Source organism: Protomyctophum parallelum (genome assembly GCF_964188405.1).
Source record: "Protomyctophum parallelum genome assembly, chromosome: 19".
Classification (NCBI taxonomy): domain Eukaryota; kingdom Metazoa; phylum Chordata; class Actinopteri; order Myctophiformes; family Myctophidae; genus Protomyctophum; species Protomyctophum parallelum.
In genome coordinates, this window is record NC_139717.1 from 11,823,870 (window position 1) to 11,936,288 (window position 112,419).

Below are 112,419 nucleotides of genomic sequence, written 5' to 3' on the forward strand. Positions count from 1 at the left end.
GTTGTGGCTTGAAATGGAGCTCAAAGGTGAGAACAATGAATCATTGATTTCTTATTAAAATGGATGGTCGTAGTAGCTATTGAGTTACTTTGTTTTGTGGGAGAAAAAACTATACAGGTGTAAACCTCATGTCCAAAAAACTACGTCAGAAAAATAATATTGAGATAAGGTTTCTGCCCAATAAGGAAATTACACACTCACCATCAGTGCTGCCTGGCAACTCACTTAGAATCTTTGTCAAAATAACCTCCAAATTGTCCCCAATAGTAGTGGAAATAGGCACGTTGTGAGCTTGTGGATCAGCCATTTTCACCATTTTAAAATGTTTAAAAAAAAGGAATGGTTTTGGACATACAAAATGTTTTTTAACAAACGTACAAATAAAACAAAGGGCACGGCGTTCCAGTTCGTCAACTGTACCAAACAGCAATATCTTTTTTATTTCACAATGACACTTATGACAGGTATTTTATGTATGCGTGTATGTATGTGTGCGTTTGTGCACACACATACACAGCTATATATATTTAAATATATCAAAAACACACCAGCTGACGTCATATCTAAAATCCTCCTCCAGAAAAAGTAAAATACAAATAAAACGTCCTTATTCTTATTTGAACATAGAGCTTAAAGTCTCAAAGACAGAATAAGGAGTAACCAAAATGTTACAAATGATGGAACGTGTCAAAATACATTTCCTAGTACACAAGTCCATATTGCATACACATTTACTCCCAGTGGGAAATGTATGAATCATCATAATACACAATTGACATGTGTGGCAGAGATGGTGTGATAATAAGTGGAATTTTCCTTTTAAAGGGCACCGTGTGGATTTTAACCACTTGAACCCTTAGACTTAGTTGACCTGGGTCCCCCAGGGTTCTATACTGTACTTGGTCCCCTCATTTTTCACCCCCCTGAACACCAAATCTCTTCACCGAAAATAGCCGATCTACAATTGGCTATTTCCAGCAAATGTTCACCCCAGAATAGGGATGCTAGGGTTTCAGTGGTTAACTCACTCAGAGCTGGACTACACGTCCAAAACGAACAGCTAGGTGATGTTTGCATTCCCAAAAAGACTAATCTTATCAGTCAAATCCTTTAAAAAAAACGAACTCAAAACCAGCAACGTAGAGTTGGAACTTGGGAATCATTTTTTGCACGTTCAGTTTGGTCATGCAAATGTCGCGCTAGCTACCAAAGACTGTGGACCCTCAGTGTGGATTGTGACGGGGTTCTGTTCCCCCGAAAACATTCATGAGGACGTGTAATTGTAATTGAACAAAACATAAATGGAAATCAAACAGCCTCCAGCATATTGGTTTATACTGTAACTGTACATACAATAGTGTTGCATCAATGGCCTTAACAGTGCTCATTTTCTGTCTCAGGGCTTGAGTCTCAAAAAGCCTTTCTTTAGAGTAGACAAACGAAGCCTCTCTTTGCCAAGCGCATTCAAATCACTCCCATTACGGCATTTTCAAAGGCCATGAGGGCTTTGGCCTACTGTTAGGTCTTTGACTGACACTGGGTGCAAGGCCCTTACTGCCGCTCGGCATTGACTCGGGCCTCGTGGGTGCCATCCCGTCTTCATGTACCGACCCCCCCCCCCCCACACACACACACACCCACCCACACACACACCTCTTCCAGATTTTGGAAGCAAGTTCAGGCCCAAAGTGAACGCCTGCCTTTACAGGCGAGGGTTACTACTAGGGGCAGTTCAGGGAACAATTGGCCATCAGGGAAAAAAATAAAGATACACTTGACCCTGTGGCTTTCAAGGGCTCAAAAACAAATTTGTGCAAGAACATGTTACATTGTGTGTACTCTACTCAGTGCTACTATGTAAAAGCAGGTTTTTAAAAAGGCAAAGTGACAGAGAGGCATTGCCACGGCGTTCTGGTTTCAACAACTATCAACTGCAATCAAAACTCAGCCAAAGCCAGAGAGGATCTGAGAAACTAAATCATTACAAAAAAACAATCACATTTGAAAGTACTTTTACTACAGCATAGTGGTTTTATAAAACCAAATACACAAACAAATCCAGACAGGAAAGAAAAAGTATATCATTCAAAATTAACATTATAAAAGCATCTACAGAGAAGAAACAGATAATTACTATAACTTAAATACTTAAATTATTCTGCAATACAATACTCTTCCATTTGAGAACGGAGGCTAAGAAAATCAATTTGTTCAAAGCCTATGCAGGGAATAACAATAAAAATAAAAGAAATTAGACAGACTTCAGCAATAGGTCCATAGTCTTAATATGTGTGCTCTGACTTACATGTGTCGTATTATTTGCTTTGTCCTTTTCTTTTTACGAGGAGAGGACATGTCTCCGGTCCCTAGGAGAGAACATGTCTCCAGTCCCTACAGTCCTGCAGTGAGAAGCTTTGGCACAGAAGAAACCATGACGGAACATGTTGACACTTCACAACACGCTGCTAAAAACGAGGGACACTCATGCAGGCCTAGCTCCAGTCCTGAAGGAGAGCAGTCAGTCTCCCCCCCCCCCCCCCCCCCCAGTCTACATGCATTCACCACTGACTGTACTGACTGAGGAGAGATACCGAAATATAGATCTACAGGGAGAGGGAGATAGAGAGAACACAAGACCTTGCAGTCATAACGGGGGTAGTGAATGGAGAACGAAAGTCGATGGAAAAAACTTCCTCCCATGTCATTCCCCCATTCTATGGCTCCAGAAAAATTGAAAAAATAAGTCGTCACAGCCCTGAAAATGACAGCCTGCAAACGGTGGCCCAGCATGTAGGTTCTAGAGCTGTCCCGTGTCTGTCTCTCCGTCCATCTCACAGAGACGACTCCACCTCCCTAGTGACGATGACCTCGGGTTCTTGTCGGGGGACGTCATCTGTCGCCTGCTCGGGGGCCTCGATGATTACTTCCATGGCCGCCGGCGCACTGTACTCGCCGGGAGCCTTGTTGTCGGGCTCCACGGCGCCCCCCGCCTTGTCCACGGCGCCGCAGCACAGCTTGGGGGCGCACTGAGTCCGACAGGACAGCTCGCAGAGGGAGTCGCGCGACTCCGAGTTGAAGGTGACGAACTCGGGCTGTATGGTGGTGGCGTGGATGCCCTCGTCGTGGAAGAAGTCCTTGATGCGCTTGGCCACGTCCATGTAGGAGGTGGGGTCGTGGCACTTGATGTGCGCCGTGGCGATGATGCGGCTGCCCGCCAGCTGCCAGATGTGCAGCTCGTGGATGGCCAGCACGCCGTCCAGGCCGAGCAGCCGCTCGTTGAGCCGGTGCATGTCGATCTGCTTGGGCACCGTCTGCAGCAGGATGAGCGCAGACTCCTTCAGCAGCGGGTAGGTGGTGTACAGCAGGATGCCCACCTGGGGTTGGCACAATTACTACATTAGTATTTGAGAGAACTGCAATTATAGTCATAATCGTGTCCATGTTGAAAAATGATCATACATAAAAATAGCAGATGTACAAGTTTGTAGATCAGCCATTTCCTCTATTTTAAAAGTATAACATTAATAAAAAAAACACTTGGTAACTTTCAGTTATTTGTCAAATCTGCCCGACGCACTCTTTTATTACGGAGCCAAAAAGCCAAACAGAACTGTGATTTCTATTCATGACGTTCCGATTTGTGTGACAATCAATCATCAATTATATGTGTGCTGGTGCCATATGTGTGCTGGAGCAGGATGCTCTGAACCATGATGATGCAGAGGGTGTTAAATGTGTGCTGGTGCCAGCAGGAGGCTCTGTACTGTACCATGATGATGCAGAGGATGGGGAACTTAAAATGTGTGCTTGTGCCAGCAGGATGCTCTGTACTGTACCATGATGATGCAGAGGGTGGGGTCCAGGTAGAGCACCCAGCAGGGCCCGGCCAAGGTGTGCTTCACCTCGTCCAGCCCCACCAGGGTGTTGTTGACGTGCCGGTGGTCCGTGCTGTGGCTGTTGATGCAGGGGTTCATGCAGACCTCGCCTGGGATATCTGGGCACGGCCGCCACACGAACCTGAAGATGCACGCGTTCACCACCACGATGACCGAGCCCAGTGCGTCGCCCAGCACGTGCAGGAAGACGCCGCGCATGTTGAGCTGCGAGGCGGCGGCGTCTTGGGCCTGCTGGTCCATGCTGTCCTCGTACGGTGAGAGGCCATTCATGATCTGCACGTCCAGTATGCCCTCGCCGGGGCTCAGCTCTGCGGGGGGGAAGAAACAACAAGGTTTGTTTGGTTCATCGGTTCCCAAACACAGGGAAACCGAACCGGGACCCAGACCCACTTCTTGACCCACTTTCAAAACAATATATTTCAAAAGATTTTCTTTTACATAAATAATAACTAGAACTAACTAGAGCAGGGGCATGGGTCCCCAACCTGAGACTCTTTGCTGGTCCTCAGACCATCCGCTAGTGGTCCACGACACCATTCTGCACAACGATTTGTTTTAAATTTGATAAACAAGATGTTGCCCTCAACAGTCTGAGGGCAACAGTCCAAGCGGAACACACAACATAAGGTAATGTGAAAGGTTATAATGGATAGTAAGCAGTGCATTTATATAAGCTTTCCCCAAAGTGTTTTACAAAGTGCATTATTCACCCATCCACACAGAAGGTGGAGGCAGCCATGCAAGGCACCAACAGTGCTTGCTCATCAGGAACAGCTAGGGGTTCAGTCCGTATCTTGGTCTTGGCTCAAGGACACTTCCAACATGTAACCAGGAGCCAGGCATTGGACCGGAAAGCTTCTGATTCTATCTTCTTAGCATGAATCATGTATGATTGATTTCAGTGGTGTCAAAAATAATCGATTCAGAAAATTCAGCAATGCATCACGATTCGGCCGTGAATGTGAAATAATCTAAACCTTTATAATACTGCATATAATATTACAAATATAATTCTAAATAAGATATGTTGTTCAATATGTCTGACTGCTTGTATTGACTCATGAAAATGTGGCCATGTTGTGCAGTAATATAGATATATTATAGAATAGAGTATTATTATAGAAAAGTGATGCATTGCAATGCATCGTAGAATCAAATCGTTACGTCAAATCGTAATCGAATTGAAAAGGCAGTGCACACTTCTAATTGATTTCGTGCTCATTCAAAGAATAATCGGTACATCGGTATCGACCCAGAATTTCAGACATTGAGTGCATGCCTGATTTTTTTCATGACTGCCAGAAAGGGTCCCCCCCCCCCCCCCCCAATTTGCTGCTCTCTTTCGTTTTAGGGATTTTAGCTCTTTTTGACAGGGGGGTGGGGGCATTCAAACATGGGGCTAAATATGTATTTTTTTTTACAAAATGTTATGGTGATTTATTTTTGTATTATTTACTATAGTCCTAATAAACCCCAGGAAATTACATCTGGCCACAGAAGATCACAGGATCTACTGAATGTAGAAGGTAGCCTACTGGGGGAAGGCTTATACTGTGTGTATAGGCTCAATATGTCAGTTTGTCACATTCAATAGATCCTGTGATCTTTTGTGGTCAGATGTTATTTCTTGGGGTTTATTAGGACTATAGTAATTAATTTAAAAAAAATCGCCATAATAATAATTTGTATTTTTTTTTTTACATATTTAGCCCCATACTCGAATGCCCCCGCCCCCCCCTGTCAAAAACTGCTAAAATCCCCAAAACAAAAGAGCAGCAAATGAAAGAAAATGAACACTCACCTTTTAGTTTCTCTAATAACAACCTAAAACATGAACCTTGGTTGAAAAGGCCACACAGTGTCCGCTCTCACAGACGTGGACGCCAGCCAACAACTGAACGCTGCTACGTCGCCACAACAACAAAACTCTCCATAGTAACACACATTAAAGGAAATTCAATCAGCGGTCAGGCAGCATGAGCTAGTACACACCATGCTGAACCCAACGGTCAGCACACACAGAAAGATAATAGTTGCCTAGACGACGTCTAGAACCGAAACCCAACCCCTAACCCAGGAAGAACCTTTCGGACTACGGTTCTTTAAATAAATATCAAGTGTTTGATTCAAATTTAAAGAACTCCCAACCAATTAAATCCTACATACTCCGTCGACCGGTGTCTCCCAACATTGACCCAAAGAAGGTTCTCTAGACTCTAGAGAGCCATATGAGGAAGATGACAGGTGATAGTTCCAAAGGACCATTTAAGGGCCATTATTTGGCCGTGTGCACCTGAGCAGGAGCCGCTAGCTTCTTGTTTCCCAGGGTCATTCATCAGCAGTTAATGCTGCGGCCGGGGTTGTCTGCTCCCCGGCTATGCTGATGCATGTCCCAGTGGCAGCCATCAGCGGGGGAGGGGGGAACATTTTAGGATGAGTAAATAAATGCAATTTTTACCTTTGGGTTTCACTTTCAACCCTAACCCTAAAGCCTGGGAGTAGCCGATCTACAAGCTCACAACACATTTCAGCACAAAGCATTGTGAGCTCGTAGATCTGCTATTTTTAGTGCATGACACTAGCGAGCAAGCAACTACCAGTACTATAATCAGGTATTACTTTCCCTAATTGTAACATTAAATATCTATAAAGAAAGATTTTTTTCTCACAAAGTCCATTTCTGAAATTGTAATTCAATTCAAATTGTCACACACACACACACACACACACATACACACAATTGTGGATGAGTGTCTTAGGTCAACAAAAAGAGACAGTGAGGTGTAAGCTAATATGCCAAAAGGAGGAAATAATTAAGCTCTGGTTTGTGTGCTCCTACTCCGCTGTCACAAAGCAAGGCTCAGTAATATAATACATCACAACACAATCAATCACATGCAACCAGACGAATCTCATTTGCACTTTTACTTCACTCAGGGTACTGTAAACTGATGCAAATATAGCCAAAATGTGGTGGTGGGTGGGGGGGCAGGGAGGCTAAACTTTAAGGCAGCATTACATGTTTGGACTTGTGTCAGTAAGGTCTCACTCACAACAAGCAAAGCTTTTCTTTTCTTGGCTGAGTCACTGTATGTAGAATAGATAAGCCAATTTATAGCCTATCTGATCTGTATCAGCCCATACAAAGTGCCAATGTAGATTTTAGCGGCTTCACTTTGGAATGTCACTTTAAAGAACCTGATTACGAACTGATGATGATCCGCATTAAACACCCTGTTTTAATATTTAGCCACAACAGTAGCAATTGCATTGCATTCACATGCATCTTCATGCAGAAGATGCATGTAGTATGGCAATAACTTCATGACAAAGCTTAGCCCACGTTCTATCAGTCTCTACGCTCAATTATGTAGCATGGGAGCGTATCGGTGTGTGTGTGTGTATTGAGAAATCTCCTCCTATCAGCCTTTGGCTCTTAATTATACTCTTTTGTTAAGATGTGCACACAAGGGGAGAGAATGACAGAAACAGCAACTGCTCATCCAGTGTGGGTAAGTCCACCCATGAGATATTATTATCCAATATGAGTTTCAGACGGGGCCACGCCATTAGGCTACCCTCGAAGAAGAAAATGCCAAACTATTGACCAATGCCAGTTCAAAGCGGTAGTGTCGTGTGTTAATCCCACTTCCCACTGTTTCATCATCCAGAGCTACTCACCATGGCCGCGTCTCTCCGTGTTGACACCGTTGGGACTGTTGTGGTTGCCCACCAGGTTGTTTGTCTCCTCCCCGGGCGACCCGCTCCCAGAGGACGGCCTCTCGGACTTGCACAACCTCTTGTTCTTCTTCCCCCCGTGTGAGTGACCCCCTCCCCCGCCGCCGTGGGAGTGCCCGTGGCCCCCTCCGGCGTGTCCGTGGAACAGGCAGAGCCCTAGCAGGTTGACCAGGAGCCCCGCGGCGCCAACGCCGATCACGACCTCGGGCTGCACGATCTCGTGCGGCTCAGTGAAGCGCTCCACGGCCTCCAGGACGATGGTGAAGCACAGCGCCGTGAGGAACACGGCGTTGACCAGCGCGCCCATCACCTCGGCGCGGATCCAGCCGAACGTGTTCTTGTTGGTGGACTGCGTCTTCTCCGAGAAGCGCACGGCCACCAGTGCCACCACCAGCGCGATGACGTCCGACAGCATGTGGAAGGAGTCGGACAGCATGGCCAGCGACACCGTGATGCGGCTCACCACCACCTCCACGATGAAGAAGCCGAACGTCAGGGACAGCATGCAGAGCAGCCGGACCCGGTTCGGCTCGCACGCCATGGTGATGCCTCGGTCTCTGGTCCACTCCTCACCCTACTTGCAGTGTGTCCACACGCCCCGGTGCGGGACGGGACTGTCTGACCGACTGTCCCCTCGGTTTGATTTCAAGCTTGTATTGTCCCCAAGCCCCGATAGGCAAATATCTGAAAAAAACAATACAAATGCTCCTGGTTTTTCCAACGTTCTGCAAATAAATCGTCCCTGATTCTCACCACAATTAAAATGATTCTAATTAAAAATAAATAATAATGCATCAAATGTAAAGTGAAAATGACAATAAAAAATAATATTGGGGTGAAATCAGGACAAAAACAGATCCACAAGCATCAAGCTGAGCTTGTATATCGGCTATTGTCGCTAACTGGTTTCAGGTGTGCGGTCCGAATCCTTACCCCTTTCTTCACAACCACGACCCCGGCTGTCTGGCTGGATGACTGGCTCGGTCCAAGTTCCGTTCTAAATGAACTTATCTATAGAACTAGATAAGGGTTTGTTCTGCTAGCCTGTAAGCTAGCTGACCAAACATACACACACTCACACAGACGTACAAAACCAGGCTAACTGGTTTAGCTAGCTGGCAGACAATACGAGCTGAGGCTAACACGGTGCTAACTTGTTTTAGAATGGCTCTAAAGCGGCGTCGCTCGGCTCGTTTCTAGGATCCAACCGTGCGATTTAGATTACATTAAAATCCCCCCGATGTTTAGATATTTCCGAGATGTAACCGTCCAGACGCTCCGTCCGTAGGTGATCATCAGTACGTCTTCTGCGGGGGGATGTGATGTTTGCAGACGGATCAAAGTTTGCACCCGAGCCGGCAAAGTTTTTCCACACGGAACAACACCGCCGTAGACACGCCCCCCAGCTCGTGCAATTGGCCGCTCCGGCGCGAGGTGGACGTCGATTGGGCTACGTCACGGATAGGCGGGGCTAGCTGGCCGGACAACGGCGTTGCTACGCACGCTACTGATGAGGAGGTTGGGCAATGTGTTACAAATATTAAAATGACGTTTTCAGTCATTCTCAACTTTTTTTATATGAAGTATCCCAATCTGATTATTATTATTATTTATGTAGCAAATTTGACAATCTCAATCAAGTTATTGCATTACATAAGTTTTATAATAATTGAACATTAATTATAATTAAAGCTAGTTTGTTAATATGTCCTTACATTTTCTGATAACTCACATGACCCACCTGAAGCATGGCTTGTCACCCCGTTACCTTTCTGAATAAAAAATGCTGTTGTTGTGGGGTCTATGAACTCTATTCAAAGGGAAACTGATGACCCCTGGTGGTGGAAGATATGTACGCAGATCAAAAGTTGAATTGTGACTAAATATGCAATAGGACCCTAACTTTGTATCTTATTCACATTGGAGGAGCCCAAACTATGTTAGTGAGCACAATGCACACTCTCAAAAAGCTAAACTATAACACCTAGGAAGTAGGAATGTGTACTTCTTTTGAACTTCTCTGAAAGATTTGGGTCCATTTTTTACATTATGTGGTTGTCTCACCCCCTTTTTGAAACCAGCTCCTCACGGACTCGCCCTAGCGGCCCTACACACTTCCACTTGGTTTGAGCATAGATATAATAGAGACAGCACTGGATGGGAAGGGAATCCCGGTGCAACAGTTTATGTATACAGGTATATCTATGCTCAAACCGAGTAGGACGAGTGGTGAGGAGCTAGTTTCAAAAAGCTCTCAGGGTTCCTTGAGCCATTTTGGAACCCCTTCAATTTGAAGGGGTTCCAAAACGGATCCTTACATTACAGCCAGGTCTGTAACTCAAGAGTTATGGGGGTCTTGTGTGGAAAATATCTGGAGAACCAGTTTTATGTATTGAACTTGATCAGATACAGATATTTCATGGTTTGAGGAATAAACTATAGCATCATGCATGTAACATCCATTATTTAATGGAGCCCACTCTACACCCATCAAAGCTTTCCTCGTTTAAACCCACCTCTTCAGACTTTTGACAATTTTAACTAATAAGTAATTTGTTTGATTTGGAAAGCAAGCAATTATCTAGAAAAGCACTGTATAAAAATCACATCAAAACAGCTGCCTTTAATAACAAACGTTCATGAACACAATGTTCAACTAAACGTGTTCTTCATGTAACATAGAACCCACCACCATTTCCTTCACAGATCACCACTACAGTCATTTACTGTACTTAAGTCAATCTACTTCAGTCTACTCCTGGATGTATGGAACGTACTGTGGTTTAGGTGTATGAATATTGAAACTATACACAGCAGAATCAATAAATATAGCAAAAGTTGGAACATTGAAATGAAGTTTCCAGTACATAGTAGCATCAGCTAGCTACCACTATAATTAATCTCCACGTTATACAAATAACAAAAATCTCTCAACACAGTTCGTTAGGGCTTGACCATTAACGGAAAATATATCAAAGCTTTAGCACCAATAACTGGCCATCAGGTAGGCTAATCGAATAACAGAGAAGCAAGATTATATACATACACTAAAACATTTGAATACTTGTTTTATATAATCGACGAAATCGATTAGTCTGATTAACCACGGAAGCCTGTATTATACTTTGTTGTACAATGGCGGCATGCAGAAATAGGCAATCTACAAGCTCATAAAGCACTTGTAGATTTGCAAGTTTCACTTGCACTTATTGATTTAACTTATATTGATTTCAAGTCCTAGGGACCTCGGCTATCACCCAGCCCTATAGTGCGTTATCACTATACATTCTCAGTAGTTTAAAAGGAGTCATTGGTCACATAACAAAGACAAATGTTCAGCGAATGCCCAGGAGCTGACGACTCTTAAATGTGTAGGTTCTCTCCACTTCGTCCAGAGTTGGGATGTAGATATGGGTCATCTTCAGATTTAGCTCGTGCCGATCAGGCCTGTGGTTCTCTTTGCTGTCCCCAGCAGCAAAATGGACCTTCTTCTTGCCAGGACTAGGAGACAGCCTCTCCTCCACATCTAGGAGCAGACAGGACCAAGTAAATAAAAGAGCCAATTACATGCATAGTCATTCTGGATCTACATTCAGATTACTCTGGCTGAGAACTTGAATTTATGGTTGTCATTCAAGTTGTTTTGTCATGAAAGTATTATTGTTTTGTCATGCAAATCTTATTTTCCCTTCAACTCACCACCACTCCACATTCGTATTTTATTAAAAATGTAAAAAAAAAAAAAGAATCTTTTATTTACACAAGTTAAAATAAACAAACACATTTTTAGATTCATAACAGTTGATGCCGTCAACAGCAATCTGCAGCAACGCTCAGTCCTTGTGCCGGGGTCCGACTTGGCAGATCATACCTATTTCAGACAGGTCAGGGAAGTAGGGAGCAAGGGCTTTCCGCTGCTTTGTAGGTTGTTTGTAGTTCTTTAGAATGTTCTCTGCTCTGAAACAAGCAAACCACAGTACCGGGTAAGACCAAAAGCAGACAACCTCAATTCGCAACCTATTTTTATTTAAAAGACGGCAAGTTGATATGCATTAGTGAACTCTTGAGTGTACAAATGGAACTTTACGGGTCCATTTGTATACTCTCAAGAGTTCCAGACCCAAAAGGGTCCTTTTGGTCCCCTGGTGGTCTATATTGAGAAACATTGACATAATGACACATTAGGGTTCCCAAACAGACACTGTAAAACGATAATACTTGTTATTATTACCGGTACTAGTTCTAGGATTAAGGTTTGCATGGTCAAGAATAAATAAATAAGAAAAAAGGCTCCCGCCGGTTTCACCTTGTGATCTTTTCATCCAACATCTGCTCACGAACGCACAGCTCCTTTTCCCTTCCTGTGATGAGGACAAGACACCAAACATCATAATTCATGCAGTGAAAATAAATACAGCTCTTTGCATAGATCACATAGCAATTTCCTGAAAAGTAACAGTTTGACATACAAGGTGAAAGTACACCCGACAGTAACATGCACCCATTTCACCCGAGGTGCCATATCAGGTCATTTCTAAGGCTTTGGATACATTATCTAAACCTGTGACCTGATTTGGGACGGTTCTTGCAAAACTGCTCATATCTAATCTCGTCGGCAGCCAAGTTAGAGTCACAGATCACAACAACAGACACCCGCTGTGACCAGTGACGTGGGCAGAGGAATGGTATAAATATGTAGTCATATACACTAGTTTGCCATTTTTGGCTTCTTTTGGCCGTAGCACATAATGTATTTCTTATTATTTGTCAGTCAGTCATTTCTGGGTCCATTTAAGTCATATCCTCGCTGTCGGCTGCAAATATGCATGTCCAAATCCATTACCTTTCCAGAAAAAAAAAAAGGAAAAAAAACTAACCTGCCAATGGAATGGATCCAGTTATTTAGTCACAAGCTCTTCTTAATACTTTTCATGGGATCAATATTTATAAAACCCACAGCAGACCCACTTAATCACTTTCACTTCCCAAACCCCCCAAAAAAGCAAATGGCAAAAATAGCCAACCTACAAGCTCACGGCCATTTTTGCTACTTTTGTTTGACAAAGTATGGCATTAAGTCACAAAGAATGAAAAAGTTGAAATATGGAGATACAAGGTTTTTGCGTCACATTGTTAGCTTGTAGATGGGTTCTCCTGACAAGCAACACCTTCCTATGGAGCATAAATGAGGCTTCTGGAGGACAGCGGTGGTGAGAGAAATGACAATAAAACACTCACGCTCCAGCCTCTCCTCACGTTCTTTCAACACAGTCTCTCTGTCTCTCAGAAGCTTCTCCTTCATGCGGAGCTCCGCAGTGGACACAGGGGCCGCTTCCACAGGCTTCTGCAGGGGCCTGGCTGCACCCTCGTCAGACCGCCTGCGGCCCTTCACCTTCCTCTGTTCCTCAGGGGCGTTCCTACACAGGGTTCCATCAACTTTAAAATTCTATACTGATAATAGTTATTCTTATTCAGAATTTTATATTTAGAAAAATCAGAATTCAGACATTAGTCTGGAAACGGTTATCTTTCTCTACTCGCCTTTCGTTTTTCCTCCATACTTATCCAGACTGGGAAATTGCGCAAATAAAGTCCCTACTTTTGTATACCTGCGTAGGAGGAACCCTGGCTCCTTGATGATCACCTCTGCCAACAAGTTGTTGTCAAGGATGGCATCCACCGATGGCCTCAGATAGTCCTGACAACCAAAAAGCCACACCGTTACACTGTGCTCATCCAATGAAACCAGACAGCCACTTTATGTTTGTTGAATTCTGCATTGATGTTCAACCTTCACGTTCATCATTCTGGACAGCAGGGAGTTGAGCTCGTCAGAGTATCGGTAAGGGATCCGTCTGAACTTGCCCTCTCGGATCTTCTCGGCTAGGTCCTGTTGGTTGTAAGCGTTGAACGGAGGCCTAACCGAGAGAGGAAAGCACGCAAGTGTCAGATTCTTGACAGACAAACAACAAATTAAAACAGGTCAAAACAAAAAAGTAAATTCTCACATTAATGCGCAGAGTTCGTAGAGCAAACATCCGAGTGACCAAATATCAGACTTCTCGTTGTAAGACAACCGATTGACTTGCTCCTGAAAAAGAAAAGATGGTAAAAATATGCATGGGTGTATGTAGAAAAGCTATGGCAAAAAACTGTGAAAAGTCTCAAAACTAGAAAATAAGGCTGTAAATGTGGGAACAACAAACACTTACTGGAGACATGTAATAAGGTGTCCCAACGAACGTCTTGGCAAAGCTGGTGTCATGGTTCAGGATCCTGGCCAGCCCAAAGTCGCCCAACTTGACGTTCTGCTTGGCGTCTAGGAAGACGTTGGCCGGCTTCAGATCGCGGTGGAGGACGGTCACGCCGCCATCGCTGCGCGTGTGGCACTCTTTCAGGGCTAGCGCCAGTTGTGCCATGACCCGCAGGACATAATGCTCCTCTAGATAGCGCCTGGAGACAGATACACACCATTACAGATGATCTAATGGAGCAATGGCGTAAAATGCAGGGATAGGTTTAGCAGAATAACTGATTTCCATTGAGTCGACCATTTCTTTGTTTGTTCAGCAACAGGGGTCCTTCATTAATGTACATAACTGTGAAACATACAATCATTTAGTTTAGCTTGATTGTCCAGTCCTATGCAGATTAAATCTCACCTTTCTTTGATGCACCCAGCAATGACGTTGGAGAGGTCTCCTCCCTCGCAGTACTCCATGACAATGTACAGGGTGGTGTTGCTCCTGTCGATGATGCGGTCGTGGTATCTGACAATGTTGGGATGCCTCAGGTCCCTCAGGAGGTTGACCTCTGACACCAGCATCTGCTTCTCACGGTCACCCATGGTTCCATAGTCCAGCTCCTTCCATACCAGCATCTGTTGACAAACAAAACAGGTTATGTAGTATAGTCACCATTGGGATGGAAAACAAGTTAGCTTTCAGGAAATGGAAAGATAAGAACCTGTGTCCCAATATATCTAATAATGGGACATGAGCAAATTGCATGATTAAAAAGCCCCCTCAGCTATGATCTCAACAATATCCGCACTTAGCTCTCTGAAAACAATTTATTTTTCCCAGTTACACCTGGGAAAAACAATCGATTCAAGTATTTTGCGATTCGAGTTGGTGACCGTGTAATCACAATTAAATAAGAGGTTGGTTTGTATTTTGGATAACAAACTTTCCGGTGGGGAAAAAAATAACTATTGAGTCAAGAACTGGTCAACAAACTACTAGAAAACCAATCTGGGAACCCATCGGCAAAAAAGGGGGAGATTACTAGAAATCCAGCTGATGCCAGCAGTGTAGTGTTTCTGTGGAGATAGAACACACAACAAGCTGCTCGTACTCGACTACTTGTACACAAGGAGCACAGCCTAGCTTATACCACAAATTATTATACCTGTATTAAAATGTTGCCGTCATGTGACAATTGGTGTATAACTGTTTTGTCATTCATGACAACAATGTAAAGACTCAGGTGTGAGTCTGTGCCATAGACTGTAAGGTCTGTGCTTAGTCTATGGTCTGTGGTTCACACGCGCACATATGGCCAGTGCATGAACTGGGTTAGCCAGCAGGGGGCCCTTGCAAACTGGGTTTTTGACTCAAAACAAAATCTTACTTTTCATTACGTGTAGCAGAAGCACTGCAGAAAGACAGAATAGTGAGAAGACTAGCATTTAATATATTAATTGATATTTTCATATGAACATGTAAAAATCGATAAAATACATCTACGAGAGTCTTAATCTAAGGCTAGACCGTATCAATCGGCATGTTGTGCGAAGAAAGGAACAAACAAAACAACTTACTTTGCCATCGGATTTCCTCCTTATCTTCTGACATTTACCATAAGAACCAGAGCCTATGGTGAATAAAACCTCATACTCTTGAGCAGGGGACGGCATCTCCCCCAAAAATAAAAAGGATCTATCGTTAATCAACGTTAAAAGACGTTATTAACGACGTAGATCCACCACAACAAACATCAATGTGATCCAGTCATAAACGTCTACCGTACCCACTGTAGAAGTTTCAACTAAATACTAGACAGATTATTATTAGTAGCCGCCCACTAGCCTATGTATAAGTATTTTGTGAATTCTGTTTTCTTCAGCTTGTTGAGTTGTTGTTACGAACTATAAACCATCTTCTTCTTGTAGGTTAACAAACCAAACAGGAAGGAAGCTCTCGTTTTAAATCGGTGCGAGAAGATCCTCGCATCTGATTGGCCTATTTTACTCTGTACTCATGAACGCTGATTGGCTGCCGCACGGATACGTTTCTGTTGCGTGGCAACTGAAACGCCGCCAGGTTGAGGCGGTAGTATCAGGATTCAGGATAGTGGTACAGCGTCGCAGTAGTACGACATACTGACTGAGCATTTTGTAATGTCTCCAGCAGGCGGCAGCAGAAACACGCAACAATGTATACTAATAGACTGTTTCACAGGATGAAATGCAGCATCTTTTTGTTTTCTCCTTGTTTGTCAGTCGTGGTTCACTGTCTGACTGTGGTTCTCAAACAGTTTGGTTTCAAGAACACCCAGTTTGGTATGCAGATTAGGCCAAGGAACTTAGGACCGCCATAACTCTGAGAGTGTACAAATGGACCCTGGCTGACCCTGGCTCCATTTGGTTCCCAACTAGCTATACGTTGATTATTGTTAATTTCATATACTCACATGGTAGTTTACAAAACTGGAACATGTGAATATTTACATCATTAATAAAATGGAAGGTGAAAGATAAAAGCACAATCCATCCATCCGTTGTTGTGACATGCACTAGCACTATACAGACCGCCTTAATTAATTTGACGTAGGCCTACTTTTTTCCTGTGTCATGAATCATGACTAGGCCTATGTAACAAGCTCACAACTTCCTATTTCTAGAATTTTAAATTGTTTTTCAAAATATATATAAATTTAAAAAAGGCAAAGAAGTTAGTTTAGGGATAAGGGACCAGCGAAATCAGGGCTCTGAGTTTCCCTTGCAGGCTGGCACTGTGGCACAAAACCTTTTAGATTGGAGTCCACACTACAGCCAGATACATAACATGTCAGTTTGGGGGAACTTGACATGAAAATGTTTGAGAACCACTGCTTTAGACTTGTAAATTACCCAACCCACTCCACCCCCCTGCATGGTCTGGTTGTGTGTTTGCAATGGTTGTGTGTGTGTGTGTGTGTGTGTGTGTGTGTGTGTGTGTGTGTGTGTGTGTGTGTGTGTGTGTGTGTGTGTGTGTGTGTGTGCGTGCGTGCGTGTGTGTGTGTGTGTAATGGTTGTGTTTTACGTCTTGCCTGGAGGAATGGACAGACATGGGTCAATTGTTGTGATAATTCCCCATCCCAAGAGTGATACTAACACTGCATATATTGATTAGCTTTCAACACCATGGAGTGATCAAGCAAAATAACACACGCAAGCACGCACGCACGCACGCACGCACGCACGCACGCTACTGATTTAGAAAACAAAAGTACATGACAAAAAGTGACATGGAACAAAAATGTATCTGTATTAGGCTGCGTGTGAGAGAAAATCATTCAAATTGTGTGGATATTCATGAATCTCCCCCTAGGTATCAGAGCCTGCAACAGGCCCTGCAGCTCTTGCAAATCTACAGGCCTGCACAGGCAAATGTTTGCAAGCAAATAGGAACATGGATTATGTTTGTAGACATAGCCTATAGGCTTAAGACATTTGAAAACAGAAAAGCAATATACCCTAGGCTTAGAACAATAACGCTGCACGAGTAAATTTCACCCTAACAATAAATTGTATTTATGTGATTTTCATAATGCTGCTGATGTCTGGGATGGGTGGGTCCACCCATCCCTGTTTTTTTCTTTTTACGTTTATTTTTATTGATATATTACGTAGCATAAATGGATGATGGAAGAACCCACATCGGCCTACAGAGTGCACCAAACGATTCACAACCACCTCTTTGACACAACGCAGTTCTGATAAAAATGTTTTTTTTAATGGGACACTCTCTTCACGTCCCCCTGGGGGGGGGGGGGGTGACTTCAGCAAAGACTTCAGCAGGAGCGAGGGGCTTCCTGTGTGACACCAGAATTTGACCCCCATCCAGTGTTGCCAGATTTTGTGAGAGAAATAAGCAACCAGGTCTAGGAAAACAAGCCCAAAAGAAGCGACTAATAGGCCACATGAGAACTTTAAACCAATAGCCTACTGTATAGATTTGAAAACAGCCGATCATAAATAATATAAATAATACTTAAAACATTTGGAAGCAAGTCCAAATAAGCAACTACACTTTAGAAACAAGCCCCCCCCCCCCCAAAAAAAAAAAAACAACGCAACGGGCAACAACCAATTTAAAAGCGGCTTTACAGAAAAATAAGCCCAAAGTTGCTTTTAATAAGCAAGCATGGCAACACTGCCCTCATCCAGGAACAGTCACTTCAGGGGATCCGAAAGAGAGGCCTCTCCGGGAAAAATAGCCGATCTACAAGCCCATGTACGCGCCAGGCTGCGGTACGTGGTGAGCTTGTAGATCGGTGAAATATAAGTGCAAAATAAGTGCTAAATCAGGCATAATAACACGACCCCTGTGAGACAGATTTTGTGACATAATTTGACTCAGCTGTGAGCGGCCACTTGGCCCAGAGAGCTCCTCCTGAAATGTCACACGGCGTCATTAATGTCTCGCGGCTTTGATTGGTCGGCTATAAATGCCCAGAGCCATGAGTCATCACTCATCATGAGCCACAGCTTGTCTTGTAGCCTACAGTATATAAACTCACACATGCCATGACTCAACTATATCATGAAGTCTTGTATGGCATGAGAAGAAGGGTCCTGCGAAAACGTATCAATGCCTTAATGGGGTCCAGGGATGCCTTAATGGGGTCCTTGAGGGGGTTCCAGGGTTAATTTAATCATTTAAAGCACTTAAAATGATTACAACACAAAAATAATGCGTGAGTAACTACTCTATTTCTGTTCATTAGATTTTGATCTTTGATCTACCGTGTTCAAACTTCAAATGGCCATAACTCGGTGACCATTGCAACCATTCAGCCCCCCCCCCCCAGCAGGGGGAGGAGCTAGGAGAGTGGGTGTGTCCAGTGGCTGCTGCAGCAGTGTGACGTTGAGCAGCTATTTGCGTCCCTCCAGGCAGGTCACCCTGTGGCCTGGCAGGCTGCCTGCGTGGCCTTCATTCACACATTTGGATGCCTTTTACTGTCTGCTGACTCAAGACAAGCTGCAATCACCTCGACAGGGGACAGCTATAAAAGTGCGAAGCTATGTGTGTGTATCTCTGTACTTGTATTGCTAAACGTGTGGGCAGTGCAAAAAGTACACAATTGTACTACTCCGCTACAATTTAAAGTCCGGAATTCAAAATGTAGCCTACAAAAGTACAAAAGTATAGGTATGGAAATGTACTTAAAGTACCAAAAGTAGAAAGTACTATAAATCTTTTTAAAATAACGATGCTTTGTGAGCTTGTAGATCTGATATTTTCAAATGGACAAAATGTATATAGGGCTGAAATGGTTAATGTATGTGTTGTTTGTAATAATAATAATCCAAATCTACAAAGTAACTAGTAACTGTTTTCAAATAATTGTAGTGGAGTAAAAGTACAATATTTGGATCTAAAATGTAGTGAAGTAAGCCTAGAAGTACAAGTAGCCTATTGGGAATTGGAAATACTCAAGTAAAGTACAGTACAGTACAGTACAGTACAGTACAGTACAGTACAGTACAGTACAGTACAGTACAGTACAGTACAGTACAGTACAGTACAGTACAGTACAGTACAGTACAGTACAGTACAGTACAGTACTTACTTTCCACCACTGCTTGTTGGAGTGAGCTATAGCAGAATTTGAGAAAAAGACGTGGGAACAATTTTCCTGCATGGTCCTCACAAGAAAAAGGTTTTTTAGATTAATTAAGGTAAAACAATGGTAAAAGATTCAGTTTAGGGTTATAGTTAGAGTTATAGGCCTACATGATTTGCACTTGCGTGACACAAGCTCACAATCCGCCGGCTATTTCTGCCTTTGGGTTAGGATAACAATTAACATGGTTAAAAAACAATGGCATTCCCAAAATAAAAATGATGATGTCCTTAAGTAGGCTATAGTAATACAAACAGGTTCAGAGTCGTAGAGAGAGTGGACCAGGAGCAGCAGTGCTTCTCGAGTGCAGAGATTCTTATTTGAATTTTATTAGGAATTTCAAAAGCTCAAAGTCAAACTATCGTGACATAAAATCCCAGAGCTAAGCACTTTAAAAGCATAGCTGAAAACATTCATTTCCAAAGTGGTCCTCTACTATAGAAACACGTATGGAAATAAACAAATTGATGATAAATTGTCCACCTTTGTCTCCTTGGTTCAGGGACTGGGGTCAACTCCTTTCGCAGTTTTATGATCTGGTCTATACAGTTCCAAATACATTCTGGGGCATATTTGTAAATGATGATCAAACATGTGATTGAAGTGTCAGTGGTTTAACTTGATCTTCAATCTTCAATACCATTCGGGAAAGAACATGAAGCAAGGGCAACATTATCCTGCATTTCAGGCTTTTGAAAACGATTCAAAGTGGCACTGAAAGTTAATTAAGCTTAGCTTAATATTACAACAATACACACAGCCTCCATGACTGTGCAATCTTCACGGGTAGTAAAGCCAAAACTAAACATGGGGGAGCGGCATTTCGTTTTTTTATGCACAACATCATGGAACAAACTCCCAGACAACTGCACCACTGTTATTTCTTTTAAATCACAGCTAAAGAACATTCTGATTGCTGACGGACGCCTCACATCTTTAAACAAACATCGTACTCTAGTCTAAACAAACATTAAAAGTCCATAGACTTGGCTTCCAAAGTTCCACATGACGTCACACGGGGTAGTTTTTTCTTGGTTGCCAATATGACGTTATTCCGAAAGCTAGACGTTGGAGGGGCTAAAAAAGGAGCAGACTAAGTATAGACCACATGGTTTCTATAAGGTTGAAGTGTTTAAGGCTCAGGGAAACAGGAGCTGTCTGCGAAACTTGAACTACCAGCTCTGAGCTCCCAGTGAAAGACACCACACTTAAATAAACACTTAACCCGTCTAGTGAAGTGCAACCTTAACGACACCGTCTGTCTGCACCTGCTTCTACCTCTAAACCTCGCCTCATGGCCACATGTTCACGTACACATCTGCACATCGCAGTTGTCGGGCAGAAACCTCTTATCTCCGGACAGGGGCGAATAGTTCTTATACCGGTAACTGTAAAAAAATATATGTTAATGATGTAGAAGACTTTCCTGGGGGTCATTATGTGTGTAATATGTGGTTTTAAATATTTTAGATTTTAGCAGTGAGCCCAGTGTCTCTGTTGTCATGGACACTGCATGGGCTCACTTACTTCCTGGATCAAGGAAGCTTTGAGCAGAAGGAGGCACGGTAGGAGGGCATGGCGGAGGGCCAGCGGTGGGAGTGCACAGGCGATGGAGACCCACCAAGAGTTCTGTAGAGCCAGCGAATATAACACTTCCGGTTTACTTCCGGGTTGTGAGCAAGGACTTTAAAAATAGTCCTTGGTTGTGAGCTGGCGAATATAAGGTCTTCAGAATAAGTAAATAATGTTATTTATTTAAGACATTTATGATATGTCTTTTTAAATGGCGTATACTAGAGTACTTATATGTGCCCTAAAAGGTTGTTACCGATTTAAAATGGCTATTGATTCCCATTAAAATTGGGCTCTTTGCACATTCTTACCATACACGTGGCGAACTAAAGCAAAAGAGGCCGCTGTTTCTCCTTTATTTGCCGATGGATTCTCAGATTGCCCATTATAGGCAATTATTATAGTGGTTTTCAACCAGTGGTCCTTGAGGGGGTTCCAGGTAGTACCCAGCTAAATGATAGAGTTGGTAACCAAATGGACCCTTATAGATCTTATGGGTCCATTTTACAGCACTCTCAAGAGTTAAAGATCTACATATCACATAATCACTTGCTTTTTGATGTGCACAGAGAGAGCACAGTATACAATTTTATTTGAGGATCTAAACAGCAGCAGCTATTGTTTCTGGCTCGGAGGTATCGTTAGATTTGACTGACAGACATGAAACGGTGGGAAGTCTTGGGATACTTGGTATGTTCAGAAAGGTGCTTTGTGCTCTTTAGATACCATGGGCTGTATTTTGCGTGTCTTAAGTACCAGGTCTTATTCCCTAACTTGAGTAAACTAAAGACATGGAGGCGTGGTCAATGCTCTTTGGCCACTCAGAATAGCCAAATGGCATTGATCACGCCTCCAGGTCTTTAGGTTACTCAAGTTAGGGAATAAGACCTGGTACTTAAGACACGCAAAATACAGCCCCATATGTCTATAGAATTGCACAGTGTACACATCGAAAAGCAACACAGCAGACAATGTTTTCAGTTATTTTCCAGAAGCGATTACTTTACAAAAGGTCTCAGTCATTCAGAAATAGTGTTCATGAGCTGGGCACTGAGCTCTCTCCAGTGCATTCTGCCGAACTTCCGGGTGTAGTTTGGCTCCCATGAAAGTGTCATGGTGCAGCCCAGTCAGACCATGTCCATTCCTTCACAAGCTTCCTTGGTTTTTAGACAGCTGGTGGATGGAAATGAAGCTCCACCCACGCGGCAGATTGCCACGTCGGCCAGATTCCCGGAAAAGCTTGCCCCAGCGGCATTCTGCCACGTGGGTGGAGCTTCATTTCCATCCACCAGCTGTCTAAAAACCCGGAAGAGACCCCGGCAGACAGCTTCTTTTGGCCGCGCATGGAAGTTCAGGTGTGCCCAGGCTGTAAGATAGTCTCCCCCTATCCACAAGGAGGAGCAGTGCACCAACGCATTATGGGAATTGTAGTCCAGGAAGTAAGTGAGCCCAGTGTCCATGACATTAGAGACACAGGGCACACTGCTAAAATATCTAAAACACCATATTACACACATAAAGACCCCCAGGAAAGTGTTCAAAATCTTCTAAACGTCATTAATGTGAAGTGTCCCTTCATCCCCTTCCATTGATCGGAACACAATCGATTGAGTGATCTTTAAAATAAAGATGCTGTGAAAATGCACATGGCCCACCCATCTGACCGCTTAACAACATGTTAACGCCCACCTGTAGGATCAGTAACTGCAATGTAAAGAAAGAAAAGCAAACATACAACATCAGGATCTTTACGTTTTATTCCAGCACAAGTTCTTTTTGTGTTGTAAAATGGCTGTGTCGCTAGGAATTAAAGGAGAAGTACAAAATGGAGGGAAAAAAAAAAAAAAAAAAAGACAAGACAGTTCTAGTAAAATTCGTTTAAACTCCTATGTGGTGTTTCATTTCCTAAAACCATGATCTAGGAAAACAAACTAGATTCCCCCCCCCCCTTACCCCATGCCTTCTTTGGGAGACAGGGGTCAAAAAGAGATGATGCTTCATTACTGGTCACTCTCACGTTGAAGGGCGACCTCGAGGGGCCCGCAACACTCGACAGCCCCCCCCCCCCCCCCACACACACACACACAAACTGCTTCTTTATCGACCTTCACCGGACTCATTCCACACACGGCTTTCACATGTCTACAGAGGGCAGACGGATCACTGTGAAAACGCATCCTCTGTGCATAGCGCTACTTTACACGCCCTGTGCTTCATCACATAGTCGCTGTCAGGCAATGTATCGCCCTACTTGATCATACTGCAGCGTCACACTAAAGCAGCACATGATCCACGACAAGCTCCAAACACGGCGCGAAGCGACACGTTTGTAGATCTACTACTTTTGAATTTGAATCCTGAAAAGTAGCGGTTTTGGAAGTATGAGGTTTCCACCCGAGAAGAGACGATATGACGAAGAGCAAAAATGGCTGACCTGCACGCTAACATCACATCAGCTGAAGAACAGGTCTTGTGACCCTAGCCTGAAATCCAGACTGAGACTTAATTTTTTTCTTTTTTCACTTGGCTTCTCTGTCTGGCAGTCTTCCTCTGTGAAAGGGGCGGAGGTTAGGGACACCGCGGACCCGAGGGCGGTGATTGGTCTGTGGGGCGGCAGGCGGAACCAGAGCCTCGGAGCATTCCAATGTAAACTTCCAAGTCGCGTGTTATTTCTTTGAGCAGTGGCCAATCAGCAATCACGTGCCTATACGTAAACAGGTGGTGTTCGGAAATCAGGCTCAAAGGGAAAACGCTGAACGAGTGCCTCGTATGGATTCCAGGCTATAGTGACCCACTATGTCGCACCATAAAGTATACATTAGTGCCTACTACAGGCTTTACCTCATTACTACACAATTCAACTCCAGCACATGAAAGAGAGGTTAGACGCGTCAGCGCCGGGACACCGTCCGATAATTCCCCCCTTCAACGGGCCCAGTTTCAGTGTGACTCCTCGATTTTACTGTTAATTAATGATCATCGTCAACCCAAAAAACCAAACACAATAAGCCCAGGGGGCGGTGACGCTAAAGCCATCTACAACAGTGGTTCTGAATCTGTGGGTCGGGTCCACACAAGAATTTTATTTTGTATTTATTTAAAAAAAAAAAAATGGGAAGGGGGGGGGGGGGGGTCCCCAGATGACAGTGAAGTGGCAATGTAAGGACTTTACAAAGACCTTACAAAGTTTAAAAATAATCCACAGTCTATACTATAAAAAACAGGTCAAACATTGGCCAAATTGTCAAATGAGATACGAAAGAGGCAAAAAGTTTGAAAATAGCAGATCTACAAGCTTACATTCACAACGCCTTGCGTTGTGTGAGGTTGTAGATCGACTATATTCCACAATATTTATCAGTGGAACCGAGTCAAACGGAATGTAATGCCTCAACTCCTACAATTCCAAGTGCTTGTCAGGGTGGGGGGTCCCCAGTTCAAATATTATTATGGGGGGTCCCCAGTTCAAATATTATTATGGGGGGTCCTCAGTTCAAATATTATTATGGGGGGTCCTCAGTTCAATTTATTTTTTTGGGGGGGGTCGCAGCCTGAGAAGATTGAGAACCACTGCTCTACAAGGACTAACAGGATCAGAGCAGAGAGACCCTATAAGAAACAGTTTTTCACCTAAAAATCAATGTCCTCAGCAGATTGTATTTCCCACAAGGGGGTCAGGTTTTGAAACCGGGCCTCAACTGAGCGATCGGGCAGCGCCGGAGCCAGGAGGAGGGGGAGGAGGGGGGCCTTCCTTTTGGGCCCGAAAGCTCAAGTGTCATCTTTAAGCACACATTATTAACATCCAAGGTCAGGGGGTTTCAAAACAAAAACTGAAGAAATAAGAAACCGAAAGTAACACTGAGTGATGAGAGAAATCCTCACTTTCTTTTCTTTTTTTTTAAACCGTTCATTTAAAAAACATTCAGGATATTTAAAAAAAAAGAAAAAGAAAATAAAAACAACCCTAATCAGAAATGTTACGGAACGGAGAGAGAGAGAGCACGTTTTTGCAGTCATTCAGAACAATTAATTCTTCCTCAGCTTTTTATGTACAAGGTTAAACATAATATCGTGACAACGGGAGGACCAAGTTCAAGTAATTTAAAAATGAAATAAAACAGGACCACTTAACAAGTGTTTTTTTTTTTCGCCGCCAAAAACTCTGACACCACAGAGCAACATGGCGTTAATTATATACGTATATTATATATTATTTAAAAGGTGGGGGGGGGGGGGGGGGGGGGCACAACCACACACACTCACTTTAGGCAGGTTATGCTGTGAATTTACAGTAATGACGCCTACGCTTTCGGAAACCAAAATCTTGATTTCTTTTCTTTTCTTTTCTTTTTTCGAATGCTGAACATCAGGGTGGTGTTCTATAATTGTTTTTTTCTTATTATGTCATTGTCTCACCCTAATGACAATAAACGTATGGCTTAATTATTTGCAAAAACATGTGGTTGCGATGAGGTCCATCGATCAGCGTCTGCACCCTTCAGTTCAATCTGGCTGAAGCGAGAGCTGTAAGACGCACAGGTGTGTGTGTGTGTTTGCATCTGTTTCTGTATGTGTACATGTGTCTGTGTGTGGTGCGTGCGTGCATGTGTGTGTGTGCGTGCGTGCGTGTGCGCGCACACATGCAGAGGGGGTGTGTGCTGCAGAAGGAGTTGTCTTCGATCTGAGCAGCAGTCTTTTTTTTGGGGGGGGGGGGGGGGGTCACTTAAAGACGAATCCATGGAACGGTGCCCTGTAGGCCAGGTGTAGGCAATCAATGCTGAGGTGTCAATCTGCGCTTAATGGTACACCTCGGCTATGTCTGCACCCTGGGGCACCTCTCCATGGGTTTACAGTATTTCCAGTGGGGGTGTTGAAGAGAGGGTGCTTGACCAAACTTCTGTCCCGTGTGCCATCAGTGGTGCCTTCATCAGCGCTTTCGGGTCACGTTCCCCCAGTCTCGCCTCTTCTTCTTCTTCCTCGCCGTGTCTTTCAGAACAACCCAACCCCTCCACCCAGTCCCAGACAACAACAAAAAAAAAAGAAAAGAAAATCAAGCTCTACTCGTAGTCTCTTGCCAAAGAGAATGGATCTGGCAAGCTACAGCGACGCAAAGTCTTTTTTTGTTCCGTTATCCTGTAATCCAAGCGTTTACTGTACTTCCGTGCCGTTTACATTTCAGACTAATAAAGTATTCAATCAAGCGCCGTTAGCTTGGAGATCCTTTCCTGTCGACGCGCCACAGAGCGTATAAATCAGGGCGTCACTCGAGCCTGGTGCCATACGTCATGGGGCGGGGCCATTCGTCATGGGGCGGGGCCATTCGTCATGGGGCGGGGCCATTCGTCATGGGGCGGGGCCATTCGTCATGGGGCGGGGCCATTCGTCATGGGGCGGGGCCATACAGCATAGGGTGGGGCCATAAATCATAGGGCGGGGCCATACTTCATAGGGCGGGGCCATATGGACACAATTTTTTTTTTAAATGAAATGACCCAACGCATCCGCATTGTGAGCTTGGCAAATGGCTGTTTTTGAAAGTATAAAGTACGGCTCATAAGTGATTAAACCTTGATTATGAAAGGAGTGCATCTCTCCTGATATTTTTGGGTTTTCCTTTTAGCATTGTCCTCCAAACTGCACTGCCGTGCTGTTTTCATACGTGCTAATTAAATTAAATGAAGAATTCAATCAATCAAGGAAAATACAACACTTATGCTATATGGTATCTAGTCTCGTATCGCGACATGGATATTGACATATCGCCCAGCCCTAATAAGTCATCATACCCTTCAGGCCCTAAATGGGCCTCCAGTGTAAACATTGATTCTCTCTCTCTCTCTCTCTCTCAGTCAGATCAGAATACTGTCTTGCAGACAGAAAGACAATGAAGACAACACATCGACAACACAACCCCCCCCCCCCCTCCCAAAAAAAAACAAACATCAGACATAAGAGGGTTAAGGGGCTGGAAAATAATAATAATAATAATTATAACAATAATAACAAAAACAATAAAAAGTTAAAAAACATCAACAGCTACCGTTCCAGGAATATTTCCTGGGTGGGGTGTAGACAGGGACAAAGTGGGAGGGCAGGAAGGGCAGTATGGATCCCTAGTGCAATGAAGAGGGGGTTGGGGTGGGGTACCCCTCCTCTTCCTCCGTCTGGAAGGGTGTGGTGGTCTGGCTGCTTCAGCCGCAAAGTCACCAGAGTTCCACCAGAGGGCGTAGTTCAGTTCTCACCAGGAAGGATTCAACGGGCAGACATTACGCTTTTTTGTTTTTTTTCACGCACACACACGCATGTACACAACTACACACATAACCACGTGCACACACACACACACACACACACACACACACACACACACACACACACACACACACACACACACACACACACACTGTAAAACGACTATGGCAAAAGCCCGGGGGGAAAGAGATTTACTTTATTACATTTTTCTTTTCTTTTAAATCTCTGGGACCCCAATCTACACTGGAAAATCCAGTTTATTTAACGCTGAGAGTGTACGAATGGAACCGAATGCACCTGTAACAAAGGGTCCATTTGGTTACATATACACTCTCTCAGAGTTGCACATAACTGCACATACACGTGCGCGCGCGCGCACACACACACACACACACACACACACACACACACACACACACACACACACACATTAAAACGACTACGGCGAAAGCCATGGGGAGAGGGAGATTCTGGGTTGTTTTTTAGTTTCGTTTAGTTTTTGGAGGGGAGGGGGCAGGAGGGGTGGTCCTGAGCCTCGTTTGTGATCGTTAAGATTGTTATAAAGTAAAATGTTATGAGCGAAGTGGGCGTGGCCTGGCCAACGCATGATGAGGAACATGTAAACAACATCGACGTGTGTGGGGGGTGGTGATGGGAATGGGGGAGAGGTCGCCTGAAACCATGCGCTTTATCTGCTAGGGTTCGGAGCGAGTGTGTCACGTAGGCGCGCGTGTGTGTGTGTGTGTGTGCGCACGTGCGTGTGTGTGTGCGAGAACAAGTTGGTGTGCATCACGTGGGTCTGTAGTATTGTCTGTGCACAGTCACACTCGTATAACCCGTAACGTTTCCCTTCGCCTTAATTTTTTCTGTCTCTTCTGCTATTCTCAAATGTACATTCATCCATCGTGGGGGGTGAGTTTAGGGGGTTTGGAGGTGTGTGTGTGTGTGTGTATGTATGTATGTGTGTGTGTGTGTTTATGTGGGGGGCGGGGGTGGGCAAAGGGGGGCCGGCGTTTCGCCGCACCCCAAAAAACGAATCCTGAGGCTTTTCGCCGACGGTTCCACCGAAGACTTGTCGTCCCCTGCATCCATCCTTCCCTCTTTCCTTCCTTCCTTCCTTCCATCCATTCTTCCTTCCTTCCTTCCTCCCCTCCTCGCCTCGTTGTTTTCTTTTCTTTTTGCTTCTTCTTTTATTTCTTTTTAAAAGCCGATGGCCGCCGGCTCCGCCCCCTGCTCAGAACACGCAGCCGTAGAGGTAGCGGAACACGCTGTACCACAAGTAACCCGACGCGAACGCCAGCACCTGGACCATGCACAGCCCCGCCACGTCCAGCTCCATCGGCCACGACGCGATCTCCTTCTGGCCTTTCGCCGGAGGGAACGCTCCTGGTGATAGAGAGACAGAGACAGAGAGAGAGAGAGACAGAGATAGAAACAGAGACAGAGAGAGAGACAGAATGAGAAATGGTTAATCAGACTAACTGAATTATAGGCGATTGAGGAAAAATATATACAATTTGTTTCCTTGTTGATTTATTTTAGATTAATCGCTAAGAAGATAACTGACAGCTGCCTGGAAGTTTAGAAGCAATGCCACTTTGCCTTTGGTGTTCAATTCATGTCTCAATAGAACAGCGGCTCCCAGACCCCCCACATGGAAATATAAATTGCATAAGCTATATGAGACCTATATTTCCTTTTTATCCACATATATGCACATACAGTATATGAACCTGAATATGGCATAATATATGCAGCATAGGCTATATTCTGCATTACTTGCCATATATTGGCATAACTTAAAATATCAATATCATAAATATATATATATATATATATATAGTATATGATTCAATTTAAAATAAAACCATAGCACCACCATTAGACTTTTCATGTCGCCCACCCCCTAGAAGGCACCACAGTTTGGGAACCACTGCGAATAGAAGATCAGGGAGACAACCACTAATTATATTGTATTGACATACTCTACCTACCATACAGACAGGGCCGGATTAACACCACTGAAGGCCCCTGGGCACTGAAGCTAGAAGGGCCCCCCTTCACGCGCACGCAACATTTTTGCTGTTTTGTAGCCGTTTTGGGGCAGTTTTATGCCGTTATATTGGCCTATTTCCGGTCACCCCCCCCCCCCCCCCCCCCAGAGTGACAGCCAATCTAGCGCATTGTTGCTGCTTTAGACACAATTGCACTTTTCAGCTGCCCTTCTCACCAACAATAAAACATATTTTTAGACACAATTTATTTCATTCGGATTAGCAGGGAAATTATCTGTGAAAAAAAAAAAAAAACAAACATATTCTTTTTCTTTTTTTTTATTTTTTAGGGGCCCCTGGTGCCCAAGGGCACGTGCCCAAAGTGCCCATATGGTAGATCCGGCCCTGCATACAGATCGGATAAATGAAAACACCATTTCATTTCACAATATCGTTTTTTACGATGTGGATGACACACAGACACAGACAGACAGACAGACAGACAGACAGACAGACAGACAGACAGACAGACAGACAGACAGACAGACAGACAGACATACCTGTGTCGTAGAAGTGAGCCAGCAGGTCTTCTTTATCCACGAACCTCTGATACAACCAGTCCGTCAACGGCTCTGTGTCCAGAGGAACCTCTCTGATGGGGTACATTCTGAGAGAGCGAGAGAGAGAGAGAGAGAGAGAGGCAGACAAAGAGTTGTTACACATTTCTGCATTCCCTTTGAATTGTACATTTCTGAGTTTTGACCATTTCACATTTGCTTTGGCAATGTAACGTTTACATTTTCTTATGGCAGTAAAAGCTCCTTTCCATAGAGAGAGACAGACAGACAGACAGACAAACCAAAAAAAAAACAGATTATTCAAGTCGTGCTCAGCACAGGCTGTCTGAATTGATGGGTGTTTAAAGGAGTGGTTGGAACCAGCGGTGTCAGCCTGGTCCCTGGCTGCCTATCAGTGTCGTCCAGAAACCACGTATCTCCGCCATTTAAACGCTTTATATTGTTTCATTAAACCAATGCACTACTTCACCCGTATCACGGTGAAAGTAGCGAAAATTGTAGATAGGCTACTTTCACTTTCAAGTGAAAAGTGGTAAAAGTGTCTGTGGGTTTGATAAATATGAATGAAATCAGTGAAACAAAATACTTTTTTTTTTACATACAATGTTTCCACCTGACAGCGACGGTGTGTGTGTGTGTGTGTGTGCTAAGCTCAGCTCTTTGGGCACTTCATTAGCTTGCAGGTTCATCAGACGGCTAGCAGGTGACAGAAGTGCTGAGAGGGATGGGATGGGAGGGGTGTGTGTGTGTGTGTGTGTGTGTGGGGGGGGGGTGCCCCCTTAAGGGATGGGATCAGCAATATGCTACCTAAATGTATATAGTTGTATCTCCATACCGTTACTGTAACTTTGTGTTTTTTTCGTTCATTAACTAATAATACAGAAACAATAGTCCTACACGTGTGTTGTGAACATCTGTAATTAATATCGTTACAACTTTACACTATACTGTTCGTCGTCTGCATTTGGTCTGGGCCAGCCAACCGTAGAAATGGAAGAGGATGCACCAGTGGAAATTCAACACGAGACCTGCCTTGGCGAATACGTTTTATTAGGTGTGGCATCCCCATAGTATCCCCCTTCATATTCAGTAGATCCCGTGATTTTCTGTCGCTAGATGTAATTCCCTGGGGTCTAGTAGGACTATAGTAAATAACAATACAGATTTTGTAAAAAAACAAAAAAACAACATATATTTAGCCACTTGTTTGAATGAAAAATGTTTGGTTGAAAAAGAAAGACAGTTATTGTCCTTTAAACTATACTGAATGTCTCTGTTTGCCTTTTTGGTTTTAATCTGGCAATCTACTATTTGTTATGTTATTGTGAAGCACGTTGGGCTGCATTTTATGTATGAAAGGTGCTATACAAACAAAGTTATTATTAAGTATAATATTTCACCCACTTTTGTTTTCACAAGTGTGACTGACAAATTGACAATACAGTTTCAGCTAATGCCTGCTAACCCCTTGCCAAGGAAAATTGAGTGATTCTGCAGATCCACTGTTGGCCTGCGGATGTCCCCAGTGGACCTTTTTACACACTCACTCTCTCTCCAATCACCTTCAGACAGAGGTTATTACACTCTCATCCCTAGGAGCGTTTCCTACATGCTCTCACTCGCTCAGTCGTTCCTCCAGAACGCCACCAGAACAATAGCAAGAAGGTAGCGAGGGAAGCGGCGGCGGCGGTGCCAGTGAGCCGTTTATTGATCGATTGTGAAAATAGTCAATACACTCATTAGAGAGCCTTTTCCACAAAGGCAACAGTTGAAGCTTCAGGATTACGGAGACGGATGACTTGTGTTTGTGGAATGTTGTCTGAGGCCGAGACCGGGTGCCAGATAGCAGTCAGCCAGGCACACTCATTACAGTAACAGCTAGTCAGCTCTTTAACCGTTTGAAACCTAGAGTCCCTAATTTGGACAAGTCATTATAATGCGAGCGTTCTTCGAAAATACAACGGGTCGCTATTGTGACACATTGTGAGCTTGTAGATTGGCTAGTACTTTCTAAATAGCTAATGTACAATATTCTTGGTTATAGAATGTGGTTATGATTTTGATGCTATATTAACTCATTTTGCTGGGGACCACCCTGGAACCCCTTCAAGGCCCCGGGGGTCCCCGAACCAAAGATAGCGCCATAGAGTGCCGAAGTCCTTCCCCTGGTTCACGGAAGTAATTTCTCTATGGAGAATAACATGGGGTCATCTTAATATCGTTTCATATAAGCATTGTGGTTCAAAAATTAACAAGCTGTCTCTGCGTTATTGTCAGGGAGGTGTCTCTGTATCGTTTGCAACAGTCACTCACTCATATATGATACAGTCTGTTTCTAGCGCAAATGTAACTAATTCAGCAGTAACAATAGCGTTTTCTCTCAGTCAGTTGATTCTTCGTATCCATATGAGTGAAACGGCCGGGATCACATGTTTATTATATGAGGCGATCTAAAATCCCCCTGTGAGGATTACAATGCAAATAAAAGAAATCACACCCGTGTGAACTGAGTGGTGCAACTCCCCTCTCTCTCCCCCCTCCTCTCCTCTCTCTCTCTCTCATTAGCAGGCAACAGTGCAGCACTAATACTATCTCTCTCTCTCTCTGTTTCTGGCACAACAGCGCCCCTACTGGTACTCATAGTCGTATACTGGTGTAGCCTGGCTAATAAGCCAGACTCAAATCACTCGTGTTACAATTGTTTTTTTGCCAACGGCTGATTCGGTCTAATACTGGTGCTCATGGCCACATAGGTGAACACGGACATTGCTGTTCCTTGGAGTGGTTGCACCACTCAAAAAGTACATGAACCCATGGATTTGCGCCCTCTACCGATATTGACATCAGATAGGGGACCCCGGTCAACAAAGTATACAGACGAGTTGTTCAGCCCTGCTTCTATACGGCAGTGCCATTTCTGGTGTTTTTCGGGTGAGTCTTCACACACAGCTTCTGGGTGAACAGTGCCAGTGAACAGTGCCAGCCGTCGAGTTGTTTTCGACACGGTGACAGAGCTATCTTCTGTATTCAACATTTTACGGTATTTGATTACATTCATTACAACAGAGAAAACCCTGAACTGCGTTAGGGACATACAATGGAAACAAGTACCCCTTTTTGTGTTATCCTTTTAGCCCAAGTGTTACATCTTTGACTAATAAATCAATCAAAAACATGAGCCACATACTGTAGTGGCGCCTACTGCCTACTAATACACATGTATGCCCCATGTATGTCAATGGAAGCAGGAGGCCTCTCCACAGTTGAAATCATAACGTGTTGGATTTTCTAAATCTTGGCATGGGTGTTGTCTATTTTGGCAATACATCAGAGATCTTTGACTGTACACGGCCACACCGGGAAGGAGAAGATAACAAAATCACCTGATGACTCAACGTGCCTCGCCTCGTCAAATGTGTCACCTTCGGCAGCTTGTCTGTGTCATTACCAGAGTTACCATTACCATTCTTTCCAATACTTCATACTTCTACTTCTCTACATCTCAAGAGACAAATACTACTGTACAATCACTACTGTACATCACTACTGTACATCACTACAATCAATTGACAGCTTACGCGTTACTTTGCAGATTTAGATCATTAAAACAACACATAGTTTAACCACCACTCATTTTACATGCTCTACAACAGTGGTTCCCAAACCTTTTAGCCCATGACCTTTTTGGGAATGTTTTTCGAAAATGTTTTGAAATGATAATTAAAAGCTAAATGTATGAAGCAAAAAAATGAAGGGACCCATAATAATGTGCCCACTTCCCTGCTGTATTTGAAAGAAAGTTTTCCAAATGGCAAAACGTGTGTACTTTTACTTCGGTAGTATATTTTGATACCTACAGTACGAGTACGCACTTTTTGTCAAGTAACATTTTGAATGCAGGACTGTTTCTTGTAAGAGAGTCTCTGTCGGGTGCAAAGCGGCGAAATGTCCAAAACTGTTTGGACAATATTTCAGGATTCAAATTAAAAAACGGCAAAAGTAGCAGATCTGCAAGTTCGAAATGCAGCACCATTGCTTTTGTGTGATGTTGTAGTGTGATGAAGTAGGGCGTTACTTTGCGAGAAAAGACTATGACTCTTGAGTAAAAACAAATATCGGAGTACTTCTTCCAGCACTGGCTGGGTTCAGTGACATGTTTGAACACATGCTGCAGATGCATGCTGCAGCCCCTCCTGGCCTTCTAACAAGCGTTATTGTTGCTGTAAAAAAAAGAAAAAGAAAAGAAAATGCGACAGTAGTTGTTCATGTTTCTACTCGTTCCAAAAGGTCTAACAAGGCCTTTTATAGCTAGAACAAGGTTCATGCCACAAGGGTCTTCATAAAATCCAGGACAAATGGCACAGTATTCAATGGACGAGCCTGTTTTTTTCTGCATTCCTGAACAAATTGGTGGGGCTTTGAAACATAACAACAGTGTCACCCAAAGGAGAGGGAAAAAAAAAAGAAAAAAAAAAGGGAAAAACTGGGTCTACCGTAATGCTGGCTGGCTGCGTGGCCACCTGATACTAGGGTGACAAGGGACCCGGCCAGGCCGCCACACCCTGCCCGTCTTCTGCCACAGCGGCCTGGGTGATCACATGTGACATGTCACCCCTGGCTGGCTGGCTGGCTGGCTGCCACCTGGGTCTCGCTAGTCGCTACGTGCCAGCCGCCAGCTTCAAAGCACTGATTTATACTAGCCGACATATTTGGTCTGGCACCGCTCATTTCACGTACTCCCTGAAGTAGTGAGGGACCAATCAGGAACCAGTATGCAAATATGGGCCAGGTTTGTCACCAGCGGGCCCTTGGAAATGATTCCACCTAATGTCTACGCAATGATATTAGTCTGGCCATGCCCGGCTAAATATATGCCGCTGATTTATGCTCAGTAAATCGTAAATCGTATAATGAGGACCAATTACACTAACTATTGTAAAGTAAAAATGGCTGAACTGCCTCTTTAAAGCTGCTTTTATTAGCAGTGGCAGCTGTGCTACTTGCTAGCCTGCCATGTATTTAATCTGCTGTAGTTTATTTTTATTCTTTATTTATTTACCTGAACTGGAAAACAAGCTACACAATCAGCCTAGGAGGATGTCATGTCCCTTTACGTCTCCTCTGTGAGATGCACTGAGACAGAATAAAATGACTTAATGTCACATTTTCTCCGGCAACTGGTGGCAGTGTGACGACGCGTTGCCCCACAGCTGGCAGCCTGCTAAACACCCTGGAGCACCAAAGTACCAAATTAAACTATTACATTGCCGGATTAAAATTATTTCAGATAATCACAATTATTTTTGATTGATTGAATACTTTATAATTAGCACGATTATTATTTATTCGTCATATCGGCCCAGTGCAGACAGACAGACAGAGCGGTTTCCTCATATAATAGTAGGAAGATAGGATAGGATAGTAGTTTAGTCATTAATAACAGAAATGTCATGACAGTGACAGCCCTACTGGTGGCAGTGTGACACACTGGCCTGGCTGGCACACATGCTACTGACAGCACTGACAGACAGTGAGGAGCAGTGAAGTGGCCAGGCACCTCGCACCTGCTCCTAGCGTAAAGCAAGTCTTGTTGTGACTGTAAGCCGATAGCGATGTAATCCTAGCGGAGGGGGAAAGGGAAGCGGGGCCACTTACACTACATACATGCAGGTCGGGAGCATTTAAGAGCCATGGCAGGCAGGTGGCTTTCTGCCTGCCGCATATCCTGCACGTCAAATATTCATGGAGGAATTCAGTGTGTCAGTGAAAGGAAACTGAGGTTTGGAAGAGGCTGGCTGGCTTGCGCTGAATCAGTGTTGCCAGATTTTGCGAGAGAAACGAGCAACCGGGTCTATGAAAACAAGCGACTACGGGCCGGTCAGTCAAACCTTATTGTCTTATCTTGTTTAAGAGCAGTGGTTCTCAATCATTTTCATGCCAAGGACCTCCAAATGAGTGTGTTTGGCCACAGACCTCCATCTAAAAATATTATGTTCCAGTGACACCCGTGCAAGATTTGGTCACGGGATGACTAGTCTCGCATGGCCAGGCTGTTGCCTCCCACAATTCCTAAATGTTTCCGGTCAAGGCGGTCATACAGTCTGGAGCACGGAAGCTCCGATCATGAGCAAGAGATAAAGCGGAAGTGAGGCCTCCTCCCCACGTCCGTTTCGTCTTTATAGTCGCACACATTTATATTAATATAAATCGAAATCATCTAATATAGCTTGCTGCTTAGCAGAAATGGATATAAAAAGACATTTTAAAATAAATGTTCGTGAACAGAAATGCCAGCTTCCTAGCTCGGATTTACTTGCAGACTCTATGTAGCATTGGGAGATTGTGGAACAGTTGTCTGGCTACGCGAGACTACCGGATGACTATCTGAGCAGCCATCAACTGGGTAAAGCTGAAACTCAAAACCCGGGGATTCATAATGAATCTGTCTTTCTGTCATCTCATCCAAAAAACATGTATAAAAACAGCAACAATGCTGTAATGTCTTTTGGGGGAGGGGTCCACAAATACTGACCTAGTAGTACAGCTGATCATCTGTGTGTGTGTGTGTGTGTGTGTGTGTGTGTGTGTGTGTGTGTGTGTGTGTGTGTGTGTGTGTGTAGTGGGTGCGGTCTAACTCAGAGACTGTGAGGGTCAGACCCCAGGTCAGTTCAGGGCAACGGTCACCTGTGCCAGACGAGTCCTCATGGATGACACCAACACCAACACCAACAACACTGAACTGGACTAAAACTCCAAGGGAAACTTGCATGTCTTCCCTATGCTGATCACTCTGTATCACACGCATTCATTAAGAACACTGCACTCATGAGGACATTATCACATGGCCAGACTACAAGTCCTTCCCACCAGACTCAATCTCTCCATCTGGTTCCCCACCACTCACGTCCCTCATTGTTTGCACCAACCACTTCTACATAACATCTCAGTGCTGGGCTATAGGTGCAGACTATTTGTCTTTATATTTGGCAGCCTAGGCCCATATGCACAGACTGGTTGTTAGAGGGTTCCAACAACTTGGGATGCCCAAAAAGGAGGCAAAAAGGCTGGCAAAGTATTGTGGCGTCTCTGCTAGAATTGGCAGCCATCCTATATGGCGGAGACGCTGTTGTGTGTGTGTGTGTGTGTGTGTGTGTGTGTGTGTGTGTGTGTGTGTGTGTGTGTGTGCGTGTGTGTGTGTGTGTGTGTGTGTGTGTGTGTGTGCAACATGTTGCTATGACAAAGGCAACACAGTCAAAGGGTACGGAGGGCCGCCATGCTCAGTCTCTTATCTCAACCAGAGACAGATGAGGTGCAAGGCAGGAAATTAACTTTTCCATCTTCAAGCCACAAATTCAAATGTCACTGGCTTCAAATGTCACTGTTGTTCAGCCACGTTCATTACTTTTCCCCCAACACACAGATTTCTTTTTTTTTACAGTTGAATAATCTTTACTTTACAACCAATGGAGCTCTATTTCCAAAACTGTGCAAAACGGCATTGATTTAAGAAAGAAAGAAAAGAAAAAGACATAACAAATATATGGAGATAAGATGTTTCTTCCCGACAGCGACAATATGCATCACTGTACCACCTCACCAGAGCTTTTCAACAGTAGAATAAGGTCAGTGGCTCATCAGCCATCAGTCACTGTCAAACAGCGTGCACACACCTGACTGTTTATGATGCAGGGTTGTAGGCCTTTAACGACAAAGGTGAATGCTCACATAAATCCCTGGTTCTCAAACGTTTTCATGTCAACGGCCAGCCAATTGCAGGAAACCACGTGATCGCAAAAATAACAGCCACCGTTCACTTCCATGTTATTGCATTTTTAGAAATGCCTTTTTCTCAGCTTCCGTGCTATTCATGTACAGTACACTGTATTGGCAGCACTGTGAGTACAATATTGGCCTATAAATGAATTATGTAAAAGTCTAGCATCCAAAACCAGATATATTTGCAATGGATGTCTCTTGATGATTATATAAATTATAAACTTTAATTAATAAAAAGAATATTATGAAGTCATGTGTGTGTGTGTGTGTGTGTGTGTGTGTGTGTGTGTGTCCCACATTATTTGAATGTCCAGCATTTTAAATTATCTGTTGCCCCCTGCCTTTCTTTTGAAAGGAAGCCAAACATGTGTTTTGGTTTATGTTTGACCCAGACCCCTCAAACAGTGCGTATAACACAACAGCACACCATGTCACTTCCAAGTGTACAATAAACACAAGCGCTGAGATTAGCGCTGAGATGCTAGCCCCGCCACGGTTCCAGAAGACTGCTCAAAAAAACTGTAACGGCTGATGTTGGAGGTATAGGTTATCAACAGGGAGGGAGAGCGATGCCCCCGATGCCCTCTCGCGCCACCAGCTGTCTGTCTGCACGGGCGGCCAGGGTGTCGAGTTACCCTCCAGGACCGCTGCCAAGTGGGTGAGGGTAGGAGCGAAGAGGAGCCCACGCGGCCGCCAGTACACTCAGTGCACCGTTCTGATCGAAACACAGTCATACTGGGTTTCCTTCACTCAGCACCATGTTGATACGGTAGCTCCGCAAACAAAAGCGCAGCAGGGACGACGGTTGTTAATGGCAGCTACTTGGCAGGTCACCGTAGCTGGCATCAGTGTTGCCAGCTAATTACCAGCGGGAGTTGCTAGGGGGGCATGGTCGATTTGTCGCTAAAAAGTTCCTAATTTGTCCTCACTATGTCTATTTATCAAATTATATTATCGAGCTTGAGGACACCATTCAAAGTAATAGGGTGACTGAATAGAGCAGGGCGGCCGCGGAGAAGTGGCGCCATGTTCCACTCGGTTCCTCAGCCTATATACTTGTGTGGACATTTGGCTCTTATAAGTATGGTAGAATGCAACTGACATCAGTGTTGCCAGCTAATTTACCAGCGGGAGTTGGTAAGGGACAGGACTATTTGTTGCTAAAACGTGGCTTTGTGATCAGGGGCTGCACAGTATATCGAATTTAACAGATTCATCGCAATATCACCATGCATACATATCGCAAATGACTGCTTCAACGGCAATACATGGTATATTTGCTTTGCATGTATTCAGACACTGCATAATTTGCATATAAATCCCATTAATATTTGGCCAATCACTTGGACCCCGGCTAATTTTGTTTCAATTTCTTTCAGGTTATTCTTTGTTTCAACAATTCAGGTATAATTTAAAGGGTGTTTTTGTTTAGATTAGATGAAAATGTTTTAAGCGGAGCGGTGAGAAACTATATTGCTATGTTGGTGGTGTATATTAATTGCCATTAGCAGTTGTATCCAGGTGCAATGCTTCCAGTAAAACCATGCTGTTGGAATGTCTCACCAGAGGATTTGCTTAATGTGTAACATTGTTTTCTCACTCAACAGTAAACCAACAAACAGCATAAGTGTATACAGGGTATCTGCACATATCTAGTGACAATTTTTAAGACTTTTAAGCCTGTGTCAATACCTCTAAAATGAAAAAGCAGCGTCAAAAGTAATCAAATTATCATTATAAAAACATATTCAAACAATTGTCAAACTATTTTTCTGTGGAGACAAGTCAAACAAAATGGAATGTTTGAACTCCAGCAACTCCAAGTGCTTGTCGGGGTTATTAGGGGGGGTTGGTCCATGACACGTTTGAGAACCACTGCTATAGAAGACATAATAGAATGAAAGACACTTGTAGCTCTGTTATTACGGGGGTCACTGGGGCCCATACGTGTTATTATGGGGGTCACTGCAGGGATCGAACCACGTGGTCGGTGCAACGCTTACTGATTATTTGTTTAAAATCAGACAGATGCCGGAGGCCGTGAAATCCCAGCTGTTAATAATTGGTCCATTTAGGGTTTAATCTGCGTCCCCCTCTGGCTGCACACCGCCCGTGGCTTCCCGGAAAAAAAGAGTAACAACAGCGGTCAGGACACCACCACCTCTGTCTGAGGTCAGCAGGTCAAATGTGAGGCAACAGCACAGGTGGTTTACTCAGACACGCACGCATGCACACGTAGTAAGTAAGAAGTAGTAAACACTACACACTGCACCACACTGCATAGCACCACACTGCATAGCACCACACTGCACCACACTGGATAGCACCACACTGCATAGCACTACACTGCATAGCACCACACTGCATAGCACTACACTGCACCACACTGCATAGCACCACACTGCATAGCACTACACTGCACCACACTGGATAGCACCACACTGCACCACACTGCATAGCACCACACTGCATAGCACCACACTGCACCACACTGCATAGCTCCACACTGCATAGCACTACACTGCACCACACTGCATAGCACCACACTGCACCACACTGCATAGCACTACACTGCACCACACTGCATAGCACCACACTGCACCACACTGCATAGCACTACACTGCAACACACTGCATAGCACCAAACTGCACCACACTGCATAGCACCACACGGCAGCAAAACACACCACACTAACAAAATGAAATGTACGTGCACACGTCCACCTGGTGACCGTGTTCTGCCAAGTCATGACTTCACGGTCGTCCCCGCCGGAGTGTTTAGGGACGACGGAGCCGGTCTGAACTCTGAAGGTCAATGACGCACACACACACACACACACACACACACACAGACACACACACACACACACACACACACACACACACACACACACACAACTCTGTCTCGCTTATCACTCACTGACCGTTAAACAACTTTCCCACGTAGATAAGGGACAACATGACCTGAGATAAACTGCTTGTTAACAATTTTGTAACACATTTTTCACCGGGTGAAAATTGCCTAACCTGTAATCCTGGGCTCTACTCCCCCTCTGCCAACCTGGGGAGAACCCCGAACTGAGCTTATACTTCCTCCAAAGCATGAGGAGTGAGCACCCCCTGACAGGGGGGAGTTTCCCTGGTAGGACATAGCATGCGGAAGGATCACGTTATTCCAAACCAGTTCCTTTCCCCTCCATCAGGCGCCCCAGCTGGCCAGGGGGAGGCAGTATAGAGACCAGGATTACTGCATGATTTTTGTGAGGGTACCTACCTAGTACTACCCTAGGGGACACAGGGAGAACATGCAAACTCCACACAGAAAGGCTCTTTAGCCAACACCAACACCTCCTATAGGTTATGGGTGCTGATGACACGGAGGGGAGAACACGCCCCAACACCCAACACCCCTGGCGGAAATCGAACCCAGAACCTTCTAGCTGTGAGACGACAGTGCTACGAAAGCGCCACCGCGCCCCTCACACATACCATTGCTGATGCACAAGTCAATGCTGGTGCTTAAAGTCCAATTTCTCCTTGTGCGGTGCCATGTAAAATAGCCGAGCTACAATTTGTAGATCAGCTATTCTTTCATATAATTCTGGGTTTGAAGCATTGTTCTGAGAGGAGGAAGGTGCTTTAGGTTACAGCATTATATTAACCTCCCATGTACTACTAGTACTATAAACCTCATGTCCAAAACTGTTACTTTTCAGGATCCAAATTCAAAAACAGCAAAATAGCAGATCTACAAGCGAGAGACAGAGAGAGAGAGAGAGAGACCAGAGCCACCAGACAGAGAAGCCTCTGGACCAAACTACTACTGACAGCAAAAAGAAACCTGACACATTGGAAAGGAACAACAACAAAAAAGCAGAGCAAACTAGAATGCGATTCGGCCCTAAACCAAGAATACACAGTGGCAGAATACATGAGCGCAGGGGCCGACACAAAACAAAGAAAAGCCCTGACCATGTACACAGACTCAGTGAAGTGAAGATCTTGCCATCGAGAAATAGGAGGCAGGCCTGGAGAGTTGAAAATAAATAAATAAATAAACACGGAAAGACAGAGAGAGAGAGAGAGAGAGCGCGAGAGAGACACACACAGAGAGACAGATGAAAAGATAGAAGAAAAAAAACGAGAAACAGTACGTTTGAGTATGTGTATGTGCTCGCATCTCCACGGCGACGCCAACTCCCTAAGGCACTTGTAAAAAACGTCTAATCATCTACGATCCCCTGAGGCCGTCTGCGATCCCCCAGACTCTCATTATCCCCTCATCAAATGTGTGTCTGAGTCTCAGAGAGGGAGGGAGAGAGAGAGAACAGAGAAGTGACAGGGAGACGGTGTGATGTGTGATCAAATTGGTATTTGTCACACCACGAATCCTAGAGCTATTCTGGGGGCAAACATCTGTCAAAAGAAAAACCCAGTATGCACTAGATTTGATTTATACTACAGGTGTACTAGATTAAGATATCGTCGCTGTCGGTCAGAAACCTCTTATCTCCATGTTCTACTACAGCATCATCACACAAAAGCTTTGAACATAATATGAGGTTTGCACCAAGCAACTAACAAGACTATAACTCGTTGCTGTCGGGAGGAAACCACCTCATTCGATTTTAGGTTTTAGATTAGTTTTATATTTTTATATAAAACCTCTCTCAACTCCATTTGATCCTCAAACTGTCTGCTAAAGCAGCTAACTGCCCCCCCATCCCCCTCTCATGCAAGTAATTGACAATATATAAAGTCACAATACCAAGTTTCATGAGGCAGTATTGCATTGTTTTAAAATATAAGGTTTTCTTCATTTCCTGAAAGACAGATATTTTCATTTCCTGAAAAATGAACATTTTGGAGTTAGGTGGTTTCTCCCCGAGAACTAGAGACACTAGATTTATACTAGATGCTGTCGGGCGGAAACCTTGTATGTCCAAAACTGTTCCTTGTTTTAAAATAATTGTAGGATCGAGAAAATAGCTGATCTACAAGCTCACAATGCGTCATGAGCGTGACTGTGTGTGGGGTCACTAGTATAGATCCCTGGGGGGCTCCTATAGGGTTTAAGTGGTTATCATGAATAAACCTGTTAATGGCTTCATTTTTAGATCTGGTGTTTGTTTACACTTTCTCTGTAGTCATTAAAATGCCAGCTGAGCAACTGAGTCAATGTTGGCTAAACGTCATTGCGTGGTTAATAATTCCCGGGCGGTTGAATTCCACTCAGATCAATCTTAACTACAGGGGCTACAGTGTTTGGTAACATAAAAAGGTAGTTACAAATAAACAAAGGAAGGCAAAAAGGTTTTCGGAAAACTGACACACATATTTAGAATCTGCCTCGGATCTTAATGGGTTAATGGAAGGACCATACCAAACCAGTGGTGTGGCATGTTCAGTTCATTGCCTATGACTCATGGTATCCCGTACCGCATTCTGTACTTAGCATTACTGCCCACCGTTTTTTCCAGAGCATTTTCCAAACTGTGGTTCGATTTAGAGCCACCCGTCTCAGCACGGTATGAGAATGAAGTTAACTTGCTCAAGATATCAACACTGCCTTCCTTTATTTATTTGTAACTACCGTTTTTATATTACAATTGCAAACACCTCTGTGTAGTTAAGATCTGTGAGTGGACTTCCACCGTCCATGCAATGCCGTTTAGCCAACATTGACTCAGTTGCTCAGTTGGCATTGTAATGACTACGGACCTCTGTTGATTCTTTTCACAGTTATATAGTGTGTGTGTATGTGTGCGTGCGTGCGTGTGAGTGCGTGTCAGGTACGCAGGACGACTATAAATCATATCAACTTGGCTGGATTCTCAAACAGACGCACAGGGCAGCAGAAAAGGACAAAAAAAAAGATTATGTCCAAAAAATGTACTTTTCAGGAATTGTGGAAAAAAATAAAAAAGTTCCTAATGGAGCCAATGTAGTTTATTCACAAGCCCTAGACCGGATTGTAGATTTGTAACACTCTTGTATGATGAAGTAGGGCATTAATTCACAACAAATAAAAACAGTTGACCCTGATGAAGGCCCATGCTGGTCGTTTTTTAACCCTTGTTAATAAAGGATTTTTCTACTTCAACTGCACAGAGCTGCCTTGGACCATCTTTAAAGTTTGCTACCTTCTTACCTCCTTCCACACTGATTTTGACTCGTTCAACGTATAGAACATTTAAAGAACTTGTGTGCTGGAGATACAAGGTTTCTGCCCAGCAGAAATAATATAGAATCCAACTTATCTAACACCTCCCCTGCTCCTACACCCACCAAGCCATCCCATCTGCCATTCACATCACATGGGGCTTATGGAGCTACTGTCTGGGGGGGGGGGGGGGGGGGGGGGGGGGGGGAGAGAGAGAGAGAGAGAGAGAGAGAGAGAGAGAGAGAATGTATGTATGTGTGACAGAGACAGGGAGACAAACTGGGTGTGAGAGAGAAACTGACTGATAGGGGGAGAGAGACAGAGAGGGAGAGAGAGAAAGGGGGGGGGGTGGAGGACTGGAGAGACTATAATGTATCTACAGTAGGAAGTGGATTCATAGTGAAAGTAATTCCTCCATACTGGAATGACATGATATGGTAAATGGTGCATATATATAGCACCTTTATCCAGAACGATTTACCATGTGCATTACATTCATTCACTCACATTCACACAGAGACGGCAGAGGCACCAACCTGCTCATAAGGATTGGTTAGGGTTTAGCATCTTGCTCAAGGACACTGACTAAGGGCTCGATTTTCGTCACCGCTGTTACCCGCGATGCGGCCCGAAAATTACGAGTATAGGAGCTTACTCTGTCCCTAAATGGTATTATTGGTCTAGCGTTACCCGCTATTATGCCGACACCGGTATTTGCGCCTAGAGATGTGGTCATGGGCGTGCTTTCCCCTAAATTGCTATTTTGGTCACACACATATGGGAAGGCGCATAGTGGAGTTTAAAAGCACCCGTAAGCCGTATGCCAAATGAGTTCGGTATAGAGCGTTAATCCGATTTCCCGAAATGTCATTATCGCTTGATACCGTTTCGTAGAGACGACCTACATGCACAATCTATATATACCAAATGAAGCACAAGTCTGCTTCAAGGCAGCAACACATCACTTTTCCATGGGCTATGAGCATAGACCGTAAGGCTATGAAGCAATATAGCACTGGGCATAACGAACAACGGATAAGGGATCTCTTAAAGGCAATAGCATGTGGCACAGTGATTCGTTTCATTATTGTAACGCCCAAACCACATCTATGTATAATGTAACGGGTAGCGGAGGTGTTTTAGGGATTTAGACAGATGGCCAAAATAGCCACTTTAGTGCGGGAATGCCGCACCACTCAGTTCACACGGGTGTGATTTCTTTCTATACTATACATATTAAAATTGTTCAACTAGCTGATCTACATCGACACTTTGTGAGCTTGTGGATTGGCTATTTGAACTATTCAAAAATGATTTTCAAGAAATTTCCTCCCCGTAGACGAGAGCGTCTCCAAGGTACTCGACACTGGTTTTTGGATTAAACATTTCCATCTCACTGCTTTAATTGCATCACTATTCTCAAGCTTGTGTTGAGTGCCAAATAACACAGACTTCCCAAATGTAAGGACTGTTCACATAGTCAACAGAAGCAGTCTCTCACCAGAGACATCTCTCTGCTGAAAGAGTATAACTGTATTACTATTAACTAACTATTGTATTATTATGTATGCAAACTGTATTACTCCCCGTGTCTTTACCACTCAAACAGGTCGTGAGCCTTTGCAAAACTTTGTGGTTAAGTCTTTCTGTGAGCTTTATAAAAACTGAACCATATTGTAAAAAAAGCTTGTGGCTGAATAATAACTACATTGGATATGTTTTTTCCCCCCCGTTCCTGGTTCTCTCCACTAAAGTCAATGGGATGTTTGAACCGACAGAGATAGGTACCAGTCAGACCAGTCCTGTCCTAGACAAAAGGAAAACACTCTCAAGCACAAATCGCTAGAGAGATATCAGACAATCTCTGAACTGGTTGATGAGCAGCAACTCCAGATGGGTGAAAAACACCCTTATTATGGAGGTGGAAAAAGAGCACCTGTCTGCAAATATACTTTTACTGTGCCTAGTATTGATAAATTAAATAAATGTATTACAAGATGTATTTAAAGCAGCGAGATGACATCTTACGTTATCATTTACTGCCAAAGTCCATAGACTTGGCTGGCAAAAAATGACATTATAACTCCCCTAAACAAACATTAAAAGTTTGTCTCCCATAGACTTGGCTGCCAGGTGTGTTCCAGTTCGAATTTTCTAATAATTTAGTTTTATCACTTGAATTGAATTGAATTGATTGAATGAAATTGGGATCTTGACCCTAACCCGTTTTCTGAAATGACGGTGTGGCCAAAGTGGGAATCTTTGGCGATAGGTTCAGATCATCCCTCATCTCCATTGGTTCATACCGGATCATCCCTCATCTCCATTGGGCCGGTTCGATTTTCAAACTAGAAAACCCTGCCTTCAACAGTGTCACCAGAACCCGAATCGCTTCGCCGGAATATATTTTTAATGGCCGTGGCTAGTGATTCAGGGGCTGTTAGGTGGCAATGATATCTTTGTATACCGCTTTCTTACAAAGTTGTTTGTCAGTTTATCAGTGATGGTGCTGTTTTGCGATGTTTTCTTTCCTATGACTAGTACAAAGTGGGTCGGGACACATTTGTGGGTCGCAGTCTCGCAGACACATTTTTATGAGTTCCTTTTGATTGGATGTTTGATTGATGTTTTCATATTATTATCGTTTCAAAACATTTAAAAAAGAAACCTTCCCAAAAAGGCAAAAGTTGTCATGAAACAAAATTCAATTATTTTTTTCTGTAATTTCATTAAGAAATAAAAGAAAGATCAAAGAAATTCCATAAATTGTGAAAATAGACGATCTACAAGCTCACAACGCGGCGCTTTGTCCCGGGGCAAACGTCTCATTTCTCTTTTGGGTCTCGAGCTGAAAAGTTCGGGAACCACTCCTCTATTCTATTCTAGCAAGTTGCCCTCATGCGGCAGCGCGCACACGCAGCACACACTCATGCATATGTGCATGAGCACGCACGCGCTCACGCCCACAGTCTCTCCTTAATCAGCAGGTTAATCCTCGTTACGCTGCGCGACGGCATGCCTCTGTGCTAAGCTCCAGGGCGGTCCCGTGTACCATGCGTCTGCACGTCAGTGTTGCCATATTATAAGCGACTGTGGGCTTGTTTTTCGGGAAAGTCTGCGCTTATAAATACTAGCAGTTTGCACGTTTTCGGCGCGCTCAGAATCTAGAGAGCACAAGCAACGCGTAAATCTATTTTTGTCAAGGTTAAACCCTCCATTACTATGTATGGAGGGTTTAAGTGGCTAAGTGATATTGATAAATTCCCAAATATTATCAAAGTATTCTGCGGCACACCTGGACTAGCGCCACGGCACCCACTTTGAGAAACCCTGACGTAGTTACACTGCGGCACGACAGCAGAGCAAAACCAGACTGCAGAGCTCAAGACCCTGTCGGAGTTGTGGTGCGGGCCAGTCTGAGGCTCTCACATTGCAGGAGTTGAGAGGACCATTCCCACAAGACTAACGCTCCTCCCTTTAATCTAGCATGTGAAGATGATGCAACAGACAGAGGAACACGTTAATCTCACACCAAGTCCTGCACGCCGTATAATCCACACCCAATGGGGATTAGCAACATGGACATGCACCAGGTAAACAATGGCAAAACCTTTGGAATACACATGCATTATCTTTCAAATACCACACATTATGAACGTGTTGTGTGGAACTTGTGGAGTAGACACAACTAATGTGGACAATGACCTCATAACATTCTTCTTAAAAATAAATAAATACATTTTCCAAAACCTTTCCCAGGCTTGGAAAAGTCTGTTTTCAAATTCAATGACTTTAACCAGGGTTTCCGTGACAGGATAAACCCTGTGATGGCAGTGGTTTCTTAAAAACCTGAACAATAAGAAGAGCGTAATGAGAGGTTCAGAGCTCGTCATCTCTACAGCCAGACACAAAGGGACATTATCACACTATCTCCGTTTATTACACGGCTTGGTTGAATGCTTGATTCTGATTGGTCAATAACACAGCGAGTGGTGTGTTATTTCTGAATAATGACCGCTGAGCTCAATAACAGACCGCTAGACCGACTAGAAAACTTGCTCCTCCAAAAGGCAACTTTTTAATTACATTGAAATGAATACGTTTGATAACCACTGTACACTAAATGGAACAGAGACTTAATTAGTCATTTAATCGGTAACAACTGTGAAGGAAGTTGGGAAAGGGCTTAAAGTAGGAAGAGTTATTCTGTGTACATAGAGGCTATACTGTAAAAACGTTAGTTCCTCTATAAACTATGATAACCATCAGCAATGAACTGAAATGCACATAAAAAGAGCACAGCGTCCATTTAAGTCCACTGCTTTTTATTGCCGTGAAGGAGAAGTAAGTTTTGACCAGTCACTTTTACTAGTTAAGCGGTGCTTATCTGGGTGCTAAAGGTTGGCGAATGGCGCTAAAAGTCACTGCATGACACAGAGTCTGATTTAGTCATGGGTGTGTTTTGGGCGTTAATTAAACCAATCAGAGACTGGGCTCCCATTACCTTTAAGAATCGCTTTCAGCATAGCGCACTGTTAATTAAACAGCAAATTGGAAGAGACGCGATCTGCTGAGGAAAAACTGCATTCCATATACATTGTACAGGAGTAGCATTTATTATGTGACATAATGATGTCAGGAGCCTGTCCCTTCATGTCTAACACATCTCCGATATCTTGGCATATCAACTCAATATTCACAACATCATCATGGTAGTTTATTTTTATACTGCATATTGAAGCATGACAGAAACACAGCGGGAACGTGTCGTGTGCTCGGAGCCCCCTGTGGATGTTGATGATGACCTTACTGTAGCTACAGAGACAGAGTGCAAGGAGGCCATGGATTCACCACATTTTACATGATATCTGCACCAGGAAGTAAGACTAACTAAATACTGTTCTTGGCACAAAGCGCTGTATTTATGATAGTAGTGTGACCCGATTGCTCCAGGCCACGCCTCAAATAGGCGCAAGATCATTTGGTATTTTGGCAACGTGGGTGCCATGCAGGCACAACTGCAACGGTTGGAAGATGGCAATGATAATTGGCACTGCCATGGCAGAAGATAGAAAAGAGTTTTATGTTGATTTGGAATTGCTTTTAAGTTCCATCTTATGATCCACGCACAAAAGGACAGCAATAAGTTCAATAAAAACTCTAATTGCAGTCAGGTGTGCCCAGAATATGACTTGCTTATCAGGGGTTGTAGACGCTACGGAGTCACATGTTCAGGGGCAGTGGTGTGAAGTAACTAAGTACAGTACTTTTACTGTGTCAGATTAAATATTGTACTTTTACTCTCTAGCTAGTGCTACTATAGTGACTTTGTAGATTTTGATTGTTTTTTTTTTAATTAAAAAACATACATTAAGCACTTCATCCCTACACATTTTGTCAATTTGAAAATAGTAAATCGTAAGACAGATCGTGCAGAAATAGGTGTAAACATTTACATTTCGTCCTCTGCCTGGTGGGAATGTGTGTGCATTCATAATTTCACAGAAATCACACGCCGTGTTAATGATTTGAGGCATTTTGTTCAATCTTAGCCAATCAGGATGGAATATGGGAAAGAGGAGAGATGCGTGTTTATCTCATTACTATGGAGATAGTGTATACCGATTTGCGTGATGTATGGATAAAATATGGACGTAATGTACAGAAATGTGTTTTACATAAATCGGCCTCATGGTGGCACTATAACCGGCAGATGTGGCCTAGTGGGAATGTGTGTACATAATTTCACGGAAATTGCACGCTGTGTTAATGATTTGAGGCATTTTGTTGGAAATGGACAAATCCTGTAAACTAAGGCAATCTTAACGATTGGGGATATGGGTAAGCGGACAGGTCCGTATTAAACACAGATCACATGACTGTAGAGATAGTGTATAGCGATTTGCGTGATGTATGGGCAAAATCTGTACGAGTAATATAAAGAAATGTGTTTTGCTAAAATCGGCCTCATGGTGGCGATATATCAGGCCATTGTGGAAAATGTGTGGGCAGAGGTGCCATAGATTAGCTGTACACAGACAGACGGATGCATCATGCACGCACGGACGGAGGGACAGACGGACGGACGGAGTGCAAAACATACTCTCTCCCCATGCCTTCGGCCTGGTGGAGACAAGTAATCTATTCTGGAAACGCAATGTCCTAATAAAATATTTATGTTTTACAAGGACTTTCAAAAGAACTTGTGTGTTCTTTGGAAAGTTCATGCCAACACATTATGATCTAAAAAGCACCCGATACACAAAACACAGTCTTCCGCTTGTGGAATTAAACGTTGGTAGTTCAAACAGAGAGAGAGAGAGAGAGAGAGAGAGAGAGAGAGAGAGAGAGAGAGAGAGAAAGAGAGAGAGAGAGAGAGCGGCGTGTCTCCAAATTCTTGTTAATGGGTTACAAAACGACACATTGCCCTTTTATGGTGCACTGTACTAGCCATAATAAAAAATGGCTGCATGGTAAACAGTTGACTAACAGCTAAAGTTACCATGGGATAACCATTATGGACCATGCATTATAACCAATTCACCCTAACCAAGTCCCGCCCATGGTTGTGCCCTTCTTCGCACCCATTGGTTTCCGTTTCGTGGTTGGACAAAACCCTCTTTCTCCATCCACTACCATTGAATAGCATGTTTTTCAGTTGCTTCATATTGATATTCTGTGCACTCAATTGTTATTTTAAACTTGGTGTCAGTAAAAAGGAACATCACAGGTGCAGCATATAGTACCATGGCCTTTGTGCTGGGTGCGGGCTGCGACCATGTGTAGCGTGTAATGATCTGCGTCTTATCCTTACCTGTAGTGCACGTGTGTGACCATGGCAGGCCTGTAGCCGAAGATCCAGGTCTGGATGTCCATGGGCCGTGCTTTTGGGTACGCTATGGTCATATCCACCACCCACTGAAGGCCTTTACACTTGCGACCTGTCATTGGCAGAAAAAAAAGAGAAAGAAAGAGTTGAGTTAAACAATTTCAATCCGACGTCCTCATGTCAATATAGGTGAACAAAGAAAATAATTGAATACCTAATACATTTAAAAAAATTAAGATATCAACAAACTATACTATGAAAACTGGTCAAACACCGGTCAAATTGTCAAATAATAAGAAAGAGGCATATGTTATAGACGATCTACAAGCTATTTTCACAGTATTCATGCTTGGAACCGAGTCAAGCTAAATTGATTGACTCAACAATTCCTTGTGCTTGTCAGGGTGGGTAAAATTACATTTTCAAAATATATATAATACATTTTTTCCAATAATTTGATGAATAAAAAACGAAAACAAAGAGACATGAGAAGTAATGAAAATAGACATCAAAGTTCTCTTTAAGGTCTGGACTCTCTGGAGCTAAAGGCGTGTGGGAACCCCTGGTCTAGACCAGGGGTTCTCAAAGTTTTTGGCTGGGGACCCCCGGAAATGCTTTGGCCATGTCTCACGCCCCCCGCCCCGCCCCCCTCCCTAACACCAAAACTGACTGCAAACATAACCTTAATAATAGAGAAATTATATCATAAATGAATACTGAAACCAGATATAATCATTCAAGGAAACTGTATGCATGTACAACATACTATGTAAACTCTTAATTTCCTTTTTCCAGCCATTCAGGTGCAATTCTTTTTTTAAATTATATATATATAATTTGGGGACCCCCAAAAATATGTTTTTAGTTGTGTGTGTGTGTGTGTGTGTGTGTGTGTGTGTGTGTGTGACTGTGTGTGTGTGTGTGTGTGTGTGTGTGTGTGTGTGTGTGTGTGTGTGTGTCTAGTGTACTCTAGACACTCAGAGTTATTGTCTGGGTGTGGTGCAGACGCCAGTCTAGCCACCGGCAACACTGAAAAGGTCCACAGGTGATTAACACAACTAATCAACCCTGTGTACAGACATCTAATCGCTGCAATGAGGAAGCAAGAATAGTTTTACAACTGGTATTTGCATAATAGTCTTGATAAGAAATTAGTATATACCCTATTGAGGAAGTTCAGGCTAACAGCCTTCCCTCTCAAGGTTTTTATCATTTAGTTCTGACTTTTCTTTTTGAGCGGTGCATGCAACCGCTCCAATGCACAGCTTTGTCTGTCTGTCTGTCTGTCTGTGCCTTCGAGTATATATTAATAGAGACGGCACCGGGCGGAAACCCTGAGGCGAAATGGACATAGTGGCCGAATTTGGCATTGCAGCTCGAGCCAGCACTGGTCCGTTGACTATCGTACGTTGGTTCATGTTATTGGGGCATGACACGTGAACGCTATGTTTCATACGTGAACGCGCGCAAGCGGCGCAATGATAGTCAACGGCACAGCGCGTTCACGATTTGGCCCAATCCATCCCAGAATGCACTCTGTTCCTACCCGGTAGGAGGAGTGAAATCGCCTCATGTGCTTTTGAGCAACTTAATGCAAGTGGATGGGAGGAGAAATCTGGTGCCGTCTCTATTAATATATATACTCTAAGGTCTGAGTAAGGAATGTCCATGACGTCATGGTGACATCATCATTGTGATGAAAGGCACCGCTGATTGCGGTTATAGTTTAGCTATTATTTTGTGAAAAGGCTGAAAGCTTTACATGAGCAAAAATAGCAGATCTACCATTTCCCCCGTAGATCTACTATTTATTTTCTATCTTTGAAGATATAGATAGATTTTTTTGACAAAGACTTAAACTAAGGGCATTTTCTCTATGAGTTTTAGTCCGTTTTTAGTACATTTTGTAACCAAACACAACAGTTTTACAGTTAGTCATGGTTTGTGTGTAAAGCCTTGTTTTTAATTGTATTTCTACTTCACTCCAACACTAGTTGTTAAGTTATTTCGTTACTTGTATTTAACTACGATACCCTAGCTCCCTGCCAGGCGGGGTAACGAGACACCTCTGCACTGAAAGGCGAAGCTATCGTCTCCTCTCCCCTGCAAAGCTGCCCGCCCACAGAACCGGGCTCTGTGCCAAAAAGTGTCACCACACAAGCTCCCCGTGCAGTGACACAGTACAAGACTGGAACAAATGTTTTAAAAACCCACACCGGGGAGGGAGGGAGAGAGGAGCCATGCCCTATTAGTAAACACTAACAGAGGGAAGGTGCGCCATCAGGCGTGCGGGCCAATCACACGGCCTGAAAGGTCACCACCGTATTTCCCTCCCCATCATCCTCCTGAATGGCGGGACGGGTGTGGGGTAGGGAGGTCTCTGATTGGTTGTTATAGGGAGACAAGGGGCTAGCTCGCCGACCTTTGGACTAGCATGGCCAGACTAATATCACTGCATAGATATTAGTCTGGAACTTCGGTGTGGAAGATGTATTTCCAAGGGGCGGTTAAGAAACAGATTCAAACGTCTCACTTTAAATAGTGGGCTCTGATTGGTCAATCACAACTCTGGGGACAGGTGAGCGAAATATAGGACCACCAGTGGTCCTTGATGGGGTAACAGGTGGTCCCCAGCTAAATGAGAGTTGTAACCAAATAGACCCTTATTAGATCTTTAAAGGAGAATTCCATGCTAGAAGGCTTTCTTACCTTTATTTGTAGTTGTTACGTCCCCACCAAAGAGGTCCAGGTGTTATTTTGTGCAAAAGTGCATTAGTGGCTATTTCCCCTAATATAAGCGCTCAATGGGTGTTGGGTTTTTGTGCTAATTTGAGCCCCAACACCCCAATGCCCCATTCAATTCAATTCAATGCAATTCAATTAAATTCATTGAGGGCTTATATTAGGGGAAATAGCCAATAATGCACTTTTGCACAAAGTAACACCTGGACCTCTTTGGTGGGGACGTAACAACTACAAATAAAGGTAAGAAAGCCTTCTAGCATGGAATTCTCCTTTAACACTTGAGATGAAAACAAATGGAACCGCTGCATACATGCATGCATATGCAAACAGACAAACAGCAGAGGACAGCCAGGGACATTGCGGTCATACGGTCACTCCCTCCGTCCCTCCTCCCAATTTTAATGTTATTATCCAGATTCAAATGGAAGGTCACGTCCCCGTCCCCCCCAAAAAACACAGCGTGTCTTAACTGTAACTGTCACAAACCACCAACACTCCAAAATCAAAGAATTTAAGCTGGGCTCGTTCCTTTGAGAGCTAGGAAACCTTGCAAGTCCAAAAACAATCGCTGAGTCAATCAATCGCTGAATTCATCGGTGTGTTATTTCTGAATAATGACCGAATAATGACCGGTGTCTAATCAAAGCCTCAGAGCACCTGCTGCACCGCTTGGATTTTATGCTGTATCCAACATGACAGACATGTAAACAAACACACAATGTCATTTACAACTAAACATTGCTCTCATTCTCAAGAATATTTTGGAAAACATTTGAAGCGAGAAATGGACAATGCAGTACCGTAAATGTATTCCATTTGATCAACACTCACTTTCCGAGGCGACTGTGTTGTGCTCTGTGCCGTCTACTCTGCGGGGCCAACTTGGAATACTTTCATTACCATAAGCGAGTAAATATTTATTTTTGTTGTCAATTTATTAATTTATGTATTAAGTAGCCGTGTGATAATGAATGGCTAGGTGGTCATTGTTGATACATAACCTTTGTTAATCAACAATGACCACCTAGCAATTCATTATGCCTTGCAAAAAACCCACACACAAAATTCCCTTTCAAAATGGATCGAAAATAGAAAAAAAGAGGATGCTGATGGCTGAGTGGTTAAGACACATGCCATATAGGCTATGATGCAGCCTGACAGCGAGTTGGATTCCAGAGCCCCGTGCCATGGACCTTTGCTGCGTGCCACTCCCCAACTCTCTCACTGTCACTGTACTATGAAATAAAGGCAGAAAAGTACCAAAGCATAATTTAAGAAAGTGTGTTCCAATAGAGGATCATATAATTGGTCCTCACGAATGCTGATAATATGGTATTTATGGTAATTTGTCTCTACTCTGTCTGTGTCGGACGGCTGTAGATAGTTCAGAAGACTACCAGTGACATCAATAAGGAATCTAAGCTACTAGGCTTTCTACTCCTGGAAAGTTAGCATGCTATAATTGTTCTCACAAATAAAATAAAATAAAATAAATTGTAAATATTGTTGGGGGGGAAAAGGCCTTATGATGTCACTGGTAGACAGGTTTGTGAAATGTCTACAAAAACATTGTACCATATTATCATCAGCCTATTTTGCCTTCCCTCTTGACACCTTCAGATTCCGGCTTGTGTTAGTGCTGAGACTGTAGCACATGGAGCGCTGCGTTAGCAGACCCTGGGGTTTCAGCAGGGCCCCTGGATCACCCAGCCTGTAGACTGTAGCACATGGAGCGCTGCGTTAGCAGACCCTGGGGTTTCAGCAGGGCCCCTGGATCACCCAGCCTGCAATAGTGCTCTTCCTGACACTCTGGTGAGAATTACTACTGAGACAGCGCTCCTCTCCATGTGTCCGTCTGTGAACAGCAAATCTCCGGCACTGTTGGCTTGATCGAAGAAAAACTGTGTAGAGCAGAACCTCTGCCCCAAATCTTTTTACATGGGCCTGTTATATGCGCCACCAGGTTGTATCCTATACTGTCACATACATACATACATACAAACATGGTGGGACATGTGCATTTTCAGAGCATGTATAGGTCAATCGACTGTTCCAGCTTGGATCTCCATGGTTACTAAAGAGGTCGTGTGTCCAGATCTTATGGACTCCATATTTGGACAAAATAGACGCTGACCCTATAGTCTCCATATATGGGCATGGATGGTTGAGATGGTCCAAAAATGGATGGATGATCATCACCTCACTACGATGACACAAGCGAGCGAACCGAGCAGACCTGTTTAAAGGCAGCCGTGGTTTCAGTAGAAATGTCTGTTCGTCTTCCACCTTCTATGCCTACGAGAGCCTAGTTATTCTTTTTTGTCAAAATCGCTTATTAATAGTTTTAATTGCCTCAATATTGATAACACCGCGGACAGGCACAACGTTTACCCACGTTCAACCAAACCTGTTCACCCTGATTTCCAAACTACAAAATAGAAATCTAAAAAATCATAATGAAAACGGAAGCAGCCCTTCAACAGCACATTCACGGCACCCACTGCATGATGACTGAGGGAGACGCACCAGAGTTGGGCAGCACGGCGGACTCCGACTCCAAGCCGGTAGCCGCTAAGATACCTTCAACTGAAAATCAGCAACAGACCATAACATCACTAAGTACAATGTCTCTGCGAAAGGGCGACAAATGGTACCTGATAGATAGTCGGTGGTTCAGGAAGTGGGAGAAATATGTGGGATGTAACAGTTTCAACGTTTACAATGTTGGAGAGAACACCATCCTCTATCCAGGACGTATTGATAACTCTGGGCTGTTCGAAGACCATGAGACCCAAGTCCTGAAAAAGGGCCTTACAGATATGCAGGACTATGTTCTAGTTCCCACTGAAGCATGGAACAAGCTGGTCAGCTGGTATGGTTATCCCGAGGGCCAGAGAGCCATTGTCAGGAAGGTAACTGAACAGGGCATGTTTGGTAGTACGCAATGCAAAGTAGAGGTCTATTTGTTGGAACTGACGTTGTGTAAAATTGACAAGATGGACGAGGTGGTAACTCGTCATTTCAGTAAAGCTGATACTTTAGGTACCTTAGAAAAGGAGATGAGGTCGCATTTTGAAATTCCAACGGAGAGAGAGACACAGCTCTATTATAAGCACAAGCCGTTGGAAATGTCAAAAAAGACAAATCATGGAAAGAAGACGGCGTCTACCAAAGACACGATAGTGCAGCTGAACAAACCAGCAGACAGTACCGTGTATGATGCCGGTCTATATGAAGGTGTGGTGGTTGTGATTGAACAGAAGGAGGACGGCAAATGCCCCACACATGCCTTCAATCACAAATCAAGCACTGCCACAGTACCTCCACAGGGTCATTCCAAATCCAGCACTGCCACAGTACCTCCACAGGGTCATTCCAAATCCAGCACTGCCACAGTACCTCCACAGGGTCATTCCAAATCCAGCACTGCCACAGAACCTCCACAGGACCATGCCAAATCCAGCACCGCTTTAGTGCCCTCGAGAGTAACCAATTTAAATGTAGTTAGTTCATTTTCCATTTCCACGTCGGAATCCGAGCCTGGCCTTTGTGGTCTCCGCAATCTAGGCAACACGTGCTTCATGAACTCTGCCCTCCAGTGCCTGAGCAATGCATCGCCGCTCACCCAATACTTCCTGCGGGCTAATCAGTATGGGGCAGAGATAAACCGGGAGAACCCACTGGGTATGAGGGGAGAGATTGCAGAGGCCTATGCTGACCTGGTCAAGAGAATGTGGCGCGTGCGCAGAAGCTGGGTGGCCCCACTTGACTTTAAGAAGCAGGTTGGGCTGTTTGCCCCTCAGTTTAATGGCTACCAGCAGCACGACTCCCAGGAGCTGTTGGCCTTTCTGCTGGATGGTCTGCATGAAGATCTGAACCGTGTCAAAGAGAAGCCTTACCTAGTAGTGCGAGATGCAGAGGGCCGTCCAGATGAGATTGTGGCTAATGAAGCCTGGACTGATCATCGCTTGCGCAATGACTCGATTATAGTCGACCTATTCCACGGCCTCTTCAAGTCTACTTTGGTGTGCCCAGAGTGCTCCAAGGTCTCTGTCACCTTTGACCCATTCTGCTACCTCTCACTGCCTCTGCCCGTGAGTACGTACTGCACCATGGAGGTCTCCCTGGTCCGATCAGACCCTCAGTCCAGACCCAAAAAGTACAGGGTGGCAGTCCCCAAGATGGGTACTGTTATGGACCTGTGCAGCGCCTTGTCTCAACTCTGTGGACTCCCTCCAGAGAATATGGTGGTGACTGAAGTTTACAATAACATCATCTATAAACTCTTCAAGCGGGATAATGCCCTCGACGAAATCAGAAAATATGACGCCATCGTTGTGTACGAAGTGCAGGAGGAGGACAGTCAGATTACCGTGTGTGTGCAGTTCAAATGTGCTGGCTACTACTACAACACATTTGGCAGTCCTTTACTCATAACTGTGCCCAGGCAGAACCTCACAGCAGATGTTCTGTACGATAAAATCCTAGAAAGGATCGGACGCTATATAAAGCACTCCCCGAGCCCCTGCAGCAGCGCTTCAACCAAGGTCACCAAATGGATCCAGCCTCATGGATGCCTCCTTAATGGCAGCGAGAGCAAGGAAGACAAGTCGAGCTACCAGGAGTCCAAAGATGGCACGGAGGAAGAGGACAACAAACGTGAGGGTGAGGAGAACATGGACCACCAGGTGAGCAGACCGGAGCAAGAAAATATCCTGGAAAGCAAGGTGAAAGAGGACAAGGAGACGATGTCTGGCTTTGAAGACGTAACTGAAGCTAAGCCGTCCACCACACTGCCCAAGCTCTTCACCCTCTCCATGCTTAAAAACTATGATTGTAAACTCCCACTGCTTTTCAATGGAGACACCCTTAAACTGGATCCATATTCAACTGTAGAGGGCAAATGGGACTATGGCATAAGGGAACGGTGTTATGACGACAAGGAAGCAATGGCCTTTGATGAACACGACAGCATGCTCCCACCCACGACATCCACAGTGGCTCTGGGGACATGCATCAAGCTCTTCACAACCATGGAGACACTGGGAGAACACGATCCATGGTATTGTCCCACGTGTAAGAAACAACAGCAGGCCACCAAAAAGTTTGACCTGTGGTCGTTGCCTCGCATCCTGGTAGTTCACCTAAAACGTTTCTCGTACAACCGATACTTTAGGGACAAGCTGGAAACCATGGTGGACTTCCCCGTCCGGGAGCTCAATATGTCCGAGTTTGTGTGCAATCCCAAGGCTGCCCCCTGTGTTTACGACCTCATTGCTGTCTCCAACCATTCTGGCGGACTGGGAGGAGGCCACTACACAGCCTACGGCAAGAATAACGTGGACGGAAAGTGGCATCATTTTGACGATAGCAGTGTTAGGTCTGCCTCGGAGGATGACATTGTGACTGAAGAAGCCTATGTACTGTTTTACCAGCGCAGAGATGGGAAGGATACCTCTGAGCCCCAGCCCTGCACCTCTTTATGAGGAGCCCCCGGAAAAGGGTCTTCAAAGGACTAACTTTCCTCTTATTATATTTGTGTGCTGACATTTTTACCTGCTTGCATGATGGAAGATCCGGATGACAGAATACAATGACCAATAGTATAAGTGATATATTGTATTAACATAAGTACAACTAATACTTTATTATGTTGTTAGTTTTAGAATTGAAAAAAAATGCTAAAATAAAATGTGTTAACTGCAATAAAAATAAAAAGGTTTCACAAAGAAAAACAACTAACTGAAATAAAATCATTTGTCAGAAACATTTAAATGTAGCAACTGCAGTTCTACAAAAAATGGTCATGGGACACATTGTGTGTTGTACTAAGAGACTAGTAGATCAATTGTCTAGTTTACTGGCCATTTTGAATCTTGCCACTAATACAAATAAAAACTAAAAGTTTAAAAGTTGAAGCTAAAAGTACACGTTTCACAAGTACTTTGAAAGCTGGAATTGCACAAAACGTAATTGCGACTGCAGCTTGCACTTACTATAGAAACGTGCAGCTTGCACTTACTATAGAAACGTGCAGGAAGCATGCAATTCTTTCATCCATCACATCCCGCTCTTCATGTAATGCTGCTACACACACACACACACACACACACACACACGAGCAGCATTGGGCCAAACACATGAATGAAAAATATGGCGATAAAAACATTAACGCATATAATCCCACCTTTGTTTTAACCGTGGAACGTTTCGCACTGGGCATGTTTCACAAGTACTGAATAGGCTGCTGCACGCCTGCACAGCAGCACTCCACTGAGTCCACTCTACAGCTCCCAAAGCCCAAACGAGTCAATAAATGCAGAAGCTGCTTATATCGCTTTTGCTCTGTAGAAGGGACATTTACATTTAAACCCTATCGGATGGACGCTGTGGATAACAGCATGGTTGTGTGCAATATCGGAGGGAAAGGTTCCATAAATCCATATGACCAACGTTAGCTTCCATGCTAGCTGCTTCAGCTTAACATGTCTCGCAGAGGACACCGGAGGCTCGCGGTGATTTCACCACAGCACGAAGCTGTCAAGCTGTCCTCGATGCGAAGCAGCAAGCAAGTCCGTGGTCAGAAAATGGTCTGCCCACCCCCATGTGAAATGCACTCCCCAGCTATAGTTCATTCCACAGTTTTTGATTTTATTCCCCCCTAATAAAGTTGTTTTATTTGTTTTCTCATGCCGCCCATGTAAAGCACATTTGAGTATTCATATACACTGAAGACACTTCATATAGGCACTTGTTTATCTGTTGGATTTGGATATTAAGTAGCCTTTGATTTAATAAAAACATAATGAAGTGACATTAATCTGGTAGAGTGTCTCAGCCCTGCTGTCGCTAGCGCCTTTTAGGCGTCTTATTGTTAACTATGGTTAAGATTGACGCCATCGGATCAGCACTGTTGCAAAAAAGGTGCTGAAACGATGAGGCAAATGACTCTATAGAGGCGTTATTATTAACCCCACTCTACTCTACTTGGGTTCTCAAACTTTTTCATGTCAAGGAGTCAAGGACCCTCAAATGTATTTTGTATTTGGCAACGGAGCGTGTTCCCCCATCTAAAAATATTTAGTGCCAGGGGAACTCCCGGAAGAGAAGATTTATGTTCAACAGTTTCCAAACATTTTTTTATATTTTTCAAATATCTTCGAAAATAGCAGATGTGCAAACTTGCAGCTTGTAGATTTTCGTTGCATGGCATGCTTCCATAACCTGACGCTGCCAGATGGGGGCGGTATTGGGTAACCATGTTCCCCAACACAGCACTCATCTGGGATCTCTCAGGGAGTTGAGCTGACACAAATCCGTTCCGTACCGAACCAATCAGCGTGAGCTAAGGGCGGGATATGTGCGAAACCGGATGTGAAGCTATATAGACACGTCAATATGATTGGTTGTGTTTGCACGCCCACACGGTGATAGACAGACGGTCCCATCCAATCATCTACCAAGTATCTTGAAAAAAAGGAACAGCCCCGTCATCGAATTTGCTTCCGCGATCCCAGATCCCAATAAGCTGTGAAACAAATTTGTGTAGCAAGCTTCTTGGATCTGGCAGCGTCAGGTTAATGCTTCCATAGAAGACATGCTGACTTCTATGGAATCCAAATGACTGAAATGAATCTGTGTGCCGTCTATGTTCTTTTTTTTCTCCTCGTTACCTGACGTCCCAGCGTCCTGGCTGACACTGCCGTTCTCCTGCTGAGCGACCAGGGTCTTCAGGATGACCTGCGTGGCGCCCAGGCGCGGCAGTGTGACGTGCGTCAGGTGCGGCAGCGAGTTCTTCTTGGCAAACGACTGGCTGGTTTCCCGCCGCTTGCGCAGGAAGCCGCCCTCGGGGAACAGCACTATCCACTTCCTGTCCCGGCTGTGGTAGTACCTGTCCAGGTGGTCCCGCAGGATGGTCAGCTGCTTGTCCCGGTGGGCTTTACCCTGAGAGGAACAATGACACCACACATTAACCATTAAGACCTGAGGGTGGGCTTTACCCTGAGAGGAACAATGACACCACACATTAACCCCATTAAGACCTGAGGGTGGGCTTTACCCTGAGAGGAACAATGACACCACACATTAACCATTAAGACCTGAGGGTGGGCTTTACCCTGAGAGGAACAATGACACCACACATTAACCATTAAGACCTGAGGGTGGGCTTTACCCTGAGAGGAACAATGACACCACACATTAACCATTAAGACCTGAGGGTGGGCTTTACCCTGAGAGGAACAATGACACCACACATTAACCCCATTAAGACCTGAGGGTGGGCTTTACCCTGAGAGGAACAATGACACCACACATTAACCATTAAGACCTGAGGGTGGGCTTTACCCTGAGAGGAACAATGACACCACACATTAACCATTAAGACCTGAGGGTGGGCTTTACCCTGAGAGGAACAATGACACCACACATTAACCATTAAGACCTGAGGGTGGGCTTTACCCTGAGAGGAACAATGACACCACACATTAACCCCAGTAAGACCTGAGGGTGGGCTTTACCCTGAGAGGAACAATGACACCACACATTAACCAGTAAGACCTGAGGGTGGGTTTTACCCTGAGAGGAACAATGACACCACACATTAACCATTAAGACCTGAGGGTGGGCTTTACCCTGAGAGGAACAATGACACCACACATTAACCAGTAAGACCTGAGGGTGGGTTTTACCCTGAGAGGAACAATGACACCACACATTAACCATTAAGACCTGAGGGTGGGCTTTACCCTGAGAGGAACAATGACACCACACATTAACCAGTAAGACCTGAGGGTGGGCTTTACCCTGAGAGGAACAATGACACCACACATTAACCATTAAGACCTGAGGGTGGGCTTTACCCTGAGAGGAACAATGACACCACACATTAACCATTAAGACCTGAGGGTGGGCTTTACCCTGAGAGGAACAATGACACCACACATTAACCATTAAGACCTGAGGGTGGGCTTTACCCTGAGAGGAACAATGACACCACACATTAACCCCATTAAGACCTGAGGGTGGGCTTTACCCTGAGAGGAACAATGACACCACACATTAACCATTAAGACCTGAGGGTGGGCTTTACCCTGAGAGGAACAATGACACCACACATTAACCCCAGTAAGACCTGAGGGTGGGCTTTACCCTGAGAGGAACAATGACACCACACATTAACCATTAAGACCTGAGGGTGGGCTTTACCCTGAGAGGAACAATGACACCACACATTAACCCCAGTAAGACCTGAGGGTGGGCTTTACCCTGAGAGGAACAATGACACCACACATTAACCAGTAAGACCTGAGGGTGGGTTTTACCCTGAGAGGAACAATGACACCACACATTAACCATTAAGACCTGAGGGTGGGCTTTACCCTGAGAGGAACAATGACACCACACATTAACCAGTAAGACCTGAGGGTGGGCTTTACCCTGAGAGGAACAATGACACCACACATTAACCATTAAGACCTGAGGGTGGGCTTTACCCTGAGAGGAACAATGACACCACACATTAACCATTAAGACCTGAGGGTGGGCTTTACCCTGAGAGGAACAATGACACCACACATTAACCAGTAAGACCTGAGGGTGGGCTTTACCCTGAGAGGAACAATGACACCACACATTAACCATTAAGACCTGAGGGTGGGCTTTACCCTGAGAGGAACAATGACACCACACATTAACCATTAAGACCTGAGGGTGGGCTTTACCCTGAGAGGAACAATGACACCACACATTAACCAGTAAGACCTGAGGGTGGGCTTTACCCTGAGAGGAACAATGACACCACACATTAACCAGTAAGACCTGAGGGTGGGCTTTACCCTGAGAGGAACAATGACACCACACATTAACCCCAGTAAGACCTGAGGGTGGGCTTTACCCTGAGAGGAACAATGACACCACACATTAACCATTAAGACCTGAGGGTGGGCTTTACCCTGAGAGGAACAATGACACCACACATTAACCATTAAGACCTGAGGGTGGGCTTTACCCTGAGAGGAACAATGACACCACACATTAACCCCATTAAGACCTGAGGGTGGGCTTTACCCTGAGAGGAACAATGACACCACACATTAACCAGTAAGACCTGAGGGTGGGCTTTACCCTGAGAGGAACAATGACACCACACATTAACCCCATTAAGACCTGAGGGTGGGCTTTACCCTGAGAGGAACAATGACACCACACATTAACCATTAAGACCTGAGGGTGGGCTTTACCCTGAGAGGAACAATGACACCACACATTAACCATTAAGACCTGAGGGTGGGCTTTACCCTGAGAGGAACAATGACACCACACATTAACCCCATTAAGACCTGAGGGTGGGCTTTACCCTGAGAGGAACAATGACACCACACATTAACCAGTAAGACCTGAGGGTGGGCTTTACCCTGAGAGGAACAATGACACCACACATTAACCAGTAAGACCTGAGGGTGGGTTTTACCCTGAGAGGAACAATGACACCACACATTAATGAGGGTACAACACATTTGGTTTCATTTGTATGCTCTCAAGAGTTCCATTTGGTTTCATTTGTACTCTCTCAGCGTTACAGACAGTCGGGCATCATACTCGGGTCCACCGTGGCACGCGTGCTGAATCGATCGGCTCAGCGGTTCTCGAGATATTCATTAAAGTATATCATATAATTAAATATGGAAATCTTTGGAAATAAAAACGAATGGGGTCTGGATCGATGGAACCAGAAAATGGCCAACACTGCTATGTCCTATTTAATTGAGCTTAAGCCTAGTGTCTTGCGAAACTATTTGACTGCGGCTGCTGGACTGATGTTTGCACAGTACAACATCATAAACATAAATTACTATGGGGTGGCCCAATACCTGGCCGGCCTGTGTACAGCAGGTCATTCAATGCCTTTTCCTGTATCGCTCTCTTTCCTGTATCGCTCTCTCAACGTCACTAGAAATGATGCCAAAAATAAATCATATGAACATAAACGTTTATGAGGTTGCACCGTACAACATCATAAACGTCATGTAGGACTGGCACACACACAACAAATGGAACTTTGAGATGATTGTTGACAGTGGTACTCTGTGTGAACCTGAAGAAACAGTGTAGTTGCCTCGGGTATTAACCCCTGAGGACCTTCCTACAAATGCCTTCTAAATGAATAGTTCTGTAGAATGATGTTGGCATTATCATACTAAACATATATGTTCTTGCTGTTTTACAGACAGCCAACAGGTTGACGACATGACAGATTGAGGCTTTTAACCTTTGCTTATGTGAAATAATCGAGGCCATTAGGGTTTCATCAGGGCATCTGAACGGCAATTTACAACTTAAACAATATAACATGTATTCTATTGCGAGCATGAGCCATTCTAATGCTCTTTAATCTAAAAATGACAGAAATCAGTTGTTGTGACTGTTAACTTTAATCCATGTTGTCTCTTAACCGGGAGTGACAAATCCGAGACTGGAATACTTGCTTAACGTCATGCAGTTTGACTAAAATATCTTACGACACAAAAAAGTATTGCACTTAGATCTGGGGAATCTGTCATCACCATCTATTCTTCAGATCTATTCTTATCACAGGGTTAGAATGAGAAAATGACAATGCAATTTTCCAAAATACTTTTACATATCGCCAGACATATCAAGAGATTGTTTTTTTGTTTCGTTTTAAATAGTTGTCAGGGACGGGAGTCTCCGGACAATAAAAGCAAAAACAAACATTAATTTCAACAATCCAGGTTTAAAGGATGTTTGGGGGCTATGGTTGATGTCAATAATATAGTCATGTTTCAGTGACTACTTACAGTACTGTACAATGGTGTACTTACACTCTTTACTTAAGTAAAAGTATCAATACTGCAAAATAGAAATACAAGTGAAAGTTCGGAATTCAAAATGTACTTGAGTAAAAGTACAAAAGTATTGTCATCAACATGTACTTAAAGTACCAAAAGTAAAAGTACTCATGCAGAATGTCCGATTTCAAGTTATCACATCTACTGTATGAAAATATTTTGAAAATAGATTTGTGAGCTTGTAAATTGTCTATTTTCAAATGGCCAAAATGTATATAGGGCTGAAGTAGTTAATGTATGTTTTGTAATAATATAATCACAATCTACAAAGTAACTAAAGTTTTCAAGTAAATGTAGTGGAGTAAAAGTACAATATTTGAATCGGAGATGTAGCGTAAAAGTAAAAGTAAAAGATTGTACTGCTACTGTAGCTATGGTTGTTGTGAACACAGGACTATGCTTTTATGACTACTGTAGCTATGGTTGATGTGAACACAGGACCATTTAGTGACTACTGTAGCTATGGTTGTTGTGAACACAGGGCCATGCTTTAGTGACTACTGTAGCTATGGTTGATGTGAACACAGGGCCATGCTTTAGTGACTACTGTAGCTGGTTGATGTGAACACAGATTATGAAGCTGCACGTGACCGCAAAGCTCACTGAGAATGCAAATATGGAAGCATTTCATAGCGTGACGCTGCTGTTCATTGGTGGAGAGACCAAGCACAGGTAGATGATTGATTACCCATTTATGCCCTATACGTCATCGTATAAATGGTGCTTTGATGGTAAATTGGCGCCAGTATCCAAAGTGCTTTTCTTTTTTTTCTTTTTTTTTTGTTGCCATTTTTTTTGGCAAAGCGAGCAGGCCAGCAGTGGAAGACCTTAGGGGGCGGTTTGGGACATATTTAGGCAGGCAGTCATGTAGGTAGGAAGGTGCGAGACCATTGACAGCTTTATAGACAAGTAAAATAATTTTAAAATCAATCCTAAAAACAACCGGAAGCCAGTGCAGTGATGCCAAAACTGGAGTAATATGTTCTCTCATCTTAGTTCTAGTTAAAACTCTGGCTGCTGCATTTTGGACAAGTTGTAATCTGTCAGTTGTTTTCTTAGGCAGTCCTGAAAAAAGTGCATTGCAGTAATCAAGCCGAGAAAAAACAAAGGCGTGGATTAGCGTTTTTGCATCGTCCAAGGACAAATAGGCTCTGATTCGTGCAATATTTCTAAGGTGAAAAAAGGCAATCTTGGTAACATGATTAATGTGTGAATTAAAATTCAATTCAGAATCAATAATAACCCCCAGGTTCTTTACTGTACTGCTACTTTCTACAGTCAGGTTGCCAAGTCTGCTTATTATTGATTCTTTCTGCTCACTAGAACCGATTATGAGAACTTCTGTCTTATCCTCATTTAGCTTGAGAAAGTTCTCACTCATCCAACATTTGATGCTAGACAGACAGGTCAACAGCGGGTCTAAAGCACAGTGATCATCAGGAGCCACAGAGAGATATAGTTGGGTATCATCAGCATAGAAATGAAAATTGACTCCGTGATTGGTAATGAGTTCGCCCAATGGCAGTATGTACAAGGAGAAAAGCAGAGGGCCAAGAATCGAGCCCTGTGGAATACCAGAACTGATGTCGTGTTTGTCTGAGTCAAACTCGGCTAGATTGACAAAGTAACTTCTGTTTGATAGGTAGGAGGAAAACCAGGACAGGGCTGTACCAGACAGGCCTATCCAGTGCTCCAGACGCTGTATTAAAATTGAATGATCAATCGTGTCAAATGCAGCCGTTAGATCTAGAAGTAAGAGAACCGATACATGTTTCTTGTCAGCAGACACCCTAAGACCATTCAATACTTTTACAAGTGCTGTTTCTGTGCTGTGACCTTTCCTAAAGCCAGATTGGAATTTGTTGTGGACATTATTGTTCTGTAGAAACACATCCAATTGATGGAAGATGCATTTTTCTAAAACCTTGCCCAGAAAGATTGAGATCAGGCCCTTCAACAATGTGCTGGCCGGAAAACCTTGCGAGCAGTGGTGACAAAAAATCACGCACATAATTTTTTACCTAAGTAAAAACTACCAATAGGCTACTGCAATTTAGAATCACCCTCTGTTAAAAGTCCAGAATTCAAAATCTACTTGAGTAAAAGTAGTAAAAGTAAGGATAAGGTAAGGTAAGGTAAGGTAAGTACTACTCATTATGCAGAATGTCCCATTTCAAGTTTTCAAATGTAATCAAATCCTTTGGAAATAGCCGGTCTACAAGTTCACAATGCCTCGGAGTGCTTACCTCGCAGTACTTCTACTATACTTGTACTTGGGTACTTTCCACCACAGTACAGTACCAGTATCCAGGAGTACATCGGTCATCTATGACATAATCTATGACCGACCCATATTTGGGCAAGATTTCAACACTGACTCAGTGACTTCATGTTAGCCTCACAGCGTTATTGCCTGAGTGAGTCACTTTTTGGCCAAATTGACAATGTTCCCTAACCCTACTCTCATAACACAGCTGCATCACTGTGCCTCATTGCCTATGTCCAGCGGTGTCATGGTGTTTTTTTTACTCGTAACACGGCATTTTAATGATGCCACATGCACGTGCATTCATGTGCATGCATGTGCGCATCGCAGAACACACTACAGCTGATATGCCTATTGTTTAGTTTAGTTTATTTCAAACTGTATAACATGTATAACAAATTAACAATACATAATACATTATATACAGACATGCCTATTGTTAAATAGTGTAGGCCTACGAGAGTTTTAGACACAAAAGCGAAACTAAAACGTTTTCTTTAGACAAATCTGTTCTTTGATGGAGGAGGAGGCATTTTTCTTGTGTGCAGAACTCACAGCAGCAGTAGCCTACTGGAGCCATAGCCTACTGCTGTAAGTGTGCATGGCATGCTTACCGTGCGCTCAGGTATAAACAGCTAAAGCTGTCCTGTTGTTTAAAGTAGTAGGCACGGTACTTGACACGGTGTGAAAATGGGGGGGGGGGAGGCATGGGTACTTTGTGCGTCTTGGAAAGTCTGGTGGTGACACGAGGTTGATTAGATGCATCTTCTCTTGAATCTAGGGGGACGCGTTCTAGAGTGCACGCACATGCACCATTCTGTAACCGTTCCGTCCCTGCACGTGTACGTCAAAAGATTACTGGTACCACGGTGTGGTACTGCGTTCTACGAGCATGACACCACTGCCTATGTCCTAAGCCAATCAGAATGCTTGTTACGTTCCAAAATCACTTTCCTGCCCGTGTCAAAGAGAGGACTTAGGCAGAGAATTATTTTGGAATGTAACAAGCATTCTGATAGGCTGAGCATATCTATCTATCTTATCTATCTATATATATAAATGTACCACGTCTCTGTAGTCTGTACGTGTGTACGTACGTCTGTAATCCACGTACTGTAACTCGAGAACTGTTCGCCCCACCGACACCACAGGGAGTGCAGTGCCCGGCCTTGAGTCGGTGGCATACACCATTGTGTACAGGGCCCAAATTAGTTGATCACACTTGATCACCCCATCGATCTCCATAGATGGAGCTGGCCTGTTCTGACATCACAATGCTGTTCTGACATCTGCATAGACTCCATTTGGGCATGCCTGACAAATAACTCATATAGGCATAAAAGGGACACAGACATGACAACTGGGTGGGGCCTGCATTTCCAACTTCCAAGTAGGCCAGTGCCCAATGGGCACCGCTCTAGTTATAAGCATAAGGCAGGGTGAAGCCTATTCACAATGTTCCTACAAAGTTTGCCACAAATCGGCCTAGAGGTTTGCGATATTAGCTCCGGGCACGCACGCACACAGGCCAAATAAATACATATCCAATGTGGGGGTCCTAACAGGGGGTGAACGGCCAATAAAGTTTGGGGACCGCTGCACTACAGCATACAGATATACAGATGTGGGCCTGTGTCTCGTATCTGGTAACGATTCACTGATGTACTGCAGCTGCTGCTACCTTTGTGTTTTTGTTTATAGCTGCACCTTATGTCTAACCTCATGTACACACCTGCCACTTTCTATGCTATATGTATAAATATACACATCTTAGATCTTTCTATGGAAACGTTTGTGTTCTCTCAATCTCTAAAAAGAAAGATGGTACAAATTCCACCCACTTCTTAACACCTGTGTAAACCTGTGATGTGACAATAAAATTGGTTCTGATGTCAAGTATTGCGTACACGCACGTCCGTTCTCTGTTTGTGCCAATCTCTGTTTGTGCCACTCTGGGTCACCTATGTGTGTGTGTGTGTGTGTGTGTGTGTGTGTGTGTGTGTGTGTGTGTGTGTGTGTGTGTGTGTGTGTGTGTGTGTGTGTGTGTGTGTGTGTGTGTGTGTGTTTAAGCCCCGCCCTCTTGTCTGTGTTAAGTGTGTGTGTGTGTGTGTGTGTGTGTGTGTGTATGTGTGTGTGTTTAAGCCCCGCCCTCTTGTCTGTGTTAAGTGTGTGTGTGTTTGTGTGTGTGTGTGTGTGTGTCCTGTAAGCCTGCTCATCAGTGGATTAGACTGTTGTGTCCCGCTGCTATGTACACCTCATTATCCTCAGAGTTCCTCTAGTCGAGCAGTCCATTTGTTCTCTTTTTTTCAAAGACAGCTACAATCATATGTCCCCCATCTGAAAATGTTTTGTGCCAGGGACCCCCAGTAGAAGATTTGTGTTTTACAGTTTTATTGCCGGGATTATACGATCGTGTTTCAAGCTTCCCTGCCTATGTTTAAAGTTCCATTTGAACAGCCACTGCACCGACCGCTGAGTGGCCCGTCATGAAAATACACTTTAAAACGGTGTAATCGCTTGTTGTAGTGTTGAAAAGAATTCCAAAGTGGCAATCACAACAGAGTGGACAAGGAAGGCGTGCGCTGCTCGCCTCCCTTGTCCATTGTAATGAATAGGGACTCAATTTCCCATAACCCTTTGCACACTGGAGCGACGGACCTTTTTGCAATGACGTCATCAAAATGCGTCTCATATCCCATTCTGTCCGGTGTATTGCCCGTATGACTTAAAAGTTCAAACTGATTAAAAACGTGGATTAAACAATGGAAACATAACTCATACGTGTTCTACAATAAATTAACTCGGGTTCTGTAATCAAAGTGTTAAAAACAAATGTGACAAATGTGTCAGCTAATGTGACAATAACCCTCAAAACCTATCTCTGGTCGGGAAAACTACAACATAACATCACACGTGGTGATACGCGACTCACCGCTCACCCCAACTAAAAATGTATGAATATATATGAATTTGCCTTTTCTTTGTTTGATTTTTTGTCGTTTACTTCCCCCCCCCCCCCCCCCCATGTAAAGCGCTATATAAAATTGTATTATTAATATTATTATCATTTATTACCTGTCTGATGAAGAAGTCCCCGTGGATGAAAGACACGATACCAAAGTTGGTGTATTTGAAGACGTGGTCCATCAACCACATCATCTTCCGTACCACCTGCAGGAGATCGAAACAACATGAGCTTTAGTCTTCCTCATGCTAGATGTAAACAAAGGGTAAGTGTCAATGCATTTCCAATGGAAGTCACATGGTTTGACACAACATTTTTGTTGTATGGCTTTCGGCTGTGTTTCAACTGCCCCCCCCCCCCCCCCCCCCCCAACCCCCTCATACAACACAAATGTGTCAAACCATGTGACTCCCATTGGAAATGCATTGCGAGCTTGCATCAATCAATAAGTCTCAAGCATCAGCTACATCAATCTGTTGTGCACGTGTGAGTCAAGCCAAACAGTTCAACACATCAACAACAACACAAACAACATCATCAACATCAACAACTAGAATAGTGTGCTCCTCGGATCGCAGATCTCCACCACACCAAGATAGACATGACAATGAGTGGTACCAATAATCTGACTTGATTTTAAAGCAGTGGTTCTCATTAATTCATATGTATTTTGGCCGCAGACATTATTTTCAAAAATGTTTGGGAGATTTATAATAAAGCAGATGTACAAGCTCACAGAGCGGCACGGAGTGAGCTTGTACATCTTCAAAAAGTATTAACTACTTTTCCACTATGAGAACCACTGCTTTAATGTGGTAGTTCTCACTTCTCAGTGCCAACTACTCTCACACCGAGACACCACACAGCAGACAGTTTAGCGTTGCTGCAGTAGACGGCAACAGATGTGCAAATTTAATTTCATGCAATCTGCAAGACTGATCTTATTTAGTTTCATTTCATGTTGAATCCAGTAATACCTGCCTGGATTATTATGGTCAAATTGTGATGTGTATGAAACAGGATAAGTGTTATATTCAGCTAAAGCTTTTTTTCCCCGTTTGAGGTGCAAAGCACTTTCTGAGGTAGTGAGAATTGGTTTTGCCTTTACTATGCACATTAAATAACTGACTTATACTATGGTGGTTTTATTATGATAAATGTATATTTATGCAATATTTACGTTGTATAATAGTGCTCGTCCATTATTCATGTCATTCAATACATATACAAAAAGTTTTAGAATTCTTCTGTCCTAATTGTAAATGTAATCTACAGAAACTACAGAAAATCTTCTCTTATGAGAGGGGGGGGTCCATGGAACAAAATCTTTTCAAATGAGGGTCCGTGCCCGGCCTAATAATAACCCCTATTGGTATCTTAGGCCGGGAACCCATATTTGGGTTCTGTACAGTATGTACAGTATTCAAAAATGTAATTTTTTTGATGCTGCTATATAAATATTTGAAGTTTTTCAGAAACCTTAGGTCAGGATTTAGAGGCGTTTTTAGAATCGGCCTTAGGCCTAAATGGGTTAATAATCCTTGACATGCAAGTAGATCTCATGCCCGAAAAGGATTACCCTGCACCCTGCACCTTCCCTCCGTAAGTCTGAGGGTACCTGTGAGTGAGTATAGTATAGTAATATAGTATAGTTTTAACACTCTGAATGCTATCCTATTCCACCCCTACACCTCGGGTCCAAATGAACCTTCACGGGTTTGGGTTTGATTTTACAGTGTAGATTGGGGTCCCCTTAAAGAATATGGTATCAAATGTGGGGGTACACTAACTGGGGGTCCTAATTTGATTGATTGAACATTAGTCAGAAATGTAAACAGCATAGGCTACAGTCTGACATTAAGGCTAAAAGGATAACACAAAAACGTCCTGGGGACTCGATCGTTTCCATGTGGTGTCCACCAGGTTGTTGGGGGCCAGCAATGTTCGGAATGCGCCAATCAGGATGGAATATGAAAAGTCAGACGGCTCCATCTTGATCACATGACTATCGAGATAATGGTTTTGTCTAAATGTTCGCCTGTTTTTGCCAAATGCTCTCCTACTATGCATAGGGTTCATGCGGGTAAATAAACATGAACTTATCTTACAGACACATTCTAGAATACAAACACATCCTTAATAGCCTGGGAAACTCCTTGGTTTCAGATGGCTCCCACAAGGTCACATTACTGCCAGGAAGTTAAACCGTGCACAGTGGTGGAAAAAGTACTTATTTAGTAAAAGTGGCAATATCACAATGTAAACTAGAAGTGCCCCTCAGGGCACCGGTCTCCACCAGGATAATAGCGTTTGTCATGTTTGGACAAAATGTGTAGGTGTAAAATTAACATGTTTTGTGCAATAATCTGTCGTCTGGTGGTTGTATACCAGGGCAATACAAATAAATATATAACACGTAACAGTGTATTCATAATGTGTAGTAGTGCATATACAAAGCTGTACACAGATCGGTGCAGTCAACCGGTACCGGTGATATGAAAGCATTGATCTTTCAGTAGCCATAACATAGAAATCAAAAGTTATTGAAGATAATGCACAACACAAGTCCAAATGAAGCAGCATAATTAATGAGGTAGAAACCTCGCATCTCCACATTTCAACTTTTTGACAATATGTTCCCGTAAATTTTGCCATGCTACGTCATACAAGAGTTTCGCACAAAAGCAGCAGAAAATAGCAATCTACAAGTGCACAGTGAGCTTGTAGATCTGCTATTTTCAATATATATCTCTATATATATTTTTTTCAATATATTTTTTATCCCACGATTTTGTAACCCATTTTTCACCCCTGTGTCAATCATCTAATGTGATCCTGGGCTCTACACACCCTCCGCCAACCTATTCCCCATATATGGGGGACAAGGGGAGAGCAACGGACTTAACTCATGCTTCCTTCATGCCTGAGTGTCCAAGTTGCTCCTTTACACCTGACAGGGGGAGTTTCCCTGGTTGGATGTAGCGCGTGGAAGGAACACGTTATTCCAACCAGTTCCTTTCCCCTCCATCAGGTGCCCCGGCTGGCCAGGGGGAGGTAGTTTAGTGACCAGGATTACTGCATGTTTTTTGTGAGGGTACCTACCCTAGGGGACACGGGGAGAACATGCAAACTCCACACAGAAAGGCCCTTTCGCCAACCCCGCCTTCGGGTATGGGCACTGATGACGCGGAGGAGGAAACACGCCGCCAGCACCCACAGCCTCCCGAGCGGGAATCGAACCCAGGACCTTCTAGCTGTGAGGCGACAGCACTACCAACTGTGCCACTGTGCCACCGTGCCCCAATATATATATTTTTTTTTAAGTGGTGCAACCACTCCAAGGAACAGCAATGTCCGTGTTCCCGTGTTCACCTATGTGTTCACCTATGTGTTCATTAATGAGCACCAGTATAATGAGTACCAGTAGGGGCAGAGAGAGAGAGACAGTGCTGCACTGTTGCCTGCTAATGAGAGAGAGAGAGAGAGAGAGAGAGGAGGAGGGGGGGGGGGGGAGTTGCACCACTCTGTTCACACGGGTGTGATTTTTTATATAATAATAAAAAAGGAGCCGCTCTGGACTGAATAGATGTGCGCCCGACTGCAATTATGATAAGATACAATATTGTGTCCCGTGGAAACGTATACATGCTGTCACTGCCATGTCATGTTGACATCTGCACGGGACCTTGTTGTCATGTTACTCCCCCCCCCCCGCCTCCCTCTCCACTGGTGGCGATGCTAGCAGCGACATGCTGCTGTTGAGCTGCTGGCGGTTAGGGTTAGGGATGCTAGCAGGGACATGCTGCTGCTGTTGAGCTGCTGGCGGTGATGTCATTGTCCTTACCGTGCCCTTGTTCTGCAGGCACATCATGAGCGTGCACACGTCCCCCGTGGCCTGGTGGTTGACGATGACCATGGCTTCCTCCTCACAGATAGGCCTCACGTCGTCACCCCACTCCATTACTGTGAGAAGGAGGAAGACACAAGGCACACTTCAGTCAAAGACGGTATTATGTCATCGGCGCCGACTGTCGGGTGGAATCGGAATTAAATTATTGACACATTGCAGGGTTGCACAGGTGTAAATATGTGGGTGATTCTTTTGAGTTAACCACTTGAACTCTAGCCTTCATATTCTGTGGAACATTAGCCGAAAATAGCCAATCGACAAGCTCGAGAGCCTGTAGATTCAGGCCAAGAGGTTTGGTGTAGAGGGAAGAAAGAGCAAATCAAGTTCAGAGCCAAAGGTCAAGTTTACTAAGTAGGGTGGTTAAATGTCTGAAATAAACAAAAAAAGATAAACGTCAATTTACACAACAGTGATGTAGAAGGGTCCCTTCCTTCATATCTCTCTCAGCTAAGGGGCACTTGGCCTGAAAAAAACCTTGAAGACCCCTGGTGTAGAGGGGGAAAAGGAGGGGTCCAACTAATTATAGATAAACCCCTGGCTGGGGTCAACAAAGAATACAGTATAGGGTTTAAGACGTTAAATAAATAATCAAACATAGCTCTTATTCTCTTCACAAGTAGCTCTTCGTTGTCAAGCACAAGCATGCAAAGCAATTCTCCACAGCTGATAGCGGGTAGCCTAATAACTGCCGATATAAATTACACAAGGTCTAACAATACATGACAAGCAATTATTCACAATACCAGCAAACCGCTACTCTGTGTCAATGACAAAATGAGGGCACTTCCCCATTGTCACAGAACCTATATAATACTTGGATTAATTAATGCTGTCTTCTCAACTCATATTTTTATTTCGTAATCTTTATTTAGCAATGTAGATGTCTAACGTAGCAGTCACCGGAAGCTTGCATAAAAATACTTTCACACTCCTTTGTACTTGGTGTAAACTAAACTTGTGATGGGATGCGACAGTTCAGTTTGGTTTCAACATAACTACTTCAGGAGCATTTAAAGGAGCACTTCACCCATTCACCCACTCATCATAGGATGGCATGGCATCATTTCTGTCTCCTCTGCGTCTCATGGGCTGTGGACAGAGCACTTCACCAGTTTTGGAACAACTTGCACTTTGCAGTGACCACTTTTCTCCACTTTCATATAATTGGTCCTAACTAATGATCATTATAAGATGGGACCATTTCTGTCTACTCACTCTGTGAAGTGGCGCCGTCAGGACTTCAAAGTGCAGGGACATTATTTGGAGGGGGGGGGGGGGGGGGGGGGCTGACGACGTCATGAGTCATGATGACTAACATTGTTGTGTATTAGCCCGTCTGACACCTTGATCAAGTTGAGACTAAGAGCAACTGCAGTTAATTACTGCACATATGCAGCCAATGCAACGACTATTGCGCAGCTAAATAGAAACGGTGCAAGACCATGACATGCACCAGCGCCGGTTGGGAAAAGTAAGTAAATAAATATACCAGGCATCCCCCAATAGTGCGGGGACATTCAGACCCAAATTAACTCAAACTTCAAAAGACGGGGTGTCCCTCCGGCGCCTATGACTCTGTGTGACATAGGAGGACAGAAACCGACCAGTGACATCATCAGTAATAGGCAGATTTGATCATTTCATTAGTTTTTTTGATGCGAGAACAATGGCTTCTATGTCAGCGCGCTAACTTTCCAGGAAGAGGAAGCTTCGAATCCCCATCATTGATGTCATTGCTAGGTGTTTCTGAACTGTCCTCAGCCAACCAATGAGACTCAAAGTGAGTATAATTATTGTCTCCACCAGGCCGAAGGCATGGGGGGAGAGTATGTTTTGCACTCCGTCCGTCCGTCCGTCCATCCGTCCGTCCGTCCGTCCGTCCGTCCGTGTGTGTGTGTGTGTCCGTGAGCAGCTAATCTCGGCCACCGTTAACCCGGTCGATGCCAAATTTTGCACACACACTCCCTGGATGCCAACGATGAACCTCTGCCCCAAACTTTCCAGAACGGCCTGTTATAGCGCCACCAGGAGGCCGCTTTGTGCAAAACAAGTTTTTGCACAGTACACCTACAGATTTTGTCCAAACATCGCGCAAATTGGTACACAGTCTCTCTAGAGCCATTCAACGAAACGGGTCTTTCAGATTTCTCACACTCCATCCTGATTGGTTAAGATTGGCTTCCAAAGTTCACAGGAGTGCTCAGTTTCAAACAAAATGCTGCAAATCATGAGCACATCGCGTGATTTCCGTGAAATTGTGCACCCACATTCCCACTAGGCCGAGGACGAAATGCCACATGAACAATTTCAACTCAGCCTCAAGGTGGCGCTATAACTGGCCGAAAAGTGGTTTTACCTCTAACTGCACGGATCTGTGGATAACTTTGTATGCCATGTCCTACATTCCTATCCTGGTGGAGACCTGTGCCCAGAAGGGCACTTTTTCTAGTCTTATAATGAAAAGCCTGTGCGTGTCATTCAGAATTACCGTTGTCGGAAATGTGTCACACAAAAATAGTGAAAATAGCTGATGGACAAGCTCACATCACTTCACAACGTGTCACATCGCAACAGCTCGTAGATCGTCTATTTTCATTATTATTATTATTTTTGAAATAACCAAAAAAGTTATGGCTTTTCACATACTACAGATTACAAGGTTTCCACGAGACAGCGACGGACGATATATCCCTGGCTTCTCGAGACAAAGGTTTTTAGACTCCACACAACAGGTGTGCTTTCAAAACAGGATAGTGTACTGTATGATAACACTTTATTAATCTCCCAGGGGGAAATTCAGGGCGTTAAAAAAAAGAGGGAAAAGACGCACAACAATAAAACAATAAATACAGCAATAAACCACCCAGTAATAAACTATATACTGTCGGGCAAATGCATACTAACCATACTCGCAGGCACACCCAGTCAACCACCCACATACTCTGACTCTCTCTCTCTCTCTCTCTCTCTCTCTCTCTCTCTCTCTCCCCCCAACAATTCAACAATATACTGTACTTGCTTGCAAACACACCTTTTGTATTTGACATTATTTAGCCACTTCCAACCTGGCCTCATTGTTTTGGGCATGTCAGCATAGGCAAAATTTTAAAACTGATAAAATAAAAAATAATGAAGCCAGTGTACAATTTCTTTGCCATTCATCATATGACAAAGTATTTATGGGCTCATTTGATTAAATGTAACTGGAATTGGTGGGGATTCTGGGGAGCTTGTGCACTTGTATATTATATATTACAGTGCATGACACCAGCGCACAACCAAGTATATAAATCAGGCATAACTCTATCTCTATTCTAATCCCTACACCCAACCTCTAATTGTCTAATCCTAACCCAATTTACCCAAATCTAAATCCTTTCCAGGAAAGGACCAGGAAAATTGTCCTGTTTCTCAAATTCTATACTACAGTTGTTTTGGCCGGTCACAACACAAGTATTGTAAAGGTAATACCGTCTGTGTGCATGCCATGCACACAGACAGTTCGTTTGTTTTGAAAACACAGAAGTCACAGAAGTCTCCTGGTCGTCGTCCCCCCCCCCCCCCCTCCTGTCCCACAATTTGGGTAACCAATTCAGTACAATTTAAAGGGGCTATAGGCATATTGGCATGAGAAAACAAGTATACAGTTGGAAGGGTACAGCATTTTGTCACATTGTGTCGTTGTCGGGTATAAAGTTTTGTTTAAACAAATAGCCATTTTTTGCAGTCACTGGGACCAAGCTGAAAAGTTTGAGAACCCATCATGAAAAAATAAAGCAAAAACAGCGCCCTCTTTTCCTTTGAATTTGAGAGTCCACAGTCTGTCTCGCTTGAAAGCGGAGCCCTGTTGTCACTGATTTTACATGGAAAAAACACCTCCATTCATTGAAGAGCTCTCATACAGCAGCACTTCATTAAGCATTCCGCCCTGACGTGTGATTGTTGACAGCAAACACACGGGAGAAGATGCAACAATGGATGAAACCAGCATGGACCCTGCTGTGTACGTGTGAGGGCCCAGGAACAATGCCCCCCCCTCCTCCTACTCCCCCGGGAACACATAGAAGATGCGTGATTTATTTCTATGTCCGAGCATAGACATGGTAATGCCCCGCCTGCCTCTGATTGGCCTACAGACACTGCCCGTCTTAAGATAGCCTCTCTGCCAGTGTTGCCAGATTGTGTGAGAGAAAGCACAAAAAGCAGCCAGGCCTATGAAAACAGCAAACATCACATAACAGCCAGGAACCATATGCAGAAGCAAGGCAGGAAGAAAGCATGCAGTCTAGTTGAGCTTAAACAAGCTTGGACAAATACCTGTACATTAATCTGGGGATACATGGAAATGTCAAGGATGTGTGAGAATGTGTGAAAAACAACATTAGGAAAAAAGCCTAAAAAACTGCAACCCGCAACTACCAATATTTACAAGCAACTTTACAGAAAAATAAGCCAAAGGTTGCTTATCTCTGCTAGTGGAGAGAAAACATCCAACTCCAAAATGTTCATTTTTCAGAAAAAAAGGGGGGAAAAAAATTAATATATATATATATATATATATATATATATATATATATATATATATATACATATTTATATATATATATAAAATGCAGAAAATCTTATTATTTAAAACAATGCAATACTGCCTCATCAAACTTGGCATTGTGACTTCAGTAACTCCACCACCTCTCCCCCTCTCATGCAAGTAATTGACAATACATGTCATAGGCCTATATTGTTGGTCCAATGGAGTTAAGAGGTTTTGTCCGAAGCACCTTTTATTACTTTTCAATAGTTCAATATTGTTTTAACCAACACACAGACATGAAGGGTGTTCAATAGCATTGACTTATGGGGATAGGTGGTTTCCTCCCGACAGCAAGGTTATAATATAAGCCATCTCTCACAGAACAACCTGCTGGATCCCAACCAGTCCGGATTCAAGAAGGCCCACTCCACAGAAACTGCCCTGCTGGCAGTCACAGAAGCACTACATGCTGCCCAAGCTGCTTCCCACTCTGCAGTACTGATTCTCCTAGACCTATCAGCAGCATTTGACACAGTGAACCACCAGCTGCTCCTAGAAACCCTAGCGGAGCTAGGCATCGGTGGAACGGCACTAAAGTGGTTCTCCTCCTACCTCACCGATCGGACCTACCAGGTTTCCTGGAAAGGTCTGCTATCATCCCCCCGAACCCTCCAAACTGGGGTCCCACAGGGATCTGTACTTGGTCCCCTCCTTTTCTCACTGTACACTAAATCCCTTGGCACTATCATCTCGGCTCACAATATATCCTATCACTGCTACGCCGATGACACACAACTGTTCCTATCCTTCCCCCCCTCTGCCACTCAGGTGGAAGAGCGCATCACTGCATGCCTGGCTGACATATCACAGTGGATGTCCTCCAACCACCTCAAGCTGAACCCAGACAAGACTGAGCTTCTCTTCTTCCCAGCTAAGTCCTGCCCTATGCAGGAGCTAACTATTTCCGTAGACAACGCCCTGGTAACGTCTGTCCCAACAGCCAGGAATCTTGGTGTTGTCCTGGACAGTCAGCTCTCGTTCAAAGCTCACATCACAGCTGTCACTCGATCATGTAGGTTCACACTCTATAACATACGACGAATTAGACCGTTCCTCACCCAGGAATCAGCCCAGCTCCTAATCCAGACAACAGTCTTGTCAAAACTCGACTATTGTAACTCCCTCCTTACTGGCCTACCAGCATGTGCACTTAAGCCTCTCCAGCTGATCCAAAATGCAGCAGCTCGCTTGGTCTTCAACCAGCCAAAATTCTCACATGTCTCCCCCCTGCTCCGCTCCCTCCACTGGCTCCCGGTCGCTGCCCGCACAGAATACAAAACTCTGATGCTGGCATTCAAAGCAACCAAAGGTATGGCTCCCCCATATCTTACAAGTATGATTGAACCCTACAAACCCTCCCGCGCACTCAGATCAGCCAACGCAGGGAAACTGGAAGTACCCTCACTAAAAACGCCGGGACAACGCTCCACACGTCCCAAACTCTTCTCCCTTCTGGCTCCAAAACTGTGGAATGCACTTCCCATTGCAGTCAGAACTGCAGCATCACTCCCAATCTTCCGCCGTAGCCTGAAAACCCACCTTTTCAGACTCCATCATGGCCCATAGCACTTACCCTAACCCCTTAGATAGAATTTCTGTTGGCTTAGATAGCATTTGACTTAGACTTATAGCATGTTATGTAGACAGCACTATAATTGTATTGTATATAGTCATAGCACGCCATAGTACATATGTATAGCATAGTAGTGAATATGTATAGTTTATTATGTATAGTGTATGTATAGTTTCATCATATAGATATTCCACTGTTACCTTCTTAGCTTACGCATGTTTCATGATAAATGCTTTTATGTGATGTATTCCCATGCTTTTGTTCTTGCCTAAATGTAAGTCGCTCTGGATTAAGAGCGTCTGCTAAATGCCTAAATTGTAAATTGTAAATTGTAAGCCGACATGGCAACCATGCTCTTTGCTTTGCAACTGAACAAGTTAAGACCAAAAAAAAAGAAAAAAGAAAACGGTGCATAAATAACAGCCAAGCTCAAGCATGAGGACGACGACGTCTGCAGAGGTGCAAGGCTAGAGCTGTAACTCCACATGCACTCAGTTAATTTCCACCACTGGATTCACCTCCCAGGGCAACAACATCAGCCTGTACTACGGCTGCAGGTGTGACACCCGATCCCCAGCGGCTAGAAGCAGGGAACCTCTCATCGATCCATGCTTCCAGCCTCGAATCAAAGTGACGAATGGGAACTGAAAACATTGATCATGTTCAAGTTCGCCCCTGGGGGCCTACAGTTACCTGCTCAGTGCTCACGTTACTCATGCAACTCATATTCCTGGAACAACTAGCTCTGCTGTTTCAAATCACGTGTCACGTGAAAGTTTCGTAAACACCTTTACTTGGATATCGTTGCGGTCGGGGCAGAAACACTGTATCTCCAGTTTCTCCACTCTTTTCCCGCCCATCTCTTCAGAAGTAACCGTCATGGACATACAAGGTTTCTGCCCGACAGCGACGACATGTATAGGACGCAATGTCTGCTTGAAAGTGCACCCTCACTCCCACCAACGTGGTTGCAACGTGATTTACGTTACAAGCCTATGCAAGTGTATGTGAAGTGTAGAGTACATAGCATCAAGTGGGGCGCGAGGTCTGGTTTCACCACTCCCATAGCTGCATGGTGTAAATCTAGCCATTAGGGCTTAACCTTTATGTATTTGCTACAGTGAGAGTGCATGTTGGGTTCTCCTCTATTTCAGCACCCTTTTAACCCCATGAACCGTATAGCAACCCTATTCTGGGCATGTCATAATAGGTGAACATTCTGCAATGTGAGAGAGCGGACTATAACGCCAGAGTCGCGAGCTCTGCAGTGTACCGTGTCGCCAAGTCCGCTGTCGCGCCACAATACAGTATGTACTGTAGGTGGCGCACCTCTTTCCCGTCCTACCAGTGCTCGCGAACCAGGGTGACACAAACGTGATGCAAAGTTTGGTGCGGATCGTTCACACAGAGTAGTCAAACTGTAAAAAAGCAACTGTTGTACATATGTTGTAGTATGTAAACCTCAGAATGCACGACAGCTGCACGGCGACATATTTAGTGTTCAGGACATGGACTGTCTGCCAACAACACAAGACCACTGTAGTCCTGACGTCACTGGCGCTGTTCCCCTGGTTCGTGGGTATATTATTTGTGTTGTAATCCCCACAGGGGAATCTTAGGATATCAAAAAAATAGGAGTTGAAATGTGTACTTTCAAGTTGTCTAGCTTTCAATAAACGTGACAGAAGCACTGTTTCAATTTTCATTTTGTCAACAAAAAAAATCTATCTGGTTTAGTGTAAAGTTGAAGCATTGTGAATCCTACCGTCGCAACAACTTGAAGTATAAACAGGCACAATTAGTGTTAGTGATGTGATACAGGTGTGATCATTTACTCAAGTACTGTACTTAAGTACGATTGAGATATTTTTACTTTGCTTGAGCGTGTCCATTTGTCAATAATTGATACCACATCTCAAAACTCAACTTGTAGATTGGCTATTTTCACTATTTTACACAACACCATTGTACAACCAAGTATAGCAGCGGGCTTATCAGTCAAATAGAAGTTTAAACATTAAAAAAAGCTTCTCGATTATTCGATTAATCGAAATAGCAACCGCTAAGGAATTAATGTATAACTGCTGGTTTGCAGCCCTTATACTCCCTGTCTACATGGAAACCACATATGTCCAAAAGTGTTCATTCTCAGGACTTCAAATTTCAAAAGTGGACATCTCGAAATGCGCCGCGAAGCATTTCGAGCTCGCTGATCTACTCCTTTTGTGTGACGCTGTAGTATGATCAAGTATAGGGAGTTACTTTACAGGAAAGAAGAAGAAAAATGGAGATAAGAGGTTTTAGCCCGACAGCGACGATATCCTGACACAGACGAAACGGAGCAGAAAGGAACGAAGGACAACTTGTTGGCATGTTCAATTTAGGTCTCCTTCCCTGTCCCCTCTGTCACCTCCTCACAATGACAAACAATCCTCTTGTTGAGTGCACGACACACCGTGACACAGAACAACACATCTATCACTCTTGAGGACACACAAGCTACCCCACCCCACCCCCCATCTATTCGTGAAGTTGTGTGTGTGTGTGCGTGTGTGTGTGTGTGTGTGTGTGTGTGTGTGTGAGAGAGAGAGAGAGAGAGAGAGTGTGAGAGACATGATGTGAGCTCGTGGATCTGCTATTTTTTGAAATACCGGTATCTTGAAAGAAATTGTGAAAGTATTTCTACTCTGTGATATTGCTACTTTAGTAAAAAAATATCATGTGAAGTGAGGGGCGATCTTCATGTATCATCATACATCATCATATACATCACATTCCGTGCTCAGCCATTTAAATCATCACATTCCATACTACAAACACATTCCATGCTCATATACACACAAACACACACACCTGTGCATAGGAGGGGCTAGCGCCCCTCAAAAACCCTTTTTCCTCCAGTATGCTCGGGTCCGTTGCCATGGAGTGTAGACTGAGGGACGTTTAAGTAGTATCACAGAGATGGGTCATCTGTCACTTTGAATTCATTAGGGAGCTTGTCTTTGAGAGATGACACAGTTACAGAATGGTGGCAGGGCTGATGTGTGCATGCATGCGTGCGTGCCTGCGCGCATGAGTGTGCGTGTGTGTGTGTGTTGTCGACCTTGGGCACACCTTCCGCTGCCTGCACCAGATCGGTCATCGACTCATCGCCGGTATATCGGTTTGACTGATATTCACCGGCAGCTTTATTTAGACACACCTCTCCAAACGCACGTCAACTCACATTTATAATGAGACAATCGTATCGTTGCTGTCCGGCAGAAATCTCTTATATCCATATTTGAACTTTAGGGAATAGTAGTAGTAATAGGGAAAGTTTGTCTAAAAGCCAAACGGAAATGTATTTTTTTTTATATGTTCCAATGATCAATGCCAAAAACACAATTAACTATATCATCAATCGCAATTATTTGTAGGACAATTATCATGTCATGATGGTGACAGGCAGCTCTAATAATAACACTTCTTTAATCCAAATGACAACAGAGGCAGCTTCAACACTGGGCACAGTGACACAGGAACCGGTTCAGGAGAACAAACAATGAGAAGCCAATGATTACATATTCACCTTATATCACAATTATTTGATCTAACCTCAATTATCTTTGCATAATCCTTAGAATGTTATATTTCACTTGTAACCACTTTTAACCACTTGCAGCTTAAAATTGGCTTAAAAGGAGGACTTCACCAACGTTCAACCTATTTCATATAACTAAAACTCCATGATGGTGACAGCCCTCCAAAGAAGCCAGAGACCAGACAGATGACATTGAACAATATGCACACAGGTATTTTTCACTGGCTTGATATCATGCGACGACTGACGAGGGACACTTGACTTCACACACTGGTGTCATTTCCTGAAAGCAGCTTCCTCTTTTGCACTTAAACCACGGATGGAACGGTTAATGATAAAAATATATAAACTGGCCAGTAAGTTAGCAGTAGCTTGCACATGTCCCTTCAGATTAAGAAACACAGGCTAAGATGGTCTGGTCACCCACTCTGGTCATGTGCTGACCAAAAAACACCTGGCGAAGGACAGTGGTGATGAAGCACAGGCCAAATCACAAGACAGACAGGGTTCAGTGGAAGTGTATGATTACGGCCTTACGCCCTAACCGGGACATAAGAGGATAATTAAGTAAGTAAGTTTAGCAGTAGAACTTGTAGTACGAAGACGGACCAGGCGCAGATGGTCTGCACTCGCAAGTCGCGAGTACGATTCTTGAGGCTTTGCTGCATGTCACTCCCCGGCTCTCCCTCTCCCTGTTTCCTGTCCTATCTACACTGTACTATCCATAATGAAGGGCAGAAAAAAGGGACACGATGCAATGTCACGATGACCTGGCTTCTACAACAGGTCTGCTGGGAAATAGATCTTCAGAGTTGAGCGGTTCAAATAACAGCTGGTCTAGTTTACTAGGAAAGACAAATGCACTTGTAGGAGCCATTATGTGACTTATATGCCAAGTCTCGTGCTCTTTATTATTGAAGTAAGGTATTCACTTGATTGACAGATTGGGCACTGCACTGGTATTAGGTGGTGGTGTTCACCGGAGCTAGGGCGCTGCCACGCTGACAGTTAGTCATGGCGTTGACCTGTTCACATGAGTCTGAGAATTTGGACAGAGACTGGGAGTGAGTGTGGGAGCCGGCATTTTTTGTTGATCGCAACACCCACGTTTAGTTTACAATCGTGTGCTGGGAACTGTTGTAATGTTAACGTTTGTTTTGTATAATAAATGGTCAAGCACAAGGATTGAAGTTGACCTGGATTCTTGAGTGTGTGTGTCATACAGCCGCAATAGCAGCAAATGTACATCTCAGTACAGGTTAATCACTTTTCCACCTGGCGTCCCTGTTTCGGGCATGTCATTATATTGTCAAAAAATAGTCAAATGTTCAAACAATGGACCACGCTCACACTATGGCGTGTTGCAGATTGGCTATCTTTGCTGTTAAACATACTAACACCATACAGGGCGTAACCACGTCATAGTAGGCGAACATTCAGTGAAAATAAGCTATTTTCGTTGCAGAGAAAGAGGACATTGTGTAAAAGACAAAGAAGACATTAAAACAAAATAGAAGAAGAGTGTAGAAGAGGGAGAAAGAAGGGAACCAAGTACAGGCTGCCCCATGGTGAGTCTTGGCAACTCCCGGTCAACAGTCTTAAGTATTAAGCTACAGTAGGTGGGTAAGCTAAGCTCAGCTCACAATTCAATCAATTCTGGACGTGACATTTCTTCAATATTCAATTACAATATTTTCAAAATCCCAAACCAACTCAAACAATTTGGTAGTGAATGTTGATAACTGGCCAGACACCCAGAACCTGTTGGAAGTGAGAAATAATCAACTGACGAGTCACGACCCACATGCAGGATCAACAAAAGAACACATTGCACGTTGGATCGATTGGCTGAGCAGAGATCTGAGCCCCGTCCGTCCCAGCAGCTCAGCAAATCTGGAATCTGATCTCTCATCTCAGACAGACAAGGAGGGCTTTGTCTGCAGAGAATTCTTCTTGCACTACTGCATTTTAGTTTATTATTTTTTTACTTGAAAAATAAGCAATACCACAATATGAACAAGTAAAATACACAATCTTTGTATGGGACAAAAAATTACCGATTTGCTCGTCCACATGACGTAAATTCTCCATTCATTGTCAATGGGAATTTAATGTTTGTGTAAGATGAAAATCTACACTAATAGCGGAATATAGGAGGGGCTAGCGCCCCTCAAAGAAATACTTGCACCGCTTGGTTCTCCAACATTGGCTCAATGTCACTAAAACTAAATAAACCGATATGACTACTACCCATAAAGCCCATGACCCACCTATTAGCCGCCAATCACTGTGCTAGTTTGGGATGGCTCAGGGTAGAATACAGGGTTAAGAAAACACCAATGGGACTGGCATTTAAGATAGTTAGTGCCCAACTGCCCACATAGATGTTTAACTACTTCTCCAGAGAGAGTGACAGCCACAACACCTCCGATCTGGTACCCCCCAAATTTAGCACAAACATGGGAAAACATTCATTCTACTACTCTGCCACCATTATGTTGAATGTCGGCTGACTTCAACCATCCAGGTGAATCAGTGGCTTATTTCAAAACTGGCCTGAAAAAGCACCTGACCTGTCAGAGAACTACAGGTGGAGATAATAATAGGGTCCCCTTGAAATGAGGAGATATACACTGCTGCCCATGTTCCTTTTTCATATATAGCTCAGCTTTCCAGGTTTGTGTAAACACAAAAAATGAAGACAAAAGTGGAAACGGAAAAGTGAGGGCACAAATTGTGATTGGCCAGAATGAGATGATGAAGAGCTCATTTCACACAGGTGTGATTTTTTTACAGTTCACGAGATACAACAAAAAAGATCGAGACTGGCACACTCCCAATAAATAAATTATTAACCAAATGAGGCAGCATTTCAAGCCCACCAGAGCTCTTGTTCTGTATTTTGTCTTCTTTCAACCACACATCGCCTAAATAAATAATAATACTTTTACTGAGAGCAATAGTGTGTGAGCCATTCTCTTTTTTATTAATTTATGTTGTTTGTGTGTGTGTGTGTGTGTGTGTGTGTGTGTGTGTGTGTGTGTGTGTGTGTGTGTGTGTGTGTGTGTGTGTGTGTGTGTGTGTGTGTGTGTGTGTGTGTGTGTGTGTGTGTGTGTGTGTGTGTGTGTGTGGCCAGGCTGATTTGGTAGTTTGGTCTCCAGATCAAATTAAAAAACAGATTAAAACCATAGCAGGCTGCAGCCAATCAAACGAGTGATGTGTGTTAAGATTGTAGGTGTGCCCGAAGCCATGGTTAAGTATGCAAGTAGGTAAGTCAACAGTATTGCCAATGTATATATTGACACACCTAAACCTAATACAGCCATTATAAAGAACGGCATACCATACTAGGCCCACTCCTTTGCGCTTTCCCCCCCTACACTGAAATATCCTTGGCAACAACAGAACAAAACATATGACATCGATTTAACATCACAAAATGTTTATAAGTTTATAAGAATCGAATTTTGGAAACTACGACCTGAAAATGCATTTTCAGGTCGGGATACCAATTGTATCCAATCAGGAGAGATAACTCACACAACACAGGAAAAAACAAGTGAATTTCGAAGAGATATTCACATATATCGGTACTTTCTCCTGATTGGCTGAAGATTTGACACTCATCTGAACATTTATTTTCTGTTTATTAAAGAGCTGGAGAGACGGGAGACCAAACACTATATAGCAATGATTACTGTATCAGAATATAGTGCTTTAACCTTTTAACAAAAAAGTATCACACTACTTTTAACTACAGATAGCAAACATTTGCCATCTCTTTTACGGTGGATGAGCATGAAGGCAACAACATCGGGCATGGGAAGCGTGGTTGCGAACGCAATGAGCACTAACTATGAGACCATGCAGATCGTGTCTGTCTGTCTGTCCCGCTGTGACACCACCCGCCCGCCACCAGAGGGCGCAGCTGTAGCACACACACACACAAAGGAAAAAAAAGTACGTAATTTATTCTAATTGTTGTTATTGCAATTTACGAGCTGCGTTCGCTTCCCGTGTTTGCGCGTCTTACTTGTTTTATCAGGGTCATATTGGGGTGCTTTGTGACAGCACTTGTCATTGCAGTCGGGCAGAAACCTGGCTCTTATCTCCATATTAAAAGGTGGTTGCAAACTGGACGCGCTTTTCGGAAAACCGATGGAAAAACGCTGCTAAAAATCCGAAAACGTGTCCAGTGTGCAGGGACCTTAACCGTTTGTTTTTTGGAAATCAATGCCCTACTTGATCATACAAAAGTGTCAAAGGTGGCACGAAGACAGACTGAAAGATCTTTGATAAACTCTAACTGCTCAAGATTCCCTTAGCTTAACTAGTACTAGACTTTTAAACTACCTGAACACCAGCAGCCATCCATAATCTGGGGAGAACTTCAGATACAAAACAGCATCAGATCTGTGGACTTTAGCTACAAAACAGCATATCTGGGAGAACTTTAGCTACAAAACAACAAATCTGGGAAGAACTTTAGCTACAAAACAACAGCAGATTTGGGGAGAACGTTAGCTACAAAACAGCGTATCTGGGGAGAACTTTAGCTACAAAACAGCAAATCTGGGGAGAACTTTAGCTAAAAAACAACAGCAGATGTACAAGCTCACAACAACACGTTGCAACGCTGGCTATTTTGGCAAAGAGATTGCCAAGATGTCCAAGTACAAAGAGCCGACTAAAGTCTACAACGTTCAACCTGGCATATGTATTTTGGACATGACACAAGCATCACGTGTAAGGTCGTCCATTCATTTTACTTTAGCAAAACTGTCTTACAAAGAGAGAGGAGAGGTTGAGATGGTTTGGACTTGTGAAAAAAAGAGATGAGGGGGTACATTGGGAGAATTATACCGAAGATGGAACTGCCAGGTAAGAGGAGAAGAGGAAGGCCAAAGAGGAGGTTCACGGATGCGATGAGAGACGACGACGCAGAAACATGGAGTCAACGAGGAAGACGCAGAAACATGGAGTCAACGAGGAAGACGCAGAAACATGGAGTCAACGAGGAAGACGCAGAAACATGGAGTCAACGAGGAAGACACAGAAAACAGAACCAAATGGGAACTGATCCTCCGCTGTGGCGACCCCCGATGGGATACACATTTTTCCGAAAGAAAAAGAAGAAAACTTCAACATGAATCTAGTATGAAATTTAAAACAAAAACACAAACAGAACGCCCAGGTTCCAGTTGTTTCCTTGGTGTGTGTAGAGAATAGATGGTGTTTAGAGCTATGTGCTGAAGTATAGCCTTGAACGGGGGAATTATCCATCCAAAGGTAAACAAGTCACACGGGCCAACCTGTCACGCTGCAGGCAGCATAATTACCTTCAGCAGAATACATAACAGCACTCTTAAACAGGGCTTAAAGCTAAAAAGAAATCCCAAGACTGAAAATGATTTTTTGCAAATCTGCACTGACCCCTATGAAATTCTCAGGACTGAAATCAGTCCCCAGGACTGAGAACTTTAAGTCCTGACTTTTAAAGCACGCTGGAACCCTCACAGTCATGCTACCTCATTAGTGATTCAAGTACAGTTCTTTCTACTGATCATAATACACAACCCATTCTGACCGATGCTACATTTTTAGGTCCGATGCCAATCCCAATTTTAAGGAGTTCTACCTATCACAATTACTGATGTTTTGATTCCCATCAAGGACTCCTGCCGGTGTTTGTGTGAGACCGATTTGCTCGTCCACATATGAAGTAAATTCTCTATTCATTGTCAATGAGGAATTTAATGTTTGTGTAAGACGAAAATCTACACTAATAGCTGAATATAGGAGGGGCTATCGTCCCTTAAAAAATCCCACCCATGTGATGTGAGCGGTGCCTTTTTAGCATGATGATGATCTCACATGACGTCACAGGGGGCGAAATACTAATAATGCACCCAAACACACAAAGTTATATATATGGTGGGAGCGGTTAGCACCACTAAAAAAAACAAACAAAAAAACTGTATCAAAATAGGGGTCCGCAGCCTAATGCATATCAAACTGCGACTCGTTGACATTAAAACATTGAGAGAATCACAGATTTCAATTTTCCTTTTGAGGAGCTTCTAGCCCAGGAGTCTTAAAGATTTTGAGGCCAGGCAGGCACCCCTTATCTGCGAGATAGATAAAGCAGGGAGCCGGGGACCCCCGCTATATACTGCATAAAATAGTGTTGCAGATTAAACTTTTTCATAGATAGCTTAATAGACTACAACTACATCTAAAATTAATGGTTTTGCATTATTTCAGACATTTAACTTAAACTTGACCTTTGGCTCTGTACCTTTTTCCCTCTACACCCCCAAACCACTTTGCCAAAAATAGCTGATCTACCAATCCTGATCTACCAATGCCTCGCAGCGTTGGTAGATATGGATCCTGATCTACCAATGCCTCGCAGCGTTGGTAGATATGGATCCTGATCTACCAATGCCTCGCAGCGTTGGTAGATATGGATCCTGATCTACCAATGCCTCGCAGCGTTGGTAGATATGGATATAGGGAATGGGGATGCATGCTAAGGTTGATATATATATCTATTCTATATTGGAGAAGTTGTCACGTGGCGCAAAAGATGTGCCACTAGCCAATGAAAAGATGTGCCCATAAAATATGTGCCCATACAGATGTGGCCACTAGCCAATGAAAACTCAACCAACTCAACCAAGCCACACCCGTCACTAGCTCTCAGCCTCCCCCTCCCTCTTTGGCTGCTGTAATGTGGTCTCCCCTATGGATCTCCCTCTCCGCACTCCGCAGAGAAACTATACCTATAGTCGCCTCACCATTTCGCTTATTCCTTCTAAATCTCTGTATTTAAAATATAGGTCGCTCAGCGAATGTCTTAGTTACATTAACATTGTTCTTAGAAACTACTTGGTTTGTGCCTAACTACTACGATTAGACAGATCGCATTTGTTATTTCGCTACTGCCAGTACTTCTGATTGCACGCACACACACACACACACACGCACACACACACACACACACAACACTACCCCGTGTCCCACACACACACAACACTGCCGCACGGATTTAAGCTGTCAAACCTATTTTGTTAAAGTTACATATGCCACAGACACATATTTAAAAGGCGCTTTATAGCTTCTCTCAGCTCAAAGCGTGTATGAATAAGGAGATAAATGAACAGCTGATGTCGGTGGGAGAGGACGTCAGCTGTGTGTGTGTGCGTGTGTGTGCGCGCGTGTGAGAGGGAGGTAAACAGTCAGCAACACGTTACATTTCTACTTCTACTAAAGAAAGAGGCAGCGATGGAGCCATAAGTCCATATCCATAAATTCGGGGACATAAATTGCGCAAAATACTGTTAAACATGACGGCATCAGCCTGCTGCATCCTCCTAGCTGTTGTGTGCTAAGCTAAATGTCAACACGGCATTGACCAGGGTTGCCACATTGACTGAGAGGGAAACAAGCAACCAATCAACCAATCAAGTCAGAAAATCCGAAAAAGTCAGAAAATAAATCTAGAATAAGCAACAATATTGCTGACTGTCAAACATCATTGTCCAATGTTGTTTTACAGCAGTGGTTCTCAAACATTTTCATGTCATGGACCACTAATATTCTATATGTATATATATTTATATATATATATATATATATATATATTATATATATATATAATATATAATATATATATTTACTATATATACACACCGGTATATATACAGTGTACACAAACCGTATATCTAGGTGTGTCCCGAGATTTTTAGGCTATGAAAAGTGTGCCCTGGGACAAAAAAGGTTGAGTTAAGCGGTGCCCAAAAGGTAGATCACGATCTACCAGTAACGTCAGATCAGGGGTTTTGTCGGCCAGCGCCAAAAATGCTCCCCGACAGCATAATCGGAGCAAATACCGGGCAGTGTGTATGAGCCATAACGTGTAGACTACACTACACTACACTAATAAGGACACATAATAATAACTAATAACCCATCCGTTACTACATGTGGAGTCAACTCCCGCAATTTCCTTCTTCCCATAGTGCGCGGCAACGTAACTCTGGGATCATGAGCGGCCGCTTAGCGGCCGAAATTCTAGTATATATATATATATATATATATATATCACACAAAGATTTGGCGCACCCCCCCCCCCCCCCCCCTCCCGGACACCCTGTTGAAGACCCCTGTTCTAACCCATAACAACTGTCCCGTGGCAAGTGACACTTCTTCTCTGAAGGAGCCATTATGCACGGTAATAAGGCATATATCTATCTATGTCACTTTCTGCCTGCAATTTGTTTAACCAAATGAACACGTCCCGCCACCCACAGGGCACCATTGTGCTGCCTCATGAGCAGACAGTGATAGCTATCCAAAGGCTCTGACTGTGGGAGCGAGAGGGCCAGTCCAAACCATGCGTCACTATGACAGCTGCCCATTCATCTAAATCACCTTGCCAGCGTTCAAACTAAAATGCTGGAATTCATTACGCGTGTTGTAGGACTGTATATTATAACACCTGCTATAAATATTTAGAATTCTGATTAGAATTCTGCATAACGACTTATAACAAAGACACATAATAGTGTGAAGGCCGTTGTTTCGCTGCTCTGCTGAGCTTATAATGCATTATGACCAGTACTTAAAATTACTAAGTTATGATACATAAATGGACTGCATTTATATAGCGATTTACAATTTATTTCACATACTCCCATTCACACACACACACACACACACACACACACACACACGCGCGCGCGCGCGACAGAGGAAACCATGCAAGGCACCAATCCCTCAACCGGAGCAGGTTCAGTGCCGGGAATCAAACCTGGAACCTTTGGATTCCAAGACGGCCACTGCAGCTACATGATTATAAACGTTTATAACCAGCATCATGAAGCCCATTAAGTGCATTAAAATGCATTATAGATGTGCTTATAATGCATTTATAGTTTATACACCTTGATACATAGTGTTACCAAAGTGTCTTGACGAAATTAAAAGCTGGTGTGATATTTTTCGATTAAAACAAAAAGGATTATTTTTGTGAAAAAGATTGCTAATTTGATCCAATCTGGAAGAGAGTACCCACTTATCAGCTTATCAGTGTTCCAGTTTCAGGTTTGTCTGCTAATTTATTTTGTGTCATTACTTCCAATTTCATTTGTTGTATCCTGTATGACCTGCTCTCTCCCGATTGGATTAAAATTGGTATCCTATTCTTTTTATTTTTTTGCATTTTTCTGTTTACTTAAGAGCTTTTGAGAGAGGGGGGAACCCTGTTACTGAACAAACATTCACTGCTAACTATCAGAATATATAGAGACACTTATCTTATTCTGACAAAAGAAATTAAATAAATCATTTACAGCACCATTCCACAGAGGAACAGTGAAACCGCAACCTTGGACACACGGATTGGAGTTGTTGTTCCAATAAAAATAAAAAAAAACAGGGTTAAATGATCAGCATAGTGGACTTATGGCTGCACACACAGGCTGTCCTGTGAGAGGAAGGTCACAGGTTTGATCACCAACCCCACAGAATCCATCCATGTCAAAGTGTCCTTGATGTCACCACCACACCGGCCCCCTGACCTATCACATGGCTTCTCTGATAGTGTGTCAAGCTTTCATGGAAGAGTAGTGGTAAAGTATATGGTATGTAGTTGCTGTTGGGTAGAAAACCTTTTCTTATCTCCATATTTCAGCTTTTATTTTGTATCAGTTTTATTTGTAAATGAACGCCCTACTTCGAGTGTCGCACAAAGGCTGCAACATATTAATAGCTGAACTACACGTTTTTATTTTTTGCTATTTTTGAAAACTTTTGAAAGTGAAAGTGATTAAATGTGTTTGTGGGTTTTATGAATATCGATCCAGTTTAAAGTTGACTTTTGACTGGACTGAATATAATAATTTACATTATATTGTATATAATAATGTAGAAAGTTGCTGGTTTGCCCGACTGTCGAAGTGCCCATGAGCAGAACACTTAACCCCTTAACCACTATATACTTGGTTGACCCGAGTACCCCAGAAGTATGTAGTAGGCCCGCTCCTTTCCGCTTTCCACACCAAGTCTGTAGAGAGACTCTGTATAAAACCACTCATAATCTTACTGCTCACCAAGGGCTATGATATATACTAATATTGAAGTGAAGATAAGGTGTTCTATAGGCAGAAAGCCTTGCATTATTAAGCAGTGAGCCTTGTTGCTCGTCATGTTCTGCACTTAGTAATTTGTAAGCATTTTGCTTGTGGCTCCGTCTGTTGCAACCAAACACCCCTGACACGGCAGAATCACTTCACAACATTAATGCCTAGAGTAAAAACTACTGTGAGTTGAGGACTACTACTATGCATGCATGTAGTCAATAATGTCTCTCCATCAATAACTCCAAGACTACATCCTGCATGTTTCCTATATGTAGGCTTATATACTTAATGACTTAAGTGATGTTTGTTTGTCCAGTGTACAGCTGGACAGTAGATTCTAGCCTCTTCATTTTCAAGATGGAACACAGAGTGCTGCAGACACAGCTAACATTTATACAGCATAATGTCTACACACGAGCAACTTGCAGGGTGTTTTCTCCTGTGCTCTTAAAAGGACCAATTCACCCATTTTCAACCTCATCTTCATTAGGGTTGGTTTGGATTCGGAACCGTATCCAACATTGAATCAGTTTCCGGAAAGAGTTGGCATGTGGACTTCACGTCTGCTATACAATACCGGTGGTTCTCAAACCGAACCAAATGGACCTATTTGGTTCTACATTTAGGTTCTATTTGTACACGTGTTACAGACCCAGAGTAAAATCACGTGGTTCCCAGCTCACGTTGGGAACCACGTAATAATATGTATGCATTGCAATACTGTATATAAATTTGAAGGTCAAAATTATATTGATTTATTTTTAAATATAGGAATAGTAAAGGGAACCGTTAAGGAATTGGACCATTAAGAGGGAATCGTTAAGGAACAGGAATTGTTAAAATCCTAAAGAAACCCAACACAGCTAATACCTTACTGTGTCTCAGAGTTATGGACTGTCCAAAAACGTGTCTAGCAGTAACCAAAGAGGAGAGTGACCAGAACGCAACTCACCCGTGTAACCTGCGAGCCAGCCCCAGGACGCCACCATGCCCAGCATCCATCTGAACATTATTCCTTCCACGTGCCAGAAAGCAGCACTGTCCCATATTCTCAGCGGTTGCAGAAGCAGCAGGTAGAAACAGTAGGACGGGATGGCTACACAGTTGTTAATGAACATGAACATGAAACGAAGAAACGACTTGAGTAGAATCCAGCCCAGTTTGCGGGCAGCGTCCAGGAGCGGTGCCATCCTGAATGCCTGCCGTCTGTTTAGAGACAGAGACAGAGAGAGAGACTGTCACACAACAACATAATCGTGACAAAAGTTGAAGTCATATGGATAACTTTGCCCAGTTGCCTGCGTACGAATCATTTTCCTCTATGCCAGCAGTTATCAGCCACTGGAGTAGTGTGGTGGCGTTTACCTGCAGAAACACACTGCACTCTCACTGTATCTAGGCGTTCTCACTGTTTGTTTTGGTAGACGGGCCGTTTTTTTTGGGCAACCAAATCAAACAGTGAAAACAGCAAAATGCAGCGAGAGGTCAATGTGTGGACGGACACCTGCTGGTATAGAGGGAAATGAGGGGTTAAAAATGTATATACCGTTTTGTTATGTAAACACAGGGCAAAGTTACATATTATGAAAAATTAATCAATAGTTGATTATCCTATATTATTATTGGACATACTGTAGCGGAACCGTAAAGTAGCCTGAAAGTATAAGTATATATATATATATATATATATATAAAATCATCGATTCATACATTTTGAGCATTTCATTATAGATTAGCAGCTTAGTTTATAACATGTAAAACTATCTCAAATATAGTGAAACTAGCTGATCTACAAGCTCACGTGTCATTCTGTGATGTGTTCCTGTCTGAGCTTGTAGAGCTGCTATTTTGGATTATTCAATTAATCAAAAAGAAGGAATCGGATTGATAGTTCTATTCGGATTGATCCTGTTCTATGTCCAGGACTTCCAAACAAGATGAATAACAAGTGGGCGACAGAACAGAATAATAAGATGGAGATTTGTACGGCTGTAAACAACCTGGCCTGGAGAAACCAATCCCTCTGATGATGTAATTAAGTCATAATTACTTGATTTAATCACCCTTTTAGAAAGAAAAACAAAAACACTGTTTCTGTCGCTTGCTAAACGGCTTGAGGAGGAGCTGGCCTTTTAACAGAATCACTAGCCTACCATACTTTGCGACAAGTGTTAAATGACAGCTGTTCCAACTGGTCTAATGTGGTGGACATGACATGTAGCGATATAATATATAATGCTGGAATGATTCTGAAGATTGGTTGGTGCTCATGATCACCAACTAGCTCTGGCACAGATTACAGAACACTTCAGTTGAGGCAAGACAAGGGATTATATGACCACATTTTCTTGACCTGTACCAGGAAGAAACAACAGATTATGCGACCAAATGTCTTTCCTTATGTTCGCCTATCCAGACTACTTTCTCACGTGGATTTACAATGTAGATGTTACCTCTGTAAATGTTGCCTTGTGGGGTGGACTACCTTTCTATGTGTACCTACTCTGCGTTTTCTTCTCTTTTCTATTTCTTTTTATAGACCAAATCACCATGACATCACCACAACCAAAAATGTACTTCCTGGTAGATAACGCTGCGTTGCATTGGAGCAGTATTATTCATTAACCTAAGTCCTTATATCTGATGGAACAGGCCCCACTGATGCTGTTACTGACAATTTAATTAGAAATAGATTATCTTGTTCTAAATGTGCACAGGTCGAGAAACTAGACGACATAGCTAATGCCAGCACAAAAACGAATTGCCCCCACGTCTTTTGTGATAACGTGGACAAGACAATAAAGTTGATTGTGATGCTTAAATTTGTTTTTGTGCCAGGACAACAGATCGTATGACCAAATGCCCAGGAAGGAATGTGCCAAGGAGGGGACAATACATACAGTATGATACGAATCATACGACCAAAGGTTCTTCTATACCAGGTGACAACATTACACCATACTGTATTAGCACAAGCACACAGACCCCCATTTGAAAACATATGCCAGGAAGGGACAGGGACGACCATTAGAGAATGACATGGCTTCTATGGCAGTGATTCTCAACCTTGTTTTAAGGACACTTTGATATGCATTACTACACGCTTATTACACCTTTTCTTTGTCTCTAGGATCCCAATCTACAAATCAGTCATCAGTCAGTGTTCATTTAACTCAGAGAATGTGCAGAACTGCAGATAGAACCAGGGCTATAAGGGACCATAATACCATATGGTTCTTTTTGTAAACTCATTTTGGAACATTTTTGTTGTTGTCATTTCATTTTGTGTTAGACTCAACAAGGGGTCGATTTGGACCCCATGGTGGTCCCTGAACCCAACGTTGAAAACCAGTATTATAAACCCTGACCTACCTACAGAAATGCACGCGCGAGATATTATATTATGTCCATCATCATAAGCAACAGTGTAACCAGGATAAGAGACTTGTAGTTGTAGCCTAGCGTGCTAGCTAGCATCAGGGGGCACATCAGCCCCCCCCCCCCCCCCCCCCCCCAACATGCCATTTATGAGGACTGAGGACTGGAGGAGGTGCGCGTACGGATCGAGAGACCCTGGAATAGGCACATTTCGTCACGTACTTTTACTGCGATCGCCTTTCATTGTAACGCAACGTTGAGTTTAGACTACAGTTATTACAGTACGAGCAGTGAATTATTACTATTAGCCTGAGCCTACAATCCTTCCTCAGTGCTAAGGATTTATCTGAGGTGTTTACAAATGGAACCAAATGGACCCTTCCGGGGTCCATTTGTAAACACTCCCCAGATAAAGAGATGGATATTTGTCTTTTTCTTCTTTTTAAGACACTCACCCAATGAAATGTCACCGAACCGTCCTTGGACAGAGACAGGGGAGATGTCCGATTAACCGATAATAACCGATTTTAATGCCGAAGTCAGTGGTCCAGTTAGCAGCAGCAGCAGCGTCCACCACAGTGAAAACACATCTCGATCAAGTTCGAAGGAGAACAAGCCGTTATTCGACGATGGTCGGCGATAGGAGATCATTTATAGATCCGTAATGGTGATCATAACACAACAACAGTAATGATAATCCCATCCTCTCATCATCATCATCCACGGGCGCATCATGAATGTCGTTCACAGCGGATCCACACCGAGCACACCCGGTGGCTCGTCTCCTTCTCCTTCAGCGTCGTAGGATCCATTATTATAAAAGTCCGACACCTAGAATCTATTCTCTAGGAGGCGATTCATCGACGGGAGCATCACTATCATCACCACCATCATCCTCGTCTCCGTCTTCATCCTCATCATCAAGTTGAAGCTAAAAAGGCTAGCTTCATCTTCCCATTTAGGAGACAATGCTGCGGATATAGATAGCCTCCGGAAATCCAGTGTAGGTGTTATTAAGAGACCCCCGCGTACACGCACACACACAGATATGAATTAAGATTGATTAAAAATGTACGCCGCTGGATCAAACGCAGACGGGTGTAGTGTGTGTGTGCTCCAGCAGGCCCGTTCAGTACCGACCCGTTATGTCCCTGTGCTGTGTGCGTGCGTGCGTGGACGTGTGAGTGTGACTGTGTGTGTGTATGACGAGTGTTCATGCAGCCGTCATTACGAAGGGAGGACTACAATTAAACGCAAAACCGACAAGGATTCGTCACTGACGTCACTACTACGCGTCATCTGATCTGGGGGAGGAAGTGCTTCAGTTATTTATATTTTGGGGGGAGGTCCCGGAGGTCAGATCAGATCATTTCATGAAATGGATAATTATAAAATTACTAAAAAAGACATATGTTGCACAACACTCTCGTTTCTCGGCACAAAAATAGAAAATACATTTCAGAACCAAGTTAGATTGATGTATTAATATAAAAACTATTAAATAAAATTAAGGAATTGTCTGGGGGTGGCATGCTACGTACCAGTTTGTGACATCACTATCCATCCATCCCTGCTCCGTTCCACTGAGCACTGAGTGGGCACGCCGCATGCTCCCTAGATGTCATACTCATATTATTGTTATTATCCTTTATAATAGTATATATTCATTATTGTCATACACCGTCAAATCTAAAAATATGAATACATTTTATTTCATCTAATTTATGACCTCGTCCAATGATTTAATGTGGATTTCACGCAACAGAACATGATCCTTCTCAGTTGGTCGATAGGCCTACCAACTGCTCCACATTTTTGTTCACTATTACAATAATCTATAGGCCTATAATGTGAAAGTGTGAGACATTTCACGGCCTACTGCACAGTATCATTATTCAAAAGGAGTCAAACGTGATCATCATTATTTGTACAATTAGACTCAATGTATTCAAATAAAACAAGATATTATTAGCCAACAAATACATTAAAATTAAAATGTATACTTTTAATTGGCGTCAACGATTCGGATCTCCATCACAGTTGAGTAGTTTTAGTTCATACTTAGCTCGGTCCCGACCCCTGCCGGCCTATTTCTGTATTACTTCTGACAAAAGGAACTGTCCACTGCTAGGCGCAAGGTCCTATTCGGCAGTAGTACTAGTGTGCCGTGCAGTGATCGTTTTAATGTGTGAATGATTACGCCACAGAACCCCCAGAACTCACAGAGAGTAGTTACAGACCTGTAGGTCTGCATTAGGCCATGGAGTAAAAGTATGAATTTATTTCACTGTTTCAAAATATACCACTTTTTATTTATTTATTTTTATTTTCTAAACAATTGGCTAAAAAAGGTTAGTTCACTTGCCATTAATATACTGCCCTGCAAAGCTAAAGTGCAGTAACTACATAAGGTAACAGGTCATCTCGCCCCTTTGCCAACTCGCCGGCTCGCCCCGGAATTTTGAAAAGTATAATAAGAATAATTATACTGTATACGTGATAACATATTTTATTTCAGTTTATATACCTTTTTTTCATCGGATATCGATGATTTATTTTTCTTTGAGAAACTAAAAAGGGATCCAGAATAATTCTAAATCGATAAAACTGTATTTCTTTTATAGATAGAAACTTGTACCATACTTCATAATACTACTTTTTTACATGCATAAAGTAGGTGGGACTTATCGAGGGTAGCTACTGGGACGTAAGTCGGGACTTGATCACTCCCGGCTGGGTCACCTGAGTGAGGGGTATGATGTTGCGAGACCCGAAACCCCGATGACCTTGGGATACATCACTGAGGAATGAGGATACGTCCCAGGTGCATCCATTTATGTATGTATTTTGTTATAGTTATATGTAGGTAGCAAATAGCTAAACCTAATAATTCAACATTTCAAACGTTCCTTCACAGAGAAGCTGAGATTTGACAGTTTTGTAGCGGTCGACAGTACTTGCGCGCTCTGCAATTGTAATTGTACGGTGCTGCCTATATTGGGCCATGGCTCTTTAGTCGACTGGTAACGTACTGTGCCTGTGGAATGGGGAACCCGGGTTCGCCTCCCGGCCCGAGGCTACATTGGTGGCAGTGGTGTGATATGTGTAACCTCTACAAGTATGTTGCCGGGCGGCATTTCTGGTCTGGTTTAGGTAAATATTAAGTAGTTTCGGTCATTTGGTGGGGGTCTGGGGACCACCCATTAAATTAACCAAATTAATCCACAAGACTAGCGTAATTTGTATTGTTGACCTATTTCTACGAATCTATCAATTCGTGGGCTTGTTTTGTTTGCAGGCATACAACAGATTAACAAATTACACAGGGACCTTATTTACAATGTTAATTAACCTCTCTATGAATGATTATTCTATATATGCATTGCATAATGCATATTATGCACTATGATGCACAATATGTCACCTTCGTCTCAGGAGACAGAAGTAAATCAATAGACTGTGTGGAGACTGTTGATAGGGGCTAGTTTTGTTTCCAAGCATATAGGCTACAACAGATACACAGTACAGTCATTTAACTTTGTGAGTGTAACCTATAATGGACCCGAAGCACGGGCGATGATTGACAGGCAAAAGGCAAAACTGCTGGGTAATATAGGGCATTTTTCATTGCATCTGAAAAAGCTTTAGAACACAGAAAGAAAAGCACCTACCATGGCTCACAGGAGTGGATTATTCTGTTAAAATCTTTTAATACACTTTTGAAGGACCATGACAAAGACTTGAAATGTTGTTTAAGTGTTTGAAAAATAAATCACAACCGTGTGAAGTGAGGGGCGTGCTTATCATGGTACATCGATCATACATAATCTCATTCCGGCCAATCAGAATTTGCATCCTCACCTTCGTCTTCAATGTTTGTGTTTACAACGCTCGAAACTGTCCATTCATTATCAATGGCATTCAATGTTTTGGTTAGGACAATGTTTGTGTTTACACACACCCTCAAAGCTGGACATAGGACAGCTAGCGCCCCTCAAAAATAATGTAATTGTTTAGGCAAGTAAGTACATTTTGAAGTACATTTTGAATACCGGACTTTTACTTGTAACAGACTATTATTTTCTACCTTGCAGAAGTTGCAGTATTTCTACTTTTACTTAAGTAAAGAATGTGAGTACTTTTTCCACCACTGACGCTATGGTCCAGAGGTAGGTGTCCTCCATCTTCCCTCTGTCCATCACTGCAGGGTTCCCTGGGTTCTCTGGCAGATGCTCTTCAAATGGTTGCCGCAACTGGATGTGTACCAGCTCATCTGGTAGCTGTGACTGTCTCCTGGGGACAGACGACCACACATCTCCTTGTTTCTTTCTTCATCAGGGACATGGTACCAAAACCTGTGAAGACAAGGTGGAATGATGAACGTCTTCTATAGTAAGGCGTTCCCCAACCGGGACATGAGGTTATTACATACTGTAACTGGCCAAACACTAAGATTTTAAGGATAATATCATCAATATTAAAAGTTACTTATGCTTAAGCTGTTGTTTTCTTCTTGAATACCTTTAAACATATGTTTTCATTGTGAACTTAAACCATACTAAGTTAGTTCCATTGATGCTATCCAGAACACAATTTGATTGATTGATTGATTAAAATAAGTCTGTATCAAATGCTATCTAAGTCTACAGAAATGCTATCTAAGGGGGTAGGGTAAGTGATATTTTCAAGTGGTCCCCGATTCAGAAAGGTATAAAAACTAGGACTGTGTTTCCATCAGTGATCTTAACATTCTGCTTACTGTGGGCTCCTGTCAACTGGGGTGGAGTCGGTCCACTGCCAGGTCCCATCAGAAACGCTGCTCCTCAGGCCCAGCCAGTAGGAATCTCCCTGGCTCAGACTCTGGGCCTGATTCCACAGGAACACCTGAGAGCAAACAAAAAAAAGACTATGCTCAAAAACCAACCAATGATGATGATGATGTGAGAGTGCAGACTAGTCAACACCATCAGGAGTGTTGTTAGCCCCGATATCGCACACAGTATGTCTACGGAGGTAGTGTGCCTCTTTCCCTAAACAGCTGTGCCGTGGCTTGGTCCCCGCAGTGTCCATTTGCTTGCAAACAGCTTTGGGTGCTTGGCACAGTGCCCAGTCAGTCTAATCTTTCTCTCTCTGACCTTTTCATTTCTTCTAAATAATCCCTATTTTGGGCATGTCATCAATGTAGATAGACATACGTATCTACAAGTGTTCTGAAATTGTTGATTGGCTATTTTAGCTGTGCATGACATCATTATATGGCAAAGGGCTCGTTGTAAATGTATTATATTAAAGTCAGTGCTGCTTCATAGTATCAGGGGAAAAAACAGCATTGTGCTGCAGTTTCATGGTATTTTACGCGATTTTAAGAGATTGAGATAATACCGACAATAAGCCACTCCAACCTTAAATGAGATAGAGAGAGTAGCAGAGAGAAACAACAATATACAGTAGCTAAACAGAGAGGGGAGAGAGAAAGAGACAGAGAGAGTGAGTGCAGAGAGAATTCACCTGCTCCTCCTGTGTTCTGATCATGACCAGAGTGCCCCCTAGTGTCATACAGTGGTATTGACTGCTGATCCAGTCAGCTCTGTCCTTGCTGAACAGATAGCACCTCTCACCTACAAACAGCCATCCTTCAGGACAAGGCTCACACTTACGCTCTGGGAAGAAGAAAAACACAACAATAATAAGTAATGGTAGTAGACAGTAGATTGTTCTGGCAGAATCATTTATTTTGTGTTCACCAGACATGTTGAAACAAACTTGAGCAGGTTGAATTAATGTGAAGCACTACCTCAGTCATGCATGAAATAAAATAAATAAATAAAAATGCATAAAATGTCCTTATTTCCACAGCAAGACAGAATACATGTGTGTGAATGAGAGGAACCCAAGTGGAACTGTGAGATTACGAGGTTACACATGTTGAGGTTCTCTCTGGGAGTAAGGATGGATAGGATCAGGAACGAGTAAATCAGAGGGACAGCACATGTCAGATGTTTTGGAGATAAAGCCAGAGACTCGGCCAGACTGATATGGTTTGGACACGTACATATAGGAGGGATAGTGAGTATATCGGTAGAAGGATGTTGAGGTCAGAACTGCCGGGTAGGAGGCCTCGAGGAAGACCAAATACCGGTAGAAGATTTACGGATGTAGTGAAAGATGACATGAAGTTAGTTGGTGTGAGAGAAGAGGAGGCAGAGGACAGGGTGAGATGGAGGCAGATGATTCGACCCCTGAAAGGAAACGCCAAAAGGCTTTGAAATAAGGAAATTGCTTTGTAAGCCTAAGATTCTGCCTAAAACATAATTGTTTGCATAAGGACGTTATTCTGATTTGAAACTACCCTGACCAAAGATTAAAAAAAAAAAGACTAAACATGTTAACAAGTGAGAAATACTGTGCAACCACAAGATGGTGCTTCCTGAAATAGGCAATATAGAGTTCAAATGGTTAAACTCCCAATGTATGAATGAATGGACCATTTTGTAATTGCTTTGAGCAAGCAGTACTAAGCACCCTTTCTATTCGCCCTAAAAATGCAATCCATTATTATTAAACTGATGTTTGTATGGGGAAGCCCCTCAAGGACCGCTGGGGTCACTGGACCACTGATATATCCTTTGGTGATATAGACGTATACTGTACACGCATGCATGGGGGATATATTTATATATTTACATGTATTATAATATTCAGTGCAGATCAGTGTATGTAGGGTTTTGCCCACCCTTGCTGGTAGTGTTGGTGACTGGACAATAGTGGTTGAGGGCAGGGTACTTGGTGAAGAGCAGCTGGTAGGCCTGCTGCACCGAGTCCAGTCTGTGGGTCAGCTCTGTCAGCCTGGACTGCTGTAAACTAGACTGAGACTGGAACATCAAGGTGACACTCACTACTGCAGACAGACAGACAGACAGACAGACAGACAGACAGAAGTCAAAAACGGAGGTAAAAACAACAACCAAAAAACAGAGACCATTCAGATATCTTAATCTTACTCTACAACCGCTTGATTGTGAATTTGACTGAAAATATAAACACTGTTCTCCTTACTCCTGCTTGCAATTTTGGCAATTCAGGAAATGAAGAGCTGTGAAGAACAGCGCCCTCACGTGAGTCAACAGTCTGTCTCAGGTCTTTTTTAGCCGAATGCGAACGAAAATAAAAGCCTGGGTATAGCTGGGTATTAGCTAGGTATAGCCTAGGCTTAGCTAGGCATAGCTTAGGGCCTATGTTCAAAGAGAGTAGTTGTCAGCTAAAAATCCGTAAAATAAGACACATTTAGACGCTTCAACTGTCAATATGATGGATGGAATACTGTAGGTCAATGTACTGTATGTACTGTAATTCTGCAAACTGTTAATAAATATTTCAATCAATCAATCAAAAAAACGCTCACAATGCATTGTAGATAAACTGTTGCTCTGCCTCTATCCCAAAACAACGAGTTTTGAGTGAACGCGTGTGCTGTCTGCCGTTTAATGTTCAGTGTACTACCGACATGACATCATGTGAGAGTATCTCTTCCTTCCTTGTATCTTGGTTTTGTTGAGGAAACCTTTGATGGGTTCTATCCAGGCAAGAAGTTCTAATATGCAAGTGATCCTTCACATTGCTTTGCAACTGGAATGGATGTGATCAAATAAACATTGATTTAAACATTGAATGACAGTGATCAATAAACATCTGCAGCATGGCACATTGTGTTTGTGTTTCAATGTGCTGAGCCAACATCATCATCAGAGGGGGTTGGCATTGTACCTGAATGGCCCATTATCTCCTCCTACAAGGTACAATACCTCCAACTTATCTGGTTGAAATTTTAAATGTCATTTTTTGTGCTCTGAACACTGGGCAGTCAACAACAGTGCACTGAGAAGTAGACAGCAGGGCCCGGGCCTATATGCCCTTCAGCAAAATTACATAGACCTACTGTACAATCGGGTTGGTGGAAATCTGGTAGTACAGTACTCAATATAGAGTGTCTATTATAGAGCGTCGCAGTCCCGCCCCCTTTAAGAACGACGAGGGCACCAGGAAATAATTCCCTATTCACTTTCCACATAGAAAAAAGTATTTTCAAAAAGTATATATTGAAAGACCTTAAAAAGCCTCGGACAAAGCCAACAGCTGAGTTGACAAATCATGACAATAAATTTTTTTTGGGCGGAACAGATAATTAGAAAGAAAAAAAAGGGCAGGGTACAACATTGTTTTTGTTGTTTTTCCAAAAAATATGTGTTTATTTTTATAATATTTATCTCGGCTGTTGGCTTTATCCTGGTGCCCTCATCGTTCTGAAAGTGGGTGGGACTGCAACGCTTTATAGGAGACATGACGTACAGTACTCACTATAGTCAATGATAGGATTGATAGGACCAGTACTCACTATAGAGTCAATGATAGGATACATGAAGTCCAGTACTCACTATAGAGAGTCTGTTTCAGTGTCACCATAGGATACATGAAGTCCAGTACTCACTATAGAGAGTCTGTATCAGTGTCACCATAGGATACATGAAGTCCAGTACTCACTATAGAGTTTGTAGCAGTGTCACCATAGGATACATGAAGTCCAGTACTCACTATAGAGAGTCTGTAGCAGTGTCACCAGAGTCAACAGAAAGCAGAGCAGGGAGAAGTAATAAGCCAGCTGCCTGTGACACCAACCTGAAACAGACAGGAAGAGTACAAGCTATCACCATAAAGCAATGCAATAAACAGTGGTGTTCTCATCAGTTTATGTCACTCATTACAGATTACTGTACGTAGCATTTGACTGGAAAGAGGACCTGCAAACTGCAATACTCTTGGCCCTTCGCGGTAAACATGTAGATATGGCTGCTATGAAAAATAAACTAAACAATGAAACACCTGTTTAACATAAATTATTGCATATTTAATCCATTCTTGCCGACTCAGGGAGATGTCTTCCATAATTCTAGCTATTTAATTCACTTAACTTTCTGATAGAGTAAACAGACTTGCTTGTCAATTATGGTGACCATTACCATTATTTCTAAAATGCTGAATTTTCGTATATCAGATCTATATTGAAAATAGAGACCAGGTTTGTTGGAAGCTGTCTGTTGTTTTGGCTCCATTGTGGCATCCATCAGGTTCTAGAAAGGTTTAGATTTAATTTCATTAGAAACAAAACATTTCATCCTCATGCATGCCAGTCCGACCAAATGATACAAAGCAATACTTTCAGGAGATGGAGTCTCTACTCACAGTTAGCTGTTTCATATGGTCTCTGTAGGGCAGAATTCTGTTCAGTATGAAGCAATTATTCCATGTAAACCTCTTCCATCAACGTGGTTCCTGGCAAGGCAAGAGAAACACCTGTTACACTTCAGCTTTGATGTCTGCCAGGAGAGGTACAGTAGGACAATGTCTATTTCATCTGAATATTATGAGTGATACTGTACTGTAGTTGTGCTGTAGCTTCATGCAAAGCAGCTTTGTCTGATAATAAGCAAGTGCAGAGACAAGTTTTACATCAGTTGAAGGCCTCCATTCCACCACATGTTGTGATTCTGTTGTTAACTTGTTCATCACATGACATCTCATGCTGTATAATAATGACAGTAGTAGATGTAGTAGTATATTTGCTGCCCATGTTAAATAAAAGTTTGTGGAAAAAGTGGTGGAAAGTAGCCTACAGATACAAGAAGTGGTCATGCAAAAACTCTGATCAAATCCCTGTATAAGTGCATAAGCTTAGTTATACTTCTTACTTACAGTGCCTGTGGTTGTATGTAGAAGGTACTAAGGTAGAATCGATCAATATTAAATAAATCTATGAGACGAAATTTTGGGCTATGTATAAGGTAGCCCAAACATTTAGATTCTCGTAGAGGTTTTTTTCGATTCTGACGAATCTCTCAGAATCGAAAAAAAAAACCTCTACGAGAATCTAAATGTTTGGGCTATGTAGAAGGCATGGTTGGTTGTCTTCTCTTTGGCTTCATGCTCATAACGAGTTGGTGGTGGTTGTCGGTTGATGGTGAAACATCTTCACCATTACATGATATCTGCATCATGCATGGATAGTTATAGCCTGGGATACAATTTAAGATTATGATGTTGTTGTGTTGTTGTTCCGCCATCTTCCTTTAACGTAAATAAGACACAAATGTGGTGGTCCAATTCGGAAGTAGACGTGATTCAAAACGCCACTGAGCAACTTCCACTGACATGAATAGCGGAGGGGGCGGAGTTTCACGCCAGATCAGTCTGCTCTGATTGGTGAATGTATACCTGCTGTCTTGTCTCCTACTTTCCCATTGGGCTGCGTTCAAGGACAACGCGGTTGGGCGACGCTGATCTACAAGTCACAACCATGGTCACAACACGTTGCTGATAAAAACGCCTTGTGAGCTTGTAGATCTGCTTCTCAGTGAGCGACAGGTACGAGGGCGGGAACTGGCCAATCACAAATCGGCTTCGCATCCAGCAACGGAGTTTACTGGCCAATCATAGCTCGTAGATTTGCGACATCCACGCGAGACCTTGTCAACGTAAGACTGGCCAATCACAGCGCGTCTTAGCAAACGTTCTTGATTTAAAAGACTTTCTCTGCTAATTCTGCTTCATTCTCAACTTCTCTCTCACAGCTCCTCTCAGCATCGCTACTCTCTGCTCTCTCATCATCTCTCATAACTTGCTCTACGACAGTTTTAATTGAAATCCGTTTTATTTTATATCAGTTTTGTTTATATCATACAGTTTTATATCATTTTCCACGTATCATATTTATATCATAATTATTGTAATCTCACTGTTCGGTTAACGTCGACATCGGCCGTACAATCAGAGCAACAATGAAACAACGCACCATGGAGAAGGTATGTACATTTAATTTTAGATACTGTGTAGAAGAGTAACTTAATTCTTCATGTTGTGTACACACTTTTCAATTTTTGCACCAACAAAAATGAAAGCCTGGTACCGAGGCTATGTACACACTACAGACCGAGTTTAGATGACAGTTGATTTTGATTCAGTCCGTTAACCCGACATTTGTTGACAATCGACATCAATTGTACCGTACGTTATGATTTACAGTAGCTCTGGTCCACCGTCCATAGCTCGGACCAGTTAACCGTTACGCGGTGAAGTTGGTTTCAGCTTTCAGGTTGTATATTCACCCAGTTCCCAGTTGGGGTTATGATTTATGATTGATAATTTGATGATTGATGTCCGTCGATTGAAACACATACCCTAACGTTGAATTTGTTTTTTCGTGTTAGTAAAGAAGGTGATTTTGACAGTTGAACTCTATTGAATCAACACAATCAGTTGGTTGAAAGTCTGACTACAAAACGTTTGTAATACAAACGTTTTTCTTGGTTTCAATGTCAGCATGTTTAGCAAATTTAGCAAAAATTAAGCCTTAAGGACGTTTAAGGGGAGTCTTTATTGTAGGCTAATATCTCCATCAAGTCAAGTGTTAGCCCCATATGTGCCCGCGTAGTGCTGAGGGAACATAGTCTACTGGGACTAGTCAAGTGTGTGCTGAAAGTGTACATTTTTTACTCTGAGAATGTATAAAACATTCGACATTTGTTGACAATCGACATCAATGGTACCGTACGTTATGATTTACAGTAGCTCTGGTACCGTCCATAGCTCGGACCAGTTAACCGTTACTCGGTGAAGTTGGTTTCAGCTTTCAGGTTGTATATTCACCCAGTTCCCAGTTGGGGTTATGATTGATGATGATGAACGTCGATTCGGTGGGTTATGATTGATGTCCGTCGATTGAAACACATAACGAACGTTGAATTTGTTTTTTCGTGTTAGTAAAGAAGGTGATTTTGACAGTTGAACTTAATTGAATCAACACAATCAGTTGGTTGAAAGTCTGACTAGTACTACAAAACGTTTGTAATACAAACGTTTTTCTTGGTTTCAATGTCAGCATGTTTAGCAAATGTAGGCTACATTAAGCCTTAAGGACTTTTAAGGGGAGTCTTTATTGTAGGCTAATATCTCCATCAAGTCAAGTGTTAGCCCCATATGTGCCCTCTCCCGCTGAGGGAACATACTGGGACTAGTCAAGATGTGTGCTGAAATCGTACATTTTACTCTGAGAATGTATAAAACAAACTAAGCCGTTTGTACACACAGAGTTTAGGATAATGGAAAAAACTAATGGACATTCTTTTTTCACCAACAGAGAGTTCCAAACCAACCGGTTAAGAGACCACATGGACCCTGCCATGATGGAGACACAGCCAAGCTGCACAAAGTGCACATTCCAGTAAGTACATCTTTACTATTAAACAGAGTCAATTAATAAATAGCCTATATCAGTAACATTATGTAGAATAACTACATCTTTACTATTAACAAGAGAAATGCATCAGTAACATTATAGTTGTGTTAGAGCAGCCATCCATGAAGCCGTTTTAATGTTGCATTCTCTATTGAGGATAAAGCTGCTGCTTAAACTATCGCTCAAAGGTGACATTCTACAAACCTTAAAACTGCAAACAGACACAAAGAAAATGGACTTTGATTTACTTAAAGTATTCTTACTGTATGAGGGAAATTGGCTCAAATCACTCCATTTGTTTCCCACAGGTGCATGAAGGTGACACCATGGCTTGGTGCTTTCAATTTGACCCCATCTACCCTGGGCGTTTGTTCCTGAGTGGGGTACCTATTGCCTCACCTGGAAAAGCTCCTAAACAGGTGAGTTGGTTTCCATGTCCGAGTGATGCTAATCTACATGAAATTAAAATTAAATGAAGGAACCTAGCTAAAGTTACAAATCACTGCATTTTCTCCCACAGAGGGCTGAAGATGACAGATCCACCTGGACCAGCCATGTAGAGCCCACCAACCCCAGGCCGGTGGTGGTCCAGAGGAAGGTAGCTGATGTCCCACGCGTCCAAGCAGCCAAGCAGGTGAGTTGATTGCCATGTCTGAGTGATGATGATGTAACTTCAAAGGTTCGGCACGCTCAACTAAAAACAAACCGTTGTCAGAACTGTCAGGGGCAGATTTGGGTGCAAAAACTACCGGTAAACAAAATCGTTTTGGCTGTCATGCGCTGATGAAGGCCAATAGGCAGAAACACGTTCCATTTCTGTGACTGCTGATGCAGATGAAATGCTCAAAAATAATATGTGCGAGTGTGGTTGTTGTTGTTTTTTATGTGAGTGATGATGAAAACATGTAGACTAACACATGTTTCCTCTTCCTCACAGCAGGTGGTCAACAACTCAAGGGTCACCAAGAAGAGACCCCACAGTGATGCGTGGAGGAGGGTGGTGAAGGTAGCAGCCTCCATGCAGCAGAAGAAGACCCCTGCCCACCTGGATCATCTGTATAAGAGACCAGTTGGTGTACCTGGAAAGCCACCAGTCAAGCACCTTCAAGTAAGTACATCTTTTTTTTAAATTATTATTATGTTTTTATTTTGGTCATTGTGTACAAGCATAATTAACAACTTTACATCATAATGAACATAATGAACAACTTTACATCATTACAATGGTTTGTGCTCGTTTCTCACAGGTATATTTCCCATGTTCTCAATGGTGACTAAAGTTACAACATTTTCTTTTTTTTTAAGTAAGTAAGTACATCTTTACACACAATAGAGAAATTCAGCAACCTAATAAATACATTGTGTGGTTTAGTTAGACCAGCCATCCATCGCTGAAGAACTCTAAAGTTGCATTTTATTCATGAGGATTGTTTTACTTGATCCCATAAATAACATTGAGTTGGGTTGAACTAGGCTAAGCTCACTTTCAACAAAACTGTAAGCTAAGACATAAAAAATGCACCTGTAGAACAGAACAAAAAATACATGCATTTTCTAGCAGTTCAGTTTCAGAAAATTTGTTCCAAGTTCAAGTTACAAATTATTCCATTTTCTCCCACAGAAGGTTCCAGAGCCCATGAGGAAACCACATTTTGCCGTCCTGATTGAAGCGCCCATGGACGACCCCAGAGCGCTCCAGAGGAACAACGCCCCCAGAGCGTTCCAGAGCAGGGTAAGTAATAGTACTTAAGTTACATTGTGTCATTCTGTTAGAGCAGCCATCGTCTTCCTGTGTTCCTGGCATTAAAGGACATGTACAGTAGGCCTATGTCTCATTCTTCCATTGTATGGCTTTTGCCTACTTTCTGTATCATTGCCTAGAAGACCCCTGGCTTAGAGCCTACTGAACTGTGCACACAAACACACACAGATTGGTAAATTAATAGAAAGATTACAGTAGGTCGATAACTATTGCACCTATTACTTACAATTGTGGGGTCCAATTGTGGGGTCCTTTGTTTTTAGCTGACATCTGTTTTCCCTTCCTTCCAGAACTAGGAGGTGAGAGCTGTGCAGTCAGCAGACCTGGGTTGGAGCTGGACATGGAGGATCTGGAAGTGGTGTTTCTGTTTTCCCAAAATTCCCACTCATTGTAAATAGTGTCTTTATAATAGCCGCCCTATATTCATTTTATTATTATTGTAAATAGTGTAAATAAATAGTGTTTATTTTTTTCTTCTTACTTTGAGTCAATCACATGTACTTCTGTTTCTACATGTCAAATAAATAGTGTGTATTAATCTAAAATGATATTTGTGTTTGGTAGATTATTTCACAATGTTTCTTGGCAGTAACCAGCGTTGGACAAAGTTCTCAACGGCAGTACAGTCAAAATATTACTCCTGGTTAAATTTGAC

At 43.2% G+C, this 112,419-nt stretch overlaps 5 protein-coding genes across 5 annotated transcripts; 1 reads left to right on the top strand and 4 right to left on the bottom strand.

Annotated features, from left to right (window-relative positions):
- Window positions 1-1,652: 1,652 nt before the first annotated feature.
- On the bottom strand, window positions 1,653-8,963 carry slc30a1a (solute carrier family 30 member 1a). Its single transcript, XM_083789821.1, has 4 exons — window positions 8,568-8,963; window positions 7,578-8,318; window positions 3,837-4,204; window positions 1,653-3,374 (listed from the first exon to the last, which is right to left on the bottom strand). The coding sequence occupies exons 2-4, from the start codon at window positions 8,173-8,175 to the stop codon at window positions 2,832-2,834; spliced, it is 1,509 nt and encodes a 502-aa protein (XP_083645947.1). The 5' UTR covers window positions 8,176-8,318; window positions 8,568-8,963; the 3' UTR covers window positions 1,653-2,831.
- Window positions 8,964-10,375: 1,412 nt separating this feature from the next.
- On the bottom strand, window positions 10,376-15,583 carry nek2 (NIMA-related kinase 2). The gene is made up of 10 exons (XM_083791092.1): window positions 15,457-15,583; window positions 14,297-14,514; window positions 13,847-14,087; window positions 13,643-13,725; window positions 13,426-13,552; window positions 13,244-13,332; window positions 12,873-13,051; window positions 11,941-11,995; window positions 11,506-11,591; window positions 10,376-11,160 (listed from the first exon to the last, which is right to left on the bottom strand). The coding sequence occupies exons 1-10, from the start codon at window positions 15,550-15,552 to the stop codon at window positions 10,970-10,972; spliced, it is 1,365 nt and encodes a 454-aa protein (XP_083647218.1). The 5' UTR covers window positions 15,553-15,583; the 3' UTR covers window positions 10,376-10,969.
- Window positions 15,584-28,314: 12,731 nt separating this feature from the next.
- lpgat1 (lysophosphatidylglycerol acyltransferase 1) lies at window positions 28,315-98,879 on the bottom strand. Its single transcript, XM_083790396.1, has 8 exons — window positions 98,172-98,879; window positions 95,291-95,544; window positions 74,381-74,499; window positions 70,647-70,742; window positions 61,109-61,379; window positions 50,676-50,802; window positions 29,905-30,011; window positions 28,315-28,736 (listed from the first exon to the last, which is right to left on the bottom strand). The coding sequence occupies exons 2-8, from the start codon at window positions 95,526-95,528 to the stop codon at window positions 28,585-28,587; spliced, it is 1,110 nt and encodes a 369-aa protein (XP_083646522.1). The 5' UTR covers window positions 95,529-95,544; window positions 98,172-98,879; the 3' UTR covers window positions 28,315-28,584.
- On the top strand, window positions 55,940-58,921 carry LOC310876345 (ubiquitin carboxyl-terminal hydrolase 4-like; the record flags this gene model as incomplete). The annotated part of the gene is made up of 1 exon (XM_083789869.1): window positions 55,940-58,921. The coding sequence occupies one exon, from the start codon at window positions 55,940-55,942 to the stop codon at window positions 58,919-58,921; it is 2,982 nt and encodes a 993-aa protein (XP_083645995.1).
- Window positions 98,880-101,914: 3,035 nt separating the features above from the next.
- LOC310876781 (C-type lectin domain family 6 member A-like) lies at window positions 101,915-106,656 on the bottom strand (the record flags this gene model as incomplete). Its single annotated transcript, XM_083790435.1, has 6 exons — window positions 101,915-102,071; window positions 102,476-102,600; window positions 103,225-103,376; window positions 104,450-104,614; window positions 106,306-106,389; window positions 106,638-106,656. 6 exons carry the CDS (start codon window positions 106,654-106,656, stop codon window positions 101,915-101,917), a joined length of 702 nt encoding a protein of 233 aa, XP_083646561.1.
- Window positions 106,657-112,419: the final 5,763 nt, after the last annotated feature.

Coding starts and splice junctions, on each gene's coding strand:
- slc30a1a (XM_083789821.1), bottom strand. CDS start 8,175: ATGGCGTGCGAGCCGAACCGGGTCCGGCTGCTCTGCATGCTGTCCCTG. Junction 4,205..7,577: donor CACGGAGAGACGCGGCCATG/GTGAGTAGCTCT, acceptor TCCCCCCCGCAG/AGCTGAGCCCCGGCGAGGGC. Junction 3,375..3,836: donor CCACCCTCTGCATCATCATG/GTACAGTACAGA, acceptor TGCCAACCCCAG/GTGGGCATCCTGCTGTACAC.
- nek2 (XM_083791092.1), bottom strand. CDS start 15,552: ATGCCGTCCCCTGCTCAAGAGTATGAGGTTTTATTCACCATAGGCTCT. Junction 13,726..13,846: donor CACCTTATTACATGTCTCCA/GTAAGTGTTTGT, acceptor TTTCTTTTTCAG/GAGCAAGTCAATCGGTTGTC. Junction 11,592..11,940: donor TTGGATGAAAAGATCACAAG/GTGAAACCGGCG, acceptor TGCTTGTTTCAG/AGCAGAGAACATTCTAAAGA.
- lpgat1 (XM_083790396.1), bottom strand. CDS start 95,528: ATGGCACCGCTCCTGGACGCTGCCCGCAAACTGGGCTGGATTCTACTC. Junction 74,500..95,290: donor CTGGCTCGCAGGTTACACGG/GTGAGTTGCGTT, acceptor TCCTTCTCACAG/TAATGGAGTGGGGTGACGAC. Junction 70,743..74,380: donor GCCTGCAGAACAAGGGCACG/GTAAGGACAATG, acceptor GATCTCCTGCAG/GTGGTACGGAAGATGATGTG.